At 41.1% G+C, this 144,179-nt stretch overlaps 1 protein-coding gene across 5 annotated transcripts; it reads left to right on the top strand.

The window, feature by feature from the left end:
• Positions 1-27,657: 27,657 nt before the first annotated feature.
• Positions 27,658-115,710, top strand: LOC129734523 (kinesin-like protein KIF2A). Of its 5 annotated transcripts, none has more exons than XM_055698105.1 (21): positions 27,658-28,434; positions 62,748-62,842; positions 64,136-64,255; positions 64,696-64,750; positions 66,785-66,907; positions 67,488-67,588; positions 69,989-70,084; positions 73,217-73,271; positions 76,810-76,972; positions 80,122-80,212; positions 80,360-80,423; positions 80,818-80,909; positions 81,154-81,296; positions 81,982-82,186; positions 86,641-86,751; positions 99,929-99,996; positions 101,565-101,678; positions 102,789-102,939; positions 105,181-105,282; positions 107,637-107,772; positions 113,943-115,710. In XM_055698105.1, exons 1-21 carry the CDS (start codon positions 28,371-28,373, stop codon positions 114,026-114,028), a joined length of 2,235 nt encoding a protein of 744 aa, XP_055554080.1. In that variant the 5' UTR covers positions 27,658-28,370; the 3' UTR covers positions 114,029-115,710. The 5 variants fall into 5 exon arrangements, 4 of the variants coding, with proteins under 4 accessions (XP_055554080.1, XP_055554077.1, XP_055554079.1 ...); XM_055698102.1 differs by lacking the exon at positions 101,565-101,678 and adding an exon at positions 82,757-82,791 and having other exon boundaries at positions 27,662-28,434; positions 81,982-82,151; XM_055698104.1 differs by lacking the exon at positions 101,565-101,678 and adding an exon at positions 46,883-46,995 and having other exon boundaries at positions 27,666-28,434.
• Positions 115,711-144,179: the final 28,469 nt, after the last annotated feature.

Below are 144,179 nucleotides of genomic sequence, written 5' to 3'. Positions count from 1 at the left end.
GTCCGGCTCTTCGTGCACAAAAATTACAGGGAACTCACCGAGAACTGCAGTATCTCCTTTCTCTTTTCCTTTTGCTTTCCTATCTCAGTTTGGAAAATCCAGGTGAGCTAAGTCAGAATCTCCTCTGGGACCATCCGAAGATGGGGCGCCCTCCCAGAGTTGAAGTCCGAGTCGGCTGTCTGAATCTGAGTCACGGCACCAAATTTGTTACAGATGAATTGAAATAATTAAAGTCCAAAATAAATTCACTAAGTATTTATTAAGGCAGGAAAGCAAAACCAGCGCTGGACGGCCGGGGAGTCGCAGCTCCATCCAGGCTCGCAAATTCCGACAAGTAACACAGCCCTTTTATTCTCAACTTCAAGGCCGGTTTAAGCAAACAGTTATGCTCTCAGTCCCGTAGCAAGAAGCTGTATGTTACAAAACTAAACTCTTTTTACACTAAAGTCTAGACGAAGGCAAATGTTGTCATAGTAACATGAGATTATGGTTTAACATTGGCCTTGAGAAGGTACATCTTGCAACCTCTTGGTTAACAGCTAATTATTTTCTTGCCAGACAGAACGTTCTCAAATCTGTTGCAGCAAGATCATTCCTTTTGTTAAAAGCCCATTTGATCAGCAAATTACCCTTAGTTACTTATTACACACTCCTTGAGCAGACATATACAATCACAATCGATGTTTATTGTCCCTATTTCACACTATTTCTTCATATCAATCCCCCCTTTTCTATCAAACTAAATAAATTCTTTTACTTAAGTAGTCTTCCTGAATTATATAAAGCATCATACATAAGCGTTACCCTTTTAAACATTCTCCAAACCAACAAATAATACGTGAGGAAATTCCTAAACTGATTAATAAGATCACAATGGGGTGTACCATAGTGTTAAGAATTCCTGTTGCAGAAGGTGACCAGCCAAAGAGAGTATCCCACCACTTATGGTTTCCATCCTGTTCTACCTTTTTAAAACTTTCTTGATCCCCTCTACATCATGATGGATCATAAGAAGAGTTTCGTGTCCCTTTTCTTTGGTTTCTTCCAGTATACATTGTAAATCTGCATGTTTTAATAGTTCTTTTATACTACTTATATTTAGTCCTATGGGGGTAGGAATTATCATCTGTGATAGGGTAAAGTTGGATTTTAAGAATTGATGAGACACTACTGGGGCTGAGTAACTAAAATCGCATCCCGTGATAGTAGTAAAATTACAGATACAGTAATTTTAATATTGTGCAGTTTCCTTTACCTCCCCACCTACGGTTATTGTGTTACACTTAGTTCTTAAACACGCACAACCCTTCCCTGCATATATGATTACTGTTTTCAAGTTTGCATTTGGTCGAGACTCGAAATGACATATTTTCTGATCCGTACCTAAACAAGTATCCTGAGCTATTATGGTATTGCTTTCACAGAGGAAGTCTTGCTGTTCTCACATAATAACAGATCCTAAATCTACTGTTTGCCACTTATTGCCTGTCTTCCTGGCCCATGTTCTATGTTCAAAAGGATATAGGAACACCCCATTATGGTTAATTCCAAGGGCTACAATGGGGTGTATGGTAACTGTTACTACATTATGTATGGTTAATACAAAAGCTGTGATGGTGTGTGTGTTGGGGTCGTAGGTAAAGTTCACCATATTCCACCATGACTGGAGTTTTCTTTCTACCTCTGTAGCACTGTCCCAAACCATCTTTCAAATTTCCGTAGGAAACATGCCTTCCTCTCCTTCTCTTATTATGGATGCAGCTATTGATTGCATCCACATTTGGGCTTGGATACAACTTAGAGCCAGGGCGACGTCATCCTGTAAACCACCGAACACCTTAGTGATAAGTTGATGATCTTCCATGTTTATTTGTTCCCACCTGGGTAGTACCTTCGATATCAACCATTGGTGTGCCCCTAATGCTAATAATGAGGATCTTAGCAGTTGTTGTAGCTTTGATAGATCAGCTGTGGTGGCTGCCAGTTTATTCATTATCACCTCTGAGTCTATGGAATTTAATACTCCGAGTCCTGTTCCCAACATTCCAGTTACATCTCTCACTATTCTGTTCCGATAAATATTTCCCCTTTTTCTTAACCAAGTTGTCCATCCCTCGTAAGAGGTCTGTAAGAAGGGGGAACAAGATGGCTTAACATCAGAAACATTGACTTGTATCTGTAACTCTATTCTTTTGAGAGACCATTCTGGGTTAAACAACATTTGTTGCTGACCTGTATTTCTGATTACATATGGGCCAATTTAAAAAATTTTTTGATTGGGTTTAGTTAATTTAAGATCAAGTGTTAATGGGGTTGTTGTAACTGTGGTGGTGGTAGGAACAGTGGTTAGCATGATTGTTACTTTAATCTTATAAGTCAGAGCTGTTCTTGGGGATTCCTTTCCTAGGCATATTATAAAGATGGGCTCGGTTAAGGTAAAATTGTGCCAACATTCCCGTGAATTAAAGCACATGGTTGTATTTAGAAGGGTAAATTCCTTATCTACCTTTCTGACATTAATCAGGGTGTCTCCCGAAATCTTGGTGTTATCCTTTTCATTATATGTTTGACACCCTACTTTTATCCTATCTGCTAATTTTCCCCATAATCGGTCGACTTTGTATACATCCTCCCGATCCCATTGATTCCTTTGGTACACGTCATTTTCAGAAAAAAACACCATAGCTAGTTTTGTCTTTGAGTCCACCTTTCCCATTATTCCAGTGTGTTTTTTCTGGGCATGATTCCAAGGCCAGTTATCAGGCACTTGGTTGTAGGCAAGAGAGAGGGTACAAAAAAACACAAATGGTTTAAACCCACTATTGATCATTTTAAGAATCTAAACGTTCCTCATATATACATATAAAATCTGTTTTGATCAAAAATATCTTTGTTTGAGTTGGGGCTTACTGATAACAAGTTGGGCAAGACTGGCCACTGGCTCAGTCCCAGACTCTTTTGTTCTATATTGTTTGTTGTGGTGCCCTTCCCATATGGTGGATCCGCAACCGCTCAGGTTCACTTACTTGCCACCCACATTGTTCCCATTTGTCCGAGTAAATTTGAGTTTCAGTTCTTTTTTATCTGGGGTTACTTTCCACAAAGTTGCAGGGGCTTTCTTAATCCGGGTATGGTGAATCCAAGAATTCTGTCCCTCAACCTTGATTGCAGTGTAGGTGGTGAGTAGGACTTGAAAAGGTCCGGTCCACTGTGGTTCCAGGGTTTTATCTGCAAAGCACTTAACATATACATAGTCTCCTTGTTGTATATCGTGAACAGGTCCATCCAGACCCCTACTGCGTGTTCCCATCACATGCTTCTCAATTCTTATTAATTTTTTGTTTAGTGCCACCATATAGGAAGTCATTGTTTCTTCACCAATCTGTGAAGACGTCCCCTTTTGTACCCCATAGGGTCGTCCATATAAAATTTCAAATGGGCTAAGCCCCTCTTTTGCTCTTGGTCTAGTTCGAATTCATGTAAGAGCTAATGGCAAAGACTGGGGCCAAGTTAGATTTGTTTCTTGGCCTAACTTGACAATCTGTTGTTTGATTAGATGATTCATCTTTTCTACCTGGCCACTCGATTGTGGTCAGTATGGGGTATGTAACTGCCAATCTATTCCTAGATGGTGGCTGATCTGTTGTACTATTCTGGACACAAAATGTGGTCCTCTATCCGAGGACATTACCGCTGGGACTCCAAACCTAGGTATTATCTCTTGGAGTAGTATTTTGGTCACTTCCCGGGCTTTAGCAGTTCTGCACGGGAAGGCTTCTGGCCAACCTGAAAAGGTATCTGTTAGTACCAATAAATATAGATACCCCCCTTTTCTAGGAAGTTCCAAAAAATCGATCTGCCAATGTTGCCCTAGAACATTCCCTCTACTAATGTTCCCTAGTTTTATTTTATTTGCTGTATTGGGATTATTGCGTAAAGACATTTCACATTGCTGAGTCACCTGTTTTATTACAGTATACAAGTTTCGCCCTTTCAATTTCTGATTTAGACTTTTATATAAAGTATCAGCTCCCCAATGCGTCTCATTAATAATAGGGCTGTGGTCCATATTAAATTGGATGGTACCACTATACAACCATCCCTTAAATAAATCCACTTATTTATTTTTATTTTATCATTCATGTCCTGAATTACCTTTAAGTTTTCTTTAGAATAGTTTGGCTCTTACAGTTTGGATTTTATCATCTGGTATTAAGGATAATTCCTCCTTTCCTACCTCCTCTGTTACTCGTCTGGCCTCATGGTCGGCCAGGCAGTTTCCAATTTCCAAATCAGTGCCTCAGAGTGGGCCATGCCTCACATCAAGGTCTGGCATGGCATATGTTCCCACCGCTCAACGCCTACTGGGTTGCAGCCAACAGCAGAGCTCAAGATTCTTCTTGGTGGCAAACACAGAGGCCAACCCAGTCTTGCCCTTGACTATGGTAGGAGGCACCTGACCAACCTTATTCCTTGTACTTTGTTGTCAATGCAGAGTTTCATCTGCACATCCCATAAGAAGTCACTGTCATGGCAAAACACACAGATTTACATCAGTAGAACTACTACAGAGTGTATTTTATTTCACTTTTTCTGCCAATATCCCCACAGCCTTGCTGACCAAGGAATATTGTTTTTATCTGAACTGAGCAAGCCTCCCCCTTATCATTTTACTGTAACAGGTAAAGCATTTTTCACCTTTCCTGGAATTTATTTTCAGATACACCTGGTTAAAAATTTCTTTTACTTCAGGGAGGTCCTCTTCTCCTCTTTTCTGTTGAATTAAAGATAAGCTCAGTATTTCAATTACTTGATCATATTTAGCTTTTACTTTCATTTCCCCTTCTTTAAACGTCTAGATGTTCTAATAAATCTCATCCCAACAAACATTTTAGTGAATTTGGCATTCTTATTTGTTTTTTTTAGTTTGTACTTTAAAGGTTTCAGGATGTTTTCCTGGTGGCCAGCAGCTCCCACACCTGTAACAAATTTATTTATTTATTTATTTTTTACTGAAGTTTAACAAATAAGTTGGTTTTGTATTCACTAAAATTCCACCTCATACCCATTCCCTGCCCTAAAGGGGCCGTTACCGGTCCTGTTGTACTGCAAATGCTGCAGCAATTGGGGTGACATTGTCAGGTCCTTCTGCTCAATTGTCAGCAACAGCAACCCCCTCCTCCTTACCATCAGAAGGGTTCGGGGCAGGAGATGCTCTTCCTGCTCTGCAGGTTACACAAGCCTGCCTCTGCAGCAGCACTTCTGTTTTAACCCTTTCTTACCCTGAATGCAAATCTGCTACTTGTTGCTTTAAGTCTGTGTTATTACATATCATGCCTTTGCAGGCAAACAGAAAACATCCTGCCATGCATCCCAGCATGATTCAGTCGCACCTTGGAGGGGGTACTAATCCACAGTCCTTTTGCCACTCAGGTTTGTCCTGGAGGGCGAAGAACATGTCTGCATACGATACTTCGTCCCATTTTCCTTCTCTTCTCAGACACAACATTAATTGCAGGAGAGTGTTATAATCAAACATTCCTCCCTCCTGAGGCCATTTCGCATCACTCCAATTTATACAAAGGCCACCACTGATTACAATATTTAATCCATTTCCTTCTATTTTCGGTACCACCATGTCCTGCGATATCCCTCCAGTGTTTTAATATACAACCCAAGGGCGATTTTTCACAGGGCTTACTCCTTCCATTTCCCATTTTGCAATTTTAATTACTTTGTTTTTCTCCAGCCGCCTTAGCCACCCAAGGTCGGAAACACGGATAGAGCTTCTTACTCATTTTGCACTCAAACGCCTGTCTCAAGCACTCTTGCACTCACACTTAGTCAAAATAATTAAGCTATACACGGAAAATCAAAATTCCTGGAATTTATTTTCGGATACACCTGGTTAAAAGTTCCTTTTACTTCAGGGAGGTCCTCTTTTCTATTTAATTAAAGATAAGCTCAAGATTTCAATTACTTGATCATTTTTAACTTTTAGTTTCATTTCTCCTTCTTTAAAGATCCAGATGTTCTAATAAATCTCATCCCAACAAAGATTTTGGTGAATTTGGCATTCTTATTTGTTTTCTTAGTTTGTACTTTAAAGGTTTCAGGACGTTTTCCTGTGGCCAGCAGCTCCCACAACTGTAACAATTTTTTTTTTTTTTAACTGAAGTTTAACATCAAATAAGTTGGTTTTGTATTCACTAAAATTCCACCTCATTTTTCCTAGTCCCTAGTTCACCAGAACCCTTTGATGGTTCTTTAGCTTAGGGCAATCTCGCTTTCAGTGTCCACTTTCCCTACAATATGCACAGTGATCTGATCATATATGACTTGAGCAGTCATATAGAATCACGATCGATGTCCATTGTCCCCATTTCACACTATTTCTCCATATCAAGGTGATGGTGAAAGATGGCCACCTGAAGGAAGTCATGTATTACAACACAATTTTACAGCTTATCCTGTTACTTCGTAGAGAACAAAAGTGGGATGAAGTAATGTGTGCAGATATGTTTGTGTGGCAGAAAGAGTGTGGGATTAACACCACCTGATCTTTGAGTATGGCTCCAGAAAAGGATAGGGAAAAAAAAACCTGAGACCTAGACTAGAAAGATGTTCTTGTTCAAATTTTTGTGTTAAAAAGAACCATCAAAGGGTTCTGGTGAACTAATTCTGGTGAGTCTAATTCCGTACGTCATTTTGGCGAGCCAGGCAGGATTTCTGCTCAGCTGAGGGACCAGCTGCGGAGCGGATGCTCCTAGGCGCACCCCGGGAGATTTCCTCATGTTATAAACGATAACAATTAAAACATTTTTATTTTGTGTTCAATCAATTTAGGTTGAGAAACAATAAGCAAAACCAGCGCTGGGTGCACAGAGAGCTCAATTAGTTCCACCACACGCACACCTGAGTCCTAAAAGCAGCGTCTTTTATGCCTGAATCTTGACCAATCTCTTCTCACTGGATGTTCATCCTGCTCTTTCCCCATTGGGTCGTTAGGGTACACCTTCTCCTCCTATTGGCTCTCCTTTGGCGCGCTTTTTCAAATCTCAAGGCCTTTGTCTCCTTCAGCAGGCTTTCCCTGGCGTGCTTTCACTTTCTTTATCTCCTTGGCGGGCTTTTCCAAGCAGCGATTGCCTCAGGGGCAGGGGAAGCCATCACATTGTCTCTAAAGGAGAACCGCATGCGCCCAATCACCACAACTGCGATACAGGTCCCAGATTTACACAGGGTACAACAATTACACTTATCACAGTACATCCTATTTTTGACATGAATCATGACTGCGTTTATCACACACGGAGGAGCCTCCTCTTCTCAGCTGTTCATCCGGGAGTAGAAGAGAAACCCCTGGATCCACGGATAAAATGGTATGTTTATAAACAGGGTGGCTGGTAAGACGCACGGAGACGTCTCATGCGCAGCGTAGTCCCCAGGAGGAAAAGGTACCTTGGGAAGGGGGTTTGCTGACCAAAGGGTGGCCGCTAGCAATCTTGAGGGCAGATCGAGCAAACCAGAGGTTACTGCCAAATCCTATTACAAGCCCAGAGGCCTCACAACGGAAAGTGGGGGGTGGGATGGAATGAGGCAGAATCTCACAGTAATAAGTTAAAAACAGAGGGACCTCATAGCAAAAGTAAGGGAAATTTTTGCGTTCGGAAAAAGGAAAACAGGGGAGTAACAAAATCTTAAATAATTCATAACCAATAATCGTTTTTATTATCTGTTACATATTCTGCAGAAACTTTGGAGCGTCTGATTTACCGTGTATAGCTTAATTATCCTAAGTGTGAATGTGTGTGAATGCAAGGGTGTGATTGAGATGCGCATTTTGATTTTCCGTGTATAGCTTAATTATCCTGACTAAGTGTGAGTGCAAGGGTTTTTGAGACTCACATTTGAAACGAGTGAGGAGCTCTATCTGAGTTTCCAACCTTGGGCGACTAAGGCGGATGGAGAAAAGCGAAGCGACTGAAATTGTGAAATGGGAAATGGAAGGAGTAAGCCCTGTGAAAAATCGCCTTTGGGTTGTATATTAAAACATTGGAGGGATATTGTAGGACAGGGTGGTACCGAAAATAAGAGGAAATTGATTAAGTATTGTAATCAATGGTGGCCTCTGTATAAATTGGAGGGTGACGCGAAATGGCCTCAGGAGGGAGGAACGTTAGATTATGACACTCTCCTGCAATTAATGTTGTTTCTGAGAAGAGAGGGAAAGTGGGGTGAAGTATCATATGCAGACATGATCTTTGTCCTCTGGGACAAACCTGAATGGCAAAGGGACTGCGGATTAGTACCCCCTCAGGATCCTATGGTACTAGCACTAGAAAGAGAGGATAGGAGGGAGCGTAAAGGAAAGTTGAAAATATGCTGCTCAGCATGTAGTATTGGACAAAGGTGTACTAAATTAAATGGAGAACAAGAGCCCGAATTGGATGATTTATTCAACCCACCTTATAGAGTGGAGAGACAAGGCTCGGCCGGGGCTCCCAGTCCACCCCCAGACGAACAATAAATCCCACAAGTTATTTATAAAGAAAGTCAAATACCCGCTCCCACACAAGGAAACACAAAAACCGCCATTACGGCTCCAAATAGTCTGGTGTCTTCACACACCAGACAGAAGTCTATCTTACAGGCATCCCTCCAAGAAGCCGTAAATCCGGACAGAGGAACAATGAAAATAAAAGTTCCGTTCACGGGCGCTGCTCTGAGAGAATAGAAAGAGGTTGCCCGAGAATACCATAATGATCCGATAAATACGGCACAAAATTTTAAATTTATAATAAAACAGCACAATCCTGGCTGGAGTGATATACAATTATTATTAGATTGTTTGACTGAAACTGAAAAGCAACTAGTCATAAAAACAGCGAGGGATCTCGCAAAGGAACACTATGATATAAAGGGAGATAATTATAGAGAATGGTTTCCTTTGTTGGACCCGGAATGGAACCCAAACCACGCCGCTGAAATGGAAAGATTACAAGCATACCAGGAATGGATATTCAGAGGAATGGAGAAAGCGATTCCTAGAACAATAAATTGGGCAGTGTTATATGAGGTTAGACAGGGTCCCTCTGAAACACCTTCAGAATTCCTAGACAGAATAAGAGATGCGAAGCGCCGGCACACATCTCTGGACCCAAATTCGGAGGTAGGCGCACAGCAAGTAATATTCCTCTTTTTGGGACAATCACAGGGGGATATTAGGCGCAAGTTGCAAAAATTGAGACCTCCGGAAAATAGAGACTTGGAAAATTAGTAGAGGAAGCATGGAGAATATTCAGTAATCGAGAAGAAGGTTACAAGCAGGACCAAATGAAAATATTAGCAGTAGTAAGAGAGAATGAGAAACGGAAATCTAAAGTTAAATCAATGCGTGGGCTGACACCCCTGGGTAGGAATCAGTGTGCAATATGCAAAAGGACAGGACACTGGAAAAACGAATGCCTGAACGCCGACATCAAGAAAACACTAAATGGCGCAATGGTCAAGGGAAGACAATAGCTCACGTAAAAGAAGAATAATAGACTAGCCGACCCATTAGTAAAAATTAAATTAGGAGAAGAACAGGAGGAGGTGGAATTTTTAGTAGACACGTGAGCTACCTATTCGGTTTTGAACCAAGCTTTAATGCCTTTGGGAAATGATTATGTTTCGGTAAAAGGTTCAACGGGCCAAACTGAAAAGGCTTATTTTTGCAAACCTTTAAAATATAAGTTGGGAAAACAGATAGGGATCCATAAATTCCTATATATGCCAAACTCCCCAAAGTCCCTTCTTGGTAGGGACTTATTAGAACAATTAGAGGCAACAATCACATTTTTAAGTCACTCTGGAGGTGAATGATCACCAATACATGCAGGTTATGAGCCTATCTTTGGCCAGTACTCCTATAAAAAGGGAAATTGATACCAGAATTATTGATCAGGTATATCCCGGAGTATGGGCAATTGACATACTGGGATGTGCCAAGAATGCATCACCCATAATAGTAAAACTAAAAGAAGGGCAGAGTGCAGTAAAAATTAAACAATGCCCACTTAAAAGGGAAGATAGGGAAGGAATTTGTCCAAACACAGAGCGATTCATAGAACTGAAACTACTAAAAGAATGTGAGTCAGAATTTAGCACACCTATCCTCCCAGTTAAAAAACCTGATGGGTCCTATAGGATAGTTCAAGACTTAAGGGCCATTAACAAAATAACAGAGGATCTGTATCCTGTAGTAACTAACCCCTACACCTTACTAACCACCCTGACACCCGACCTAGCTTGGTTCAGAGTGCAGAAGGATTTTTAAAGGACCAAGGACATATGTTACCATTGTCCGGGTTGGACAACCCAGGCCTGTTAGTTGAAGCTGCAGAGCAGCTTTAAATTGTCCTGGGAACAAGCAGGGTGAGAAAGAAAACAAGCTATGCACAAACAAGAAGCCAGGTGCAGAGCAAGTCCTGGGAACCACGGAATCAACACACTCTCATCGGCACACTCTGATCAGGCGCCAGCAGCATGCTCACCAATCAGCGACATGGACCCCACATAGCCAGAGACTTTTATCCAATCATCTGTGTGTAAAGTCGGGTGAGCGGTCAGTTTAAGGTATAAATATGACCTGTTTGTTTAATAAAGTGAGCACGGCATGTAGCCATATTGGTGTCATTGTCTTGACTTGGCTGACTCTCCACGGTGGACCCTCTTCATCACAGTTCTAGATTTAAAAGATGCCTTCTTTTGCCTCCCTCTCCACGAAGCCAGCCAAAGAATTTTTGCTTTTGAATGGGAAAATCCCAAAAGTGGTCAAAAGACCCAGCTCACATGGACAGTGCTGCCACAGGGGTTTAAAAATAGCCCCACAATTTTTGGAAACCAATTAGCAAAGGATTTGGAGTTATGGGAACCACCGTCAGGAGAAGGGAAAGTGTTACAATATGTAGACGATCTTCTTATTGCAACCATTACCGAAGAATCTTGTATTATTTGGACTGTGAGTCTGCTGAACTTTCTGGGACTACAAGGATATCAGGTTTCTAAGAAGAAGGCACAGGTGGTGTTACAACAGGTCACATACCTGGGGTACGAGATCAGTGCCGGACAATGGGTCCTAGGGAAGGCCCGGAAAGAAGCCATATGCCAAACCCCCTGAACCACGAACTGTAAAGGAACTGCGGACATTCCTGGGAATGACAGGGTGGTGCCAGCTTTGGATATGTGATTATGGCTTGCTTGTTAAACCATTATATTCCCTGATAGCAGCTAATCAGAAGGATCTACAGTGGGATGCTGAATCAGACAGAGCTTTCCATGAACTGAAGAAAGCCTTGATGTCGGCACCAGCACTAGGACTTCCTGATGTGAGTAAGCCATTTTTCCTATTTTCCCATGAGAAACAGGGAATGGCATTAGGAATATTGGCACAAGATTTGGGACCATACAGATGGGCAGTGGCATACTTCTCTAAACAGCTGGATGCCACTGCAAAAGGATGGCCTGGTTGCCTGAGAGCAGTAGCAGCCGTCATCCTAAACATCCAGGAGGCCCGGAAGTTTACCCTGGGCCAGAAAATGACTGTCTTAGTATCCCACACAGTGTCTGCAGTCCTAGAAGCAAAAGGGGGACATTGGCTTTCCCCACAGAGATTCCTAAAATACCAAGCCATAATGGTAGAATAAGACGATGTTGAGATCGTGACTACAAACATCGTCAATCCGGCCTCGTTTCTCAATGGGAATGTTGGAAAATTGGTTGATCATGACTGTCTAGAAACGAAGCCACTTATTCTAGTCGGACAGATCTCAAGGATGTTCCTATTGATGGAGCTGAACATTGGTTCACGGATGGGAGCAGCTATATGCTGAATGGAAAGCGACATTCTGGATATGCTGTTACAACCTCTGAAGAAGTGATAGAATCAGGGCCGCTACCAGCTGACACTTCGTCGCAGAAGGCTGAAATCATAGCCCTTACTTGAACTCTGGAGAAAGCTCGAGGAAAGACTATAAATATTTGGACTGATTCTAAATATGCCTTTGGAGTGGTACATGCTCATGGAGCAATATGGAAAGAAAGGGGACTGTTAAACTCCCAAGGAAAAATCATCAAACATGCAGAAGAGATTTTGAAACTCCTAAATGCGGTCCAGCTTCCTGAAAGGGTGGCAATTATGCACATTAAAGCACACCAGAAAGTGAGCACAGAATTGGAAAGAGGAAATGATCTGGCAGACAGGGAAGCAAAACAGGCAGCCAGAAAAAACAATCAAGGTAGTGGGTGCGCTAATACCTGATGGACAAATATCTCTAGAAGGTAAACCAGACTATACAAAAGAAGATCGCAAACTGATTTCTGACCTAGAGGGATCATATAATAAGGAAGGGTGGGCTTATAACCTCACATGGCAGAAGAGTGATTCCTTCCTACATGGTATGGTCAGTAGTCCGGGAAGAACATAGAAAAAGGCACTGGGGGGCAGAAGCTCTATACAAAGATCTCACTAAAAACATGATAGCATGAAATTTGTATACTACTGTTAGACGAGTAACCCAGCAATGTGATCTTTGTCTGCAGACTAAACCTAAGATTACCAAGAGGCCAAAATTTGGAAAAACTGGGAGAGGAAATGTTCCAGGGCAACATTGGCAGATCGATTTCTCGGAACTTCCTAGAAAAGGGGGGTATCGATATTTATTGGTACTAACAGACACCTTAATTATCCAAAGTTGGGAGGTGTTCAAGGACCCTAATTGTCAACATGATGAATACACCAAGACTCTTAGTGTCAGCACCACGGATCTACTAGACACAAGGTCCTTGGATTCGTTATCTTTATAAGGGCCATATGGTCCTAAGTTTCTGTTGTGTATATAACGTGGCCAAAACAAGGACTTTGAATCATGCTCATTAGTCTATCGAGGAACAGAGTCTGCACAGAAACAAGAAGGTAAAAAAGGTTCACTGGAGGAAGACTCCTGATCTTCATCCTGAAGACCCCCAGACGACCACTCCTCAAGGACATTGCGCAGGAGCGAAATATGTAGATGAATTCCAAGAATAGTAATGAATATGTAAATGATTTCCTGATGGAAACCATAATTGGTGGGATACTCTCTTTGGCTGGTCACCTTCTGCAACAGGAATTCTTAACACTATGGTACACCCCATTGTGATCTTATTGATCAGTTTAGGAATTTCCTTAATACTAACCATTATGTTATATTTGTGGGTTTGGAGAATGTTTAAAAGGGTAACACTTATGTATGATGCTTTATATCATTCGGGAAGACTGCTTAAGTGAAAGAATTTACTTAGTTTGATAGAAAAGGGGGGATTGATTATGGAGAAATAGTGTGAAAAGGGGACAATGGACATCGATCATGATTGTATATGACTGCTCAAGGAATATGGGTATGGTGACTAGTCATGGGTGTGGTGTCTGGTCACATAGGCACACAGCTTTGAGGAGACACTTACCCTTCTTCCTCTAACAAAGGGGCTATTTAAAAAAGGATGAGAAAAGGATGAGAGCCATTTCAATGTTATCTAGAGGGAGGGAGTGCTAAGTCTTCTTGCTGGAGAAGATCAGATGGTCACAAGGACATGAATCACCTACAAACCTGCAAGACCACCACATTCCAGGCAAAGGACTGATAAGCTAATTAACATATGAAGCGAGAGTAAGCAGGGTTTAGGTAACGAATATGTATAGGCGTTAATTGAATATTCATTTGTTTTATTGTATAAATGTGAGATGGTTCGTCACTTTGGGCATGCATGCTTGTGGAGGAGCGATCCCCGATGCATCCGCGCGCAATAAACATACCTACTTTATAACTTTCGAGTTATAGAATCTAATTCCGTACGTCAACCTAATGTATACAAAGGCCACCAATTCTTACAATATTTTAAAAATCTCTTTTTGTTCAAATTTTCTCCGGGAATTCCGCCAAATATTTTCAAATTCTTAAAAATACATCCCAGGGGTATTTCAGTATTTATTTCTTGGCTCGTTTTGCCCCCCCCCCCCCATCTTCCTAATAAGTCTGGTATTTGTCTACGATGTATTAGTTATTGCTGGAGGCACTAACGTCAGAACAAACACACACCACAGTTCAAGACCTCTATTTAGCCTTATTTCTTGGTCTCATTTTATTTTTTTTGCGAGGAGATAATTTATCTTAGACTCTGACACTTGCCACCCTTTGTTCGAGTATACGGACAGCCCCTACGACATTAAGGGCAGAGGTTAATTCGTGCTTTTTCCAAATGGTGTTATATCTAATGTTTTGTCCACAGTCTCCTGCTCTAATTTCTAATTATGCATTCCAACACTTCATAAACTGATTTCAATCGCTCTGTCCGTCTCCGGCTGGCCCCTCGCGGGGAACACGGACTCGCAGATCGGGACTCCCCATTGGCTTCGCAGTTACACTCACACACTTCACACTCTGCGGGCAGCCCTCAGTCACACAGGCAGTATGTTACAAGGTACCGTGCGCTTACATACAGCTCTAGGAACGCTGACAGTTCACGTTATCACACAAAGTACGCATTTCAATGAACAATTGCCAAAAAACAGATTCTAATTTTATCTGGCCTTAGGCAGAGTGTTAAGTTTTCCGCTATTTGCCTAGAATTACCAGAATATTATTTTTTTTTAACATACATTTCATAACTCCAAGTTTGAACATGTAACAAGACAACACATAGAACAAACAAGACACAGAGCGCTATTTCAATCGTTAAATTCTAGGAATTCCCCAAATCTTAAGACAACCTAAAAGAAGTTTTTAGCTGCCCAAATCTTTATGAATTATTTAAGATTTTGTTACTCCCATGTTTTCCTTTTTTTTTTTTTTTTCCGACGCAAAAATTTCCCTCTTACTTTTGCTATGAGGTCCCTCTTAACTTGTTACTGTGAGATTCCGCCTTATTCCGGCCTGCCCCCCGCTTTCCGTCACGAGGCCTCCGGGCTTTTAGGATCTGGCAGTAACCTCCGGTTTGCTCGGTCTGCCCTCAAGATCGCTAGCGGTCACCCCTTGGTCAGCAACCCCCCTCCCAAGGTACCTTTTCCTCCTGGTGACTACGCTGCACGCTGGACGTCTCCGTGTGTCCTACCCGCCACCCTGTTTATAAACATATGGTTTTATCCGTGTATCCAGGGGTTTCTCTTCTGCTACCTGGTGAACAGCTGAGAAGAGGAGGCTCCTCCAAGGAAATCCGGGCGTACCTAGGAGCATCCACTCCGCAGCTGGTCCCTCAGCCGAGCAGAAATCCTCCTGCCTGGCTCGCCAAAATGACGTGCGGAATTAAACTCTATAACTCGAAAGTTATAAAGTAGGTATGTTTATTGCGCGCAGATGCACGGGGGATCGTTCCACCACAAGCGTGCATGCCTGAAGTGATGAACCATCTCATATTTATACAATAAAACAAATGAATGTTCAATTGACACCTATACATATTCGTTACCTAAAACCACATACTCTCACTTCCTATGTTAATTAGCTTATCAGTCCTTTTCCTGGAATGTGGTGGTCTTGCAAGTTAGCAGCTAATTCATGTCCTTGTCGATCATCTGGTTTTCTTTAGCAAGGAGATCTCTAGATAACATTGGAATGTTTCTCATCCTTTTTATAAATAGCCCCTTTGTTAGGGGAAGAAGAGTAGGTAATCACAATCGATGTTTATTGTCCCTATTTTGCACTATTTCTCCATATCAAGCCAAGGAACATTATTTGCCCTACAACAGGTTTGCAAGTGCAAAGGGGAGAGCAAGAGAGCAAGAGAAAGGAAGGAAAGAAGGAAAGAGTTCACAGCAATAGCTACCAGCCTGGAGCTGCAGCATCCCAACAGTCCGATTCGTTTCCAAGTCCAGTGGGGGAACGTTCCGTCTGATGTTGATTGGTTCTGTTCTTTTATAGGATTGTCACAAGCTGTTCTGCTTAACTACAGCTTCTACCCGGCAGTGGTGTGCGTGTGCAATACCATCAGGTGGTCCTCAGAGGTCTCCAGGCCCCTCAACCCCCCCAACCCCAGGTCTGGGCACATGTACAGGGGTTTGGTTAAGTTTCTCAGGATTAGCTCCCCCTGTTGCTCCATGGTGTCAGTCGGTGGGTTTCCTGCCTTAACAATGTTGAGATAAACCCCTGCTATGGCAATGGTGTGAGTTTCCTGCCATAGAAATCTTGAGACAAATATATGCTGTAGCAATGGTGGTTCTCACTGACACAGTCTCTTATACCTGCCCTGTTGCATGGGGTAGGAGACTTCGTCCCCCTCCGTTAGGGCTATGTGATACAGGTGCAATGGTGCCATATGAAGATTTTGATGCATGACCTGTAGGATCAAGATGTAGGTGTTAAATTTAAGTGATTTAAGAACCTAGGTCTTGTTGACCATGTTTATCATCAGTTTAAATTGTATGCCCAGATATAACCTTTCTGTCAGTTTATGCCCCATTCAGTGCACAGGAAGGACATACAGACAGGGGTTTTTAAAGATCTTGATGTTCTGAAAGCTGATGCCTCTTGTTTAACTTTTTAAACAAAGCAAAGGGCACATAAGTGTAGAATAGGTGTGATGATAGTTTTCCTAGTAACCACAGGCTGCACCTTGCTTAGTGATATGGAGAAATAGTGTGAAATGGGGATAATGGACATCAATTGTGATTGTATGTGTCTGCTCAAGGAATGTGGGTATGGTGACTAGTCATGGGTGCGGTGTCTGGTCACATAGGCACACAGTTCTGAGGAGACAACTACAGTTTTGAGGAGTCGCCTGCCCCTCTTCCTCTAACAAAGGGGAGACGGGGAGACGCCTGCCCTTCCTTCTCTAACAAAGGGGCTATTTAAAAGAGAATGAGAAAAGGATGAGAGACATTCAAATGCTATCTAGAGGAAGGGAGTGCTAAGTCTCCTTGCTGGAGAAGATTGGATGGTCACAAGGACATGAATCACCTGAAGAAGATCAGATGGTCACGAGAACATGAATCACCTACAAACCTGCAAGACCACCACATTCCAGGAAACGGACTGATAAGCTAATTAACATACGAAGCGGGGTTTAGGTAACGAATATGTATAGGCGTTAATTAAATATTCATTTGTTTCATTGTATAAATGTGAGATGGTTTGTCACTTCGGGTATGCACGCTTGTGGAGGAGCGATCCCCCGTGCATCTGCGCGCAATAAACATACCTACTTTATAACTTTCGAGTTATAGAGTCTAATTCCGCACGTCATTTTGGCGAGCCAGGCAGGAGGATTTCTGCTTGGCTGAGGGACCAGCTGCGGAGCGGACGCTCCTAGGCGCGCCCCGGGAGATTTCCTCGGAGGAGCCTCCTCTTCTCAGCTGTTCACCCGGGAGCAGAAGAGAAACCCCTGGATCCACGGATAAAACGGTATGTTTAGTAATGGGGTGGCTGGTGAGACGCATGGAGACGTCCGGCGCGCAGCGTAGTCCCCAGGAGGAAAGGTACCTTGGGAGGGGGTTTGCTGACCAAGGGGTGACTGCTAGCGATCTTGAGGATAGATCGAGCAAACCAGAGGTTACTGCCATTCCTAAAAGCCCGGAGGCCTCGTGACGGAAAGCGGGGGGCAGGACGGAATAAGGCGGAATCTCACAGGAACAAGAGGGACCTCATAGCAAAAGTAAAAGGGAAACTTTTGCGTAGGAAAAAGAGGAAGCTAAAAACTTCCTTTAGGTTGTCTTAAGAATTGGGGAATTCCTGGAATGTAACAACTGAAATAGCGCTCTGTGTCTTGTTTGTTCTATGTGTTGTCTTGTTATATGTTCAAAACTCGGAGTTAGAAATGTATGTTGAAAAATATTAACATTCTGGTAATTCGTGGCAAATAGCGGAAAACTTAACACTCTGCTTAAGACTAGGAAAACTGGTTTTTGTTTGTTGTTTCTTTTTGGCAATTGTTCATTGAAATGCATACATTGTGAACTGTTAGTGTTCCTAAAAGTTGTACATAAGTGCACGTATAACATACTGCTTGTGTGACTGAGGGCTGCCCGGAGAGTGTGAATGGTGTGATTGAGATGCGCATTTTGATTTTCCGTGTATAGCTTAATTATTTTGACTGAGTGTGAGTGCAAGAGTGCTTGAGACACGCGTTTGAGTGCAATACGAGTAAGGAGCTCTATCCGTGTTTCCGACCTTGGGTGGCTAAGGCAGCCGGAGAAAAACAAAGTAATTAAAATTGCAAAATGAGAAAAGGAAGGAGTAAGCCCTGTGAAAAATCGCCTTTGGGTTGTATATTAAAACACTGGAGGGATATCGCAGGACATGGTGGTACTGAAAATAGAAGGAAATTGGTTAAATATTGTAATCAGTGGTGGCCTTTGTATAAATTGGAGAGTGATGCGAAATGGCCTCAGGAGGGAGGAACGTTAGATTATAACACTCTCCTGCAATTAATGTTGTGTCTGAGAAGGAAAATGGGACGAAGTATCGTATGCAGACATGTTCTTCGTCCTCCAGGACAAACCTGAGTGGCAAAAGGACTGTGGATTAGTACCCCCTCGGGATCCTATGGTACTAGCACTAGAAAGAGTGCAGGATTAACATCACCTGATCTTTGATTGTGGCTCTAGAAAAGGATAGGAAAAAACTGAGACCTAAACTAGAAAGATGTTCTTGTTGAAATTTTTGTGTTTAAAAGCTCAGGCTGCGGTTCCTTCTGTGGAGCAACCAGAATGAAACACGTTGTAAGATATAAAAACTTGTACTGATGTATGTAAAACCTGAGGGGTGTGTGTGTGTGTGTGTGAAGAATCAAAGACCTTGTGAAAGTGTTGGGGTGAGTTTGTACAAACCCCCGTACCCCCTCCAAGGTGCGACTGAGTCATGCTGGGATGCATGGCAGGGTGTTTTCTGTTTGCCTGCAAAGGCATGATATGTAATAACACAGACTTAAAGCAACAAGTAGCAGATTTGCATTCAGGGTAAGAAAGGGTTAAAACAGAAGTGCTGCTGCAGAGGCAGGCTTGTGTAACCTGCAGAGCAGGAAGAGCATCTCCTGCCCCGAACCCTTCTGATGGTAAGGAGGAGGGGGTTGCTGTTGCTGACAATTGAGCAGAAGGACCTGACAATGTCACCTCAATTGCTGCAGCATTTGCAGTACAACAGGACCGGTAACGGCCCCTTTAGGGCAGGGAATGGGTATGAGGTGGAATTTTAATGAATACAAAACCAACTTATTTGTTAAACTTCAGTAAAAAATAAATAAATAAATAAATTTGTTACGGTTGTGGGAGCTGCTGGCCACCAGGAAAACATCCTGAAACCTTTAAAGTACAAACTAAAAAAACAAATAAGAATGCCAAATTCACTAAAATGTTTGTTGGGATGAGATTTATTAGAACATCTAGACGTTTAAAGAAGGGGAAATGAAATTAAAAGTTAAATATGATCAAGTAATTGAAATATTGAGCTTATCTTTAATTCAGCAGTAAAGAGGAATAGAGGACCTCCCTGAAGTAAGAGAAATTTTTAACCAGGTGTATCTGGAAATAAATTCCAGGAAAGGTGAAAAATGCTTTGCCTGTTACAGTAAAATGATAAGGGGGAGGCTTGCTCAGTTCAGATAAATACAATATTCCTTGGTCAGCAAGGCTGTGGGGATATTGGCAGAAAAAGTGAAATAAAATACACTCTGTAGTAGTTCTACTAATGTAAATCTGTTGCAGAATGGCTGTGTGATCATGGCCATGACTCCCTTAAAGATCTTTGTGAAACAAAGTTAGCGTAAGTTAGCTGAAGCAGGCCTTGCAGCTATGCTGAGGCATGCTGATAAGGAAGCTGAGAAAAACACTGACCTTGTGCCTAATGTTGTATATAACTTTGAGGAATTCGTGTAGACAAGAGAGGGAAAAAAAATATGTAGCTAGCTATCCGCAGAAACCGCAAGTAGGAGGACCTATGAAAATGTAACCCTTTAGAGCTTAGCCAATCAGCAGATGATTTGTAGGCATAATTAACTGGAACTGTATATAAGACATAATCGTGCCGTAATAAATCGAAGCTTGCTCTATCACTCATATTGAGTCGGCCGCGTGCTTCCCCTCGCTCGTCGCATAAATCTGTGTGTTTTGCCATGACAGTGACTTCTTATGGGATGTGCAGATGAAACTCTGCATTGACAACGAAGTACAAGGAATAAGGTTGGTCAGGTGCCTCCTACCATAGTCAAGGGCAAGACTGGGTTGGCCTCTGTGTTTGCCACCAAGAAGAATCTTGAGCTCCGCTGTTGGCTGCAACCCAGTAGGCGTTGAGCGGTGGGAACAAATGCCATGCCAGACCTTGATGTGAGGAATGGCCCCCTCTGTTATAAGAGGGTCATCCAGGAAGGAAGAACATAAGATGGCCCATTGAGGCACTGATTTGGAAATTGGAAACCGCCTGGCTGACCATGAGGCCAGATGAGTAACAGAGGAGGTCAGAAAGGAGGAATTATCCTTAATACCAGATGATAAAATCCAAACTGTAAGTACAGAACAGGAGCCAAACTATTCTAAAGAAAACTTAAAGGTAATTCAGGTCATGAATGATAAAATAAAATTAAGTAAGTGGACTTATTTAAGTGATGGTCGTATAGTGGTACCATCCAATTTAATATGGACCACAGCCCTATTATTAATAAGACGCATTGGGGAGCTGATGCTTTATATAAAAGTCTAAATCAGAAATTGATAGGGCGAAACTTGTATACTGTAATAAAACAGGTGACTCAGCAATGTGAAATGTCTTTACGCAATAATCCCAATACAGCAAATAAAATAAAACTAGGGAACATTAGTAGAGGGAATGTTCTAGGGCAACATTGGCAGATCGATTTCTCGGAACTTCCTGGAAAAGGGGGGTATCGATATTGGTACTAACAGATACCTTTTCAGGTTGGCCAGAAGCCTTCCCGTGCAGAACTGCTAAAGCCCGGGAAGTGACCAAAATACTACTCCAAGAGATAATACCTAGGTTTGGAGTCCCAGCGGTAATGTCCTCGGATAGAGGACCACATTTTGTGTCCAGAATAGTACAACAGATCAGCCACCATCTAGGAATAGATTGGCAATTACATACCCAATACCAACCACAATCTGTAGGACAAGGCCTCAAGGAAAATAGTCCAAGTACTCATAGCCTGATGAATAGAGACTTGTTAGAACTTGTAGGGCACAAGCCCTGGGAGCAAAGGAACAAGCTAACTTCAGACCCCTGAGCCGTCACAGTTGAGGAGGCAACCAGACGGACAGAGAAACAAGTAGCCAGATAAGGGAACGGATGGCGTCAATATGTAATCAAGAAAGCCGCGTAGAAAGAAACTCCCTAACCTTGGAATAGAAATTATTGCTATGTCAAGATAAACTAGTAAGTTCCTATTGTTCTAACAGTGTGCCTTAAATATCAACCAATCAGTGTTTTTTACGCTTAAGATTTAACCAATCAGTGTGTAATATGTAGAAGGTAGAAACGTATATAATTGTAAGAAAATCACTAATAAATGGACAACTTGCTTGCATCAAGCTGCGTCCCGTCTCTTCATTCGCCGCAACAATCGAGTGGCCAGGTGGAAAAGATGAATCATCTAATCAAACAACAGATTGTCAAGTTAGGTCAAGAAACAAATCTAACTTGGCCCCAATCTTTGCCATTAGCTCTTACACGAATTCGAAGTAGACCAAGAGCAAAAGAGGGGCTTAGCCCATTTGAAATTTTATATGGACGACCCTATGGGGTACAAAAGGGGACGTCTTCACAGATTGGTGAAGAAACAATGACTTCCTATATGGTGGCACTAAACAAACAATTTGTTGCAGAATGGCTGTGTGATCATGGCCATGACTCCCTTAAAGATCTTTGTGAAACAAAGTTAGCGTAAGTTAGCTGAAGCAGGCCTTGCAGCTATGCTGAGGCATGCTGATAAGGAAGCTGAGAAAAACACAGACCTTGTGCCTAATGTTGTAAATAACTTTGAGGAATTCACGTAGACAAGAGAGGAAAAAAAAATATGTAGCTAGCTATCCGCAGAAACCGCAAGTAGGAGGACGTATGAAAATGTAACCCTTTAGAGCTTAGCCAATCAGCAGATGACTAGTAGGCATAATTAACTGGAACTGTATATAAGACATAATCGCGCCGTAATAAATCGAAGCTTGCTTTATCACTCATATTGAGTTGGCCGCGTGCTTCCCCTCGCTCGTCAACAATTAATAAGAATTGAGAAGCATGTGATGGGAACACGCAGTAGGGGTCTGGATGGACCTGTTCACGATATACGACCAGGGGACTATGTATACGTTAAGTGTTTTACAGATAAAACCCTGGAACCACAGTGGAACGGACCTTTTCAAGTCCTACTCACCACCTACACTGCAATCAAGGTTGAGGGACAGAATTCTTGGATTCACCATACCCGGATTAAGAAAGCCCCTGCAACTTTGTGGAAAGTAACCCCAGATAAAAAAGAACTGAAACTCAAATTTACTCGGACAAATGGGAACAATGTGGGTGGCAAGTAAGTGAACCTGAGCGGTTGCGGATCCACCATATGGGAAGGGCACCACAACAAACAATATAGAACAAAAGAGTCTGGGACTGAGCCAGTGGCCAGTCTTGCCCAACTTGTTATCAGTAAGCCCCAACTCAAACAAAGATATTTTTGATCAAAACAGATTTTATATGTATATATGAGGAACGTTTAGATTCTTAAAATGATCAATAGTGGGTTTAAACCACTTGTGTTTTTTTGTACCCTCTCTCTTGCCTACAACCAAGTGCCTGATAACTGGCCTTGGAATCATGCCCAGAAAAAACACACTGGAATAATGGGAAAGGTGGACTCAAAGACAAAACTAGCTATGGTGGTTTTTTCTGAAAATGACGTGTACCAAAGGAATCAATGGGATCGGGAGGATGTACACAAAGTCGACCGATTATGGGGAAAATTAGCAGATAAGATAAAAGTAGGATGTCAAACATATAATGAAAAGGATAACACCAAGATTTCGGGAGACACCCAGATTAATGTCAGAAAGGTAGATAAGGAATTTACCCTTCTAAATACAACCGTGTGCTTTAATTCACGGGAATGTTGGCACAATTTTACCTTAACCGAGCCCATCTTTATAATATGCCTAGGAAAGGAATCCCCAAGAACAGCTCTGACTTATAAGATCAAAATAACAATCATGCTAACCACTGTTCCTACCACCACCACAGTTACAACAACCCCATTAACACTTGATCTTAAATTAACTAAACCAGATCCAAAGATTTATACAATTGGACCATATGTAATCAGAAATACAGGTCAGCAACAAATGTTGTTTAACCCAGAATGGTCTCTTAAAAGAATAGAGTTAAAAATACAAGTCAATGTTTCTGATGTTAAGCCATCCTGTTCCCCCTTCTTACAGACCTCTTACGAGGGATGGACAACTTGGTTAAGAAAAAGGGGAAATATTTATCGAAACAGAATAGTGAGAGATGTAACTGGAATGTTGGGAACAGGACTCGGAGTATTAAATTCCATAGACTCAGAGGTAATAATGAATAAACTAGCCGCCACCACGGCCGATCTATCAAAACTACAACAACCACTAAAATCTTCATTATTGGCATTAGGGGCGCATCAATGGTTGATATCGAAGGTACTCCCCAGGTGGGAACAAATAAACATGGAAGATCATCAACTCATCACTAAGGCATTAGGTGGTTTACAGGATGACGTCGCCCTGGCTCTAAGTTGCATCCAAGCCCAAATGTGGATGCAATCAATAGCTGCATCCATAATAAGAGAAGGAGAGGAAGGCATATTTCCTACAGAAATTCGAAAGATGGTTTGGGACAGTGCTACGGAGGTAGAAAGAAAACTCCAGTCATGGTGGAATATGGTGAACTTTACCTATGACCCCAACACACACACCATCACAGCTTTTGTGTTGACCATACATAATGCAGTAATAATTACCATACACCCCATTGTAGCCCTTGGAATTAACCATAATGGGGTGCTCCTATACCCTTTTGAACATAGAACATGGGCCAGAAAGACAGGCGACAAGTGGCAAACAGTAGATTTAGAATCTTGTATTATGCGAGAGCAGCAGGGCTTCCTCTGTGAAAGCAATACTATAATGGCTCAGGATACTTGTTTAGATACAGATCAGAAAATATGTCATTTCGAGGCCCGACCAAATGCAAACTTGAAAACAGTAATTATATATGCAGGGAAGGGATGTGCGTGTTTGAGAACTAAGTGTAACACAATAACCATAAATGGGGAGGTAAAAGAGACTGCACAGTATTCAAATTATTGTATTTGTAATTTTACTACTATCACAGGATGCGATTTTAGTTACTCAGCCCCAGTAGTGTCTCATCAATTCTTAAAATCCAATTTTACCCTATCACAGATAATAATTCCTACCCCCATAGGACTAAATATAAGCAGTATAAAAGAACTATTAAAACATGCAGATTTACAATGTATACTGGAAGAAACCAAAGAAAAGGGACATGAAACTCTTCTTATGGTCCATCATGATGTAGAGGGGATCAAGAAAGTTTTAAAAAAGGTAGAACAGGATGGAAACCATAATTGGTGGGATACTCTCTTTGGCTGGTCACCCTCTGCAACAGGAATTCTTAACACTATGGTACACCCCATTGTGATCTTATTGATCAGTTTAGGAATTTCCTTAATACTAACCATTATGTTATATTTGTGGTTTTGGAGAATGTTTAAAAGAGTAACACTTATGTATGATGCTTTATATCATTCGGGAAGGCTGCTTAAGTAAAAGAATTTACTTAATTTAATAGAAAAGGGGGGATTGATATGGAGAAATAATGTGAAATGGGGATAATGGACATGGATTGTGATTGTATGTGTCTGCTTAAGGAATGTGGGTATGGTGACTAGTCATGGGTGCGGTGACAACCACAGTTTTGAGGAGACGCCTGCCCCTCTTCCTCTAACAAAGGGGAGACGCCTGCCCTTCTTCCTCTAACAAAGGGGCTATTTAAAAGAGAATAAGAAAAGATGAGAGACATTCAAATGCTATCTAGAGGGAGGGAGTGCTAAGTCTCCTTGCTGGAGAAGATTGGGTGGTCACAATCACCTGAAGAAGATCGGGTGGTCACAAGGTCACAATCACCTGAAGAAGATCGGGTGGTCACAAGAACATGAATCACCTACAAACCTGCAAGACCACCACATTCCAGGAAACGGACTGATAAGCTAATTAACATACGAAGCGGGGTTTAGGTAACGAATATGTATAGGTGTTAATTGAATATTCATTTGTTCATTGTATAAATGTGAGATGGTTCCTCACTTCGGGTATGCACGCTTGTGGAGGAGCGATCCCCCGTGCATCTGCGCGCAATAAACATACCTACTTTATAACTTTCGAGTTATAGAGTCTAATTCCGCACGTCAATATAATTCCAACTCCCCTGCCATGAGCAGGGATGCCTTCCACTAGAACAGGTTGCTCAAAGCCCCATCCAACCTGACCTTCAATGCCTCCAGGGAGGGGGCATCCACAACTTCTCTGGGCAACCTGTTCCAGTGTCTCACCACCCTCACAGTAAAGAAGTTCTTCCTAATATCTAATCTAAATCTACCGTCTTTCAGCTTAAAGCCATTCCCCCTTGTCCTATCGCTACATGCCCTTGTAAAAAGTCCCTCTCCAGCTGTCTTGTAGTCCCCATTTAGGTACTGGAAGGCCGCTATAGGGTCTATCTGGAGCCTTCTCTTCTCCAGGCTGAAAAACTCTCTCAGCCTGTCTTCATAGGAGAGGTGCTCCAGCTCTGTGATCGTCTTTGTGGCCCTCCTCTGGACTTGCTTGAGCAGGTCCATGTCCTTCTTATGTTGGGGACCCCAGAGCTGAACGCAGTACTGCAGGTGGGCTCTCACGAGAGCCAAGTAGAGGGGCAGAATCACCTCTCTCGAGGTGATTCTTTTGAATCACTTCTTTTGATGCAGCCCAGGACGGAACTGGGTTTCTGGGCTGTGAACACACATTGACAGCTCATTTCTAAATTTTTAATCCACCAGTATCCCCCAAGTCCTTCTCTGCAGGGCTGCTCTCTCTATATATACACATAAATATAGATATAGAAAGCTTGTAGTGATATGGAGAAATAGTGTGAAATGGGGACAATGGACACCGACTGTGATTGTATATGTCTACTCAGGAATGTGGGTATGGTGACTAGTCATGGGTGCGGTGTCTGGTCACACAGGCACACAGCTCTGAGGAGACAACTACAGTTTTGAGGAGACGCCTGCCCTTCTTTCTCTAACAAAGGGGCTATTTAAAAAAGAATGAGAAAAGGATGAAAGATATTCCAATGCTATCTAGAGGGAGGGAGTGCTAAGTCTTCTTGCTGGAGAAGATCAGATGGTCACAAGGACATGAATCACCTACAAACCTGCAAGACCACCACATTCCAGGCAAAGGACTGATAAGCTAATTAACATATGAAGCGAGAGTAAGCGGGTTTAGGTAACGAATATGTATAGGCGTTAATTGAATATTCATTTGTTTTATTGTATAAATGTGAGATGGTTCGTCACTTCGGGTATTCATGCTTGTGGAGGAGTGATCCCCCGTGCATCTGCGCGCAATAAACATACCTACTTTATAACTTTCGAGTTATAGAGTCTAATTCCGCACGTCAGTAGGAATTGGGACCCATAATTTCTTGACTCTGACTTGTCAGGTGTCATATTGATTTCAGTATGAAACTGAAAGTGGAGGCAAGATGTGAGGCAAGGAGGGTGACAGGCTAGGTTGGAGCATGCAGCTCTTAGGTGTGCTGGCACAGTGTCAGTTGTCATGATGTATTAGCAGTTGAAGTGTGGATTGCAGGATTATTTTTAATAAGTCTGGCTTTGCTGAGCAAGACGAGGTTGTATGTTGACGTGCGGAATCAAACTCTACAACTCGAGGAGAGTTATAAAGCAGGTATGTTTATTACAGCGCCGGGTGCAAGGGGGATCGCTCCTCCTAACTTGCACACTTAGTTTTACTCACAATGCACATTTATACAGTGCAGTTGGTTAGTTCTGCCCAAAGTCTACGCCTCCTAACTAATTATTGGTTAGTTTCTTTCTCACTTCAGTTAAAAGGTACAGTTCCTTTTAAATTTACTACGCATGCTCCCCGAGTGGGGGATCCACACCCTTCGGGGTGACCATTTGAGTAGGAGGTCGAGATCTTCCACTACCACAATTACTTTTTACCCTAGTATCCTTGAGTCTTACTTCTTCAGCAGTTTGTTTTCTTTTAGCAGTTAGCAGGTCCTTGTCAGAAGGCTCCTTATTTACATTCTTGTTGAGCTCATCTACATCTGTGCTAACTGTCCCTTCTTGGAATGCTGAGAGGGTCGAGCTCCAAACCTTCTTTCTCAGACAATGAGGCTCCTGCTTGCATGTTGATGGTTCCTGTTATCTATGCAGCTCCTGCTTGCAGCAGAGTTTTAGGTTTCTTACTATATTTTCTCGTATCAGTGTATAGGCTTATTTAAAGGTGACTTATTTAAAGGTGAATAGGAAACTGTACAGGAAGGACAATTTTAAACCTGTGTTGGCTTCATCATGTTAGTAACTGCCCTCAGAGGAGAAACCCAAGGGACAATGTTTAACCAAGTGGCTTGCCTGAGGTACAGGAATCATTATAGGGAAATGAGGAACATGAAGTGTGGTTTGGTTTTTATTTAAGTTGTATAAAGGCAGTCATGAGGTGAGGATGGATGAATGCTGTTGACAGTATGGACTGAAGAGCTGCTGGCAGGTTGGGGAGCGAGTATGAAGCATGCCTCTAAGCTGCTCTACTTGGCACACGGGAGGCTTATGAGTAGATATTAGGTAGATAAAGCTATTACATTAGAACTTCAAGGCAGCTCGGTCACCATCTGATGCCAAATAGGAGCATATGTGTGTTTGTAAGTCGGGGACAGGGCCAAGAGGAGAGGCGCAGGGAGGTGGCCCCAGGGTAGCAGGGGCGCCCATCTTGTGCCAGCCCCGCCGAGGTGCCGCGAAGGGCAGAGGACGAGGACTACCCTGGCAGCGCTTCAGCCCCCGCCTCCCCCGTGAGCCGTTCCTGCCGTGACGCCGCGGCGAGCCGCACAGGCGCAGCAGTATCCAGCCAGCGCCTTTTTTCTCTTCTCCCCTCCTCCCTCTCCCCGTCCGCCCTTCCTTCCTCCCTTCCCTTCCGCCCTGCCGGAGCCGTCGCGGTCGGTGCTGCCACCGCCGCCGCTGCTGCTGTGCGCGCTCTCCTTGCCTCCTGTGCGCCCAGCCGGCAGCGCCTCCGATCTCCCTGGCTGCCCCATGAAGATATGGCAACGGCCAACTTCGGCAAGATCCAGATAGGGATCTACGTGGAGATCAAGCGCAGCGATGGTCAGTGGGGCAGGGGCGGTGGGAGGGGCCAGCCCGGCGGAGCGGCCGCAGCCCCTGGCCGGGCGCCGCTGCCGCCACCCAGGTTCGCGGCGCGGGGGGGCGGGGGCTGTGCGCGGGGCCCATTGTGTGCGCGGGGCCGGGGAGGGGCCGGGCCTGGCGCGCGCTGCGGTTGTCAGTGGAACGCTCGCGCTTGGCGGCGGAGAGCGGTTGCGCGGGGCGCGAGCGGCGGCGGCCGCCGCTGGGGACGGGGAGGCTGCAGCAGGGCGGGGCGGCGAAGGGTGGGAGGCTGAAATGGGGGGGGGGAGAAGGGCGAGTTGGGTGCGAGGGGAATGAAGCAGGGATGGGATGGGTTCATGGGTGAGGGGAAAACGGGACGAGTGTGGGGTGAGCAATGAGACGTGCGGGGTGGTTGTGGATGGGGTTGATGAGGTGATTTGGGGGGGAGAGGGATGAGGGTGGGGAGGAAAGCCTGGGGAGGTTTTCGCGGGAAGGTGGGAGGGGCATAGGGGAGGGGATGAGGTGATGGAAGGAGGAAAAGCCTTCAATGCAAAGTAATTACTTCTTGTTTGCTCTGGTGTATGAGCCATGTTCTGAAAAAATGACACAACAGTATGCTCTGACAGAAATGCCTTTGGACACTAACATCATTTCACATAAAAGCTTGATGTTATTATTTCAGATGTTCCTTATGGTTAAAATATAAGAAGAGTTGTTATTTCTCCGTTGGGGATCCAGTGTTTCTCATCTTGCCCAGCATCTCTTGATGGGAGGATGTATGGTGCTGTCTAGATATACATGTGAATAAAGGAAACATGTGTGTTTGGTTTAGGGTAATAACTCTTCATATTTGTATGGAAAGAGAGAACTGAAATGGGAAGTTCACTCACTGAATCAATGGCAAGTCACTCATGACTTCAGCTCTTCAATTTGAGTAGGAATATGTCATCTGCTCTTGGCCTCTATGAGATCTGTGAAGCCTACTAAACAGGGGTGGGGTTCTGATAGGATTTTCTGGAAAGTCTTTTTTTTTGTTTGTTTTTCTCCAGGGTTCAGGAGCTTGCTAAAGAATAATCAGATTTTTTAGGGGAAGAAACACCTGGAGGTCAAAGGCACTGAAGTTAGCATGGTTTTGTCATGAGGCAGGAAACAAACAGCCAGCAAGCTTTATGCAGCTTGCCTTCTCATGTCCCATACTGCAGTTCAACCCTGTAATAAAATAATGGTTAGTGTTGGCTGGACACTATATTAAACCTAACTCCTCATTTTGTGCTTAATGGCTTGTGTGTCACATGAAGAATCTGATAGGTTATTTGCATAAGTCCTGCAGATCTCTGTCTGAGGTTTCAGAAAACTTCACTGTAGTAACTTGTAAAACTGTTTTTTTCTGAGGCCTATGTGAACTTCTAATAATTGTTACTGTTTGTTTTGTATGCCTTTGGAAAATAAAGCATGAGAATGCTTTGCTTCCCTCCCCCCCCCCCCCCCCCCCCAGTTCTGTTCACTTCTAATGTCAGAAGTGAGGACAGTAACTCTTGAACATAACAATACTTATTTTCATTACTGTTAATGGTTTACGTATTTTGCTGTATCACATATGTAATGCAGAACATTAAATATATTACTCATCAGTAATATACTAGGGGAATGCCTTCACAGCAGTTGCTCAAACAATAGGGTTTTGAGCATTTTTGTTAACTTGGTCCTTGTGCGAGCATCCACACTGCAGTGTCATACCAGGGTTAGTGGGTCCTGGTTATTGTGAGGTTTGCTTGTTTTTCATTGGGACTGGAGGAGGAGATGCCACGTTATGGCTCAGGCTACTGCAGTGTTCTGTCATTCTCTTCCCAATAAACTGTTGGAGGAACTGTCCTAGGTATGTGGAAGGGAGCATTTTGAGAAAGATATTGAAGGACAGCCAGCACTAGATTGCATTTAGATTGCATTGCCTTTCAGAAGGTAAGTTTCCAACCTGAGCTGTGGTTGCACAGGCAATCGAGATTGATCTAGCTGCTTCTAACAAGGGGAGGTCTTGCTTCCTGTGCCTGTCAGCTGTGTTGTTCCTATAAACTGTCCCATCAGTGTGCCCAATGATTTTTTTTCTCTCTGTTGATTTAATACATTCATTGATGATTTGATTCTCTAAAGAGTAGAAAACTTTTGGATGTACTAGTTGTCTGCAGGATTAGTGAGTTCAAATGACTCAGAGTGATCCATGACCCCAACAGTATCAGTGTGTAGGAAATGCATGGCCAGGACAAAGTGGAGGTGAGAAGCATGATGTTCTGGTTCAGTCACAGTGAGCTATCTGGATCTGCTCTACTCAGAACTATATTCTAGGTAGAATCAGGGCTGTGTATCATACCAGCTACCCTAGGCTGAAAGCATGATTAAAACCGTTTAAGAAACTTTTTGGAGAAAGTGGTGTGTTGGTCTGGGCTTTTTGTTACATTTTGTCTTGTCTGTAGTAAGTCCTTTTTTAAAACTAAATATTGTTTTGAGAGGTAAGTATAATAATTATTTAAATATTCCTTATTTACCTGTTTATTTGTTGAATCCAGAGAAGAATAAACTTTTAGTTTGTTAATCGGGCCATTTGAAAAAGTATGCATTTTTTCCCATCTGTACACCAGTTATGTTAAACACTTCCCAGAATACAGAGCTTTATTAATTCCAGATAAGTCTATTTTCCTTTAAATAAAAATAAAAACTAACAATAGCAATTTTTTTGTGAAATATCACTGTTAAAAGTCATACTTGTTCATTACAAAAAAATTACAAAGACATGTAGAACACAATAAATGTAATAATGTGACCAGAATATTCTGGAAAGAAGTTACATATTTTGTCAAGTTTGACAAAGTTCTAATTAGTGTTTCATGAGAGATTTCTTATAGAACTGAACAGAATATAGATGTACAAATGAAAGGCATTATGAGATCTCGTGGCCAAAAACACATGAAAAACAGTGTTTGGATAAAGCCCAACATTTTCAAGGACTGGATACATTGAGAATATCCATCTATGTATATTTGATCTCCTCAGGGTGTGCATAATCTGCTAAGTCCTCTCGGACTCTAGTTTGATAGTTAATCAGTTCCATACAATCGTGTATTAACTCCTCCTTTGGTTCCCCATATAAGAACTGAGCAGGGTTTAAAATCTTGCTGGTCACCAATGTCAAATCCTACTGATTGAGTAAGATGGCTTCATATTTTAACATCCTACTATCAGTAAGCCATTTTTCCGCCTTTTGATTAAGTATATTTCTGATAGAATGCAGAGTATGTACCATCAATTTTCCCCCGAATGTAAGTTTTCGACTTTCCTCTACTAAAATTGAGGTGGCAGCTACTGCTTGAATGCATATCGGCCAACCTCTACCGACGGGATCCAACATTTTGGATAAGAAGGCCACAGGCTTTTTAATCCCTCCCCAGTCCTGAGCCAGTACCCCATGTGCAACACCACCTTCCACATTTACATATAAATAGAAAGGGTTATCCAAGGAAGGGAGATTCAACACAGGTACTTGTGTCAATTTGGTCTTTAGTTGTTCCAAACTAGCCTTGTCTTCCTTTGTCAATGTAGGACTTTCCTCAATGAGTTTGTCATACAAGAATCTTATTACCTGCGTGTATCCCTCAATCCACAACCTACAATATCCCAATAGCCCCAAAAGTTTCCTTACCTCAGTCTTATTTTGGGGGGTGGGGGTGGGGGGGAAGTATGCCATTTATTCTTTCTGGGTTCAGTCTACGGCTTCCCTAACTAACGATGTGCCCTAAATATTTGACCTCAGGTTCCACAAACTGAAGTTTCTGCTTGGATACTCTCAGTTCCTCCTGTCCTAAAAAGTTCAACAGTTGTATGGTCGCTTCCTGTACATTTTCCTCTTCCATCCCTGAAACTAATAGGTCATCCACATATTGTATTAGCTGCGTTCCTTTGGGGGTTTGGAATTGCTGGAGGACTTGCTCCAAAGCTTGTCCAAATAAGTTTGGGGATTTGGTAAACCCCTGGGGTAATTTTGTCCATCTATATTGTTGTCTACGTCCGTTGTAGGGATCTTCCCATTCAAAGGCAAAGACATTTCTGCTCCGCTCATCCAGTGGGCAAGCCCAAAATGCATCCTTGAGATCAATTACACTAAAAGCACTTATGTTGGGGTGATACTTTGCTTAAAAGGGTTTATGGGTTGTGTACTACAGGATATCGAGTTATGGTTCTTTTATTTACTTCTTGAAGGTCCTGGACCAGCTGGTACATTCCGTTGGATTTCTTAACAGGCAGGATGGGAGTACTGTGAGGAGACATACAGGGTTCCAGAGTGCCCTCTTTTACCAGAGCATCAGTTATTGGTTGGAGCCCTTTTCGTCCTTCTAGTGATATGGGATATTGCCGAACCCTTATCAGACGCCCTTCATCCTGGATAGAAATGACAATGGGTTCTATACCCAGGCTTCCTCGGTTTCCATCCCCAGCCCACACTTTAGGGTCTATTCTCAACTCATCCTCCTGAGTCAACCTCAAAAATTTTACCACCATTCTCCCTTCACCAAGAACAACTCCTATCCCTAGTTGAACTTGTAGGTCTCTTCCCAGTAAATTGCATCCTGCCCCTGGGACAAATAAAATGTCTCCTTTCTCCCTTCAGTTATTCCCTTTCATCTCTATTTGTCTAAATATTGGAGCACTAAACCCCTCCCCTTTTGCTCTGATTATTTTTATGGTATCTTTGCTTACTTCACACCCCAGAGGTACTTGACACACACATGTTCATTCCGCTCCAGTGTCCACTACAAATTCTCATGTTTCCTCCTGGGGTCCTACTTGTGGATTTATCAAGGGCTCTAGGTGGGATCCTTCCCCCCAGGAGGAAGAGCCCCTGACACCCCTAGTCCTCTGCAATTTCTTCCTGGGTCATTTTAAAGACCTTAAGATCTTTATTTCATTTTGGACATTCTCTTTTAAAGTGTCCTTTCCCACAGTAAAAGCAGCTGCTCCTCTCCCCCCCCCCCCTTTTTTTTAGGAATCCCTCTATTTCTCTGAAGATCCCCATTCCTCATGGTGGCAATCATTATCTTTGCTTCAACTTTAGCCTTTTCCTCATCCCATCTCACATACACAGTTTGTGCTTCCCTTAGTAGCTCATTTAGTCCTTTTTCTTCTAACTTTTCCAGCTTCCTATGGATGTCTGGCCAGTCATGGGTAACAAAGCGTACTTTCAAAAGGGTCTGCCCTGCTGTACTCTCGAGATCTACTCCTGAATATTGTTGCATGTTTTTCCAGAGCCTGGTTAACCATTCGGTAGGAGTTTTATCCTTATCCTGTTGCCCATCAAAAGCCTTTGCAACATTCTGTCCCCGGGAAGTAGCCTCCTTTAATACCTTTAATGATCAGGCTACGGTAATCTGACATATTTCTCTTGTTAGCCATACTATTATGAACCCAGTTGGGATTTGTTAGGGGCATCTTCTGATCTCCAGGTGGTCCTTGTTGATTTTCCCTTTCCCAAACTCTCATGCCTGCTACCCTAATCATTTGCCTTTCTTCTGGGGAAAAGATAATGTTCAGTGTGGACTGCATTTCTTCCCACGTGTAGATACCGGGCCCCAGAAACTGATCAAATTGTTTGGCAATCCCCAGAGGATCCTCTAATAAGCCCTTAAGCTCCTTCTTAAAGTTCCTGATTTCGGTAGAAGTCAAAGGGGTGTTCACAAACCCAGTACCTCCCTGTGCCCCTCCCAATGGTACTTCTCTAAGTGGAAAAACTCCAACTGCCTGCTCTTCACCTGGTGCTATCACTTTAACAGTTTGTCTCAGTTCCTGGTCTTTGCCTGGTGCTATCACTTTAACAGTTTGCTGGTCTTCACCTGGTGCTATCGCTTTAAGAGTTTGCCTCTGTCTAGTTCTGGGAGTCCTGTTGGGTCAGGGTATACTTCCTCTTTCATCAGGCCCTTCGGTGCCCTCACTTGAAGGGGCATTAGAAATCACCAGGTATGGAGGGGGCAAGGACTCAAGGGGGTCCCATTTACAAGGTGATTCCTCTACCTCCTTTGCTCTGAACACTCCCACTGATCCTGGCTAAATTTTCCCTTTCCAGCAAGCAGCGTATTCATTCTCCTCTGGATTAGGGGATTCTCGGGCATTCACATAGAGGTTTAATGCTTGACAAAGCCAACCCTCAAATGACCCATAAAGGGGCCAATACACATGATCTGGTCTAATCTCTTCCTTGGTCTACTCTAACATACAATATTTTATCATTTTTGTTTTATCTTTATCCTTAGTTCTCTCAGTACTTTCCCAATTTGCTAACATCAGCCCCAGTGGACTGTCTGGGGGTATTTAATTTGGTATTCTCTGGCTCCCCTTTTTCCTGGGACTCGTTTTACTACTTCCCTGTCCCATATTTTCCCTGGGGCTGTCTTCCACACGGCTTTCCACTCACTTCGTCTCTTCACCAGCCAAGTCCCTCACGGGATATTGGAACCGCGGTTAAAAAGACTCCACACTCGCTTCCTGGAATGGGGCTACCCCGTCAGGTCTCACTCAGTCATGCAGTCAAGCCCCCACTTCCTGCCCAACCGAGTAATACTTACAGTCCTTCTTCTTACTTGGGTCTTCGTGTACGTGAATTTCAGGCGACCGTGGTTTTACTTCCCGGGGAGCTCCAAGTGGTTTTTGCTCTAAGAACCTCTCTCACTCTCTCTCGGGCATTCAGCCAACAGTCCCAGTGGTCAGAGGCGTGCCGTCAGAGTTCACTGAAATCAGTGAGGTGCGCTTCCTATCTGACAGTCACCAAAGATCCTGGGGCCAGGAGAACTAGTTCGCCCAGACGAGCTCCCAGATTTGTTATAAATAGCTGACCTGTCAAAGGTAGGTTCGGAAATCTTTTATTTTAAGGCAAAGTCAAAGAGCAAAAACCACAGCACTGGGTGCGTGACTCTAGTCAGAGGCGTGCCAAACAAGTTCAAATATGATCTACTTATACCATTGAGGTTGCATCAGCCATATACATATTCCTTGAAATGATTTAAATAACTCCACCCCCACTGCGCTTGTGCTTTTTAGTCATTGGGGTCCTCTGGTGGTTGTGCAGGGATGGTCAGATATCTTCCTCGAGGTGAACTTTGGACCTGAGGAGGGCAGCTTATCTGTCTAGCACAGCACTTAGTGAAAAGCCAATCTCTGTTTGTTCGTTTCTCACATGGATGTGGATGGTAGGAATATCAAATTTTACAGTAAAAATTAAAAAAATACACCAGCAACTGTAAAAGGTAGTTTAAATAACCTCTAACTAACAGAAGGTAGGAAGAAAACTTGCCTGTGGCTGTGTTATTTTGAAATTGCCTACTTAAGAATTTTCTTCACTTGTCTCTGAGGCAGCTGGAACTGGTCATGGTCAAAGATAATCCATCTAGTCCAAAATCCTACTGGCAGCTCCTCTCTCCTTAGGCTTGCCAAAACATCATTGTAATTGTCTCACCTTCAAACACAAACAAGTCTAAATTTTTGTAATGGTAAGGCCTTAATTTTTTCTTTAAAGCCAAACTTCCATAAAATTGGTGTTTCTCAGAGTTGAGAGGTCTGTACTATCCTCTGTCTTCTGGGTGATGATCTTGATCTTTACGTACAACTCCCAATAGCAACAATGATTTTATAGCAAGGTAGAAGGTAGAATGACCCTATAAAAATTCTGTTCAGGTTTAGGTAGTCACCCTATTTTACAAACTCTTGAGGATAGATTTAAATGGTACTATGCTTTTAAAAACTCTTTCCTTTTATGGCATACATCTATTCCTTCCCTGTGATTAAGACTTTTTTTTTTACCACATTTTAGTCATTTGACTCATTTACCTAATCCCTATGTAAGCCATACGGACACAATGTGTCTTTGTCCTTCCATAATGGCCAGATCACACACAGGGTTGGCAGGATTTCAAGTCTGCTGTTGTTGGTTGAGCTAATGGGTCTGACATTTAGGCTTACTTATCCACTGTAGGTTCTCATATTGTTACATCCAGAGTTTCTGGGGATTGTTGATCAACACAGAAGTGTTGAACAGGAGGCTGTGTTAAATTTTCTGTGTCCTCTTTCAAATCAGTTTTTAAGTGTTCAACTTTTGTTATGCAGTAAGTGTATTTTCACTGTAACTTGCAGATTCTCAGATATTTATGTAGGCCTTCTGTATTTTGTATAAATAGCTTTTGAATGACAAAAATCTTTGTTCCATAAATGTATTTAATACAGCATTACATACTGGCAATAACATCTTTAGAGCTGTATATGACTACTAGGATTACACAGCTTGTATTGCATGTTTTTTCTCCTCTCATCATGTTATGGGGGAATCTATCCTTTATTTATGTTCATTAGGTAAAGTTATTGCTCTTTCCACCCACTCTCTATAATGACCTGTTGCCTGGGCTCAGTTTTACTTGTGTTTTCTTCTTATGGCTTTATGAAGACTTTGCCATGATGCTGCTTGGCAGCATGGCACCAAGCATGGCTTCCTACCTTGCTGAGGTGGGAAGAGACAATAAATCATTGGAAAGAGGTCATGCCTGACTGAAGAGTAATGTAATTGCAAAAGTATCTCTTTCTGTTTGCTCTAGAAGATAAATTAGCTATTTGAGTTCTTTTAATACATCCACTTACTGTAGGACATTGTAGAGAAATGAGTGAACAGTATGAAGTATTTAGCAGGTGAGCTCCTTTCCTGGAGCACAAAATATGTAGCATTTTTGTTGGCTTGACCTGTGTAATGTGCCACTGTGATTTTTTGTGCTTGAGAAATAAGTAACAGAATGGAGTAATTTCACTTAATTGCAATGTTCTTGTTTAAGTTCTTCCTTTGTAAACATTTACTGCTTATAAAGTTTGATTTTTCTTTTTAAACTTTTTTCCTGTCTTATTGTTTGTTGAGTTGTCTTCCTCACCATACTGTATAGCTGGACTGTTGGGATCAGGAAGAGAATGCTGTGGTCATCCCATTGTGAACACTAAAATATGGTGTTCACTATAAATATTCACAATATGTTTAGTCATAGAAGAAAAGAATTCAATTACTTTTGATAAATTAAAGGTTTATGTTAACTTTTCAGACTTAAGTTAAATTTCTGACATAATGCAAGAAGTAAGATACAGAAGTCCACATTAAGGATTCCCAAGCAGTCTTAACTTTGTCCAGTAATGAGAATGCATAGTAAACAAAATATATGGTCAAGCATTATGGTGTTTTTAATTTTAAATTAAAGAGTTTTTAAGAAGACATTGGCTTTAAATAATCAGTTTCTCATAATGCCTCTGTAGCATAATTAGAGTTATTTGGAAGACTAGATGCTTTCAGTGTGTATTTCCAGATGTAGGGTAGAAGGTTTTTATGGAGCTGTAAAACATTTTTTGTTATTTCTGTTCATCTATTTCAAAAATATGAACAAGCTTTCAGGTATATAAGAATTCTTTTTGCTTGCTTTAAAGCTTATCTATGTTTTCCAGTTTTACCACTTGAGTCTTTTCAGAAGTGAATGTTTCCTTGCATTTCTTTTTAGTTTTTTGGAGGGAATAGTTACAGTTCCTTCTAAAGTATTTTTTTTAAACTTGCTTGCAGTTGTATATTCCAAACCTTTGAGGTTTATTGTGACATGTTATTTGGGGTTTTATTTAAATTGTTCTCAATACTGAACTGAATATAGACACTAAGACAAATGTTCCTAGCTACAGCATTTGGACCAATTTTTCCTGGGTTTTGGTAGAGATTTTGATACTTAAGACTGTTAGACGCTCATCATAACTAAGTTAGCTACAGTTAATTTTGACTACTGGTGTGATTCCACAGCTGTTTAAGATGTTTAATTCTGGGCTGGTTTTGTCTGTCCACTGCATCAGTGTTTGTTTTTAGTTAAATGTGTTGGAGGGAAGTGAGGGAGGAAGGGTAGAGAACTAAAACTATGGTAATCCAGATGTAGATTGTCTTAAACTGCTGTTAGTTGTATTTGTGAACCTGTTAATATTGTATAGGTACAGGCACATGCACGGTTTCTTCTTTTTCTGTCCTCATTCCTCTCCTTAAAATGTTCACAGTTGTTATATTGCTGTTTAAGTACTATTTTTTATTTTCACTTGAAGAGTTACAAAGCCTATAGCTCGCTACAGTGTTCCCAATAGAGAGATAGATAGGTAGCTGACATGATTTTCCTACAACTTTGACCTCTGTAAAGGGACACTTTGAATTCTGTTGTGTTTAGCTATGAGACAGTACTGACTGTGTCTGATACCCTGGAAATGCATTTTGTGCATATCCCCAGAAAGTATCATGATAAACAGGTAAGTTGTGGCTTAGAACATCCATAAACCATTGTTTTACTAGAAGATGGTGAAGTATGCTTGCCATGTTAAATGCTTTTCTCAAGTGGAACCACTGTTGGAAGCAGAATACAGGGCTTGGTCTTCTTGTCTTGTGCCACTCTTCTCTGTGCCTTGTAATTGCTCCTGGGAAACAAAGCAACCCCAGGTAGTTCTCTGGGAGGGTGTTACGAAGATGACATTGCAATTTTCTTGTTGAAGAGTGTTCTGTTGAGTTAATTTTGCTGTCTTTGAATTTGGTCATTGCTAAATATGTAAAACTAGATTTTACATCTGTTAGACAAAAGGTAATAAAGCTGTGTGAAAAATTACATTAGAATTACCTTTCCTGGAAAAGGGAATGAATTTATCACACTTGGTTTGGGTTTTTTTGAATGTCTGTAGTACGCTGAATCATTTACATGAGCAGAACATACCTAGAAGATACTTGATAACTCTACTGTTACAGTCTAAATTTAATTATTCTTTTAATTTGTTAGGAACTCAAGCAAATTTTAGAATTGCATAGTTAAAACAAGTAAGCAGAGGTTCTTGAAGATGACTGTATAACTGTGTGTTATAACCAAATCTTCATGACATTTAAAAAAATGTGTTATCCATTAGATTTAGTAATTAAGCCACTTGATCAGGTTTTTTTTTTTTAATTTGGAATGGGATCTTGTTCAGCAACACTGAATCTGATCTTATATTTGACTCTTGAAAAAGAATGAAGGATTTTGCTGCTTAAAGGCTGACATGTGGTAGTGGAGAGTTTTATTTTGCTTTATTCAAATAATACTGCTTTCAGTATTGCTTATTGTTTTTACCTAGTGGCAGTTCTGGTTGCATCAGGCATAAGTTGTTTTCAAGTTTCCCAGACTTGTAAAGGCACAAGTCTGCTGCATTCCTTCTGCAGCGTCAACTCTGTAAAACATAATTGTCTAATTCCAAGCAGTAACAAAGTGACTTCAAGTAACTTGCATGTAACAATAAATCTTTGACTTTGGTTGCATTTTTATCATTAGGTGGTCATGCTTTTCATGTAGGGGAATGTTATTTGCTTTCAAGTTCTCAATAATCCCATTGAAGCTTTGTCAAGTGCAAGTTTGAGTTTCTCAGGGCTCCCATCAGGCACTGAAAGCTCTGTGTAATCCCAGGTATCAGAAGTGTATTTTCAGTCTCTTCTGTTACTTATGGGATAGTATGTTAAGAGTTGCCTTCAATGGATGAACACACTGAATGAATGTGTATGTGAATAGAAGAAGGTAGAGCACGAGCTTTGTTTAAAGCTTTCTCTTTAGAAGCAAGGTAGGTAGCATACTTGTGGCCTTTGCAGAGTTTGGATCTAAAATTTTTGTTGCAGTGTTGCACATCTTGCAATCACTAAAATGTGTTACTTTCTCCATGTGGTTGAAGTGCATAAGGAGTTTGAGGTGTATAAAAGTGTTTGCTAGAGATGCAGGCATGCATAATGATGTGATGATGAGGATCTCTGGCTCTAGGAAGAGGGCAGTGGAAATGAATTAAGTTTGAAATCACATGTACACTTAGATTTTGGAATACTTAGATTTTGGAAACTGTGTGCAGTTCTGGGCCCCAGAATTTAAGAAGGATGTTAATGTACTCAAATGTGTCCAGAGGAGGGCAACAAAGCTGGTGAAAGGGCTGGAAGGCATGTCCTATGAGGAGCGGCTAAGGACTTTGGGCTTGTCTAGTTTGGAGAAAAGGAAGCTGAGGGGTGACCTCATTGCTCTCTACAGATTCCTGAGGAGGTGTCATGGTTTAACCCTGGCCAGCAACCAAGCACCACTCAGCTGCTTGCTCACTCCCCTCACAGGGGGATGGGGAAGAGGATTGGAAGAATCAAAGTGAGAAAACTCGTGGGTTGAGATAAAGACAGTTTAATAGGTAAAGCAAAAGCCGTGCATGCAAACAAAACAAAGCAAGGAATTCATTCACTACTTCCCATGGGCAGGCAGGTGTTCAGGCATCCCCAGGAAAGCAGGGCTCCATCACATAATGGTTACTTGGGAAGACAAATGCCATAATGCTGAACATCCCCCCCTTCCTTCTTCTTCCCCCAGCTTATATACTCGGCATCATGTCACATGGTAGGGAATATACCTTTGGTCAGTTGGGATCAGCTGTCCTGGCTGTGTCCCCTCCCAATTTCCCATGCTCCACCAGCCCTCTCTCTGGCAGGGCTCAAGAAACCAAAAAGTCCTTGACAGTACAGACATTACCTAGCAACAACTAAAAACATCAGTGTCCTATCAACATTGTTTTCACACCAAATCCAAAACACAGCACTGCACCAATTACTAGGAAGAAAATTAACTATCCCAGCTGAAACCAGGACAGGAGGGGAAGTAGAGAGGGAAGTGCTGATCTCCCTGGTATCCAGTGACAGGATGATGCATGGGAATGGTTCATGGCTGTGCCAGAGGAGGTTCAGACTGTACATTAGGAAGCATTTCTTTACCAAGAGGCTGGTCAAACACTACAACAGGCTTCCTAGAGAGGTGGTTGATGCCCCAAGTCTGTCAGTGTTTAAGAGACATTTGAACAATGCCCTTTAATAACATGCTTTAACTTTTGGTCAGCCCTGAATTGGTCAGGCAGTTGGACTAGATAATTATTGTAGGTCCCTTCCAACTGAAATAGTCTATTCTATTCTAATACTCCATGTTTCTGATTCAATTTTGGTTTATGTTTGCATGTTGTCCTATACTGCATTTATGAATTGAACTTCCCAGTTCATCTTGACATTTTAATAGGATAGGAATTCAGGTTGTGATGAATGAGATAAATATAAATCACAACCTGATGATTTTTAAGTTACAATAAGCTTTCATCAGACCACATAGATGAACTCTGACAGTGATTGGTGGTTGTCTTGGTCACAGTGACCACAAAATAGTTGAGTTCCAATTTGCTGGTGATAGGAGAAAAACTGCCAGCGAAATTTTGTTCCTGGATATGGGGAGAGCAGACATTGGGCTGCTGAAGGAGCTAGTTGACTCACTTAGTGGATGAGGGAAAGGCTGTGGATATTGTTTACCTGGACTATTGTAAAGCCTTTGACACCATTTCCCACACATTGTCTTGGAGAAACTGGATGCTCATGGATTGGACAGGCATACTATTCACTGGGTAAAAACTGGTTGGATGGTTGGGCCCAAAGAGTTGTGGCGAATGAAGTTAAATCCAGTTGGTAGCTGGTCACAAGTGGTGTTCCCCAGGGCTCAGTATTGGTGCCAGTCCTGTTTAATATCTTTATCAACAATCTGGACAAGGGGATTGGGTGCACCCTCAGTAAGTTTGCAGATGACACCAAGTTGAGTGGGAATGTTGATCTGCTTGAGGGTAGGAAGGCTCTACAGAGGGATCTGGACAGGTTGAACCCGTGGGCTGAGGACAATTGTATGAGTTTCAACAAGGAGAAGTGCCGGGTCCTACACTTGGGTCACCAGAACCCCATGCAACACTACAGGCTTGGGGAAGAGTGGCTGGAAAGCTGCCTGGTGGAAAAAGACCTGGGGGTGTTGGTCGACAGCCGGCTGAACATGAGGCAGCAGTGTGCCCAAGGCAGCCAACATCATCCTGGCTTGTATCCAAATAGTGTGGCCAGCAGGACAAGGGAAATGATCGTCCCCCTGTACTCGCCACTGGTGTGTTCAGTTTTGGGCCCCTCACTACAAGAAAGATATTGAGGTGCTAGAACGTGTCCACAGAAGATCAATGAAGCTGGTGAAGGGTCTAAAGTACAAGTCCTATGAGGACCAGCTGTGGGAACTGGGATTGTCTAGTCTGGAGAAAAGGATGCTGAGGGAAGACCTTATCACTCTACAACTACCTGAAATGAGGTTGTAGGTAGGTGGGTGTTGGTCTCTTTTCCCAAGTACCAAGCGATAGGATGAGAGGAAGAGGCCTCAAGTTGAGCCAAGGGAGGTTTAGATTCAATATTAGGAAAAATTTCTTCACTGAAAGAGTGGTCAAGCACTGGAACAGGCTGCCCAGGGAAGTGGTTGAGTCACCACTCATGGAGCTATTTAAAAGCTGCGTAGGCATGGTGCTTCAGGACATGGTTTAGTGGTGGACTTGGCAGTGTTAGGTTAATGGTTGGACTCTATGATCTTAAAGATCTTTTCTAACCTACATGATTCTATGATTCTAGTTAGTTATGTCCCCTGGGAGTCTGCCTTTGAAGGTATTGACATCCATGAATGCTGCTCACTTTTTAAGAGCCATCTCTTAAGAGCGCAGGAGCTGGCAATTCCAAAGTGTCTGAAATAAAGCAAGCGGGGCAGAAGGCTGGCTTGGCTGAGCAGGCCTCTTGTTCTAGAAATTAGGTGAAAAAGGAAAGTATATGGACAGTGAAAGCAACTACAGGTGACATGGGAGGACCACAGAGATGCTGTTTGCCATTGTAGGGAGAAAATTTGTGTGGCCAAAGCTCTATTAGAGTTCAAGCTGGCCAGCACTGTGATGGACAACAAAAAGGGCTTTTTAAAATTTGTTAACAGCAAAAGAAGGATCAGAGATAACATTGGTCCGTTACTTGATGAGGTCCGTCATCTCACAAATAGGGATGTAGACAAAGCAGAGACATTTATTTAATGCCGCCTTCACCTCTGTCTTTTAACAGTGATGATGGGCCCTGGGACTCCCAGAGCCCTGTGTTGGAAGACTGTGATTGGGGGGATTATAAACTCCCACCTGACTCTGAACTTGTTCGAGACTTGCTGCTCCAGCTGGATGCACATAAGTCTAGGGGGCCTGATGAGATTCATCCCAGAGTCCTGAAAGAGCTGGCTGATGTTATTGCAGAGCCTCTCTCCATTATTTTTCAACAGTCTTGGGAGTCTGGAGAGGTCCCAGTTGACTGGAAGCTGGCAAATGTCCCAATTTTCAAGAAGGGTAAGAAGGAAGTCCCTGGTAATTACAAACCTGTCAGTCTCACTTCAGTGCCTGGTAAAATTATGGAGAAGGTTGTTCTGAGAGTTATTGCAAAACACTTGAGAGACAATGCAGCCATTGGTCATAGCCAGCATGGGTTCACAAGGGGAAAGTCCTGCTTAAGTAACTTATTTTCCTTTTATGACAAGGTTGCCCATCTAGTTGACCAAGGGAAGCCAGTAGATTTGGTGGGTTTGGATTTTAGCAAAGCTTTTGATACTGTTCACAGTATCCTTCTGGACAAAATGTCCAGCATACAGCTAGACAAGTCCATAATATGTTGGGTGAGCAATTGGCTGGTGGGTTGGGCTCAAAGAGTTATAGTAAATGGGGTTACCTCAGGCTGGTAGCCAGTCACCAGTGGGGTTCCCCAGGGCTCAGATTTAGGGCCAGTGCTCTTTAATGTTTTTAGAAATCATTTGGATGCAGGAGTCAAATGTACATTAAGTGAGTTTGCCCATGATACTAAACTAGGAGGAGCTGTGGACTCCCTTGAGGGTAGAGAGGCCTTACAGAGTAATCTGGATAGACTGGAGAGCTGGGCAATCACCAACTGTATGAAATTTAATAAGAGCAAGATTCTGCATCTGGGATGGGGTAATCCTGGTTATACCTACAAATTGGGAGATGAGAGGCTGGAGAACAGCTCTGCGGAAAGAGATCTGCGAGGTTGGGTTGATGGCAAGGTGAATATGAGTCATCAGTGTGCCCTGGCAGCCAAAAGGGCCAACCGGGTCCTGGGGGTGCATCAAACACAGCATAGCTAGCTGGTCGAGGGAGGTGATTGTCCCACTCTACACTGCACTGGTATGGCCCCACCTTGAGTACTGTGTGCAGTTCTGGGTGCCTCAGTATAAGAGGGACATCAAACTATTAAGAGTGTATCCAGAGGAGGGTGACCAAGATGGTGGAAGGCCTCGAGGACAAGACTTATGAGGAGCAACTGAGATCACTTGGCTTGTTCAGCTTGGAGAAGAGAAGGTTCAGGGGTGACCTCATTGCAGTCTACAACTTCCTCAAGGGGGGCAGTGGAGGGGGAGGTGCTGATCTCCTTTCTCTGGTGCCCAGTGATAGGACATGTGAAAATGGTATGAAGCTGCATCAGAGGAAGTTCAGATTGGACATTAGGAAAAAGTTCTTCACTGAGAGGGTGTTCGGTTGCTGGAACAGGATCCCCAGGGAAGTGGTCACAGCACCAAGCTTGTCAGAGTTCAAGGAGTGTCTGGATGATGCTCTTAGTTGTATGATTTATTTTTAGGTAGTCCTGCTAGGAGTAAGGAGTTGGACTTGATGATCCTTATGGGTTCCTTCCAACTCAGGATATTCTATGATTGTAACTAAAATATTACTCTTAAGTTTACTTCTTGGTTTGAGCTTGAGCTTTTAGAACCTTGTTAAGATAAGGGAAAAATACAGGCTTTAAATTTGTATGAAACTAAAGGCTTCTGACTTTTAACCAGGAACAATAGTTGGCAACTCTGTAATAAAGTAAAAGTAATGGGAAATATTCTTACTGAATGTAATTTTGTAAAGTATGGGAAATAAAAAAACCAACCAAACAAAAAACCCCTATTTGACAAGATGGGTCATAAAAGGCAAATGGTACCAGTCAAAAATATCTTTAAAAGGGGCTGGTAGAAATTTTCTATGTGATGCAAGAAGCTATTGTTTCTAGGCAGCTACTGTCAGCTTCAGAGAAAGCAGAAAAAATCATGAAAAGGTGGTCTCTACCATTTATTCAAGCAACAAAGTGAGAAAGGGGGAAGAGAGGGAGAAGATTGGCCAAGTCATCTCAGTCTTTTAGCAGAATGTATTCACCACACTATTTGAATCCACCACAATCTTAAATTCTGTTGTGGATAAGCTAAAAATACTTCAACAACCACTAAACCCCAATGCTGTTTGAAAGAGATACTTGACTGAATCTCCCTTTGCTTCTACATACCATAACTGTATTGAAATTTATACTGAACACAGAGGATTTTGAACTCTAAAAATATATAACAAAGGATTCTGGAGAGGAACTTTCAGAAATGGTTTTAAAAGATTTTAAAGAAGCTGCCTGCAAAATTGTTTTAAAGGACTCCAAGGAACTGCTGATTAAATGTGCAAGAAGATGTCAAATTATGTTCATTTTGATGAAATTAAAAAATACATATTGAACTATTCCTATAACTTGTGTACAAGCTCTCAACTTATAAGAAAGATGTTAATGTCATTACCAGCAATTGAATGAAAACCTTCGCTTATGCAGCGGCAGTAAAAGAAAAATGTGATAGAGGACAGAAAATACTATCATGGCATACATTAATTAACATCTGTTCTCATTTAAATAAAGTTTGCAGCTCTAATTGCTTAATCTTCCTCAAATCCGAGAACTGCAAGGGTTCATATAGGCCATAGAAGGGACCTGTAGGTATTGGAAAACCTCACAGGAATGTTGAAAATGGGTGGATTTTGTGTTTTTTTTTTTGTTTTGGGCTTTCTTTACACTTTGGAAGGGAGATTGCCTTGTGAATATATGACAAAATGAAGATTACTTTTTGAAAAGTGAATGAAAACTTTTGTTTTTATCTCTAAGACTTTTACTGAAAACAGAGAATGTGATTTTTTTTTAAAGCTTATGAAGTGTTTCTGCTTTTTTGGAGGTTCCTCCCTCTCCTTAAAGTAAGCTCACCACTACCATAAGAAGTGCCCTAGTTGTTCAGACTGATGGTTCATCTAGCTCAATGGTGATAGGAGAGGCTATTTAGGGGAAGCAGGTCAGCCTTGTCACTGTCTGCAGTCTCATGCCTTTGTCTTCTCCCAGTATCCAAAACTTTGCCTAGTCCTATTAAATATCTACTTACAGACCTATTGTCTGTGAATTTATTGAATACCTTTCTGACTGCAGAAAATTAATGGAAGACTGGTGTGGAGGATTGTAAATATGCTCAAGTGACTTGCAGCTGGGGTGTAGAAAATCACATATATCATACTAATCATTGCTTAGCCTTGTGTGTTTGACAAGTGGAACATCTGTGTTCAGATAACATAGGCCTGTGATAGACTTAGAGGCATGCTTGAGATTCCTGCCCTGCTGTGGGAAAGATCAAAGCACTGTGGTAAATGATGCCTGTGTGAATCTCTGATATATATACAGGTGAAAACAGCAGGTTCGGTGATCCTCTAGCGTGGACCAATATCTGTGGTGCCTGTGTCCCCACTTGTGTACCTCCACCCGGGTGCTGCTTCAGGGGTCCCCCAGTTGGCGAGGTAATGAAAATAAATTTACTCTTTGCATTTCATCTGTGATTTTGTGGTTTTCCCTGTGTCCTGCCTGTGCCGGCTCACACACTGACCCAATTTACACTGTCTGCCTCCAAAATCTCTTGTGGAAGCAAGACTGGGAAGCTCCCTGCTTGCTGCATAGAGAAGTACATTACTAATTTTATTTACCTGAAACCAGTCTGCCTTAAGAGACTGCTCCTAGTTTTAGTGTTGCAGGATTCGGTGAATAACAGTTTCCACTCATTTTGTCCTTTATGGTTGTAAAGCTCAACTAAATCCACCTGCAGCCTTTTCCTCAAAAGTGAGTAATCTCGCCTGCCTTAATCTCTACTTGCTTCATTCTCTTTGTCTTCTTCATTGACCTTCTCTTTACCTCCTCTAATTCTGCTACATCTTTTTTGAGGTGTGAAGACTAGTGCACACAGTACTTGAGATGTGCGGGCACTAAAGTTTTATTTATAGTTTTAAAAAGACACTTGCTTTTATTCTCTAGGTTACTGATGATGGGCAATGTTCCATTGGCTCCTTTTTGTTGTAGTTGCATATTGAGTTGGTGATTTTAGAGAACTGTTGGTGTTAACTTAAGGATCTGTTACTTGAGTTGTAACTTCTAGTTCTAGTTTCAGCATTATGTACCCATAAATTAGATTATTTTTCTCTGGTTGACTTATCTTTCTTTTGTCTATATTGAAGCTTATCTGCCACCTTTATTTTTGAGAGGCCCTTTTGAGGTTTATCACAATTGTCATGGCATCTGACTAACCAAAAAGCTGTCTTGCCAAAGGATCAGACCCCAAACTTTGTGTTATTGAGAGTGTAACAACATTAGGCTGAAAGATGACATGTAAGTTTCTAGCTAGTGTTTTGAAAGGCCTGCATCATAAAAGAAAACAGTGTTTCACTTTCCCAATCCCCTCCTTCATTACCACTTATTTGCATATAATCTTGTAGAAAGAATTCAGGTATTTCATGGCTTGGACTGTTTTGATTGTGAATTTATCTTGCACCTCATTTTAGTCTAGTGTCCTGGTACCATGATAATTCTCATCGCACATGTGCTAGTTGACTTCCAGGCTCCCATCTGGAGTGAACCAGATGACCTACCTTCTGTAGGAAACCTAAACTTCCTTGATTGGTTGATGAGAAGACGCCTGAACTGCATTGTTTTGGCTATCACTGCTTGGACAGTCCTGCATTTTAGTGGGCATAGCACTTTCAAATTCTTTTCAACATCCCAGGACATGCAGCACATGCTCCTGTTCATGCTCTGAAAGCATCACAGTGGGAGGCTGCAATGTAGTTTTCTCACTTTTGCATAGGTCAAAGTGAATAACCATAAAAAATTAAGAGGTCTTAGTGGTCTAAGCATGCCTTTTGGGACCACAGGGGTATGCCTGTACAAGCATTTCAGTTCAGATCAGGAATGAGCTTTGGACATGTATCTTCTGATCATTCCTTTATGTCCTCATGCTATGCTTTAGTTTGCTTTGAAAGTGGCCTCGGAGCACACTAAATTCCTTTTTGATGAAATTTAATTGGAGGGTCCACTCCAGAAACGTATGTGATGCACTCCAACAAGGGGTGTTCAGTCTGTGGCACTAGACCTCCCCAGTCCTGTCCAAAACATGTGGTGTGAATGTCAGATCCTCAGCACCACCTGATTTGCTCTGCAAAAGTGGAGTTCAAGATCCTTAGGACAGTGAGGAGGGTGCACATGCTACCCTGAACTTCACGAGAGCTGACTTTGGCCTCTTCAGGGATTTGCTTGGTAGATCACCATGGGATAAAGCCCTGGAGGGAAGAGGGGACCAAGAAAGTTGGTTAATATTCAGGGTTCATTTCCTCCAAGCTCAGGAGCGATGCGTCCCAACAAAGAGGAAGTCAGGCAAAAATGCCAGGAGGCCTGCATGGATGAACAAGTTGCTCCTGGACAAACTCAAACACAAAAAGGAAGCCTACAGAGTGTGGAAGCTAGGACAGGTAGCCTGGGAGGAATACAAAAAAAATTGTCGGAGCAGCCAGGGACCAGGTTAGGAAAGCCCTGAGAGAATTACAGCTGGCCAGGGATGTCAAGGGCAACAAGAAAGGCTTCCATAGGTATGTCAGTGGTTAAAGGAAGACTAGAGAAAACATGGGCCCTCTCTGGAAGGAAATGGGAGACCTGGTCACCTTGGACATGGAGAAGGCTGAGTTACTCAATGACTTTTTTTGCCTTGGTCTTCACTGGCAAGTACTATAGCCACGCTGCCCAACTCACACAATCCAAAGGCAGGGACTGGGAGAATGAAGTACTGCCCACTGTAGGAGAAGACCAGGTTTGAAACCATCTAAGGAACCTGAAGGTGCACAGGTCCATGGGATCTGATGAGGTATGTTCGCGGGTCCCGAGGGAACTGGTGGATGAAGTGGCTGAGCCACTATCCATCATATTTGAGCAGTCGTGGCAGTCCAGTGAAGCTCCCACTGACTGGAAAAGGGGAAACATAACCCCCATTTGTAAAAAGGGAAAAAAGGAAGACCCGGGGAACTATAGGCCGGTCAGTCTCACCTCTGTGCCTGGCAGCATCATGGAGAAGATCCTCCTGGAAACTATGCTAAGGCACATGGAAAATAAGGAGGTGATTGGTGACAGCCAACATGGCTTCACGAAGGGGAAATCATGCCTGACAAATTTGGTGGCCTTCTACGACAGGGTTACAGCATTGGTGGATAAGGGAAGAGCAACTGCTGTCATCTACCTGGACTTGTGCAAATCATTTGACTCTGTCCAACATGACATCCGTGTCTCTAAACTGGAGAGGCATGGATTTGACAGATGCACCACCCAGTGGATAAGGAATTGGCTGAATGGTCGCACTCAAAGACTTGCAGTCAATGGCTCAATGTCCAAGTGGAGACCAGTGACGAGTGGTGTTCCTCAGGGGTCAATATTGGGACCGGCACTGTTTAACATCTTTGTCATTGATATGGACAGTGGGATTGAGTGCACCCTCAGTAACGTGCAAATGATAGATCCTCATATGAGTTGCCTCCCCTTCCCATCAATAAAGACAACTCATGCGGTATCCCAATGACAAAAACAGCATAACTTAATAAAAGAATTGTAGGTTATGGAGCAATCAGCCATTACATTAAAATCAGTTTTGGAACTGTTTTTAGCTCATCCTACTTGAATTTACAGTAGTACAGAGGGGATAGGGGGAATTACAAATCTAATTGAAGCACTCTAGGAACTTGAGTGCCTCTAACTAAAAGCTGTAGCAAACAGTGGAGGACAGATGCTGAAGCGCTTCTAGTCTCTGTGTCCCAAACTAGTATCCTAGTGGCAGAGGGGGTAAATGCAGTGCTGAATTCTGGAGCTGAGTACATGACCTGAGCTTGGCCCCGCCAGTACGCGTTAGTGTGGGAGAGGCTTTGCACAGCATTACTGGTATCAACCCATTATGAAGGTCAGTCATAAGTTTCTCATAATTTCAGTAAAATATTTTGTAGAGCATTAAAATTTTTTCAGATGAAGTTTAATACAGGAATGGTAATGTTATTTAAGACAGGTGATGACAGTGTACCTAATAATTTCTACCTAATAGCGTGCCTTCTGGGATCACTTGGGACTGACATTATAGTTATTAATTCCTGGTTATAACACAGAAAGTAACATTGTTCTCAGGAAGCTTCATTACTGTGCTAGAGTGGAAGTATCATCTCTGTGGAGATTTATATCATTCGGGAAGATTAGGAATATGGAATGAAACAACTGGGGTAAAACACTGCACAAAGTAAATGTGCTTTTGCTATAAATTGGGAGATCATAAACTGTAAATGACAGATAAGTGTGGACTACCAGGGTGAAGTGACAAGGGGAAAAGTGAGTACAATTTTAGAATTACTGTAATTTGGTAGTGAGCTTTCCTGTGGAAAGCAGTCTGGAGCCCATGTGGGATATTGCACCTTGTCCTGGTTGCCAGTGTTGAAAAAGGAGATACTCAGACTGAAAGAGGTACAGATAGGCTCTCCGTTCTTTTACAGGTGTCTTTATACAAGCCATAAAAGAAAGCACAGAGTACTAAATGGCTGTGAACACGTAATCTGGAAAAAAGTTTGTATATGTTGACAGTGAGGTGCTAGTGCAACTTTCTGGGGTGAATAGCAGAGGCAGACCACTTACCAACATAAAGATGAAATGTGTTCAGCTTATAGGTGATTTATGGTTGAATGTATTAGATAAGATTGGACAGGTGCTTCCTTCTAAATATCTTTTTTTTGTGACCAAGTTACATGTGGAGAACTTCTCCACATAGCATGGAGCTTCTGAAATAACTTGCTGATAGATATCTAAATATCAGTGCATCTGTTGCCTGTTGTGATGTGATACTTCTTTATGAACTGAGCTGCTTTAGAAACAAGTCTCTCTCACTCTTAACACTGACACCTACAGAAGCAATATGTAGCTGTAGCTTCCAAATGCTACTGCGGTGAGATACTCTTAACATTTTATGAAGCCAGTGGGCTGACTGCCATTGATTTCACTGGTAATTGAAGCTTCTGAAAACAAATAAAGGGAAGCTGTTTTAGGAGGAACTCACTAATGTTAAATAATGCACTCTGAAATGTGCTTAAAAGAATTAGCTCCCCGCCCCCAAAAGAAATGACCTACTTTGAAGGGAAGTAAAACCCAAAGTGTTCCTCTAACTGGGGAAACCACAGGAAACTTGTTTTGAATATAAAGGGAAATTTCAGAGATTGGCTTGGAAAATGAAAGGTCAGCAAAAAAACCCAGTGAATTGCAATGTGAAAAGATTGGAGATTTAACAATTATTAGAGAAGCAAAAACTGTGACGGCAGTGCTGGGATGCAGCTCTAGGTAAATTCTTTAGAGAAGGTGCATCAGTACAGACACTAACAAGTTCAGCTAGATTAAGCACATCAAATTATAATTTAGTGGTTTGGGATGGGGGATGGAGGGTGTTCTTGGTACTGAATGCAAGGAGGACTGAAAAGTTGCTTGTGCCCTATTCGCTGTATGAAGGACATTAAATATGCTCTTTGTATTTAGAAGCTAAATATTATACACAGTTCAGTGGCATGCGTGGGCTTTCCTCCCCCCCCTCCCCCCCCATTTGTTAGTGGATTGTCAGTAAGATCTGTGAACATGTGTTACATTTCAGGTTTGGATACCAACTCCAAGAAATGCACCTGAAATCAGGGACATTACCTTCAACCACTCTCTGCAGATTGATTTGGCTCTTATGCTTTAGCATTTGCAGCTTGGTCTTGTTTTATATGCTAGACAACCTAATTGGTTGCTGGCATTCCCAAATTTCACAACTGCTGTATTCATCTGTGTACTAGAAAAATATAACAGAATACTGTTTGTGGAGAGCAAGAGGCAATTATAAAGATGAATATGTGCTTTCTGGCAGTTCAACAACATGTAAACTTTTAGTAACACAAAGAACAAATTGTATAGGTATATTGCCAGTTTAAACATGGTATAAATTTTCTATTTAAACTAATAATATTTGGGAGATGGACATAAGTTTTTTCTTTTTTTTTATTATTGTTCAGTCCTGACTTTCTTGGCTAGGGAGTGGATAAAGTCTGGCACAGATGGAAGATTTTTTGTGATTCTTTTGTTATGGCATGCTGGCTTACCATATTTGTGAGAGCATTCAGTATTTTCTATTCATTCATCAGCCTGCTTTGATCTCCTTTCACTTGTTATGGCAAAGATTAAACCTTTTATAAATTATTTTTTTTTCTGCCAAAAGTAATAGAGCACAAGAACAGGTAATAGGACTTATATGATGGCTCTGTGACTAATACAGCATCACAGGCTGCGACTAGTGCTTTTCTTCAAAATTTATAAAGTCTGTTAACATGTAAATCTAGAGAAACATATGTTATACAACACTATGATCTTTTACATTTTTCATATATCAGTTTTCTCTTGATTCCAGATTGACAGCTGGGCCAAGCCTCAAAACAGTAGCAGAAGATTATACCAACATAAGCTTGAAAAGTCTTCCATTTCCCACAGTGCTGAAAAGTTTGTGTCCTTGCATCCTAGCATGCTGTTTGTAGAAATGGCAGAAGCAGCACTGCTACAGGAAGAAAGTGGCTTCTGTTGCTACTTTGCTAACAGACCAAATAGACAATTGAAACAGCTCTATAACAGTGTTCTTGCACCAAATTAAGTCACTAGAGGTTATTAAATACAGAAAAATTAATGGAAAGGTCTATTGAGAATCTTGAACTAAGAAAACTTAGACAAAAATGCTTGTCCAAGGAAATAAGGTGTGGAAATGTCATGCTCAGTGAGTCTGCTTCAGCCCAGCCACTAGCAGAAATTGGGCACAGTCCCTGTTATGATTGTGTTACAGCAATCAGGAAATAACACAACACAAATAAACCAGAAAGCAGGAAAAAAAAACTTTTACCATTGGTCAAACTCTACTGTCCATACTATTCCTACATCCTCCAGAGGCCAAACCACACTCCTTGTCTCTGCTTCATCCAGGTTTCTCCCACATGCCTCAGAGCTATTTAACCACTTTGCTGTAGGATCACAGCTGCACATTGTCAAAGCAAGGTCACAACTGCATATTATCAATGTCAATCAACCCACTGTCTTCATTCCCCTACAATTCCCCCTTTTTGTTTTTTCAAAAGGTTGCTTCTTCATTACAAACATTCGACACATGGTGGGGTTGCAATTGCAGAAGGGCTGCAATGCCCACTTGCAATCTTCATTGGCAATTAAATGCAGCAAAGAAGCACGCCTTTATTTGTTTCTCCAGGTTTATATACCCTTTCCCCAGCTTCTCTGATTGATTATCCTTACACCTAACCTACTCAGCAACAACTATTGATTGGCTAAGATGTGTGGGTTTCAAGTTCTCAGCCAGCAGCTGACGTGTCACCCCATATCTGGCTCTAGTCTTGCTTCATATCCTGTTTTCTCTCCAAGTTTACTCTGTCAAGGTTGTGGCTCACTCTCTTTAAAGACACAGCTCTATTCCATCGTTGAAGCCTGAGCCGCCAGCAACCCAGTCTAATCCCTCTTTTCCCCCTTTTTGTTTTTCAACCAAAAAGGCCATGTTTATCATCTGTTGCAGGGCCCTTTGCAAACAACAAAACAAATATGGTATCATGAGCAAGATGGCACAGATTACAAACAGTCCTATGAGTCACATCTCAATCAATCCCATGAACCAAGACCCTAACCCCAAGTGACTTAACCGATCATCTAGAAACCCATAACTCTCCTGTAAATTCTTTGTTGCTTCCATTATTTCCTTGATCTATTTGTGAATCTATTTTGAATTTGTTTTTCAATCCATGCAACACATACCATCAAAGTCTTGACAGCCATGACCATGTGTTAGCAATAAATGGTTATGGTTTAATATAATGTTCTGTGAAGGCGCTAACAAACTTAATTTACCTATGGTATATTGCAGGAGCGGTCTGGAAACTAGGACCATGCGTGGCAATCAGTTAGCTGAGGGGAATGTGCTCGAGCTTGTCTAGACAACAATTAACATGATGAGGCATGTTTGCAGAGCACAGGGGAGTGGGAGACGGATGGCGCCAAGGAAAGGCAACACCTTGCTGTTAATTGCTGGTAGTTAACCACCAATCAGGGATTGCCTAGTATGCAATGCTTAGCTTCAAGAACCAATCTGTTTAAAACGCGCAGCTTCTGAAAGTGTATAAAAACGCGTGCTTCTGTACAATAAATTGACATTTGCTTGCATCACGCTGCGTCCCGTCTCTTCATTCGCTGCAAATTGGTGACCCCGACATGATGCGTTTAAGGATCTAATGTGAAGGGCTCTCGAATCGCCTATCTGAGCGACATGCAGCGAATCCCACAGAACTTTGAATGATCTGCTGAAAGGAAGCAGGAGCCGGCCAGAAATCCCTCCGGAGTTGAGAGGTGAGCTGTGGGAAATCCGTAATGGGGAATCAGGCTTCGTCCCCAGAAAGAGACGTATATGGACTCATAAAGGGTCTTCTAGTCAGATCAGGGAGTCCGTGCCTCAGTCTCCTCAAATGGTGACCCCTATGGTGGTGTTCCGAAGCCTTGGAAGAATAAGGACGGAAAAAAGACAGCTCGTGGAAGAGGGCTGCGTTCCGGAGGAGACGGCTTGGCTGAACGATCGTCTTGCTGTCTGGACCAGGCGGACAACCTAAACCCCCAGGATAACACCTGTATGCATCGAGACAGGTGAGCAGCCAAGAAACCTTAGAGACTTTGAAAGAATGAAAGTGTGTACATACAGCAGCCAATTGTATGATGCTGCCGCGGAGGGGAACTCCGTGTCGGGAATGCATTTAACATCTTGGTGGCAAATTCTGACTACTCTTTGCCAAGTGTGGACTAATTCTACTATCGGTGCTAAACCAGAGGAAGCTGTAAATTCCACCGACAGCGCGACTCTTCTCAAGACACCGTCAGCGATGGCGATTCCATCCACACCTCCTCTGCCCCCAAAGCTTCTGTCACTGATTGCAGCGACCCTCACAACACAGGACCAAGCACGGGAACAGGACAACTCGGACAATGATTTTATTGACACTGATAAACCTTTTGATCCAGGTCCTATAGATCTGGAAAAGGAGCTAGACCTTTTCCCCACCCCCTCGTCTCTCCTGATGCATTGATTGTATTTTTGGGGAGGGTGAAAGGGAGTCTGAGGGATTGGTGGCAGGAATGCAAGTGGGAAACACTTCAGTGATGGGTTTTGGGAGTCGCTAGGGCATGTTCAGTATTTTGTCAGACAAATCAACCTGCAGAGTGGCAGCCTGTGCAATACGAGGCTGTTAAAGGGTTAAGCAAAGCAGTGCGGGAAGGGAGGATTCATAATACATTTGCTATGTCCCTTCCTGAAGTGATGGCAGAGCCTTATAGCTCACACTGCATGATTGGAAGTTACTGCTTTGTATGGTACTAACTGATACAGTATATGATGTGGTTATCTGATTTTTGTGAGCTATGTGTTGTGGCCTTGACTGAAAACCTTAATCGGGGAATTTCTGTTAACTATGAGCAGTTAGCTGGAGCAACTAACTGTGCCGATTCTGTGACTCAGGCAAGGTATGCCAGGGACAACTGTTTGCAAATGAATGAGATGGCTATTAAGGCAGTCAGGATGCGGGAGTCTTGCCACAGTCTTGCAGGGTCCTAGAGAGTCACTAACTTTAATACTAACTTGATTGATTGGCTTCAGAATATTTTGCAACAAGTCGAACATCAGGAAGCTCAAGGGTTGCTTTTAAAACAACTGGCTGTGATAATGCCAATGAAAATTGTAAACGGGCAACTTTCACAATCGCAACCCCAACATGTGTCAAATGATTGTAATGCAGAACTCACAGCAGACTGTAATTCTCAGGCTGAGTTGTGGAATGCAGCATAACAGATTTTTGCTTCTCTAATCTCTTCTGTAAGAATAGTACACGCTTTTAACTTGCTTAGTAAATTAGGCTGCTAGCTTGCTAAACAAAGTAATACTACAAATACTGTTCTTTTTTTTCCCGGCTTATTAACAGATGTTGATTCTGTCCATCACATGTTGCTACAGAACCGAGTTGCTATTGATTTTTATTATTAGCACAGGGACACAAGTGTGAAGACTTTGATAGGATGTGTTACGTGAATCTGAGTGACCACTCTGAATCAATCCACAAAAGTATACAAAACTCAAAAGCCTTAAAAGAAAGATCTGCAACAGAGCCAGGGGCGGGATGCCTTTGGTCTCTTCTCACGGCTGGGAAACTTTGGGCCATGACTCAAAAGTATTACAGGTTTTATTATAATTATCTTTAACCACCTTATTGATGTTTGCCTTATGTCTCCCATACCTTTTTTTCCTGTATTCAGTGTTAAGTTGATTGTAACATAAATCAGGTCATGGTCACCCAGCTACACACAACCTTTGCCTTGTCACAATTAACAAGCAAAAAAGAGGAGGTTACAGAATGTCTGAAGAGAGATGTAGGAGAGGAAACTGGAGAATATTTGACCTAACAAGAGATGAGAGAACAGCTGGGTATTGTGAAGGAGAGTAGGAAAGATAAACATGGTTATCTAGTGTTTAATAGGTGTCTGCATGCTTGTAGAGATATATAGCTATGTAACTACATGAATGATTTCTGCCCCGAGCCTGGTGGAGCATACAGCTGCGGTTTGTCCGGGCTCAGAGATGTAAATAGGGGCTTCTCTGTTATGGTAAAAGTGTTTCTCTTTGCATAAAAAAGAGAGGGAACGAAGGGAATGACCCCAGAGGTATGTTCAGAGAAGGCATGCGATGTTTGGAACTTTTTGACTGAACCAGTTCTTGTTTGGTGTGCCCTTCCATCTATGTATAATGTTAATCCAAAAGAAGCTGATATTGTTCACACTTTGTCGATAATTGTCTTTCTGTAGATACTAATGTAGTAGGAGGCTATGATGGGAACGTGTCGCAGGGGTTCTTCTCTTATCCAGAGTAACAGCAGGGAAAGCATTTTAGAGTTAAATCACCTTGTTTGTTAGGCAGTTAAGAATTCGAGTCAAAATTGCCACTGCTTTTTGTTGCTGGTTCAAGGACATGGCTGTGAGGATTTGGATGGTATGTGCTGCATGGATTTTAGGCGCCCCATTGCAGCAACATGTTATCAAAATCTGAGAAAATTTCAGCCTTTTTGGCATCCATTCACTCAATTGGCAGTATTGTTTGTTTGCTATTGCCTTGGTTGCTGTCATGTTTGCAAGGGCCCTGCAGAACATGGCAAACCTGGTACTAGCTGTTCAAAAACAAAAAAGGGAAATTGTAAAACTGTACGGAACAAGGACAGTGGGTTATTTTGACATTGATAATATGTCTTAGTTGGTTTTTTATTTGTTCTATTACTTGTGCCTTGTTTTTGCTCGGTTTCAGGGGTTCTTTTGTGCAACAGGAAGGGGGAGATGCAGGAGCAGGCTGGAAACTAGGACCATGCGTGGCAATCAGCTGAGGGGAATGTGCTCGAGCTTGTCTAGACAACAATTAACATGATGAGGCATGTTTACAGAGCACAGGGGAGTGGGAGACTGATGGCGCCAAGGAAAGGCAACACCTTGCTGTTAATTGCTGGTAGTTAACCACCAATCAGGGATTGCCTAGTATGCAAGGCTTAGCTTCAAGAACCAATCTGTTTAAAACGCGCAGCTTCTGAAAGTGTATAAAAACGCGTGCTTCTGTACAATAAATTGACATTTGCTTGCATCAAGCTGCGTCCCATCTCTTCATTCACCGCAGTATATGGTCCTCCCACTTTCCTGCTGGGTAGCCCTGGCCAAGCCCTATCTCCACAAATTAGAAATAAACTTTTTGGTAGTTGCCTAGGCAGGGCCACATCTGGGGCAGGTTGTGTACAATTATGCCCTACAGACACACACCAGTTTGATTCATTTCTCCACAAGTGATTGTCAAGTGTGACATTTTTCACTCCCACCCCATTGTGCCAATGAATAGCTGCTTTATGTGTGAAATTAAAAAAACCCGCAGAATTCCACCCCTAAAGTCCCTAGAATATCAAGTTCTTAGGTTTCCAGAGGACTGACAAACTATCATCCCAGACATCCCACCACTGGGCACATTGTCATAGTTTTACACTTGTTCTATCTCAATGTTGACAGTTTTTCCATTATCCACTGACTCTCTACCCGTTTGATGGAACCCCAATTCCTGCACTGCTTTTCCACTGATCCGCCAGACCCCCTTTCACCCTCCCCCAAAATACAATCAAGTCATCGGGGGGGGGGATGTCTGGTTCCTTTTTCAGATCTATAGGACATAGTTCTGTGGGAAGCTAAAAATCCCTCCACTTATAGCAGGTAGAGCTATGGAGCTATGATTGTATGTTTCAGCTAGTTGTAGACTTTTCTTCACTGTCTTTCTTAATACAAACACACACTTCTCTGCTTCATCTTTCCTCCACCTGTATTACTGTTTTCTTGCTGTTCTTTCAGCCATTCTGAGTGCTCTTCCAGCCTGATTAGATACTTAAAGTCTCATTTTTTACTGGCAGCAAAAAAGGGTTCTCATTCTTTGAAATATGACTCTGCTCCTGGTTTTCTAATTACCACATGATTATAATGCAGGCCAGACAGAATTTGCTCAACTAATGTGACTCCCTCCAGCACTTCTCAGCCCACTGTACTTTCACACCTTTGTTCTGTAAACCACCCCAAACGTTGGCCTTCTCTTTCTCAAAAAAAGATTATGACCCCCATGGGCTTTCCTCCAATGACCTTTTGTACTTGCATGTTTTCATCTACAAAGCTATAAAGTTCTTCAAAAGTTTTTGCTGCTGCTTGAGAACATATGCAAACCCACAACAATTAGTCCTCAATGGTTCACCTCTCCCAATGTCTGTTACATGACCCAGATCACAGGCTCTCCCCATCTATCTCAGCTACATTGGGCACCACCATTACTGCTCATTACTTGTGGCCTCATATAAACTTCAAATGTCCAAATCAGTTTGCCCCACATTGGGCACCAATTGTTGCAATTGAGCTACAGCAGTCAGGAAATAATACAACACAAATAAATCAGAAAGCAGTAAAAAGCTTTACCATTGGTCAAGCTCTACTGTCCATGCTGTTTCTACATCCTCCAGAGACCAGACCACACTCCTCCTTGTCTCTGCTTCATCAAGGTTTTTCTCCCACCCTCCTCAGAGCTATTTAACCACTTTGCTGTAGGATCACAGCTGCACATTGTCAAAGCAAGGCCACAACTGCATATTATCAATGTCAATCAACCCACTGTCTTCATTCCTCTACAAGTCCCAAGGGAAGGATGTGTGCCTACACAATGTCATTTGGATGAGGGGAAATGGAGGAAGCTTGTGTGCAGAGAGGAGGACACAGTTGTGATTCCTGCCTGCACATCTCCCCCTGGCTGTACCTCAGTGAGGAATCCACACTGTCCCTGCAGCACACACCGCTGGGGCGCCTGGGAGAGTGATACTTGGGAAGCACAAATGGAAGGGTTTATTCAGACAAAATACAGGTCAGGGAAATAAAAACTAGTAAATGCTAGAGGAAAGGAACCAAGTGAAGCAGAGGGAAGTTTGGTTGTTTGGTTTTTTTAAAGTAAAACTTGATCTTCTTTACTGGTAGACTGAATCTTATGCTTTAGGCAAGGAGAAGTGCAGAGGTTAGAAATGTGCGTGTAATGTACTGTTGCTGGTAAGGAAAGCACCACAGATGCAAAAGCAGTGCTGCCCAGCAGTGCCAACAGCTCTGCAAGTCCCCCCCATGTGCTATGCTTTGCCTGAGTTTCAACTAGTCTCTTCCTCTGCATGTTGTATTAGAGTACATAGATTTGCTGTTACCTTCCATGATGCTTCCCTGTAGCCTCTCTTTTTGCTTCATTTTAACTAGATATGAATGTTTAGGCAGACTTTGCAATAAAAGATATATTAACAATATACATCTGTTGCTTGCACTGTTAGGTGAGGGAATTTGGAATACCAGTTAATGTTTTAGTTCCTTTCTCTCCCTCAGCAGGTCCTAAGAGGCTTAGGCTATATAAAAACATTAACTTTTGATAACTGTCAAATTGTGACTGAAATGGCTGAAACCGAAGTTTGAAACAATCGATGGAGGAGAAAACTGGGGTGGATTAGGGAGATTGGGAGATTTAGGAAAGGAAAAGGTAGAAACCCAGACAAGAGCAGATGTATAAGGACCATGCTGCATTTCACTCCTAAGCAAGTGCCTAGCAGCAGCAGTGCATTCATGGACTACTCCAGGACAATTGGCTTGTGCTTTTGGAGCTGTATATAGCCCTTGGGCTCCTGTGGGGTGGCTCAGGGAGGGTGCTTGTCATGGTTTAACCCTGGCTGGTAATTAAATACCATGCAGCCACTCACTCGCTCCCTCCTCACCCAGAGGGATAGGGAGGAGAGTTGGAAAGGAATGTAAAACTCAAGGGTTCAGATAAGAACAATTTAATAATTGAAATAGAATAAAAATGAAAGAACAATAATAACAACAATGACAACAACAGTTATAATGGAAAGGGAAAGAATAACATCCCGAAGGAAAGGAAGAAAGGAACAGTTGGTACACAATACAACTGCTCACCACCTACCACCCAACCAATGCCCAGACAGTCCCCCAGAAAATGATCTGCCTGCTCCAGCCAACCACCCAGGTTTATATACCAGGCATGACATCCCATGGTATGGAATACCTCTTTGGCTAGTTTGGGTCAGCTGACCTGGCTGTGTCCCATTCCTTGTGCCCCTCCAGCCTTCTTGCTAACAAGGCCTGAGGAACTGAAAAGTATCACATCAAAACCAAAACATAGCACCATACTAGCTCCTAAGAAGATAATTAACTCCATCCCAGTTGAAACCAGGATAGTGCTGAAGTGCAGTCTCTGGGGGGGTGACTCAGAGGTAGCAGGTGGGACATGCTGGTGTTGGAGGAGTGGATTTGTCTAATGGTGCTACAGGAGGAGGCATGTACTGTGGTATGTGGATGTGAGAATGTACTCGTTCTACAGAGCTGCTGGGGAGCTGTATTGGTGCACAGGTGTGTGCACAGGTGAGCTTGGTGAGACTGAGGATGGCCTGGTAGAGACACCTGCAGGAGCTGCTGTGGGTGTGTGTGGGCTGCAGGCTACAAACAAGTTAAAATTGTGTGGTGTTCAGGGAGTTTATGGAAAGATTAAGTACAGTTGTAATGAAAATACTTTTTGCTGGGTGTATAAAGCTTTTTATTTCCATTTTTTTTTCCTTTGGGGAGATAACAAATTATTATTTAAGTTTCCTTTTTTACCGTATTGCTTGTGTTTTCCTCTCAAATGCAATGGAGTAAGGGGTTGCTTGTTTGTGCTATGGCTCATTAAGGGAGGGTGTTGGGGAGCAGTTGCATTGGATTAGTGTTCTTTAGAAACCCCAATTCTTGGTACTCTTAGGACAAAGTATAGATGTGAAATCAGTGTGAACATGCACTTTTATATCGGTGCATGGCTGCTCTTCTGATTGCTTCTTGCATGTGTAGGAAATATGATAAAGTATGATAGATTACATTTTAAAATACACTATATTTGAGAGGGAAAATTCTTATTCCTACTGAAATGTTATTGGTTTTATTGTAGTTTATGGGGGCTTGCTGGCTTTGGATCTTTCACTAGAGAAGTCAGAGCAAGGGCAACTCCAGCTTAACAGTCTGTGTTAGCAATTGGTTTTAAAATGATGGTTTGTATTAAACTGCAGGCAATTTAATTTTACTTGAATTACCAACTGGTTGAATGACCATAAGAAGTGGCTATCAGAATACAATTTTAGGGGGCTTCCCTCCTATGTTGTGACACTTAATGTTGTATCAGCCTAGAAGGGAGACAAGTCTTTGTGGAGTGCACCTCAGGAAACATTCCCACCTGTGGTAGACTCTCTTAAGTGGTGTAGTTTTTTTTATGGTATTTTATTTACTTACCATTTAGTTTTCTGTTCATTGAGGTTTTTAACTTATGCACTGACTGTCCTGTTAGAGCCTTTGCTAGTGGATCAAATCTGAGCTAGTTTATGGTATGTGGCCAGGAATGATCTTCTATTTTTTTTTTATTATTTTTTTTAACCCCTCTTCTTCTTGCCTCTATCTGCATTTCTCAGTGCAGGCATTAAAATAACTTCGTAACTTCTGGAAAATTTTCCCATCTGTTAATTGATCTTTTGTGTTTCCTTTTTAGGCCGAATTCACCAAGCTATGGTAACGTCCCTAAATGAAGATAATGAAAGTGTAACTGTTGAATGGATTGAGAATGGAGATACTAAAGGCAAAGAGGTAAACATAATTATTTTAGAACTTTTCTCTTTTAAAAAATATGTAGTTTACATGGATATTTGGATTTTGCACTGGAAACAAAGAGAAAATATAAATCTTAATTTACTTGATGATTCTTTGGTTACAGACTGTTTTGAATAGGAGATACTGGGCAAATGCTGGTATCTGTTGTATTAAATTTGACTTCCTGAGCTCTGTGTCATAGCTTTCAAATAGTGCTTTTCATCTTTTAATTTTGAACCAGATTACAAAGGTTGACCTTGTTACTCCTTTTTACAAGTAGAAAAATCAAGTTTTTGAGAGGGAGAATGACTTGCAGTTCAGACAAGAAACCAGTGGTAGCTGGATTAGAAATCTTTTTGTGTTTGTATTATTGAAGGATTGAACTGCTAGTTTGTTTGTTTATTTTAGGCAGCAACTTTTCAGCCTTGCTTTCCTTAAGGAATTGTGTCTGTGTGTGTGACCCAGTTATACTTTGCTATCCCCTCTTCCTGTAAATTTTGGAACACGTTAGCCAGTTTCAGCTGAGATTTGGAGAAGCAGCTCAGAAATAATTACACTTCACCAGTTTTGTCAAATAACAGGGGGGAAAAAAATTGTGAGAATGTCCTGGTGATCTCATCAGCTGACCTCATCCCTCTGGACACAGAACCTGTACGGTAGTGAGGCCTTTGAAAGGCCTAGCCAGAGGAAATGGCAGTTTATAGAGACCAAATCTATTTAAGATTTTTAGGAAACCAAGTTTCAATAGATCTGAAACCAGCTATTTTTAAGATCCTACCCCTCCCCCCCCCTTACATTTTACAGCATTTTGAATGAGGAACACTTACGGGGGGGGAAGCAGGATAAATTCAACATGGCTTCAACTGCACTTTTATTTTTTGAGTGGTTGTAATTCATCTGTTTCTTTTGCACTGTCTGGGAAATTTCAAATAATTGAGATCTCTTTCTTTTTATGTTACAGAATGTCTTTTATATTCTGCAGTAATTGTCAAATTACCACAGTAATACTAGCTACTTCTGTATGAATTTAATCACTTTAAAAAATTATGAATATCTATTGGTCATTTTTAATTAATCCCTTTTCTGAAGGGTGTGTTTGCACCTAATAAAAAGACCAAAGTTTATACTGTTTTTAGTGAACATAAAATAAGATCATTCAGGTTATAGAATTAACAAATTGTGGGGTAAAGCCACTAAATATATTTTTTTAGTTTAAAACATAACACAAGAAATGGAGAGGGTGAATATTTTTCTAAGACTCATAAATGCGTTATATATTCTTTTACACAGATTGACTTGGAGAGCATATTTTCACTTAACCCAGATCTTGCACCTGATGAAGATATTGAACCTAGTCCAGAGATGCCACCACTACCTATTCCAGCAGCCAAAGTAAACAAAACTGTGAAGGTTGGTAATACCTATGCAACATGCTCAAATTAAACTTATAGTACTCCTATACATGTTTGTATGTTTGAATTTTTAAATCTAACTTTTGTGTCTGTGTAGCTATTTGATAACTGTGTTCCTTTCTTTTTCCTATGGTGAATAGGGGTTTCTAAAAAATTTTCTGAGAACAGGTTTGGCAGAGAGGGAGTTGGGGATTAATATTTATATAACTAAATATATCTCAAGGAAAAAATATAGAAAAGGTTTTGCAGGTTGTTTTGAAACAGTACTCATAGTTCAAGCAGTCTTCACCCTAGGATCTTCAGGGAAGGATTTGGCAGCAATCACTTCTCTATTGCTGATGTTGTGTTATTTTTATTCACTGGAAAGAAGCACAGGTGGGGCTGCAGTTTGTTTTCAATAATAAGGTGATCAAATAATAGAGATTTCTTTCTTTATAGAGTCGACGAACTGTGGCACCTATTAAGAATGACACTCCTGCCAGAGATAACAGAGGTAAATATTATCTCTTTCCATTTCAAGGAAGTAAAAAATATGGGAACGTTTTAATCTCATGCTCATCTAACATTCCTTAATAGTTCTTCATTTCTAATTTGGTATGTATGCATGTGACATGTAAAAGACATGGTACATCATTCCTGGATTACTCCTATGTATATTTAGGAATGCATACTGTATGAATAGTATTTATATTTAAATTTAAGCAATGTAGCATTAGGAAAATTAAGCTGAAAGAACTGAAGATGCAAAAATTCAAAGTTAATTAATTATACTACATTATATGTGGACTTTTCCAAGTTAAAGCATCCTCAGTTTGCTTCAGCTTGAGTGTTTCAATATATGTTAAGTAGTGCACTTAAAATTCTTATGCCTTCAATTTTTTAGTTTTGTTTTCTAACAGTCTGTGTGTAAACATTAATTCAAAGAGTACTTAAACCCTACAGGTTATTTCTTGCTCTATGGTTAATAGTGAAAAATCTACAAAAATGCTGAAGTATCACAGGAGGACAAGTGAAAAGTGTGTATTGGATGAATACAGATGTAATACATCTAATAACATGAGAAAAAATAGTTATTGCTTATTGTTTTCATTTTCTCTCCTGCATTAAAGTTAACTTGTACTGATGATGTTGATGATTCTTCTTCCAAACATTAATCTACTGTAATTAATTCAGACTAGATTCCATTCTGTCTGTTTAAACCTGAAACACAAGTGGGTTTGCATATCTTTACAAATGTTTAGATTCTTCTGATGGACAATTGGGATCACTTCCTCTTCTGCCATTTGCCTCTGGGGATGTTAAATCAGAAATCTCATGAGAGGATAATTTTTTTTCAAACTAATATGGTTTAAATTTGAGACATCTTATTGATGGGCTCTCCTCACATCTATACATGTTGTCATTTGTAGTAAATGGTCTGTTTGGTATGAAATAACCCTGTAGCTTGTATTTTAATAGGTCCTGTGCATCTTACTCTTTACAGTCAGCCTAAGTATTTGTTCTTTGTTGGCCTTGTAATTAAAGTTTTCTCAGCACACTGTCTTGTTTCGTGTAGTTAATTCATGCTGTAAACTAGATCTCCTATCATATTTGGAATGATCTGGGGATTTGTCTTGTTTATCCCATTTGATACCTGTTTCCATAGTTGTCTCCGTGTTGCACAGCGTGCTGGCTTTCATTTGGAATGTCATCTCTAGGCTACCAAATAAAGTTGTTACCTTCACTTTCATACTCCTCTGGCAGACCTTATTAGGAACATGCATAGGAAACTGGCCAGCTGAAGCAGAGCTGCTTGAAGCAACTCTTTAAAAAACAACTTAAAACATTCAGCTCTACCAAAGAGGCTTGCATGCATGCCACTCCCACTGCATTTACTGGGAACAGACATCAATCTGCATCTTGAGAAGTTGGCATCCTTATCACATATCGAATGAATAAGTTTAGGTAGACATACTGATTGTATCTGTATCCCTTTCAGCATAGTGACAAAAAGGTTTGTTTCTTCCACTCATAGGTTGAGTTGCACTTTGCTGCCTTTTATTTGTATCCCTCTACTTGTCCACAGGTTGTTACAGAATGGTCCCACCCCATTGAATCTACATCTAGAGAATATGAAACAATGGGTCCATTTTTTTCTTACTGGGTTTTTGGGTATAATTACAATATAAATAAAATTTCAACACTTTAAACTTCAAAACTGCATATCTCCAAGTACATACTTCATTCTATGCACATCAATTCTACTAATTCTGTAGTAGAGTATTTAAAAATATGCATGTGCAGCATTGGTACTTAATAATTATGTTTTGTTGTTGTATAACACTAGGATAAAAAAGCTGCATACCTAATGTCTTCATTAATAGACTTTCTATATGTATGGCTCCCCCTTTCCCCAATAAATTGTTGTATCTTGAAAGGGGCCTCATTTTATCTTGCCATAATAAAGTATTTCAGAATCGGAATTGTTACTCTTCTATATCTAGATGAACTTTGATTTTTTTTTTTTTTTTTTTTTTTTTTTTTGCAGTGGTTGGTTCTGCACGCATGCGTCTTACTCAGCTTCCTGAACAGTCTTCCTCCTCACAACAGAATGGTAGTGTTTCAGATATATCTCCGGTTCAAGCTGCAAAAAAGGAATTTGGACCTCCTTGTATGTAAACTGTGTATCAAGGATTCATTCATTCTGGGCATTACATGTACATTCTTTTGGATTATATTGTTGTCCATAAATGAGAAATGGTCTATATATGCAGTTGCCTGTAGGCTTCCTCATGAACTTTTTCAGAGTGCTGTGGCTAAACAGATGTTCACTTTTATCATAGTTATTCTAATATTTGGAATTTGGTTTTCCTCTAACTTTTTTTTAACCATGGTGGTGTGTGTGTTTTATGTTTTTGTTTTTTTTTTTTAATTTGACTGGGCTTTCTTTTAATTCAGACCAAGAGATCACATGTATCCAAATATCATCACATGTCCAAATATATTTTGGGGGTCATTGTCCTTATATTTTCAGTTGTGCAATTATTGTCCCATTTCCATGATTTTTTCTAATTTATTTATTCTATAATTTTTTTAAATTACTGTAATTATTCTGTACTAATACTGATTTGCTTTAAAAGACAGTTGATATAAATAAATGCATTCTAATTATTCATAAATTAGTAGAAATGTTATAGTGTAAATACTAAATTCATGCAACAATATTTTTAAATTACATCGTTTTCTTTAAGCACGTAGAAAATCTAACTGTGTAAAAGAGGTTGAAAAATTGCAAGAGAAACGTGAAAAGAGAAGGTTACAGCAGCAGGAACTTAGAGAAAAAAGAGCTCAGGTTAGTATTTTTAGCTCGGATGGAAAACATGTCAGGAAGATAAGATGTTTGCAAAATTATTGTGCTTTTTTTAAGTCTCCCATATTTTTAATGAACTTTAATCTTGAAATTAAATGTTTTCATCCTGTATATAATTTTGATAAATATTTTGGCGCGTGGTTGCATTGCTCTGATAACAATTTCTTTAGACAGTTTTTCCCCTTTTTCTTCCTACAGAAATAATTGCTTATCTTTCTGTATGTTATTTAAAAATCAAGTACTGACGATGGCTATTTCTTAAGGAAAATATATTGATGAAAATAATCAAATCTTTGGCTTTAAGATAGGGCTGTTATTCTGCAGGAAGTATTGCAACATTATGATAAATTGTTCTTTATTATCTTTGATGTTTCATAGGAGATCTTTCTGAGGCCCATGTTTGAACAGTGATACTTTTTTCTCCCTTTACACCTATCTATGCATTTCTAATTTAGTTTTGCATCATGCAAACAGCTTGGCAGCAAGTTGTTAGATGCTTGTGTGAAAGAAATGAAGTTAATCATTTGAGAAAATCTTTTAATATTAAATGACTTTCTGTCACAGTAGTGTAAAAGCTTTTACACTACTAGTAACGTAATCTTGTTGGCAGGCCTATGTGTATGTGTTAGTCTATCGAAAGAGATACTACCAATTTGCTGTTGACATGAGAAGTACCACCACCAAATAAATAATGCAGACAATTTACTTAATGGTTTAATGATGCTTCTAAGTTGACCTAAAATCACTTATATTGAATTCATGTTCTCTAATTTCCATACACTTAAACAAATGCAAAATACTACTGTGGCTTTGTGTGAGGAGCAAATATATTTTGTTTTATATATTTATATTTATATATATATTTTATATATATATATTTATATATTAAAATTCTTTGATGTGGTACTATACCTAAAATTTTCTTTTTATCACTTCTGTGATGACTCCCTTTGCATCTGAGTCAAACTTCTGTATGAGAAAGCTCTGTTTTTCTTGGTGACTTGTATGTATCTATGCTTCATGTTTCTTTGTGTATTCTGTTGCTGTAAAACGCAGCAATAATTAGCCAAACACTGGCTTCTGGTGGGCAAGACCTTTAATATTCTACAAACTCTGTATAGGCAAATACCTCTTCCATAATAAGCAATACCCCTTTCAGAATGTTAGAAGAAAATGTTTTAGCAGGAATACACTTTGTATGGACTTACTGTAAGTAGATTTTAGTTCACTGTAGTTAGGGTGAAAAACTTAAAGGTACGGTCAACTTCTGATTGCCGTGGCACAGTTTTGTCTGAGGTGTGGATCAGCTGTGTCATGGGTGTAGAGACACGAGCTGGCTCCATTTCAGCTTAACCCCAATGCAGTGCTTTCTGAAAGTGCCTATGCTATTTCCACAGCTAGATATGATCCAGGAGTTTTAGCTCATTTGTGGGAAGCCATGCAAAGCTTAATAAGGTCTGAGTACCAGAGCTGGCTATGCATGGCATCAGCAGCATGTCCTGAAATGGGGTAAAAACTGACAGTCACAGGGAGAAGTGACAAGAAGGACATTTGAGCAATTCTGCAGAGAACCAGCTCAGCTGACAGTAGGCTCAGTAGCTCAGGCTTTGTGAGGTTAGAGGGTCTCCATGCATGGTCTCTTACATGTCTGTTTGCTCTGATACTGATGGTTCCAGGTTTAGGGACAGGAGGTCTTGTGAGCCTAGATGTAGCCTATTGTGTATCATTGGGATTGCTTCTGCTTTTTTGGGGGTGAGATGGGGTGGTCTAGGATTGTTAGAAGAGTTTCCAATGCATCCAAGTAACTGTAGAAGTTAACTCAGAACCAGCAAGTAGGATCAGTCTCCTTTAACCAACTCTGATCCAGCACAGTTGTGTTTAGAGCAGCTGGGGCACCTGCACTGTCCTCTGCAGTGTGTTTTGTACCTGTATAATAGAGTGTATCCATTTGTCTGTTGGACTGCCTTATTTCAGATTAAGAAGTGTTGACTATATGTGCCATGTGTTGTGCAATTGTTCTGCTGTGTTTCTTTAATGTGAAAATTCTGGCAAAAGGCAGGATTCATTACTTTCTTGAGTAGATTTTTAATGAGTCATCACTTAGAAATATATATAAAATAGAAAATACTTTTTACTATATACTTCTATTATACCAACCAAAAATATGTAATAGAAAGCATGTAATTGTTTTGTTTTATGATCAGTAAGTTAGCTACACCAGAATGGAAAAAAAACTTGCAGTTGAAATATTTATGGTGTTTTGTAGAAAAATTAACATTTCAGTTAGTGTTGGTTTTTTAACAAGTAAATTTAGAAGATATTGAAATTAGTTCATTTCAGGAAAAAAAAGTATATTAGAAATTCTGTTGCTTACTTCCCTAGGAGGTTGATGCTACAAACCCAAATTATGAAATTATGTGTATGATAAGAGATTTCAGGGGAAGTTTGGATTATAGACCACTGACAACTACAGATCCTGTAAGTACCCCAGTGATGTGGAAATTTTTTATCATTCTGAGTTTTACTGTGTTTCCAATTTTTTCAATCTATGAATATCCTTCTGCCTGTAAACATAAAAAATGAATAACTTTAAATTTATTAGTATTCTTTATAACGGGGGGTTCAATCATTTTTTATGTCACTTAAATATATTTTGACAATAATACCAACATGTACTAATTAGCCTCCATATTGTAGATTTTCCTGGGGTGCTAAGGGATGTGCACACAAAACCATTAAGCTATTCTGAAAATCCCTGTTGAGTATAAAAATTAATATTTGATCTTTGAAGGTGATGAGGGCCTTTGATTTGCAGAGAAGTCAGAGGAGCAGAATCCTTAAATTATGAAGATTATCAGATCTCTGTGGAAATCATAGAATGGTTTGGGTTGGAAGGGACCTTAAATATCATCTAGTTCCAAACCCCCTGCTATGGGCAGGGACACCTTCCATTAGAACAGGTTGCTTAAAGCTCCATCCAACCTGACCTTGAACACTTCTCCAGGAAACCTGTTCCAGTGTCTCACCACCCTCACAGTAAAGTTCTTCCTAATACCTAATCTAAATCTACCGTCTTTCAGCTTAAAGCCATCCCTCTCATCCTATCACCACATACCCTGGAGCCTTCTCTTCTCCAGGCTGAAAAACTCTCTCAGCCTGTCTTCATAGGAGAGGTGCTCCAGCTCTGTGATCGTCTTTGTGGCCCTCCTCTGGACTTGCTTGAGCAGGTCCATGTCCTTCTTATGTTGGGGACCCCAGAGCTGAACGCAGTACTGCAGGTGGGCTCTCACGAGAGCCAAGTAGAGGGGCAGAATCACCTCCCTTGACCTGCTGGCTACACATCTTTTGATGCAGCCCAGGATGCAATTGGCTTTCTGGGCTGCAAGTGCGCATTGCCGGGCCATTTTGAGCTTCTCTACCAACACTCCCAAGTCCTTCTCCCCAGGGCTGCTCTCAATCCATTCTCCGCCCAGCCTGTATTTGTGCTTGGGATTGCTCTGATCCACGTGCAGGACCACAATTGCACTTGGCCTTGTTGAACTTCATGAGGTTTGCATGGGCCCACCTCTCAAGCCTGTCAAGGTCCCTCTGGGTGGCATTCCTTTCCTCCAGTGTTTTGTAGAAGGCCACCAAATTTGTCAGGCATGATTTCCCCTTCGTGAAGCCATGTTGGCTGTCACCAATCACCTCCTTATTTTCCATGTGCCTTAGCATAGTTTCCAGGAGGATCTTCTCCATGATGCTGCCAGGCACAGAGGTGAGACTGACCGGCCTATAGTTCCCCGGGTCTTCCTTTTTTCCCTTTTTACAAATGGGGGTTATGTTTCCCCTTTTCCAGTCAGTGGGAGCTTCACTGGACTGCCACGACTGCTCAAATATGATGGATAGTGGCTCAGCCACTTCATCCACCAGTTCCCTCGGGACCCGCGAACATACCTCATCAGGTCCCATGGACCTGTGCACCTTCAGGTTCCTTAGATGGTTTCAAACCTGGTCTTCTCCTACAGTGGGCAGTACTTCATTCTCCCAGTCCCTGCCTTTGGATTGTGTGAGTTGGGCAGCGTGGCTATAGTACTTGCCAGTGAAGACCAAGGCAAAAAAAGTCATTGAGTAACTCAGCCTTCTCCATGTTGGTTTTAGCCATGTCTCCTGTTGTTCATTGGAGGGTACAAGTTCTTTCATCTTCCTTTGTTGTCCAATGTGCCTGAAGAAACCCTTTTTGCTATTTTTCACATCCCTAGCTCAGCTCCAGCTGTGCTTTGGCTTTCCTGATCCCCTCTGTGGACTCCTGGGCCATATCCCTATAATGTCCCCAGGATTTGTATCCCTGCCTCCATTGCCGATGGATTTTGTTATTTTGTTTTAGTTTGGCTAAGAGATCTTGACTTAGCCAAGCTGGCCTCCTGCCTATCTTTTTGCACATTGGGATTGAGAACTCCTGCGCCCTAAGAAAATATTTTCTAGCTCTCATTTACTCCTTTACCTTTGAGGGCAGTTTCCCAAGGGATTCCATGCACCAGTACAGCCAAAAGTTTACTGTTCTGAGTGTTACCAAGATCTCGGAATGAAGAACTTATCAACACCAATGTGATGTAGATAAGCAGACACTTCTTTATTGATGGCCAGGTGCGTGAGTGAGTCTTCTCACGATCAACACACACCAAGTTTCAAAATCAGACACCATATATAAACTTATTCATGCATATTCATTAAGTATTCATGCATAATCATAATATTTCCCGTAAATCATTAACATATTCTCCTCCTATATCCGATTCTGCACAGTAGAGCTTAGAAAGGTCCAGAAATGGGTCTGGGGTACGATTTGGGTAGGTGGTATATGAGTCGGTGGTCGCGATCTCCCCCTGCCGGAATTACCTTTTACTAAAGTTCACGGTTTCTTGGCAGGTAACTACAAGTTGTTCCAGTCTACTCTCCCCAGTTCCCATTAATTCTATATTCTGACATTTCAATACACTTTCTACATACAGAAGTCTAGTCAAATACAACGAAATCTGTAAAATCCCAAATTTTTTACCTAAGTTTTAAACAATGATTCTAGCCCATTCTTCTGGCCTTGCTACAGGGCTGTACAAAGGATTTTCTAGCAGCTTTTGCTGTGCAACTACAAGTTTCATTAAAATATATTTCTTATTCCAAATGATTTTTTTAAAATCAAATAAAGTCAATTAATTCTAATTTATTAGCAGATCTGTAACATGAGGTTTAGGATCTTGACTCTACTTTTTACCTGTCCTGTACCTCTGAAGATTGAGAATTCTACCAGTGCATGATCAAAGAGATTGTGACAATTTCTGACAATAACATATCTACCCTGATACAGCTAGATTTGCTTGCAGTGTTCCAAGATGTGGAATCTTCATCTGCATGATCAGATCACTGTCTGCAGGGGGGTTTATTGATGTATGGTTCTCCCTTTTGGGTTCTTGGTTATTGTTCAGACACAAGGGGCTTTTACACGTTCGTATGACTCGCTGTCTTGGAAATTTCTCTTTGTTTAAGCAATTGGTTAATTAATTCAAGAATAGAAGTAACATATCATATAACAGGAATTGGGGTATATTTTACTTTATATTGTTTTCTTTATAGATTGATGAGCACAGGATATGTGTTTGTGTACGAAAACGTCCACTCAATAAAAAAGGTATGGCCATTTAAGATTTTGCCAATTTTTTTTGGCTGAAAAGCTTCTTCTGATAGTAATGTTATTTGTATTAAAGAGATCTAGAAATACTGATCAAAAGTGAAATTGTTATGCTAGACAATATGTGTGAGGGACCCAGAAAATTCATAACTTGTCATAATCCGGATAAAGATGGGGAGAAAAGTTGTTTAACTGTCACCATTTTATGTACTGGGAGCTGAGGCACAGAGAGACTGTAATGTTTTCCCAAGGTCATCTAGGATGTATTTAGTTCATCTGGGAATTAATTCTATTGTAATTTCTTCAGTATTCTTACATTGTGTTAGGATGTCGTGGTTTAACCCCAACTGGCAACTAAGTACCACACAGCCACTCTCGTTCCCCCCTGCCCTCCGGTGGGATGAGGATGGGGATTGGAAAATGGTAAAACTTGTGGGTTCAGATAAGGAAAATTTAATAATTGAAATAAAGTAAGTATTATTTTAATTATAGCAGCAACAATTGTAAAGAAAAAGAGAGGAATTAAACCCAGAGGAATAAAAACCCTCAAAAACCCCAAACAAGATGCACAATACAGTTGCTCACCACTCGTTGACTGATGCCCAGCCAGTCCCCGAGCAGTGAACAGCGGCCCCCAGCCAACTCCCCCCATTTTATATACTGAGCATGATGTCCTACGGTATGGAATATCCCTTTGGCTAGTTCAGGTCAGCTGTCCTGGCTCTGCTCCCTCCCAGCTTCTTGTGCACCTGCTCACTGGCAGAGCATGGGAAACTTGAAAAGTCCTTGTCTTAGGGTAAGCACTTCTTAGCAACAACTAAAACCATCAGTGTGTTATCAACATTATTCTCATACTAAATTCAAAATCACAGCACTCTGCCAGCTACTAGGAAGAAAATTAACACTATCCCAGCTGAAACCAGGACATAAGATCACCATTCTTTTAAACTATTCTTGAAGTGATCTCCTGATCAGTGAGCTGCCCAATGAAAACTTTATGGTTTTTTTTTTAATATATGTATATTTATACTTTCAAGTGGTCTCAAATCAGACATCAAGGGAACAATTCAGGTGCCTGAATGGTGGTATTTTCTGACATGTAAGGTGCCCAACGGTGTCTAAGAGATCCTTGCAGGGCTAGTGGGTTACAGACAAACTGGGGACTTGTATCTCCTGGAGTTTCTGCTCAGGGCTGGGCAGGATACAGGCATATGAAATGGCACTAAATAATTTTAGGTGCTGGAACCACTCCCTAGGGACTTCTTTTTATGTATGATTACTATTACAACTTTTTTTCTTACTGCCTGCTGATCAGACTGGAGAAGTTTAGATGTTCAACTCCAGTTAAATCCCAATCTATGAATTTCTTTACTTCCAGCGGGAAATTAAGAATCACAAATGCTTCTGGATTGCAGCCTGTCTGAATCTAGCACTAAAGCAAGCTGACTTTCATTTTGAAAGATGTTTCTTTCCTTCTCTTGTTGTCATATTTTGTTTAGCTAAAGGACTCGAAGAACATCACTCTGACTCTGAAACAACATGGGATGCATTTATTATTTTTGTAATGTGAGAACTACACATTGAGGATTATCCAGAGCATATCCAGAAGAAAATGGGAGAATTATATAGGAAAGGGAAAACATATGTTGATATCCGTATATAGTTAGTTTACTTTTGTGTTATTTTTTTTCTCCTCTCTGTTGGTGCTTCCTCTACCTTTTTCTTTTTCTTTATTTTTACTTTTACTGTGTATTGAGTCTGGCTGGGATGGAGCTAATTTTCCCCATAGCAGCCCTCATAGTGCTGTGCTTTGTATTGGTAGCTAGAAAGGTGCTGATACCACACCAGTGTTTTGGCTACTGCTGAGCAGTGCTCACACAGCATCAAGGCTGTCTCTCCAACATTCCCCCCTCGCCACTAGGCTGGGGGTGGCAAGATCCTGGGAAGGGACATAGCCAGGACAGCTGACCCAAACTAACCAAAGGGATATTCCATACCATATGATGTCTGTTCAGCAATAAAATTAAGAGAAAGGAGGAGGAAGGAGGTGGGGCATTCGTTATTTATGATGTTTGTCTTCTGGAGCAACTGCTATGCCTACTGAAGCCCTGCTTCCCAGGAAATGTCCAGACATTGCCTGCTGATGGGAAGTAGAGAATAACATCTTTTGTTTTCCTTTGCTTCTTTGTGCAGCCTTTGCTTTTCCTTTATTTAACTGCCTTTATCTTGACCCATGAGTTCTTTTCCATCTTATGTTCTGCTGAGGAGGGGAGTGATAGAGTGGTTTGGTGGGCACCTAGTGTTCAGCCAAGGTGAACACACTACATACTGCTTTTTTTTATTCCCCATATTTTTTCCTTTATTTATTTGAAAGGAATGCATAATCTCAAAAATTGGTTGACTGAATCTATTTTGCACAACCTATGTAAAAAGGGCACTCAATATACAAGTCTGGTAGCAGTTCAATTTCTGTTTTAGCATTGGAGGTTATCTTTCATAAAATATGACTTAGAAATGTGGTACGTTTGGGGGGAATGTTACCTTCTACCTGCACTGAAGGTGGACAAAGTGAAATTACATTAAATGACAGCAAGTTGTCATGAGGCATGAGTTGGGATTCAGAAGTGGGATTTGATTCTGTGCAAGTTGCATATCTTGGATATTAGTGGTTTGGAGGCTATTAAAAAGTAGTTCTGAGGTGTTGGTAGGAAGATGAATGTCAAAATAAAAATGTGGTATAAAGCCACATGAAATTTTTGAAGCCCATGTCTTAAGAAATTTTACATAGAAATTGAAGAATTACATATTAGTAGATCATAGTAGTAGAAGATCACATATTAGTGATCCTTACTGTACAGATAAAAGTTCTTTATTTTTGTGCATATCATAGATTGCTGGGTTCTCTGTTTTGCTGAGTCATATCATACAACAATTAGCAATAAATTGTAGTGCTGTGTAGTAATTATAACCTGGGAACTCACTATTGAAATCACATCTAGTTGGCTTTTGTTCATTCCCAGTGATAGGAAGCAGCATTAGCATTTTCAGCTTCTTCTGCTTATAAGATAATTTTTAGAAAGGATTTTACTTTAGAGAAATTCTATATTAAAGATGTATACTATACATTCCAGGAGGAATACACAATGAAAATGTGTGTAGAATGAAAACAATTTTTTTCTTTTTGAAAGCTGTGAACATATGACTGTAACTTTAAGGATTTAGGGAAAATAAAAAGACAACATTTTAAAATGAAGCTAAAAGGATAGCGCTATCATTAATGATCTTAGTTTTTCTAATCAACTTTGTACAACCTCTCTGTACTTTCTAGCACTTGGAAAGGATAGTGTGACTAGACTTCCAAAGTGAAATCTTTTACTTAGCAGATTACTATCTAGGTATCAGAAGCCCAAGTCCATTGCATTGTTGTTACTTGGAGGAGTTGTGTTATCTGAGATGTTATAAGAGTGTAAACAATGAAAAAATGTAAAAAATAGTCATGTGTTGCTATTTAAGCATATATATTTCATTTATTTTATAGAGACTTTAATGAAAGACCTTGATGTAATAACAATTCCTAGTAAAGATGTTGTGATGGTACATGAACCAAAACAAAAGGTGGATTTAACAAGGTACCTTGAAAACCAAACTTTTCGTTTTGACTATGCCTTTGATGACACAGCTCCTAATGAAATGGTTTACAGGTATGTGTATATGTGCTTTTTTTGTGAACCTTTTTTCTCATGTATCTCGCACGTCAATAACTGTGGACTTGCCTTGGTCATGGATTTCTGTTATCTGTGTTATCAGATATGTATATTGCTACCTCCATTCTTTTGCCTGTTTACTTTTGTTTTAGCTCTGTTTATCCTGAATTTTTCACGTGCAAATATCATCTCCACTTCTGTTGACCTCAGTCCTGTTCTCAGTCCTCCTCCAAGCCCTGCCTTTCCAGGCTCTAGTGTGTATTGTTTCCTCAGGAGGCAAACAAATCAGGAGAGGGTGGGAAAAGGGGCAGGGGGGAGAGGGTGATTGATTATATTTGCTCTATTGCTGAGATACCCGAGTTAGTTTGTCTGTTGGAAGCAATCTAGATGAAATGCTGAATCTTTCTGATTTAAAAAACAACAGCAACAAAGACACCCACCCACCCTCAGCCCCAAGGTATCTGGATCTCCATTTTCTCCTTTATTCTTCTGTTTCACTTCCACAGTTGGAAAAGAATAATGCACACAGCACTTTAAAAAACTTGTTTAGAAGTAGCTGTTTACCTTGTGCAAGTCGCTAAATATATTAGATACAGTAGCAGGCAAGGTTAGACACCATGACAGGTCATGATCTTGGTACACAGTCTAAATATTGTGAAGATTTTTGCAAGGAATATTGATATTAGAAAGGAATTTAATGAAGATAATTTTCCTTATGCTTAGAAAGTGCTTCCCTTAGCCTTAAGGAGTAGTGACAGAGAAATATCTTAATTCTTGGGTTTAATCCAAAAACTAGGAAGTGAAAGTTGGCATTGTATCCTGATTAATGTTGGATGCTAACACCCTGTTGGTGGATAAGAGAAAATTCATAGTAAAAGAATTATTAAAAGGCCTTGAAAATGAAAACTTGTGCCTTATGCTTGATATAAGTAAGAGGAGAAGGGTAGCAAAAGTAAAATCTTTTTAGTCTGTTAGTTTATACTAATGAAAGACTTCTAAACAGCAAAGCTGTGCCCTTGGAAATTTCTGTGTAATGATTATCTACTGGTAGCATGTTTTCTTTCTTGATACTGAAGAACTGTGGGAGTGATCTAGCTGGTGAGATGTGCCTCTTGCAACAGTTTTCCTCCTGCTTAAAACCCAGTTCTTGTAATCTCCCTCCTTCCTGTTATTTGTCTTTGTGAGCATAGTGTTTAAATGTGAGGGCTGGTTTTTGCATACATTATTATGTTTTTGTACTGAGTTTCTTCTGGACAATTTTTATTAGTTACATAATAAATGAATAGAAATATAGAAAAAACATTGAAAGATGCTTGTATTCATACTGAAACAGTAAATCTCTAGTCTATATAGCAGTACAGGCTTTTTCCTTCTCCCTCATATGGTACAATAATGATTATTATGTGAAGGATAATCTGCTTCAAGGCCTCCTGTAATAACACAATTAAGAGGATAGGTATCATTGTCTGCTCTCACCAGAACTACCAGGGTCACAGGTCACAGTGTGGGGGGGGAGATATGACAAGTTACTCCAGTTTTCTTCAGTATGCTAAAATTACTCACTATATTTCTGTACTGAAAAACATTCTTGAGAAATGTACTATTCTTATTTTTTTATTATTATTTTGCTTAAGCTGTATTTTATGTATTTTTGAATCCATGAGCCACAACACTGAGTTGTAAGCTTTCTTTAGTATTAAAAAAAATGCACTAGTGTGAATGGGTATACTTGTTGAATTTTAAAGGAGAATCCGTTTATATTTCTGAAAGATCAAGATTGCAAATAAAGATTCTACTAGAAGGAAAGTTGAACTGTTTTGGTGTGGTAACATTTGGAGTTGTATAATGATTTACAGAAACTGTTCTAGATATGTTTGTATTTTGCCTTATTTTAAAATACATATAAATAGGACCCTTTTTTATAAATCAGCAAAATAAATAATTTCAAATGCAATTAAACAGAGATAATGGAAAGTACTTCTTAGGTGGATAAGTTTCTTTAAATTTATATCTTCAACACAAAAAGAACAAACACTGAAATATGGGAATATCCTCTTGAGGACAAAAGAAGTATATGTTTGGAGGAAGCAAGAAAGACTAAGGCTGATCGGGAATTATCTGGTACATATTTGATGAAAACTGATGATTCAGTTAAACTTAGATTTTGTTGCATAACCCTTGGTTGCTGAATGGCTCAGTCTTATCCATATTATTTTTGTAAGTGATCTTGTGTTTGTTCCAAAGTGGAATGAAAGGAGGTTGTAACACCTTAGTGTTTCTGTAAACAATCATTCTTCTTTCTGTCACTAAACATACTTTATGTGTAAACACCTGGAAAAAGTTTAGAGAGACTGTTATAGAGAGACTCTTACTTCCATCACCTAGTGGAGGTAATTCTCCATAAGGTTGCCCTTTGATTTTGGAGTTTTTAATGAAATAATGGTAATAAGTAGCTGAAGTAGAAGCAATAAATCTACACTTTTAAAAGTAAAAATTAATTATCTAAAGTAGAAAAATTATACTTTGGAGAATATTTTTGACACATCAAATAATACTTAAGGGATAACTGGATTTTTCCATTCTGACATGCTTGGGTATATGTTTTCTTGAGCCTTTTCTCAGCATAACTATGTTCTCAAAATATTAAGATATGCAATGTTGTTTTGGCTACCTGTGTTCTAAACTTAATCTTAGAAGCTGATTTAGGAAAAAAACACCAAACCCCAAAACTATAGCAGACTTTTTTATATTGGCAAAATCTAATTATTTATCTGCTGCACTGTCCTACTTCCAAATCTTCTAATGCTATCTTTAGGGAGCTCCAAACTCCATGTAGAAATCTGTGCCATGTTGCATCATTAAAACAAGGAAATTTTTTTCTTCTCAAGGCGGTTTGAAGGAGGATAATATTGTTGTAAAATAAATGGGAGATACCTTGTAGCTTTTGTTTAATTGTTTAGGGTATTTTAATGCCTTAGAGCTGGTAGCCTCTTTAGTTCAGGAATTAACATGGAGACGTCCTTTAGTCTCTCAAAGTACAGAACCAGTTTTGTCTCTTTGGGCCTTAAAATATATAGTGTCCTTGTGGTAGTGTGGCATCTTAAAATAATTAGGTTTCTTAAGTACTGCTGGTTTTTGCATTTAAGGTTTACAGCTCGACCATTAGTGGAAACCATATTTGAAAGGGGAATGGCCACTTGTTTTGCATATGGACAAACAGGCAGTGGAAAAACCCATGTAAGTATTTCTTCTACATGTCAGCAATACACTTCTTTTTATGTGCAAAACACTTCAATAAATTCTAATAAGTAACAAATACATAAGTTACAGTTCTGTGACCTTTATAGTGTATTTTTGGTCTTGTTTGGTTTTTTTTTAATTTAGACTATGGGTGGTGACTTTTCAGGAAAGAACCAAGATTGTTCTAAAGGAATATATGCACTTGCAGGTGAGACTATTGTTCTGTTGGCTTTTTGCAGATTATTTGAGATCAATACATTTCTACTCTCTTTCATACAAACATAAGGGTCTACATATTTTGCATTACTGCTTTGTTGACATAAAAAATAGTTCCTAGGTGTGTAGTCTTTACACAGTAAATATATATCTAGATAGCTTAAAAAATGTATGAAATATAACTGATGATTAATTAAGTTTAATTTTGGGTTCTGTTGCATCTTCCAATGTAATGTGGCAATGCTTTTTACTTGATTGACTGACCCTACCTGTTACACTTGCAAAATATGAGAGATGCTGTAAAATAGACTGTTATGCATTAATGAGTCTTCACTAATTGAAAATACATAACTAGATTTCTTTATATTTTGGAAATGTATTCATAGCTCGAGATGTCTTTTTAATGCTAAAGAAGCCAAACTATAAGAAGTTAGAACTTCAAGTATATGCAACGTTTTTTGAGATCTACAGTGGTAAGGTAAGTACTTGATCTTTTTCTGAGGAAGGTGGAATTTCTCTTTCACAAATAAGATTGTGAGCTTGTCACATAAAAGATTTTTTTTTTCCTTTTTGTACTGAAAGCTTTATTTCAAGAAATTCTTTACACTTCCCTTCCAATCACATTTATGTATGGAATGCTTTGCATATTTTGATACAATATTTGAAGCAAAAATGTCTTTTAAAGCTCCTATTTAACTGTTCTGTTTCCCCACCCCTCCTAGGTTTTTGACTTGTTGAACAGGAAGACAAAGTTAAGAGTGTTAGAAGATGGTAAACAGCAAGTCCAGGTGGTGGGATTACAGGAACGGGAAGTCAAATGTGTTGAAGATGTTCTTAAGCTTATTGAAATAGGCAACAGCTGCAGGTATCTCCCATAGCTTCCACCACTTTTTCATTGTAAATTAAAGAATTGGAACAAGATTTTTTTGGTGTCTCTTCATAGTAACGGCTTTTTAATATGCAGTGGTATTTTTTATAATGTTGGCTGCAAGTAAGGAATCTGCCTGTCATTTGAATAAAAATAGTTTAGAGTTTCTCTCCTAGAGAGAAATATGAACTGATTTTTCTACAGGATGTGAATTGCATGCATTATATAACCAGTTTACTGACTTACATTCACATAATTTATAATTTGGAATACTGCCAGATTCTTCAGTTCTAAAAGGCCTTGATATGTAGTGACAGAAATATAAAAATTTTAATTTTTGTTAAGATCCAGCTTTATTGTTTTTAAAATTAGCCTTGTGCATAGACTGCTGCCTGATCAGATAAAAATGCCACATGCGGCATTTTACATGAAAGCTCTCTGATAGTCTGAAATCTTTGGAGATGTGATTATTCTTGTTTTTAAGAGGGAAGTAAAATGTTACTAATCTTCCATTTCTATTTGAAGAATTGGAAAAATAGGTATAATTATACTATGAACAACAAATTATTAGGGTAAATACAGGACTCTGCCCTGTAAAATCTTACGTTCTGAGGGTAGTGTGTTTAACATGTATGCTCCTTTGCCTGTTCATATGTCCTTCCTTTCTTTCCTTTTGTTAAAGGACATCTGGCCAGACATCTGCAAATGCACACTCATCTAGAAGCCATGCAGTGTTTCAGATTATTCTCAGAAGGAAAGGGAAATTGCATGGTAAATTTTCTTTGATTGATTTGGCTGGCAATGAAAGAGGAGCGGATACTTCCAGTGCAGATAGGCAGACGCGACTGGAAGGTGCGGAAATTAACAAGAGCCTTTTAGCACTTAAGGTAACCAAAATGTTTCCATTGCCTTTGAGTAGGTGGAAGCCTTCTACGTATAATAGCAATGACTACTAAAACAAGTGTTTTTGCAGGTTTTGCTTGTCTACATTGTCTACTGATGTGACAGGTAAAATAATGTATTGATTTTTCCTTTAAATGCCTGAAGAAACACTTGGTACCAAGTAGAAACATTGCAGAAACGTGCTATCAACTTTCATGTACTTTAAAAAAAAAAACAAACAAAAATCCCCAGTAGTTGAATTTGAACACTTCTCTGATATACACCTAAAATGGGAGGAGAGATGACTGACTTTGGTACTCAAGGTCTGAAATACTAACTGGAAATATTCTTACTGATCTCAGTATATATTTTATTTTTTTTTAAGAAAAGATAAAAATTAAAGTTACCTTTACGACAGATTTACTTACCACTGATAATTAACTAACTAAAGAAGAAACAACACAACAGCATTATATCCAGAAAGAATTAACAAATCAATTAAAATAACCCTTGAAAGTTGGAATCCATTTTTTACTACTTTTTATAGCAAATTGTCTGATACACTCACTTTGCAGATTTTCATACATTAATCCAGAACACATCAAGAGAGGTAAGAAATATTATTTAAATATTCAAATGCTTTTTTTGTTTGTTTTAAAATGCTCAAAAGAGGTTCAGTCTAAATAGGGAAAGTATTTTTTTTTTGTCTCAGTTGGGGAAACAGTAGTTTTGAATGGCCCAGAACTTATCTCTGTTGTTGGTTAGCTTTGCTTAGGTTTACTACTCTCTGCACCAGCACTGTGGTTTTATATAAAGAATCTAAACCCAAAAATCACTGTGCTTACTTTTTTATCCCAGTATAAACTTGGGAGGAGACTTGTATCAGACTCTAAGCAGATCTTTAAAAATACCACAAAATTATAACGTGTAATCACAAAATTGTATATAGTGTTGAAAAATTGTGGCAGTTCCAAAACTGTGGCCTGTTTTGATTTAATATCAAAATAAATAATGCAAACAAAATTTTGTTGACATTATCACTTTTTTCCAAATGTAATTGAATAAAGCAGTTTTGTTTTGTTTTTTAGTTTACTTGCTGATTTTGTGCTGGCTAGTGCCTTCAGTGCAATACTCATACAACACAGTTCATTTTCATACAACTTGTCTTTTTAATTAAAAAGTGAAAGGCTCTGCTGCTGCTGTACTGGTGGATGTGATCTAAATTATATGGGGAAAGGGAAATAAAATAAGTGGAGTTCTTGCAGAGGACTAAACAAGCAGTACAAGAAGCTATAAATGTTTCTCAATTATATGTTAGTTTTCCATTTTTCATCTATCCCCAAAAACATTACACAGCTTTTTCCATTTGTATTCAAGACCCTTGAAGTTATTGTCAAGTCTGAATTAAACTACTATGTTCTGAGGAGTGTTTTTTGGTGCTAATCCAAGATCTGCTATTTGCATGTTGTGGTGGTTTGTTATTGGCTGGATGTCAGGTGAACACCAAAGCTGCACTATCACTCCCCTCCTCAGCTGGGACAGGGGAGAGAACATATGATGGAAGGCTCATGGGTTGAGATAAGGACAGGGAGAGATCACTCAGCAATTACCATCATGGGTGAAACAGACTTGACTTGGGGAAATTAGTTTTATTACCATTCAAATCAGAGTAGGATAATGAGAACTAAAAATCAAAATTTAAAAATACCTTCCCCTCACCCTTCCCTTCTTTCTGGGCTCAACTTCACTCCCAAATACCTCCTTCCCCTGAGTGGTGCAGGGGGACAGGGAATGGGGGTTGCATTCAGTTCATCACACATTGTCTTTGCTGCTCCTTCCTCCTCACGCTCTTTCACTTCTCCAGTGTGGGGTCCCACCCACGGTAGACAGTCCTCCACAAACTTCTCCAACATGAGTCCTTCCCACAGGCTATAGTTCTTCATGAACTGCTCCAGAATGGGTCCCTTCCACGGGGTGCAGTCCTTCAGGAACAGACTGCTCTAGTGTGGGTCCCCCATGGGGTCACAAGTCCTGACAGAAAATCTGTTTCAGCACAGGCTTCCCACAGGTCACAGCCTTCATTGAGTACATCCACCTGCTCTGGCATGGGGTTCTCTATGGGCTGAAGGTGGATATCTGCTCTACCATTAACCTCCACAGGCTGCAGGTGGGCAGCCTGCCTCACCATGGGCTGTGGGGGAATCTCTGCTCTGGTGCCTGGAGCACCTCCTTCACTGACCTTGGTGTCTGCAGAGTTGTTGCTCTCGCATATTCTCACTCATCTCTTCCAGCTGCTGTTGCGCAGCAGGTTTTTTTCCCCTTCTTAAATATGTTATCACAGAGGTGCTACCACTGTCACTGATTGGCTCAGCCTTGGCTGGCAGTAGGTCCGTCTTGTAGCCAGCTGGCATTGGTTCCATTGGATAGAGGGGAAGCTTCTGGTAGCTTCTCATAGAAGCCACCCCTGTAGTCCCACCACCACCAAAACCTTGCCATGCAAAACCACTACACATGTGGATATCAATCCTGTCTTAACCTGTTCAGATTTTTGGTACAAAAAATTATTTCCATAATGTCTCTACATGGAAGTAGCGTTGTTGTTTTGTTACTTGGTTTTCTGAGCTGTGATGAAAAGTAAAAGTAGTTAAAAACTTCATTAATTTAGAAGCTGGAAGTGTCCTCCTATAATCCTTTTACTATTAAGGAGACAGTTATAGAATCATAGAATGTTTCGAGTTTAATGGAACCTTATAGATCATCTAGTTCCACCCCCCTGCTGTGGGCAGGGACACCTTCCAATTCTAATTTTTCAAGAGTGAGCAAACTAAAAGTCATGATAGTAAATTAAAATATCTTAATTAAACATGTTGGTTGCCATGTCAGTAATCCAACATACACATTTGTTACTGGTTTTAGTTTGTAACATCACTTGTTGAAAATCTGTTGCCCTTCTTCCCATCTAATCTGCTTTTCTCCTTATGTAAGTATAGTAGTAAAGTACAAACAAAATAAAAACATTCAAAGAATGCACTGCCTTGCTCACCTATAAGTATTGAGTCCTTTTTAACATTTGCATGTGAAATTCACATTCAGCAAGCTTCAGTCTTTCTATTTATCTTAGCTGTGTCCATTCTATAAAATTCAACTAATGAGTTTTTAAATAATCACTTTAGTTAAAACCAATTTGCCCTTGTTCTGTTCTGTATCATGGCAGTTTTATTTTGAGCCTGTTTAGTTCTGTTTTATGCTGTTTCACAGTTGCAATGCTTTCTTGGATTATCATCCCAGAGTTTCTAGCTTGGCTTTTGGAAGAAGCTGTTTCTAGGAAATTTCAAAAGGCCACAAGGATATCGCTGTAGCTGAAGGATTAGCTGAACTACTGTAGAACTATTCATATAACACAAGAGCATTCCATCTGTTAGCCCTGCTAAAAGCAAAGCTATAATATGAAAACACTTTGATGTTTGTTTTTTTGAAGAAGTTCTGTGTGTAAACGTGTTAAAACTGTACCAAGGAAGCCCTGAATTTGAAGAGATGCCTGTACACAAAATATTAAGACAAATCCAGAAACTGGAATTAATGATCAAAATATTACAAAAACAACAAAACAGAAATTGAAATTTAAACTTTCTTTCTGTAAGAAGTAATTTATTAGCTGCTGTTAGAACTCTGAGTGGGCAAAAATGTTTAGATTAGCGTGGTCTTGGTTTGCACTGTTGTACTTAGTTGCTGCTGTAACTTCTATAGTAATTCTTTAATATTTACTTCTGTACAGTATTTCTGGAACTCTCCAACCAATTGAAAATATTAGTTTATCCCCATACCCTTCTTGTAAGTGAAAGGGGAGATGTTATCCCTGTTTTTTCACATGAAGAATATTTTAAAATGGGGAATGACTTACATTTTCAAGTGTCTTCCAATACTGAGTACATCGGTACAGAGCTATACTTACTAGGTTTGTGACCTGTGGAAGCTTTCAGAAAGTTTGGGCACTGGTGTTTTCTTGTGAACTGTAAAGAAAGTCAGTGGTAGAGCCTGAATCAAAGCTACTGGTATTAACTGATAGTTAACGTGACTCACTGTCCACACTTCTGCTGGCAGAGGCTGTAGATCATTCAGGCTGTAAAACTCATAATCAGAAACAGTTAGTTTGCACATTTAACATCAACACTGAATTTTTTGTTGTTGGTGGTGGATACAATATATGTAAACGTTTTGGATGAGATTCAGAAAGCTTTTAGGCTACTTAAGTTCTTTTTAGTTCCTACCTCTCTACTGAACTTAATGAGAGGTAAAAGCATAACACTTCTTGAATTCAAGCTTGAATAGTAAATTTTAATGATACCTTAGAGGACAGCAACATAACTAAGTCATATATATTCTGATTTTGAATTGCTTTTGTATTACATATTTTTCTTTGACATGAATTGAATAAATATAAACCTGTTTGTTCTTTCAGGAGTGCATTAGAGCCTTAGGTCGAAATAAACCTCATACACCATTCAGAGCAAGTAAACTTACTCAGGTGCTAAGAGATTCATTTATAGGAGAAAACTCCCGTACCTGTATGGTAAGTTGGTTTAGTTAACTGTATGTTTTAACAATTACAAAGAAAAAAGAAGCTGGGAATTTAGGATTTTATGTTTAGAACTGATCACTTGCTACTAGTAATGTGTTAGACTTAAGTTTATACATTAACTAACACTACATTTGGAGTGAGTCTTTCAGCAGAGACATTTCAGATAACTTGCTCCCTTTCACTTTTTATTGGCTTTTCTTATTGCTTGTTCTAGTTTTCTAGCTAGGCACATCACATAGCTAGAAGAACTTCTAGCTTGAGGGTTTTTTTGTTTGATTGTTATATGAGAGTATTGTTTGTTGAATTAAAATTTTGGAAAAGGTGGTGTAGACTGGAAGCATAGTGGTAAGTTATGATCTTTAAATGACAAAGGAAAATTTAGAATTGGTATCAAAGGCATCAGAGTATGTTCTAAGTTGTTGAAGGGATAAGTATTTGGGATAGATAGGATGAATAGTTGTGTACTATATAAATGTGCATTTGCATCAATCTGAAAAACAGAATTCTTCTGTCAGATGGTGGAAAGGACAGATAAAAGCACAGATATCCAGTGATTTTGTTTGTCCATTATTAATGTTTCTCCTTATGGAAATGCAAACTCTCTGCAGTAGACACCAAATGTTAGACTTGTTTGCTGTGGTGGGTTGACCTTGGCTGGACGCCAGGTGCCCACTAAACCGCTCTGTCGCTCCCCCTCCTCAGCGGGGGGTGGGGTGTGGTGTTGGGAAATAAAATGGAAAGAACTCATGGGTCAAGATAAAGGCAGTTAAATAAAGGAAAAGCAAAGGTGCATGTGGCAAGCAAAGGAAAACAAAAGATGTTATTCTCTACTTCCCATCAGCAGGCAATGTCTGGACACTTCCTGGGAAGCAGGGCTTCAGTACACGCAATGGTTGCTCTGGAAGACAAACGTAATAATAATGAATGCCCTCTCCCCTTCTCTTAGCTTTATCACTGAGCAGATGTCATATGGTATGGAAAATCCCTTTGGTTAGTTTGGGTCAGCTGTCCTGGCTATGTCCCTTCCCAGGATCTTGCCACCCCCAGCCTAGTGGTGAGGGGGGAACGTTGGAGAGACAGCCTTGATGCTGTGGGAGCACTGCTCAGCAGTAGCCAAAACACTGGTGTGGTATCAGCACCTTTCTAGCTACCAATACAAAGCACAGCACTATGAGGGCTGCTATGGGGAAAATTAGCTCCATCCCAGCCAGACTCAATACATTTGTGTTAGTTACTTTTCACAGGCTCCTTGGAATTAGTCTAGAGGCCACAGAAGTCTGGTGTTAGGACAGCCTAGTCTTCTCTTTATATGTTAGGTATGGTTCTAATTTGAGAATGGTGGTAAAATAGCATTTTTGATTAATCTTTTCTTCTTCAGTTTTCTAATGAAAACACAGGATTGTTTTCTTTCCACTGAGACATAACTTCATAAATCCTATTCATATTCATTGGAAAGCTAAACTGTGCATATCTAGCCAATGTATCCACACTGCTAAAGAAGGTTTAGAAAGTTATCCTGTTGGGAATTGCGCTCTGTACATAGAAGGATTAACATTTGTGAATGTTTCATGAAGTTCTTACCATCACCCTTACCACTCCTTAAAGTGCTAACAAGCTGTCTTCATTTTGGTGAAGCTTTTTTAATTATTACTCTTCTTATAGAGTTGCTATAACATTTTTTCCTATTTAAATGTGTGAGAATGCCATCAAGAATAATCCATGATCTATGGGTGTTTAATTTCTGATAAAGCTTGCATTCCTTCCTTTTATATTCAATATAGTTCTAAATTAAGGAAAAAATCCCCTCTGAAAGTGAGTGGAAATATGCTTGAATTATTTTTTATTTTCTCATTCATATAACTACATTCACTTTATAATTAAGAATAAGAAAACCCTTTCATGATGAGATACTGCTTTCAAACTCATTCTTCCTCTTACTTTTTCATGTAATTTCTCAGTACTAGGACCATTTGTGACATTCTGGTTTTAGTGTTTATTTACATGTAACTTTTATCAAGAATTTAATCAGCAATGTTTTTTCTTAAGATACTGATGTGGGAAGAAGAGCACTTGGGTGGTTATGACTTATTCTGAATTACAGTTGAAAGGAAGGAGGGAAAGAAAAGAAACTTACAGTGCATCTTTATGATTGTTTGAATTGGGCTCTCACATTTGCAGAGCTTGTTCCTGCAATAACTAGACGGATGCAGAAAAAAGCTGCCTGTCTAGAGATCTGACAGGTTTTTGAACAGCATATATTGAATTGCGGGAGATCTAGGAGATACCTTAGTCTGGAATTACCTCCAGTACTCCCCAGTTCCCTGGAAAGAGAAGAGAGGATTTGCACTACAGTGGCCAAGTGGGAAGAAGAGTGGATAATGATTAGCTTTACCACTCTTCTAGGTCTTCCTTTGCCTCTTTTATCAAGAAAATGAATTCAGCCTTCCAGTGTGGTATTTACATTTGGCTCTTTGACAGAGTGTGCCTGGTTTGTAAGCACGTTCATGTTTAGGTTTTATATCATACACTGGCAAAATTTTACTGAATGAAATATACAGGGAAAGAAAAGAGCAAGTCATTACAGTTTATAATAGCTACAGTTGAACAATATTTTATTAAATTAAGAGAGTACTTATCCTGCAGGTACACTGACTGCTTGTTTGCAGCAGAGACATGTAATTAACTGTGGTGCTTTGAGCTTCTAAAAATTAATGCAAACAGTTTCATAATGAATAGCTTCATTTCAGGTTTCTACAGCTGACTGTAGAGATCACTGCTGTGTCCTCTAGAAGACTGCCTATGTCAAGTAAATTAAAGCACAGAATAACTTTTTAGGTACAATACTGTTATATACTGTTGTGGTGGGTTGACCCTGGCAGAATGCCAGGTACCCACCAAAAGTCGCTCTATCACTTCCCCTGCTCAACTGGACAGAGGAGAGAAAATATAACAAAAGGCTCGTGGGTCAAGATAAGAACAGGAAGATCACTCAGCAGTTACCATCACAGGCAAAACAGACTCAACTTGGGGAAAATGAAATTACTAACAATCAAGTCAGAGTAGGGTAATGAGAAAATAAAAACAAATCTTAAAATACCTTCCACCCACCCCTCCTTTCTTCTTGGGCTCAACTTGACTCCTGATTTCTCTACCTCCTTCCCCCAAGCAGTGCAGGGGGGCAGGGAATGGGGATTGCAGTCAGTTCATCACCCATTGTCTCTGCTGCTCCTTCCTCCTCACACTCTTTCCTTCTCCAGTGTGGGGTCCCTCCCACAGGAGACAGTCCTCCACAAACTTCTCCAACATGAGTCCTTTCCACAGGCTGCAGTTCTTCATGAACTGCTCCAGAATGGGTCCCCCATGGGCTCACACGTCCCGTCAGTAAAACCTTCTCCAGCATGGTCTCTTCTCCAGCATGGTCTCTTCTCCAGCATGGTCTCTTCTCCAGCATGGTCTCTTCTCCAGCATGGTCTCTTCTCCAGCATGGTCTCTTCTCCAGCATGGTCTCTTCTCCAGCATGGTCTCTTCTCCAGCATGGTCTCTTCTCCAGCATGGTCTCTTCTCCAGCATGGTCTCTTCTCCAGCATGGTCTCTTCTCCAGCATGGTCTCTTCTCCAGCATGGTCTCTTCTCCAGCATGGTCTCTTCTCCAGCATGGTCTCTTCTCCAGCATGGTCTCTTCTCCAGCATGGTCTCTTCTCCAGCATGGTCTCTTCTCCAGCATGGTCTCTTCTCCAGCATGGTCTCTTCTCCAGCATGGTCTCTTCTCCAGCATGGTCTCTTCTCCAGCATGGTCTCTTCTCCAGCATGGTCTCTTCTCCAGCATGGTCTCTTCTCCAGCATGGTCTCTTCTCCAGCATGGTCTCTTCTCCAGCATGGTCTCTTCTCCAGCATGGTCTCTTCTCCAGCATGGTCTCTTCTCCAGCATGGTCTCTTCTCCAGCATGGTCTCTTCTCCAGCATGGTCTCTTCTCCAGCATGGTCTCTTCTCCAGCATGGTCTCTTCTCCAGCATGGTCTCTTCTCCAGCATGGTCTCTTCTCCAGCATGGTCTCTTCTCCAGCATGGTCTCTTCTCCAGCATGGTCTCTTCTCCAGCATGGTCTCTTCTCCAGCATGGTCTCTTCTCCAGCATGGTCTCTTCTCCAGCATGGTCTCTTCTCCAGCATGGTCTCTTCTCCAGCATGGTCTCTTCTCCAGCATGGTCTCTTCTCCAGCATGGTCTCTTCTCCAGCATGGTCTCTTCTCCAGCATGGTCTCTTCTCCAGCATGGTCTCTTCTCCAGCATGGTCTCTTCTCCAGCATGGTCTCTTCTCCAGCATGGTCTCTTCTCCAGCATGGTCTCTTCTCCAGCATGGTCTCTTCTCCAGCATGGTCTCTTCTCCAGCATGGTCTCTTCTCCAGCATGGTCTCTTCTCCAGCATGGTCTCTTCTCCAGCATGGTCTCTTCTCCAGCATGGTCTCTTCTCCAGCATGGTCTCTTCTCCAGCATGGTCTCTTCTCCAGCATGGTCTCTTCTCCAGCATGGTCTCTTCTCCAGCATGGTCTCTTCTCCAGCATGGTCTCTTCTCCAGCATGGTCTCTTCTCCAGCATGGTCTCTTCTCCAGCATGGTCTCTTCTCCAGCATGGTCTCTTCTCCAGCATGGTCTCTTCTCCAGCATGGTCTCTTCTCCAGCATGGTCTCTTCTCCAGCATGGTCTCTTCTCCAGCATGGTCTCTTCTCCAGCATGGTCTCTTCTCCAGCATGGTCTCTTCTCCAGCATGGTCTCTTCTCCAGCATGGTCTCTTCTCCAGCATGGTCTCTTCTCCAGCATGGTCTCTTCTCCAGCATGGTCTCTTCTCCAGCATGGTCTCTTCTCCAGCATGGTCTCTTCTCCAGCATGGTCTCTTCTCCAGCATGGTCTCTTCTCCAGCATGGTCTCTTCTCCAGCATGGTCTCTTCTCCAGCATGGTCTCTTCTCCAGCATGGTCTCTTCTCCAGCATGGTCTCTTCTCCAGCATGGTCTCTTCTCCAGCATGGTCTCTTCTCCAGCATGGTCTCTTCTCCAGCATGGTCTCTTCTCCAGCATGGTCTCTTCTCCAGCATGGTCTCTTCTCCAGCATGGTCTCTTCTCCAGCATGGTCTCTTCTCCAGCATGGTCTCTTCTCCAGCATGGTCTCTTCTCCAGCATGGTCTCTTCTCCAGCATGGTCTCTTCTCCAGCATGGTCTCTTCTCCAGCATGGTCTCTTCTCCAGCATGGTCTCTTCTCCAGCATGGTCTCTTCTCCAGCATGGTCTCTTCTCCAGCATGGTCTCTTCTCCAGCATGGTCTCTTCTCCAGCATGGTCTCTTCTCCAGCATGGTCTCTTCTCCAGCATGGTCTCTTCTCCAGCATGGTCTCTTCTCCAGCATGGTCTCTTCTCCAGCATGGTCTCTTCTCCAGCATGGTCTCTTCTCCAGCATGGTCTCTTCTCCAGCATGGTCTCTTCTCCAGCATGGTCTCTTCTCCAGCATGGTCTCTTCTCCAGCATGGTCTCTTCTCCAGCATGGTCTCTTCTCCAGCATGGTCTCTTCTCCAGCATGGTCTCTTCTCCAGCATGGTCTCTTCTCCAGCATGGTCTCTTCTCCAGCATGGTCTCTTCTCCAGCATGGTCTCTTCTCCAGCATGGTCTCTTCTCCAGCATGGTCTCTTCTCCAGCATGGTCTCTTCTCCAGCATGGTCTCTTCTCCAGCATGGTCTCTTCTCCAGCATGGTCTCTTCTCCAGCATGGTCTCTTCTCCAGCATGGTCTCTTCTCCAGCATGGTCTCTTCTCCAGCATGGTCTCTTCTCCAGCATGGTCTCTTCTCCAGCATGGTCTCTTCTCCAGCATGGTCTCTTCTCCAGCATGGTCTCTTCTCCAGCATGGTCTCTTCTCCAGCATGGTCTCTTCTCCAGCATGGTCTCTTCTCCAGCATGGTCTCTTCTCCAGCATGGTCTCTTCTCCAGCATGGTCTCTTCTCCAGCATGGTCTCTTCTCCAGCATGGTCTCTTCTCCAGCATGGTCTCTTCTCCAGCATGGTCTCTTCTCCAGCATGGTCTCTTCTCCAGCATGGTCTCTTCTCCAGCATGGTCTCTTCTCCAGCATGGTCTCTTCTCCAGCATGGTCTCTTCTCCAGCATGGTCTCTTCTCCAGCATGGTCTCTTCTCCAGCATGGTCTCTTCTCCAGCATGGTCTCTTCTCCAGCATGGTCTCTTCTCCAGCATGGTCTCTTCTCCAGCATGGTCTCTTCTCCAGCATGGTCTCTTCTCCAGCATGGTCTCTTCTCCAGCATGGTCTCTTCTCCAGCATGGTCTCTTCTCCAGCATGGTCTCTTCTCCAGCATGGTCTCTTCTCCAGCATGGTCTCTTCTCCAGCATGGTCTCTTCTCCAGCATGGTCTCTTCTCCAGCATGGTCTCTTCTCCAGCATGGTCTCTTCTCTCTATGGGTTCACAGGTCCTGTCAGGAGCCTGCTCCAGCATGGGTTCTCCATGGGGCCACAGCCTCCTTTGGGCACATCCACCTGTTTCAGCATGGGGTCCTTCATGGATTGCAGGTGGATATCTGTGCCACCGTGAACCTCCATGGGCTACAGGGGGACAACATGGTCTTCACGATGGGATGCAGGGGAATCTCTGCTCTTGGCACCTGGAGCACCTCCTCCCCCTCCTTCTTCATTGACCTTGGTGTCTGCAGAGTTGTTTCTTTCACATATTCTCACTCCTCTCTCCCAGCTGCTGTTGTGCAGCAGTTTTTCCTACCTTCTTAAATATGTTATCACAGAGGTGTTTGTCAATCAACTGTCACTGGTTTGGCTTTGGCCAGTAGCAGGTCTGTCTTGGAGCTGGCTGGCATTGGCTCTATAGTACATGCGAGAAGCTTCTAGCATCCTCTCACAGAAGCCACCCCTGTAGCCATCCCCCCCCTACAAAAACCTTGCCACACAAATCCAACACAACTGTACAATAATGTTATAACAAAGTAACATGTAGATAAGAATAGCATTTCCTCCAAAATATTTTTGCCTTTAAGAGGCAAAATAAAGAGATTGCAGCACAAGTATTATTCAATTGGAGAATATTATTTGTTGAACATGTAAGATAATTCATCAAAATTTGACCTCTTAAGATGCTGGTTTTGCTTGTCAGTGAGGATGCATTTATTGTAAAAGGATTCCTCAAAAATACAAAGATTTGATCCAATGTTCTAATGTGCTATTAGAAAGTAAGACATTTTGCAAATATATTTTTAATATAGAGAGCATATAAAATGATGTAGTAAAAACTTGTGATTTTAACTTTCTGAGAGATTCCTGAAACGTTGTGGTATAAAATACCTACTGGGCTTTTTCTATTTCCTTTCTGATATGCTAATATTTAAATGGGATGTATGAGTCAAATATCTTTTGGTAATTTCTACACTTAGTTTTTATTTGACTTTGCCTTTTATCATTTATGGAATTTCTTGTTGCAATTTTAAAAGTTACTTTGTTAGGGATGGAGCGTCTCATCTGTATAGAAGGTTAAAATATGATTTGGAAACTTATTCTTGTCAAATTTCAAAAAAAGTCAAAAAAATATTTTGAAAATAACTTCCCTGTGGATAGTTATGACTAGGATCTGTGTCATTCTAAAGAAAGCCAGAGACATACAGTCAGCATGAATAGGTTTTTTTGAAATTTATTAGTCATTGCAATTTTAATGAATTTCTTGTCCTTAAATAGTTTCAAAAACCATTTCATAGAATTACAGAATCATTTAGATTGGAAAAGACCCTTAAGACCATTAAGTCCAACTGTTAACCTAACTCTACCAAGTCCACCACTAAACCATGTCCCTAACCACCATGCCTCACATCTTTTAAATATGTCCAGAGATGGTGACTCAACCACTTCCCTGGGCAGCCTGTTCCAATGCTTGACAAGTTTTCCTAATATCCAATCTAAACCTCCCCTGGTGCAACTTGAGGCCTTTTCCTCTCATCCTATCACTTGGTACTTGGGAAAAGAGACTGACACCCATCTCATTACAACCTCATTTCAGGTAGTTGTAGAGAGTGATAAGGTCCCCCCTCAGCTTCCTCCAGGCTAAACAACCCCAGTTTCCTCAGCTGCTCCTCATAGGACTTGTTCTCTAGACCCTTCACCAGCTTCATTGCCCTACTTTGGACATGCTCCAGCACCTTAATATCTTTCTTGTAGCAAGGGGCCCAAAACTGAACACAGTTATTTTAAAGGTTTTTTTAAGAGTTACATAGTAGGATAATATACCATAATTTGAAATTTTCAAGGTAGCTACATAGAATAGTCTCACTTTTTAACCAGTACTGCATCCTTGACATGCTGCAGTCATAGCTGAAGTGCCAGAACCCCTCAGCTCTCCAGGGGAGGGAGTAGGAACTTGGCGGCTTCAGTATCCCAAAAGGGCCATTGATCCCACTGTAATGGCTTATAAGCAATGTATATACATTCAAAATAGAAAGAATGATAATTGCAGGTCTTAAGGATATTCCTGTCCATAAATAGTGCTGCTTTTTCCTTCCTCATTTGGAATTACAAATGAGGAAGTAAGTGATGGAGAGATCAGAGATCTCCTGTCTTTCCTGGTCTGAACTTGTTGAGGCATGAGGACATATGATGTAGTACACGTTTCTATTTAATAGACTGAATCTTATGCATGGGTTCTTGTACCCTGAAGGGGCTATCAGCATGGCTGACAGCACCTACAGTGGCACTTCCCTATAGCAGCTGTACCTTATACACTTCAAAAAGTTGGAGCAGTCCCCTGGTGTTATGACATTTGCCATGTGTGGTGTACTCTGAACATTAAACTGATTGAAGAGATGTGTGCACCTTTCACGTCAAATGACTTTGGAAGGATTTTAGGAACTTGTAGCTTTTTGTTAATTAGCACCAAGAATACTTTATAGAGAGGCATGCAATCATATGATCTACACTTGTAATAACTGATGCATACCAGCATTAGAGGTTTAAACTTTAGTCTATGTGGTAGCCATCTCTTTAGACTTTCTAACCCTCTCCCATCGCATATTTTTCCTTTCTCCCCAGTAGGAATAATTCCGCTCAGGATGACTATCTGTGCTTTTGTACAGTAATTTCAGCAGCAGGATGAAAGAGAAGACCAGAATTATCTAAACTTCATCATTTTCAGTCTCCTGATGTTGTGCTGCCACAAAAAATGTTACTATGTAGGATCATAGAGGTGTTTGTCCTGGGTACTGCCTTTATGGCTCTCCTGAAAGGAGCACAGATGAAAAAATCAGCCTAATGAGAGAAGCTAGGACAAATAATGATGCCAGTGTTGCCTGATCACAGTTATTACTTTTGCTGAGTGCTTAAAAGTAAGTGAGATCTTCATGGTATTTTATTTAACTGGGAAAGGAAAAACTTACAGATTCCAGATATGTTTGATAAGTTAGCAAGTATCATTTAGAGATAAAGTCCAGTTCACAAAAAAAATTATAAATCCTTACTTAGGAAAATAGTTAAACACATGCTTATCTTTAATATTAAGTACATTTTTGGACTGTGGTCAAAATATATCTCTCAAATAAATATACAGTCTGACTGAATGCAGAATAGCCTACAAATATATATATAAAGAATCATAGAATCATAGAATCATAGAATGGTTTGGGTTGGAAGGCACCTTAAAGATCATATAGTTCCAACTCCCCTGCCATGAGCAGGGATGCCTTCCACTAGAACAGGTTGCTCAAAGCCCCATCCAACCTGACCTTCAATGCCTCCAGGGAGGGGGATCCACAACTTCTCTGGGCAACCTGTTCCAGTGTCTCACCACCCTCACAGTAAAGAAGTTCTTCCTAATATCTAATCTAAATCTACCGTCTTTCAGCTTAAAGCCATTCCCCCTTGTCCTATCACTACATGCCCTTGTAAAAAGTCCCTCTCCAGCTGTCTTGTAGTCCCCATTTAGGTACTGGAAGGCCGCTATAGGGTCTATCTGGAGCCTTCTCTTCTCCAGGCTGAAAAACTCTCTCAGCCTGTCTTCATAGGAGAGGTGCTCCAGCTCTGTGATCGTCTTTGTGGCCCTCCTCTGGACTTGCTTGAGCAGGTCCATGTCCTTCTTATGTTGGGGACCCCAGAGCTGAACGCAGTACTGCAGGTGGGCTCTCACGAGAGCCAAGTAGAGGGGCAGAATCACCTCCCTTGACCTGCTGGCTACACATCTTTTGATGCAGCCCAGGATGCAATTGGCTTTCTGGGCTGCAAGTGCGCATTGCCGGGCCATTTTGAGCTTCTCTACCAACACTCCCAAGTCCTTCTCCCCAGGGCTGCTCTCAATCCATTCTCCGCCCAGCCTGTATTTGTGCTTGGGATTGCTCTGATCCACGTGCAGGACCACAATTGCACTTGGCCTTGTTGAACTTCATGAGGTTTGCATGGGCCCACCTCTCAAGCCTGTCAAGGTCCCTCTGGGTGGCATTCCTTTCCTCCAGTGTTTTGTAGAAGGCCACCAAATTTGTCAGGCATGATTTCCCCTTCGTGAAGCCATGTTGGCTGTCACCAATCACCTCCTTATTTTCCATGTGCCTTAGCATAGTTTCCAGGAGGATCTTCTCCATGATGCTGCCAGGCACAGAGGTGAGACTGACCGGCCTATAGTTCCACGGGTCTTCCTTTTTTCCCTTTTTACAAATGGGGGTTATGTTTCCCCTTTTCCAGTCAGTGGGAGCTTCACTGGACTGCCACGACTGCTCAAATATGATGGATAGTGGCTCAGCCACTTCATCCACCAGTTCCCTCGGGACCCGCGAACATACCTCATCAGGTCCCATGGACCTGTGCACCTTCAGGTTCCTTAGATGGTTTCAAACCTGGTCTTCTCCTACAGTGGGCAGTACTTCATTCTCCCAGTCCCTGCCTTTGGATTGTGTGAGTTGGGCAGCGTGGCTATAGTACTTGCCAGTGAAGACCAAGGCAAAAAAAGTCATTGAGTAACTCAGCCTTCTCCATGTCCAAGGTGACCAGGTCTCCCATTTCCTTCCAGAGAGGGCCCATGTTTTCTCTAGTCTTCCTTTAACCACTGACATACCTATGGAAGCCTTTCTTGTTGCCCTTGACATCCCTGGCCAGCTGTAATTCTCTCAGGGCTTTCCTAACCTGGTCCCTGGCTGCTCCGACAATTTTTTTTGTATTCCTCCCAGGCTACCTGTCCTAGCTTCCACACTCTGTAGGCTTCCTTTTTGTGTTTGAGTTTGTCCAGGAGCAACTTGTTCATCCATGCAGGCCTCCTGGCATTTTTGCCTGACTTCCTCTTTGTTGGGACGCATCGCTCCTGAGCTTGGAGGAAATGAACCCTGAATATTAACCAACTTTCTTGGTCCCCTCTTCCCTCCAGGGCTTTATCCCATGGTGATCTACCAAGTAAATCCCTGAAGAGGCCAAAGTCAGCTCTCGTGAAGTCCAGGGTAGCATGTGCACCCTCCTCACTGTCCTAAGGATCTTGAACTCCACCATTTCATGGTCACTGCATCCAATGCTACCCTTGAGCTTCACATTCCCCTCCAGGCCCTCCTTGTTGGTGAGAAAAATGTCCAGCATGGCATCTGTCCTCATTGATTCTTCTATCACTTGGAGAAGGAAATTATCATTAACACATTCCAGGAACCTCCTGGATTGCCCATGCCCTGCTGTGTTGTCCCTCCAACATATATGGGGGTGGTTGAAGTCCCCCATGAGGACCAGGGCTTGTGCATGTGAGGCTGCTCTTATCTGTCTATAGAGGGCTTCATCCACTCGGTCTTCCTGGTCAGATGGCCTGTAGCAGACCCCCATTATAATGTCACCTGTCCTTGCCCTCCCTTTAATCCTGACCCATAAGCTCTTATTTGGCTCCTCATCCATCCCCAGGAGGAGCTTCATGCACTCCAGCTGGTCATTGACATAGATGGCAACACCCCCTCCTCGTCTCCCCTGCCTGTCCTTCCTAAAGACCCTATATCCTTCCATCCCAACACTCCAGTCATAGGAGCCATCCCCCCACATCTCCATGATGTCAGTAAGATCATAGGCCTGCAGGTGTGTGCATGTCTCTAACTCCTCTTGTTTATTCCCCATGCTTCATGCATTTGCATAGAGGCATTTAAGTTGGGCCCCTGATGAAGCTGACTTATGGCTGGAGTGGCTGGAATTCCTTTGTGCTGCTCTTCAAGTGCTTTCCTGCTGACCTACAATCCCTCTCCAGCCTCTGGACATCTCTTGCTGACGCTGGCATCAAACCGGTAGGAGTGAGATGTATTGAGGATCCCCTCCCCTGGCAATTTCAGTTTAAAGCCCTCTTCACCAGCTTGGCAAGCCCATGACCAAAGATGCTCTTCCCCTTCTCTGACAGATGGACTCCATCAGCCCCTAGGAAGCCAGGTTTCTCAAAGTGAGTCCCATGGTCTAAGTAGCTGAACCCCCAGCTGCGGCACCAGTCCTCTAACCATTTGTTGGTTCACCAGATTCAACTGGCCCTTTCAAACCCCTTCCCTTTGACCAGGAGGATTGATGAAAAAGCTACCTGTGCTTCAGAGTCTCTTACCACCGCTCCCAGGGCTCTGTAATCCTTGATCCTACTCAGACTGCTCCCTGGCTGTATCACCAGTGCCCGTGTAAAATATCAGTAGCAGATAATAGTCAGTGGACTGTACAAGGCTTCATAGTATCTCAGTGACGTTCCTGATATGAGCCCCCAGTAAGCAGCACACCTCTCTAGAGAGCATGTCAGGTTGGCAAATGGGTGCCTTCATACCTCTCAGAAGAGTCTATAAAAATAATCTGGTAATTATTTGCAGGATACATTAGACTTACTTTTACAGAGTTTCATATTTCCCTTTTTGAGGAGTCTTATTTTTTCAATTAGAGTTTTGCATTTACATGTCATATTACAAAAACTGTGAGATGGGGGAATTTGAAATGTCTATGAATTCTTTATGTTTCAGGTATGGTTGAAAAAAATAAATTGAAGCTTTGACTTTACAGCTCTCTTCTTGAGATGTCATTCTATGAAGACAAGCTGTATACAGTAGACAAGTTTTGTAGAACATCTCAAATGAAAGTGGAGATTAAAAAAATAAAGTTGATTTGAATTAATCTACCCTTTCATCTGTACAAAGCAATTTATTAATGTGTGGCTTGTTTTCTCCAGATTGCTACAATTTCTCCAGGGATGGCATCTTGTGAAAACACTCTAAATACATTGAGATATGCAAATAGGTATGGAAAATGTTATTGCTTATAGCTATACTGGCTGTTGATCACTGATGTTTGGAATACTGTTGTTCCATGATATATAATTTTTTTAACTACTTGTATAATTTTAGTGTACTTGCATTTCTCAATAACATTAAAACCAAAATGCTGATTACTGCTTCAGGCTCACATTTAATTTAATTTGTCACTTTTTGCAACCATTACAAGAGAATCAATAGAAACTGCATTTAAGCCATTATCTAGAGATGGATATAGTATGGATTGCAAGGAATCTGGGAGATGCCCCTATTAATTTTGCCCCTGCTCTAGAGACATCACCTCTTGCATTAGGGATAGTCAGTTTTCATGATGATTCCCTGGGGTGTTAGCTGAAATACCTTTCTGCAATGTGATTTTTCATCCCCTTGGTAGAATTGCATTCAGCTGTCAGCCTGTTTCTTTTATATATATTCATCTCTTCAGTGAGTGTGAAAGAAGCCTTCCCCCACTGCAGTTCTCCTTAGTTTAATGTTTGTGAAATGGGGTCCTGCATGTGCCTGCAATTAGACCTTCGACTCAGAGACCCACCTCCTGCTTTGCTGCAAAGAACAAAGGAGGCAAAGAAGTTTCTGGGCCACCAGAAAGCCTGGTTTTGCCAGAAGAGGCTACCACTAAGTGGCCTGCTTCCCTCAGTGAAAGATAGGGCAGAACCACGTCTGCTTCTGCTTGGCTGGGCACCCCCTGACCAGTCACTAATTGGGCACAGAGAGCTGCTAGGGAAGCTTACTGCCTGCTCCTCTGTATCCAGATGTCTTTGTGTTTGGATCAAAGGAGTTAGTAACAAATCTGCCTGGCTTGGATGGGTCTATGTGATTTCCTTCCTGGTGAGAAGGGGACATCTATTCCCCTGCTTACAGTAACATAAACAAAGGATGTTGCACATTCATCAAGACTCGTTGGATCTTTCTATCCCTTATAGAATATGCATTGCTGAAGTGACTCCAGAAAAAGACACTGCAAAACAAATTAAATACCTATTTCTAGTATACTAAATTGTTGTGCTGAAAGTATTTCTTCCCCTTGATGTTACAATTCTATGTTGTTATGGAGTAACTGCCTATCACTGTAAAGTTGCTTCATGTGTTTTGTGTAGTATTTAAAATTTTTTCTAGCAATATATCATTTTCATAGTACAATTAGGTTTTAGGTGCTGAACACCAGTGTCTGCACAGTGTAAGATGGGGGGCAGTATAGAATTTAAAGTATTGTAGTGGTTTGATATGTTAAAAGGAGCAATTTAATGGAATATTGAATGTAGAATAAATTTTATTAACTGCATGAACTGAAATCTGGAATTACTCTTCTGAAAACATTTCTATTATAGTCTCCTGCAAATTAGCAGCACTAGTTTTGTTCAATTTTGTTAGTGATCTGTAACTATTTGCAGAAGGTTTAAATATGTCAGCACTCTTACTTGTGTTTTAATATAAAAATAACTCTATTAAAGAAGAATGCTAATCAAAGATTTGTCATTTTAACTGTGTTTATGAGAACATTTTCTTTTAATTTGCTGCTGTATCTTGCTGCTGCAGAGTAAAGGAATTTGGAATTAGTCCTTCGGACATTCCCTTCTCACAGGGTAGTGGCAGTCGCTCTGATCTCTCTCCTTCCTATGAGTATGATGACTTTTCTCCTTCAGTCACCAGGTCTACTTCATTCTATACATGGAATCTTTATTTTTAAGTTTTCTTTTTGGCAATGTAATTTTACAGACCAACCTTTCATTAGTCCCCTTGCCTTGAGTCACACATATTTGTTTTTATTTTGTTTGGCAGGTGATGGTTCTGCATGATCTGCAATCATCTTCCCACTATTTTGTTCACCCTCCTTAAACATCCACACTCTGTATCCAGGCTTGCTGGTTTCTTTCATACATTTAAAAAAAAATGGTGATGTCGATTTTGTACATTTAGTGGACCAAATATGACAAGTCTGTGTATAGGGTAATTTGAATATGTCTAATTAAAAAAGAAAACAATTTTATTATGTATACATTTTTAAAACTTTTCATCACTCTGAAGATGAATGAAATACAGTTTCCATTGTAGTAAATATGTGCTACTTGAGAAAAAAATCCCCTTAAAAAATGAATAATTTGTTGTAAAACTTGCTATATTTGCAGACTTTGATGTGTCTGTTTCATAAACGTTCTTTTAAATGAGCTTTTTTTGGACAGGATCATTATCAGTCTTTTAAACTATTTTCATGCTGCAAGAGCCTAACATTTTAAGATATCTTCACCTTTGAAAATATTTTAATTAAAAGAACTATTCATTCTCTGGTATACTTGTTTACAAATTATTTTCTTCAGAATTCTTGGTGGATTTGCTTATAACAGCTGGTGGGGTACTGATTGACTCATTTTTTTAAAGCATGTTTGTGTGCACAGAAAAAGAAAGATGGTCTGGTTTAGGGTGCTGAATGAACTTTTCTTTAAAATATTATTCAGTGTTAAGGAGTTAATATTGAGGGTTTGGAAAGTTTTGCCCTCTTAACAGTTAATGAATAGTATCAATCAAAAAATGCCTCTTGCTAGAAGATGGACTGTAATCCACCTACAAGTAGTTGAAATTCAATGTTACATGCTTTTTAGGAGCTGGACTAACATCTTTTTGTCACTGAAAGTACATTAAATTTGTGAAGCTGACATCATCATCCTAATTAAAAGTGCATAAACCCATAGGGCTTTATTTTTGGTGTTAACTTTTTTGTACAGGAAGTTACTAATCTACAAATGAAATATTTTCTGATTGTAGGGTGAAGGAGCTGATGGTTGATCCTAACACTGCAGGAGATATCCGTCCCATTATACACCATGCTCCAAATCAGATCAATGACTTAGAGACACAGTGGAGTGTGGGGAGCTCTCCTCAGAGAGATGATCTCAAACTGCTTTGTGAACAAAATGTGAGTGGTTTACAGCATTACATGGAAATAGATGTTGATAAATACAGTGGCAGAACAAATCCAGAGTAATGTGTATTTATAGCGTGTTAGCAATGTCATTAAGTAGATACAGCATGCCCCTTCACCTTTTCACTTTATGATATTATGTTCATTCCCATACACACAAAAAAAAAGGTTCCTTGAAGGGTGAGAGGAGAATGTTTTATTTTTCTTTATCTTCCTTGCTGATGATGCTGGAAAACCTTGGAATGAAGAAAATTGCTAAGAGACTTTTTGTACTTTTAGCAGCAAGGTATTTAATTTCTGCGCAGGGGAGGTGGTTTGCACCACAGAAACTCACTCCAAAGTACAGGTGTGAAACAGGCTAATTTATACATTTGACATACATGATTGCAACATCTTTTTATACATTATTCATGTAATTACAACATCTCATTGCATATTAATGATAGGCAGAGTCTAGATGGGGCCTGGGTGGAGTTTAGGTGGAGTCTTCTCTTGGCATCAATTTTTAGAGGGTTGTTCTGGCCTTTAGCCTTGTTCAGGTGGTCTTCCTCAGAGTTGCATTTTTCAACTTTCTTTCATACATGACCATGCCAGGATTTTGTACATGAATCTTGGCTTATTACCATTTCCTTCTATTAATGTCTAACTCTACATAATTTATGATTTCTAGTACCTGGTACAGCGATTTCCAACAATGGCTTAGGCCTGGGTACAGTGAGCAAGAACAGGGCGATTCAGCACTACATGCTATGGTTCCTCAGTAACCAAGTTGTGCAATCTTGTAAGGCAGGACAGAACTTTTACCTGAGACTTTTCTCCGGTGGATCTTTAGGTTTTTAGGCCTTTTTCCTTTTCACTGATTAGGACTTTTAATGTCTAGGCAGGGTCTGCTCTAGGCTTTTGTGGTTTTTAGTGTGCATTTTTTCCAGTATAGATTCATCCCTTTTATTAGGTAGTTAGAAGTAGCCTGGGGAATGCATCCATTTTATTTAACACTCCTGTGTTTTTTACCATTACGTTCCCTGTATGCAGCACCTGTTTCAAGCAAATTTGCCTTTCTCTGCATTTAGAAATCTGGCTACCCATCATTCCTCTTCTCAACAACCTGATTTTCATGGAGTGAAACCCTAGAGACATGTTTGGGAGAGTGCTACATCATGTTCCCAGGATGTCTCCCTGGGCTGCATGAGCTAGGGCTGAGAGGCATTTTCTAAAGGGCATTTTTCCCTCGCTGCTGATTAGCAGCTCTAGTCCTGGTTCCTTAAATGTTCAACAGGGATTAAAACCTGGTTTGTGAAAATGCTGATGAAAGATAGAAAGGAAAAATCCTTACTACCCTAACATTTTTCTCAAGACTCTGCATTCTCAAACACCTCTTCATGGTGTTTGCAGTATTTCTCATTTTAGTAACTGACTCTTCTTCCAGGACTCTATTTTATAAGGACGTGCTAGTGATTCCTAGAGCTTCCCACTGGACAGTCCTTCCAGCCAAATAGCCTTTCATATCATACTTTTCTGTTGTTCATGTGGAATTCAGTTAAGCTTTACAATGTGTTTTTAAAAAGATTTTAAATGTATGGTATAAGGAACCATACTGTCTTGCTAAAACATTAATTGCAGCTTACCTAGCACTTTCCCCTTTGATTGTTAACTATTTATGTCTAAAGAAGTCCTGTTTGTCCCAGTTTGTAAATCCATATTATGCATCCTTCTAATGTATTAATCACTACATACTTTTTCGATTTTTCACTTTACATTTATTCCACTTTTTTTCCCAAAGGACTAATTGAATTTTGATTCCCTGAAATGTATTGAACGTAATTGCTGTTCTCTTTTTTTAAAATTGTTGTCTGTCTATTGTGGTATGCACAACAAAAAGCCCTGATGGAAAATGAGTAAAACCTACTAGAAATTAGCATTCTTCCCTTGTGACTTCCTCCTCCCACGATTTTAACTTGGGGTTTTTTTCACATGAAATATCCTGTTTTCCAGTATTCACTAGGATTAGTGGCTGGAAATTTTTAATGAATATGAATTAAATTTAACTCTGTGAGCATTTTAAATGTATTGCCCTCTCCACTGATTTCTGAAGATTTTCTTGTTAGAAGTATTAAGTTCTATTTTTGATGGGTTCTGCTTTCTGCATATTTCTTTTTATGTTCTGGGATGGATCACATTCAATATTTTTCCTGTAGCCACAGTTCTTTCCAGACTAACAAGTTTTATTGTTTTTAGGAAGAGGAAGTTTCTCCACAGTTGTTTACTTTCCATGAAGCTGTGTCACAAATGGTAGAAATGGAAGAACAAGTAGTAGAAGACCACAGGGCTGTCTTCCAGGTAAAAGATGAAGCTCTACTTTGTTTTATTCTAATCCAGGCATTCAGGTTTTCCCAGTGAAAGTGCATACTCTTGAAGATGTAGGATATCATCTTGTCATTCCACTGCTGTCTGAGATTTCTAAATTGTTTTATTGCACTAAGCCCATTGTAGCAAAGAAATAGGAACAGATGTTTAGATCTCATAACCATTAATCTTTGTCCCCATGGTGAAAAAGAAGCATATTTTTCTACCATCCCAGAAATTTAATAAAATTTTCCTTTTCTTCTCAACAAACATTCCTAAATAGACTGTTCATTGTAAGAAAAGTTGCTATTTTCTTTTTAGTATTTTAACAATTTAATATATTTTCTGTTAGTTCTTTTCCAGCATTAGTGACTGTTTTTTCTAGTTGCAGGGAGCTTACTGAGATTGGTCTTGAAATTTTCAATTTCACTGTCTAATCTATGCCAATATTCCTATGCCAAAGCTGTCAATTAATAATAATGTCTCTATATAGTAATGTCTCTATCAGCACTGTTTGGTCACCTCCTTCTAAGATACTGCAATACTCCCTCCAAGTATCTCCTGTATCTCCTCTAAATATCCTTTTGTGACATCTTCATCCTAGATACTGAAGAAACAAATATATTTCTAACTGCCTGTTTACTTCCTTTTTACAGATACATAAAGGTTTCACTTGCTATTAGTCAGGGTCTTTGGAAGGAATACTGCCCACGCAGTGTAATGCTGGTCAGTGCCACAGAGCCTTTTACATTCACAAAATACACTGTAGTAATGAGTTACTAGTTGTCAGAAGGCAATATGAGTTGCTTCTGTTCATAACCTTAGAGTCTTTAGTTGGGCTGTCCATTTGGCACATCTGCTGCAAGAAAACAGCAAAACATTAAACCTGTAGGCAATACACACATCTCCTCAATTTAGGTATCTAACTTAGTGGAACATTGATGTGTGTTCATGTAATACAGTAGGATGCTAAATAACACATTTTAAAACAGATGTAAAGATTTAGTTATTATGAAGCATTAGCCCTGAAGTAAAACATGCAGAAGTGTGAAAGTCCTATGTCATATGTCATAGCCATGTCCTAATGCTTGCAACTTCTGGAGAGACAAGCTGCATTAGTTTAAGATGTTACTGCCTCTGTGTGTCCATCTGGCCTTATGCTGGAGATTACTGCTTCTCACAGCAGTCATTAGAAGGAAATGTGTCCAAGCCTCAGCTCCCTTCATTCACAGCATGGCTTGTTAGTTTATGCCATGAGTGGAATGGGCTACACCAATACAAAATCTACAAACTGTAACATGCAGAAGTTGTCTTCTGTGAGCTTTCTCCTGGAAGCTGTTGATTCTGGCATACAAAACATCCTATCCTAACAAAAATGTCTAAAATAGATCAACTGAATGAATTGTGCTCTAGTGGTGTTGGTCTTCCTTTGTTTCTTGGATATACGAGTTTACATGAAATGATATGAATCCTATCCTGATGTGAGCTCCATCTGTCTGAAAGCCAACAAAACATACATGGGGTATGGAATATGCTTTCAATATTACTTGGACTACTGAGAACAGAGGGAAAGACTTAATTTTAATATTTCAGGCCCACCATGCCTAGAACTGTCAGCTGCTTTCTTCTTTTTTTATATTCAAAGCATTTCCAATGGGATCGGTTTTCCTGATCACAGCTTTGCATGGTTCTGTAAGCTTTAAGCTCCTCGTTGCATTCTTCTTTGCTGCAAGACTTTTTCTTCCCCTCTCTTTTTTTTGTGTAATATTCAGAGTGCAAAGATGTCTAAGAGCTGCTTTAACCGACTTTTACAGTACTCTTATCAGTCTGGAGAGTTAGCTCATGCAATAGAAAGCTTAAAATAGCTCTTCTTTTATACAGCTTCTCTAAAACCTGGGTTTGAGTATGCACAGAATTATTTTGGCTCCTTGACTGTAGTAATGACACTGTGTTTATAGTCAGTGGCAACCAGCCCATACTTAAACTGAAGCCTGGATTCAAAGTTTGATACCTATCTAAGGGGACACAATCATGACATAAAGTTCTGAGTTTCTTAGCTTTACAACCACCTAATGTTCTGAATTTGAAGAGAACTGGGGTAGCTGGGGTTTATCTGTTGCTGGTATGACCACTGGAGTTAAGAAACTATGTAGAAAACATACCGTTTTCCTGAATTAGGAATAAGGATTCATTTTAGAATTGAAATCTTTTATAGTGAGGTGACTAGACAGTAAAAGTGTGGTCATCTTGAGAAAAGGAGTACTTCATTTCTTTGTCTTGAAACTTGTGTTGAAACTTTGCTAATGTATTTAGTTGTGGATTGTTTTTTTATTTTAACTTTTATCTAGGAATCTATTAGATGGCTAGAAGATGAAAAAGCTCTTCTTGAGATGACAGAAGAAGTAGACTATGATGTGGATTCTTACGCTACCCAACTTGAAGCAATTCTAGAGCAAAAAATTGATATTCTGGCTGAACTTAGAGGTAGATTGCTTTTAATCATGTTTTGTGTGCATTTTTATTTGCCATAGAGACTTGCAGTAATAATGAGGAGGAAAAAAAGAGTGTGGTTATGTTTTGAGGTTTTTTTTCACCTTATGCTGTCCTGTAATGTTCTGTGGAAGGAACATTTATTCTGCTGCCTAAGAACAAGTTCACATCTGTGTTCGGTTCATCCTAGTTTAAATGAAGAGTCTCTGCTTTACCCCCAGGAAGTATAAACTTGATCCTGCAACTTTGGTTGTTTTTTTTTCTTTGTTCCAAAACAATAAAGGAAGGAAAAAGAAAGTCCAAAAGAACTGTACAAAAAAAGAAGGTAATGCAATGAGGACGAAGTAGTAGGAACTCCCAGCTCCTGCTATACTGCACTCTATAGTGTAGCAGGGAGCCTACAGCTGTTTTTCAGTCTGTGCTTAAGAGTAGTATTGAGCTCTGAGTAGCTTGGCTGTTAGCCTACTTTTTTCCTCAGCAGCCTTTCTGTCGGAATTTTGTCAGCCTCTCTGTTGAAAAACAAACTGCTGATAATTCTTAGTTCCCAAAACTGACTCTTCCACTTGTCTTCTAAAATCAGTATGTCAGCTTGGTACCTCATGGAGATTAATTTTTCATTTTAGTTTCTGTATTTATTTGGATTCCAACAGACATGCTAAACTGGTAAAAATTCAAGGGTGGTTGTTTGGTTTTTTATCTGTGTTAGAAAACTCCTTATAAGATAAATCTTACTTTTTACTCAGTCTGAGTATCTGCTGTAAGTTAGAAGAATGCATCAAGCAAATCGGATGTGGCCTGCTTGCCTTGTAAACATGTATTGGCACCAGTATACTTTAGCAGATGTACATTCCTTTGCTTATTATGGATGATGGCTTCCTTTTCAGGAAAAGACAATTTGAGACACCAGCAGTGAAAAAACAGTTTAGGTGACTCCCTGTTCTTCCAAAACTTATTAGATACCACTTTTGAAACTAGATACTGGAGGTACAGGATATCTAAAAGATCCTTGCATCTTTACAGGCAGCATGATACATGTATAGCTTTACAGGAGGGAAGAACTGTTAAGTCAAAGATTCTTTCTACCAGTAACTTCTGTTATGCTCATGGCACATAATGGTCACTGAATATTTCAGCTTTTATTCCTGTCACATTGGGACTGACTTTTTAATGCTATCATTGTGGTTTCCTTCTTCCCATTCTTGAGCAATGTACTGGGGAAGGGGGGGGGGGGGGGGAGGGGGGGCTAAAAATACAAAAGGATGCCATACATCCTTTCTCAGGCTTTTCCCATTGTTGTACTAGTTATTCTGAAACAAATGAATGATGAATTTATCTATTTACTTCCAAAATATAATCACAGATGTTTTTCACATTCATAGAAAAGTTGTCCTGCACAACATCCTTGTCTCTAAAATGGAGAGACATAGATTTGACAGGTAGACCACTCAGTGGATAAGGAACTGGCTGGATGGTCACACTCAAAGAGTTGCAGTCAATGGCTCGATGTCCAAGTGGAAGCCAGTGACGAGTGGTATCCTTCAGGGGTCCATATTGGGACCAGTATTATTTAACATCTTTGTTGTCAACATGGGCAGTAGGATTGAGTGCACCCTCAGCGAGTTTGTCAACAACACCAAGCTGAGTAGCATGGTTGATACTCTAGAGGGAAGGAATGCCACCCAGAGGGACCTTGACAGGCTTGAGAGGTGGGCCCATGCAAACCTCATGAAGTTCAACAAGGCCAAGTGCAATTGTGGTCCTGCACGTGGATCAGAGCAATCCCAAGCACAAATACAGGCTGGGCGGAGAATGGATTGAGAGCAGCCCTGGGGAGAAGGACTTGGGAGTGTTGGTAGAGAAGCTCAAAATGGCCCGGCAATGCGCACTTGCAGCCCAGAAAGCCAATTGCATCCTGGGCTGCATCAAAAGATGTGTAGCCAGCAGGTCAAGGGAGGTGATTCTGCCCCTCTACTTGGCTCTCGTGAGAGCCCACCTGCAGTACTGCGTTCAGCTCTGGGGTCCCCAACATAAGAAGGACATGGACCTGCTCAAGCAAGTCCAGAGGAGGGCCACAAAGATGATCACAGAGCTGGAGCACCTCTCCTATGAAGACAGGCTGAGAGAGTTTTTCAGCCAGAGAAGAGAAGGCTCCAGGGTATGTGGTGATAGGATGAGGGGGATGGCTTTAAGCTGAAAGACGGTAGATTTAGATTAGGTATTAGGAAGAGCTTTACTGTGAGGGTGGTGAGACACTGGAACAGGTTTCCTGGAGAAGTGTTCAAGGTCAGGTTGGATGGAGCTTTAAGCAACCTGTTCTAATGGAAGGTGTCCCTGCCCATAGCAGGGGGTTTGGAACTAGATGATATTTAAGGTCCCTTCCAACCCAAACCATTCTATGATTCTATGAAAAATTGGGGGGAGTAGAATTTACTCTGCTAGTTTTTCAAATGGACAGAAGTTACTGATTGCATGCTAATTACAATTTTGAACCTGTCTAAGGATGGTTTGGAAGCTACTGGGAAGGAAAAGGAAATATGTAGTATGTATCTCCCTATACTCTGTAAGTTAGAAGCAGAATTTAAGTGTGAACAGGTTACATTTGAGAATAGAATAGAATAGAACAGAACAGAACATAATAGAATAGTTGCAGTTGGAAGGGACCTACAACAATTATCTAGTCCAACTGCCTGACCTCTTCAAGGCTGATCAAAAGTTAAAGCATGTTATTCAGGGCACTATCCAAATGCCTCTTGGACACTGACAGGCTTGGGACATTGACCACCTCTCTATGAAGCCTGTTCCAGTGTTTGACCACCCTCTCAGTAAATAAATGCTTCCTAATGTCCAGTCTAAACCTCCTCTGACACAGCTTTGAACCATTCCCATGCATTATGTCACTGGATACCCGGGAGAAGAGATCAGCACCTCCCTCTCCACTTCCCCTCCTCAGAAAGCTGCAGAGAGCAATGAGGTCACCCCTCAGCCTCCTTTTCTCCAAACTAGATAAGCCCAGAGTCCTTGGCTGCTCCTCATAGGACATGCCTTCCAGCCCTTTCACCAGCTTTGTTGCCCCCCTCTGAATGCATTCAAGGACTGTCACATCCTTCTTAAATTGTGGGGCCCAGAACTGCACACAGTACTCAAGGTGAGGCCGCACCAATGATGAATACAGCAGGATAATCACCTCTTTTGACTGGCTGGTTATACTGTGTTTGATGCACCTCAGGATGTGGTTTGCCCTCTTGGCTGCCAGGGCACACTGCTGACTCATATTGAGCCTGTTGTCAACCAGCACCCCCAGATCCTTTTCTTCAGGGCTGCTTTCCAGCCACTCTTCTCCCAGTTTATACTTGTTTCTGGTTTTACTCCATCCCAGGTGCAGAATCTGGCATTTGTACTTCTTATATTTTATTCTATTGATGATTGCCCAATGCTCCAATCTATCTAGATCCCTCTGCAAGGCCTCTTGTCCCTCGAGAGAGTCAACAGCACCTCCCAGCTGGGTATCATCAACAAACTTGCTAATGGTGTATTCAACTTCTACATCTAGATCACTGATAAAAATAATGAACAGAACTGGCCCTTGAATCGATCCCTGAGGAACACCGCTGATGACCAGTCACCAGCCAGATGTAGCCCCATTCATTACAACACTGTGATCCCTGCCATTCAGGCAGTTCTTCACCCAGTACCTGCTCATCATTCCTCACTGCTGGAGAAAGTTATGGAGCAGATCATCTTGAGTGCCATCACACAGCACACAGGAAAACCCAGTCAGCATGGATTTATGAAAGGCAGGTCCTGCTTGACTAACCTGATCTCTCCTTCTATGACAAGACGGCCTGCCTAGTGGATGAGGGAAAGGCTGTGGATATTCTTTACCTAGACTTTAGTAAAGCCTTTGACACTATTTCCCACTGCATTCTCCTGGAGAAACTGGCTGCTCATGGCTTGGACAGGCATACTGTTTGCTGAGTAAAAAACTGACTGGATGGCCGGGCCCAAAGAGTTGTGGCAAATAGAGTTACATCCAGCTGTCACCTGGTCACAAGTGGTGTTCCCCAGGGCTCAGTATTGGTGCCAGTCCTGTTTAATATCTTTATCAACAATCTGGAAAAGGAGATTGGGTGCACCCTCAGTAAGTTTGCAGATGACACCACATTGGGGGGTGGTGGTGGTGATCTGCTTGAGGGTAAGAAGGCTCTGCAGAGGGATCTGGACAGGCTGGCTAGATGGGCTGAAGCCAATTGTATGAGGTTCAACAAGGCTCAGTGCCATGTCCTGCACTTGGGTCACAACAACCCCATGCAATGCTACAGGCTTGGGGAAGAGTGGCTGGAAAGCTGCCTGGCAGAAAAGGAGCTGGGGGTGTTGGTCGATAGCCAGCTGAATATGAGCCAGCAGTGTGCCCAGGTGGCCAAGGTGGCCAATAGCATCCTGGCTTGTATCAGAAATAGTGTGGCCAGCAGGACTAGGGAAGTGATCTTCCCTATTTACTTGGCACTGGTGAGGCCACACCTCAAATAGTGTGTTAAGTTTTGGGCCCCTCACTACAAGAAAGATATTGAGAGGCTGGAGCATGTCCAAAGAAGAGCAATGAAGCTGGTGGAGGGTCTAGAAAATAAGTCTTATGAGGAGCAGCTGAGGGAATTGGGGTTGGAGAAGAGGAGGCTGAGGGGAGACCTTATTGCTCTCTACGACTACTTGAAAGGAGGTTGTAGATAGGCGGGTGTCAGTCTCTTTTCCAAAGTACCAAGTGATAGGACGAGAGGAAACAGCCTTAAGTTGAGCCAAGGGAGGTTTAGATTCAATATTAGGAAAAATTTCACCAAAAAGGTTGTCAAGCACTGGAACAGGCTGCCCAGGGAAGTGATTGAGTCACCATCCCTGGAGGTATTTAAAAGACATGTAGATGTGGCACTTGGGGACATGATTTAGTGGTGGACTTGGCAGTGTTAGTTTAACAGTTGGACTTGATGATATTAAGGGTGTTTTCCAACCTAAATGATTCTATGATTCTGTTCTGTGATCTCACAGTTGGACAACTTGTCCAGAAGGATGCTGTGAGGGACAGTATCAAAAGCCTTACTAAAATCCAGAAAAACTACATCCACTGCCTTTCCTTCATCCACTAGGCAGGTGACCTTATCATAGAAAGATATCAAATTATTTAAATAGGACTTTCCCTTTGTGAACACGTTGACTGTGCCTGATGATTGCATTGTCCTTGAAATGCCTTTCAATAGCAGCCAGTATGTTCTCCATAATTTTTCCGGGAACTGAGGTTAGACTAATAGGTCTGTAGTTTCCTGGGTTTTCCCTCACGCCCTTCTTGTAAACTGTAATAACATTCCAGTCAACAGGGACCTCCCCAGACTCCCAAGACCTTTGGCAGATGATCGAGAGGGGTCCTGCAATAACATCTGCTAGCTCCTTCAGTACTCTGGGATGAATCCCATCAGGCCCCATGGACTTGTGAACATTTAGCTGGTACAGCTGGTCCCTTACAACTTCAGTGTCTACAAATGAAAAGTCACTGTTCCCACACTTGTGGTCTTCTGACTCAGAGGACTGGGCAGCCCAAGGTCTGTCAGTATTATAAAACACTGAGTAAAAAAAAACAAAACATTGAATGCCTCTGCTTTGTCTTCATCCCTATTAGTCAGATGACCATCATCAACAAGTATCACTCCAATGTTTTCTTGAGACCTCCTCTTGCTATTAATGTACTTTAACAAGCCCTTACAATCAGACACAACACTGGACAATTTGAACTCTAATTGAGCTTTGGCCTTTCGTATCATCTCCTTGCATATATGAACCACAGCTCTGTAATCTTCCTGCAAAGTCTGACCTTGCTTCCAGAGATTGTACAATTTCTTTTTCCTCTTGAGCTGCACAATGCACTTGTGCAGTTTCCAAACCTATCCTGTCTAGAGACAGGGGTATCATCTAAGGGACTAAGTTGCTAAGCAACTTGCTTGTATGGTGAGTGTTGAATTTAAGCTTATCTCAATCCTCTTGTAGTTTGTAGTATCAGCTATTTTTGTGGAGGAATGTTCTTTGTTGTGCATTAGTGCCAGTATATGAAGTATCAGGGCTTAATTTCAAGATCTGTGTTGAGCACAGGCACATTAGTACTCATTCTCTCTTTTTCATTAAAGATAAAGTGAAATCTTTCCGGGCAGCTCTACAAGAGGAGGAACAGGCCAGTAAACAGATCAACCCGAAAAGACCACGTGCCCTTTGAAATGGGCCTCTGCTGCTAAAGGAATCTATGAACCCATACTGCTGTAGCACACATATGTTACAAAACCCAGTGGCTGTAAGAACTCAGCTACTTGAAAGTGTAAAAATGTTAGAAATGTCTGTGGAAATGTCCTGTTTCTTATTCACCTAAATGACATTTTCAGATTTGTGTGAAATGCTCCTACGATGTCTACAAAATGCTTCTAGGCCAGACAGTACAACCATGCAGGGTTCAGATCTGTGAAGCACTTTGTTTAAAATATTTCATTTATTCAAATTGTGAATTTTGCGTTTGGAAATATTTGTCATGTTTTTAATAATGAAGTAAAACTGTGGCCATTAAAAAGACACAGTATTTCCTTTTAACTATGTTCAGTTTTGTTACAAAGACCAGCTGTGCAGTTTGTGTTTGTATGGATGCATATCTCACTAGTGATTTTACATAACTTATGTTCTACAGACAGCTGTGCTTTTACCTCTTCCCATTCTGTGCCTTGATGAAGGCTTCTTAACCCTAAACATCCTCTTTCTGAAGCACAGCCTTAATAAACAATATTCCTTATTTGTCAATATAAATTACTTTTAGTGTGTGTACATTTCTAATGTGTTTTGAATTTTATTTTTTTTTTGGTGGCTAGTGCATTTCACAGCACTAACAAGAGCTGTTAGAGTGGACAAACAGCTGAACATTCCATGCTCCTTGTAAAAAATCTGGAGTCTAGGTTTATTTGAATATCATAACAAATAGCTATATAATTCTAACATTTTTCCTGTAATAAAAAAAACACAACAAAAAATCCAAAAAGTATAAATTATTTGATGTATAATAAAGGGTAATGTTTAAATACTGAGGAGAGTTGTATCTTAGGATAATGCAGATATACAGTATGCGGTATGGTGTGATACTGCTGTCAGAATAAAGGTACAACCTGACTTCTGCATATGGGATAGGATAACTGTCAAAATTCAAGGATCTGGCTAAAGAAATACATATTGGCCTTTCACATATTGTTAAAATTTGGCTTTTGATGCATGACAAGCTTACATGTACATTAACTGTAGTTTGCAGATAGTTTAAGTACCTCTGATGCTTCAAAAAAACTAGCTAATACCTATTTTTCCCTTTATACTATATAGTCCCAGCAACTGAAAAGTGAGGTGAAATTGCATCATTTGAGGATTTGCACAATACCTCTACCTAGTGCTAACAGAAATCCCACAAGTACCTGAATTCTCACAAATGGTACCATGTGTATCAGCACTTATTAGGTGGTGGCACTCAAGTTATTTTTGCAAGTCAGTATCCAAAACAGATTGACCTTTCATGTAAGAATTTGTCAAATTAAGAATTTTAGACCTCTCTATAAGTTCTCCCTGTTTTCAGGAGTTCATATCAGCAGACTTCCCCTTGGAACTGTTTAAAAATTACTTTTATAATACAAACCTGTTTGTTTGTGCCAGGCCTGGAGGGAAACAAAGGGAAGGCAAAGAGGGTTAAATGAGCCAGGAATTCTCGTAGTGTTTAATATTTGTATCTCACATAGGAAGGTAGGCTATAGGAAGCTCTTGTCGCATCATAGTTAAAAATTAAAAAAAAATATATATCGTCCTGTGTGTAAACATGAAAACTGAAACAATGTAGATTTTACATACTGTGTTTAATAAATTAAGCTATTAAGTGAATTACAGCTGAGAATTTACTTATATGAAAGTTCTGTTCTGCTTTGGGAAGGGTTTCATTTTGTAAACACATCTGAGTTACACTTTTTAAAAGGCCTCTGATTTCAGAATGAATATTTACTTCTGGAACTAACTATTCTGTACAAATTTGTCATATAGGAAGAAGCACCCCAGAGGACTGTCCTGACAAGTTTTGCAACAGGTCTTAAAAGAAACATCACACATCTTTCTGAACATTTAAGAATGTCTTCCATCACAGTTTAAAAAAAAACAACAAACAACAACAAAACCCCAATGAAATAGAAGGCAGCAGCTTTTTTTAGTAGGTGATAGTACAGGTTACTGTATAATACCAGAGGGTTTCTTTGAAGTTGCTCTAAAGAAATTTTACTTTCTAAAAAGCCTCTGAAGACTGAGACATCCCACACGAGAAACAGTTGCTTCCCTACTATTCCTCCATGTAAGCCTAGAGCCACAAGCAGGATGTGGTTTATAGGGGTACCAAAGAGGACAAGGACAGAGGCAGATTTCGACAACTTTTACTAAGCCTTGTAAATGACGTGCCCTGTCAGGTAGCAGATGCAAGTTGAAATTGCATCAACTGGGGTGTTGGGGGTGTGTGTGTTAAGAGACAGCCTTTGCAATAGAGCCTGCTGTAAAGATCAGATCTACACTGATACTGAATCCCTGAGAATCGAGATTAAAAAAAAAACTGATACAGCTGGTTATAGCATTTGAATTCCTGTAGCCCATTGCTATGGTGGACTGGAATTACTTGAATAAGACTCAGACAAGCTTATCTTGATTCCCATCCTGTAAAACAAAAGCATTTAAGCCCTGTGACACAAGTCTCCAACACTTGCTCCTTCTGTATTGGTCTGTGCATATTGCTGTGGCTATTCATACTCACTCATAAATTGGTTCTATATGCAGTGAAGCAGCACTAGAATAAAATAAATGAGCAATTCAGTTTTCCAAGACAATCTCTCAGGATGTCTGCAAATTCAAGTACATGTTTCTATACTTTTTTTTTCCCAATTACTTTTAAAGTATTGACACTGGACATGTATAAAATGAAGTTATATCTTGGGATTTTTTTTGCTAATTTGCCTCTTCTCCTCTTACTGTGGTCTGATGGAAAGAGATATGCTATACATGAAAAAATTACTTACGGTAGTTAATACACAGTCGGGCCTTCACCCCTACATGATGCTACAGAGTTAACAGTTACTGTTTTCCCGAATCATAAGACAGATCAAAGTGGATTTTTCTTTTGATAGTTGCTATGCAGAGTTAATGCAAACTTGGTAGAAAAACCTCTACCTTGTCCTTAATAACAAATATATATAATCCAAACTATACTAAGACACTTCAGTGAGTCTTTCTGTCAGAACCCAGACATGAATTGCTCTAAGACTCACTGAAAGCTTTGATCTATGCTAAAACTCCTCGTTGCCTTGAAGGGCAAAGTAGTTTTCTTATAAAAATAGCTGCCTGAATTTACAGCTGACAAAAAACAAAACAAAAACAAAATAAAAAGTATTTAAATACACTTTAAAACAAACAAACCAAAAATCCCAAACAAATGGAATGACTACAAATCTGGTTTTGTTGCCCAGACCAGACTTATGGGTTATACTGTTGGGTATTGCACAAGAATATACTGAGATGAAGTCCATGAACAGAGAACATAGATTTCAATTATGGGAGCATCAATCCATATGTCATTTGGTATATTTAAAAATATGCTGTCATATTAAAGTCCAGCACCTCACTTCAGTCCTGAAAGAATTTAATGCTTTTAAAATTCAGAGTGTCAACTTCTTGCCATTATCTGTGATAAAATTGCATGTTCTCATTAAGAACCAGAGTATGTATGCTGTATTCCATTCATTGCTTTTGCAAGAAGAGCATGTCCCACTAAAGTCACTCTCACTTAGGTAAGACTTAGGTGACAAAATACAGAACAACTTTCTTTTTTCCAGTAGAATCTATAAGAAATGGATGCCTTCTGAATTGAAGCCATGCAGCAGTCTGAAAAAGTGAAATATTCATGTTACAATTTCTACTAATTTATATTTCAGATTAAGTCATTTCCAAGACATGCGGGCTGGCAAAGAATATATAAAAATATCATGAAAACAGCCATCACTGTTCAACTGCCATAAAGAATTGTTACAAGTTTTACACTAGAAGTTATTAGCAAATGGGTTAGTTTAGAGATGCAGATATATTTCCAGTGCAGTTATTTCTATTGCATCCTACCAGATTTACTACATTTCTTTAAAGAGCAGTAGCTCTGTTAATTGTTACTCTGAGAAGCAGCTAGGAAATTTTATCTTAAATTAGGAGAGCATTCCTCTTGCCACTTAAATTAACTGACAAGAAGTAAGAGTAAGAATTACTAAAATTTTTGAATTATACTATAGATTAAGGCCTAATCCTCAAGACAGACAGACATGGAAGGGCTGTGTAAGTTTCCAGGGAAACTGTAATATCCAATTCTCTTAAGGGGAAAGGGGGAGGTGTGGACCCCACCCATAGGCCAACTCTGGGAAAACAAAGCCAAAGGTGCAGTTGTTGACATTCCCCCCCAGGGGCCATCTGACACACAGGGGTGACAACACCACAGAGTACACAGACTGGATTAGTTTCATAACCAGTGAGTCCATCATATCACCAACCAGTACTATATAGTACAACACTATAGTAACTTTAGCCCAGGTCCCAAATAAACAAGCAACACAATAGGGAACACATGCTGTAAGTAAATTAACCAATGCAACCCTGGGACTATGAGCAGCAACTTCAACAGCAGAGAAATCAGCATTGTAGTCAATGATTATTAATGTAATACAGTGAGCACTGACAACAATTTTTGTTCTAACGCAGTCTGATTAGACCTGTTGTTATCTCAACCCTTCGAGCCCCACATTGGGCACCAAAAAGGACCGTTCTGGTTTAACCCTGGCTGGTAATTAAGTACCACGCAGCCGCCCGCTCACTCACTCCCCTCTCACCCAGAGGGATGGGGAGGAGAGTTGGAAAGGAATGTAAAACTCAAGGTCAGATAAGAACAATTTAATAATTGAAATAGAATAAAAATGAAAGAACAATAATAACAACAATGACAACAACAGTTATAATGAAAAGAGGAAGGGAAAGAATAACATCCAGAGGGAAAGGAAGAAAAGAACAGTTGGTACACAAACCACCTGCTGAAAATGCCCAGGCAGTCCCCCAGAAAATGATCTGCCTGCCCCAGCAAACCCCCCAGTTTATATACCAGGCATGACGTCCCATGGTATGGAATACCTCTTTGGCTAGTTCAGGTCAGCTGACCTGCCTGTTTCCCCTCCCAATTCCTTGTGCCCCTCCAGCCTTTTTGCTAGCAAGGCCTGAGGAACTGAAAAGTCTCACATCAAAGCCAAAACACAGCACCGTCCCAGCTCCTAAGAAGATAATTAACTCCATCCCAGCTGAAACCAGGATACAGGCCTGTAGTTCCCCGGATCCTCCTTCTGGCCCATCTTGTAGATGGGTGTCGAAGAGGGTCCCCCGTGGAGAGTCGGCCAAGTCACGACAATCACACCAATATGGCTACATGCCGTGCTCACTTTATTAAACAAACAGGTTATATTTATAACTTAAACCGACCGCTCACCCGACTTTACACACAGGTGATTGGATAAAAGTCTCTGGCCATGTGGGGGTCCGTGTCGCTGATTGGTGAGCATGCTGCAGGTGTCTTATCAGAGTGTGCCGATGAGAGTGTGTTGATTCCGTGGTTCCCATGACTTGCTCTGCACCTGGCTTCTTGTTTGTGCATAGCTTGTTTTCTTTCTCACCCTGCTTGTTCCCAGGACAATTTAAAGCTGCTCTGCAGCTTCAACTAACAGGCCTGGGTTGTCCAACCCAGACAATGGTAACATATGTCCTTGGTCCTTTAAAAATCCCTCTACAGGGTGTCACATTGGCTGACCTCCAGTCAACTGGGACCTCTCCAATTTGCCAGGACTGTTGATAAGTGCTGGAGAATGGCTTGGCAAGCTCTTCCACCAGCTCCCTCAATACCCTCGAGTGGATCCCATCCAGTCCCATACACTTGTGCATGTCTAAGTGGAGCAGCAGGTCACTAACCATTTCTTCCTGGCCTGTGGGGACTTCATTCTGCAACTTATCCCTGTCTTCCAGTTCAGGGGGCTGGGTACCTGGAAAACAACTAGTCTAACTATGAAAGACTGAGGCAAATAAAGCATTAAGTACCTCAGCCTTTTCCTCACCCTTTGTTGCAGTGTTTGCCCCTGCATCCAATAAAGGATGGAGATTATCCTTGGCCCTCCTTTTGTTTCTAATGTATTTGTAAAAACATTTTTTTTTAATCTTTTACAGCAGTAGCCAGCTTAAGTTCTAGCTAGGCTTTCATCTTTCTAATTTTCCCCTGCATAACCTAATGACATCCTTGTAGTCCTCCTGAGTTGCCTGCCCCTTCTTCCAAAGGCGGTAAAATCTCTTTTCCCCTGAGTTCCAGCCAAAGCTCTCTGTTCAGCCAGGATGGTGGTCTTCCCCAATAGCGCATCTTTCAGCACATAGGGACAGCCTGCTCCTGCACCTTTAAAACTTCCTTCTTGAAGAATGTCCGGTCTTCCTGGGCCCTTTGGCCCTTCAGGACTGCCTCCCAAGGGACTCTCAACCAACCAGTCTCCTAAACAGGCCAAAATCTGTTCTCCGTAAATCCATGGTAGTGGTTTTGTTGAGCCCCCTTCCTTTACTTATCCGAGAATGAAAAACTATCGTTCCATGACTGCTATGCCCAAGATGTCCTCTGGCCACCACATCACCCACAAGTCCTTCTCTTTTCGTAAACAGTACGTCTAGTGGGGCATCTCCCCTGGTTGGATCACTTACCAGCTGTGTCAGGAAGTTATCTTCCACATAGTCTAGGAACCTCCTAGAGTGTTTCCTCTCTGGATTGACTACACAGAGCTGTTCTTTTTAAACAGCTGCCTAGTTTTCTTCTAAAAAGCTTCACTTCAGAAGATCTCGTGACCTCAGAATCAATTCTCCATCATGCCAGACTGTGCTGGCATGCATATAACATTGCTAGTTATATATATATATAACATAGCACACAAGCAAAGCAAAACAAGGAATTCATTCACTACTTTCCATCAGCAGGCAGGTGTTCAGCCATCCCCAGGAAAGCAGGGATCCATCATGCATAGTGGTTACTTGGGAAGACAAACACCATAGTGCCAGATGTCCCCACCTTCCTTCTTCTTCCCCAGTGTATATACTCAGCATGACACCATATGGTATGGAATACCTCTTTGGCTAGCTTGGGTCAGCTGTCCTGGCTGTGTTCCCTCCCAATTTCCTGTGCCCCTCCAGCCCTCTTGCTGGCAGGGCCCAAGGAACTGAAAGGTCCTTGATTTAGTATAAACATTACCCAGCAACAACTAAAAACATCAGTGTCCTATCAACATTGTTCTCACATCACAGCCAAAACACAGCACTGTACTAGCTACTAAGAAGAAAATTAACTCTATCCCAGCTGATACCAGGACACTAACCTTGGGCAAGGCTGAAATGATCTTGAAGTTCAAAGCATTTTTAAAAATAACTTTAAGAATACTATCCTGTAACATCTGTCTTCTGAGATTACACACTCATCTGAAGATAAGAGTTCTCATAGATACTCCTTTGATCATAAGCAACAGAGTCATCAGCCAGAAAGGTCTCTGGGAGATACAAAGTAGTGTGAAGGGGACATTATTACTAGCAAAATTCCAACTGGCACAAAGATGGTACCTCAGTCTTGTTGTCAGAAATACTGTAAACAAAGTAGCACCCAAATTGATGGTGGCATGTTCAGGTAATGTCCTAATGCAAACCCTGATCAATAAAGGAATATGCATTTTGGAATTCTGTAAATGCTAATGAATAGCTGGTACTTAGTAGTGAAAACAGCATATATAACTGAGTAACAAGTGAAAAGAAAAATGAAATTAAGTGTTATGACTAGTATGTTTTGTTGTTAAGTTGATAGGTGGTGGTGGGTTCTTTGGCTCTATTCTGACAACGCTGGATTCACCTTTAGGAGGAGGCCTGAAGTTGTTCTTTCTGACCTGTTAGTCAGGTGAAGTCAGACAGCTGTATGAATAAGCAGCAAATCCTCACATTCCTAGAAAGGTTCTTCTCTCTTTGATAGCTTTGTTCGCTAACACGGAATGACATGCCTTCATCAGATGGTCCACTTGAGCTAATAACTGAGTATTAATAGAGAGTACAGTATAGTTTAGTTCCTGGTTTTACAACCAAATGAAGTGAAAATTCCCTTTGAAACGTAAGTATTTTCACACCTGAGAATAACAGAAACAAAAAAAGGAATTCAAAGTCTAATCAGCTTTTAAGTCAAAAGCCAACTAACAGACTTGGAAAACATAAGCTTTCCCTCAGCACTTCGAAGCAATAGAAGTTGTCATAAACACTACCTTAATTATCTCAGAGTGCTTTATAAAAAGCCATGAAACACCACAAAATTTGGTGAAACTATGCAAATCTCCTTAAAGCTACAACAGAATGTAATTCTACTAATATCCATAGAGTAATTCTACTTATTTGAATCAGATAGCTGAAGATCCTTGTTTGCCATAGTCTAAGCCACAATGTAATTTGAGCTTGGTTGGGGAAATTCACACTTAATTTTTTAACTTTCTCCAACATCTTTACTGTCGGGTTACTGGTTCCCAGGCCTACTTTCAGAATGACATCTGTACATCGTAAGGCAGCCTAAGAACAAATGGCATTTCAGTATTTTTCTAGAAACAATTTCAAGTAATCATTTAATTTTAAAATGAAAGGTACTTGCAGCTCAAAAAAAAGTTGAAATCAACTAACAGGAGTGTGAATGTCATTTAGAAAGGGATGGGAGGAAAACAGTGAAAGCTAATTTATGAGAGATCCTTGGCTGATGTCGTGGTTTAACCCCAGCCAGCAACTAAGTACCATGCAACTGCTTACTCACTCCACCACCCCCACAGGATGGAGAAGAGATTCAAAAAAAAGGTAAAACTCATGGGTTGAGATAAGAATAATTTAATAACTAAATTAAAATATAATAACAATTGTAATGAGGAGAGAGGGGGAAAAAGGAATAAAATCCAAAAGGGGAAAAAACAACCCCAAGTGATGCACAATACAATTGCTCACCACCTGCTGAGCAATTCCCAGCCAGTCCCCAAGCAGTGATCAGCAGGCCCTGGCCAACTCTGCCCAGTTTATATACTCGGCATGATGTCATATGGTATGGAATATCCCTTTGGCTAGTTCAGGTCTTGCTGGCAGGGCCTAAGAAACTGAAATGTCCTTGACTTAGTATAAATATTACTTAGCAACAACTAAAAACATCAGTGTGTTATTAACATTATTCTCATGCTAAATCCAAAACACAGCAATGCACCAACTACTGAGAAGAAAATTAACTCTATCCCAGCTGAAACCAGGACAGCCAAGTGTGGAAAAGTAAGCAAGCACCCAGCTCAACCCTGAGAGCAGCTCTGGTTAATCACCTCCTTCACCTGGTTCCCTAATGGCATGTTCAAATAAACTCCCCAGCCCTGGGGGCAGCAGATGTCAGGTACCACAGGCACAGAGGGTGCAAGTTTTTCCCCATTTATAGGGAACCCATGTTAGCCTGTCTGAATGCCTCAGCACTATTTTCTAAGCTCAAAGCCTGATGTCAGGCAACACAGACTGAAAAGACTAACCATTTGGGTTCTTTAGTGCAAATGCTAGATGCTTGACTGTAAACCTGCATAGCAAATATACGAAATGAGTTAATCCTGAAGCTTGAAGATGCAGCTGAGACCACAGAGGAGCATTTACTCTAAAACCAAAGTGCAAAGCCATCTTGTTCTGTGGCTGCGGTCCATTAGGCAGCCATCACCCACCTTCTCAGTGATGCTACTGACAATGAGGAGGTCTTTTAAGATGCACTGGCCAGCTCCAGTATTGAACAGCATGCCAGTACAGTGCAGCCAGAGTAGCAAAGTTACTCAAAATGAAAATGTATCTCACAAAACACAACAAGAAACCTTTACCTAAGAAGAAGGTCTTTATATACAGCAGGCATTCACTCTTCTTTCAGATCAAACCATGTTCCCCACCAAGAGCAGCTCTCCCCTGAGCCTCCTACAGGGCCACTTCCAGCACCGAGGCATCCTCCAACCATGGGAAGTAGTGGGTAGGGGGAAGAACGCAGGCCATGCCCGGGCAGTAGGCTCCGGCCCCATACCCGCTCAGCCCAGCCCACACTCACCAGTAGTGTAACCCTCTCTGTGCTCCTGCCGCAGCTGCTTCCCCGCCCGCACCTTGGGCATGACGACGCCCAGCCCAGCTTGCTTCACAAGGAGACTACAAGTAACGCCGAGCACTGCAACTGGATCGTCGCGCATCACAGGAGGCGGGCGGGGTGTCACGGGGTGCAACATCCGTCAGGTCCGGCAGAATGTCGGGGCCACTCCGGTGCTTCTCGCTGAGGTTGAGTTTCCCCACACAAGGCAGGTCACTCATGGTGAGACCGTGCGGCAGCTGCACCGGCTCTCTCGCTGCTGCTGCAGGTTCTGCTGTTAGATTTAGCTTAAGATTCGCAGTTTTTGCGAGCAGAGCATGATCTTGTTACCAAAATCTCGGAATGAAGAACTTATCGACACCAATGTGATGCAGATAAGCAGACACTTCTTTATTGATGGCCGGGTGCGTGAGTGAGTCCTCTCACGATAAACGCACACCAAGTTTCAAAATCAGACACCATATATAGAACTTATTCATACATATTCATTAAATATTCATGCATAATCATAGTATTTCCCAAAAATCAACATACTCTCCTCCCATATCCGATTCTGCGCAGTAAAGGTTAGAAAGGTCCAGAAATGGGTCTGGGGTACGATTTGGGTAGGTGGTATATGAGTCGGTGGTCACGATATCCCCCTGCCGGAATTACCTTTTACTAAAGTTCACGGTTTCTTGGCAGATAACTACAAGTTGTTCCAGTTGACTCTTCCCCAGCTCCCATTAATTCTATATTCTGACATTTCAATACACTTTCTACATACAGAAGTCTAGTCAAATACAAAGAAATCTGTAAAATCCCAAATTTTTTACCTAAGTTTTAAACAATGATTCTAGCCCATTCTTCTGGCCTTGCTACAGGGCTGTACAAAGGATTTCCTAGCAGCTTTTGCTGTGCAACTACAAGTTTCATTAAAATATATTTCTTATTCCAAATGATTTTATAAAATCAAATAAAGTCAATTAATTCTAACTTATTAGCAGATCTGTAACAATCTTGCCTACAAAAGCAAGACCTCTGTGCCCAAAACAACCTCCTGCAGAAGCTACAAGTGTACTTTGCAGCAGTGTTACCCTGCCCAGTTAAAAACAGCTCAGCTGTAGGGCTATAAATACAGTACACAGTACTTCTATTTTAAGTTGTCTGGAGAATAGACTCTTCAGGAGTTATTAGGAAGAGCACCTAAATGCAGGAATATATGTAGCCCGTAAGTCATAAAAAATGACAGCGTGTTTTCCTAGCTAAATACATGTTATTAAATAAAACAGTAAGTGGAAAGTCAATTACATTGGCTATTTAGGCTTTGTTTTATTGCCATGTAGTGAGATGTGATACTGAGAGAGAGGTAAATAACCAAGAATAATACCCATTCCAGGTAGCTCTGGATGAGTAGAAGGCAGGAAAAACCTGAGGGAGAACAGATAACAAGGGGAAAGAGAAAAGAAACATTTTTTAAATTTCTTTGGGTCAGAATATTCAACATTACGCTGTTGTATATAAACAGCTAGAATAATTTATTCTTTCATCAGTCCTGGAGGGATCTCCCTTGTTCCAGTACCTACTATCTAATGCAAGCCTTATGTTTCAACCTTGAAAAATAAATTATTTTAAAGGTGATTCTCAAAAATTTCTGGTGATAAAGCAACAGGATGCTTTAACTCATTAACTCCATATGACATAAATGGTCTATCAGTTTATAATTTGAAACTGTAGTTTATAATCAAATAATTCTCTATTGTTGGTATATAGTGGGGAGGGGCACTTTATTGCTGTTACAGAGTCCAAATGCTGTTACACAGGAGGAAAGAGTAAGTTGTGAGGCTATACTTGCACACAGTAATTCCTTATCCAGTTAGAGACATCTGGGATTCCAGCCTATGGATTTCACCAGGTATTTCTTCAATATTAGGTATTCCTCAAAATAAACAAACAAACCCCAAGTTATTTAACATTAAATGCCTGACTCAATGTAAAGTTATATGCAGATGTAAATATCATACATTTCTATGACAGCCCCTTCACATTATTTTTTCCCCATCATTATAACTATTTAGAATAATTACACAAAATAAGCAAAACTGTCAAAAGTTTGTTTTCTTCAATTATTCTTCAATTATTTACACATTAAACTCATCAGGAGAAAGCCATTGTCCTGATTTGATGTGAAATACACAAATGAAGAAGCAAATGGTTGAGGGAAGCTCAGTAGTCCTATTATTTTAAATCAGGGAATTGCGATTAATTCAGCCACGGTTTCACAGCCATGCTGTGCTGAAGTAGTGTGACAGCAAGCCAGGTACGCAGGCCATTTCTCTGTGTAAAGGCTGTATGCCAGCAATGTCTCCTAATAGGCCCAAGACAAGCAGCACTGGTGCACCCCATAGGCTGTAATTTGGTAACCATGAACCCTAACCCACTGCACCACAGATTTAAGCTTGCTCCTCCAGGACAGCTGAACAGCAAGGCCATCCCTAGCAGATATAAAGACATGAGATATAGGACTACTATCCACCCCAAGGGATAGCAGTGGCCCCAACACTCCTTATAGAGATTCCCTCCCCCACCTTTCCACTAACATCACACAACACCTTGAACTAGGCACCCCCCGCACACCACCTCAAATACCTGCCTCCAATGGAAAGGTGCACACGCATTAAAGGGTGCACCAGCTCCCATCAACCCCTGTCCAACAGCATCCACATGAACCGGGGATGAACTGGTCTTGTGTCGCTGGATGATGACGCTATAGTGAGAGAAGGGGTTAAGGGAATTTTAGTAGATCTAATTGCTTAACGATTACCTAGATTGTTGATAAATAATGCTTTGTTTTACTAACCATTGTGTAAATTAACTGAAGCAAGGAGTCTGCAGTTCCTCCTGAAGGACAGTACCTGATAAGACCTAGCTAAACCCAACTATACAGCTTGGACAAAGACCAAGGATAACTGAGTCTGTGTGAAGAGAGAAGGTAAAAAGTTCAGAGCGAGGGAGACTACCAAGCCTTCATCCCCACAACCCCCACGACCACCACCAAGAGGCACTAGCAAGCACAGCTGGGAGGGACTTCTGGAAATGATTTCTTGGAACTAATTTTAATATGAAGTGGGGATAGGTCATGAATATGTATAGGCGTATTTGGAAACCTTATGTATATGTAACATTTGATTGCATAAAGTGAGTCAAGTTGCCCAGGCGCGCACGACTTTGGTGAGACACCTCTCCGTCCCCTCCCCCCTCCGTGCTGCCCAGCGCTGAATAAACATACCTACTTTACAAACTGATAGATTGTGGAGTCTGATTCCGCACGTCAATAGCGGCGCGCTGGGGGAAGGTGAGGTGTAGCAGCAGGCTCGTGGCGCAAGTTTCAGAACAGGCATGGTTGCGCATACCGGGCCTGCTCTGCGTGCAGTACCGCCAGCCGCCACCACCTGGGGGCTTCCTCGCCGTTGCGGGCCGCCCTTTTAGGACTAAGGGGGTAGCGGTGGTGCGGGCCCAGGAGTGGGCGGCTGCGAGTTGCTGCCCCGGCGTGGCGGGTGGGTGGGCAGCCTCCCTTGTCCCTCGGCATGGCGGGCGCTGGCGAGATGTGGAGCTGCTCGGTGCTGGTGTTCCCTAAATTCCTGAATTACTGAACTCTGATTTAGTGTTTATTAAACAAGTACGTGCACTGTTATAAATTCCGAGTCAATTTTTAGTTTTATATGATTTATTTATGGGGTTAATAAAAGGCAAGTAAACAGCGCTGGGTGCGCGGGGAGTCAGGGCTCCTCTAACACGTGTTACATCGGGCGGCCGGTTCTTATGTTCCTAAGCTAATACATATTCATCACTCCTTCTAAGAAAGGCAGGGTTATTACAATTAGTCAGTTCTCGGTGGTCCCTCTGGGCGTCGTTTGGGCTGAAGGCTCGCAGTCTTCCTCCCAGGCTGTGTCCTCCAGTCGTCCTTCAGTTTCCTTTTCTTCCTTATTTGGTAATCTCTTGGCTGGATGTCAGAGACTTGTGTAGCATCCTGTGCAATAGTTAACAGTCATTTTGAAACTCCTTTGTTCTCCTGCCCCTAGATCCAGGTCCCAATGTTTACCTTTTAAACCCTCTATTGACATGAATTGCTGGACCATTTCTTACATGCAGAAAGTATAGGTCAAGCTGACCCTCTCATTTCATCAAAACTGATGACTGAAAGGACTTCTAATCAAGGGAGTCAACCTTGGGAAACAAAGAACAGATAATTATAAGAACACCGTTATCTAAATTATGCAGAAAGAAGCCTCTAAGTGAGAAAGTTTGGGCCACAAGAGGAGACAGGCTGATAAGGTGTTGCAACCCGCAGAAAATTAGTTGAAAGTAGTGAGCCAAGGCATCCTAGCCTGATAAGCAAGCACATACTTAATCAATACTGCACATATAATGCCTCTAAGTTGTTAAGAGTTATATGTCATGATGAGTTTGCATAAAGGTCGCTTGGCATTACTTAGATATGTTTACTGTTATAGCATGTTTGCTGATTACTTATAATCAATGTTTTGCAGTGGAGGTGTGGCCTAAAGGTTGAATATAATCAATAGTATGTGTGTTTTTAGATAAAGAAATGTAACATGTATAAATAGGTCTGAAAAATGTTAAAACGGTGCGCACGATTTTGGTGGGACTACCCCCCATGCCGCCCAGTGCTGAATAAACATACCTACTTTACAATCTAATCATTGTAAAGTCTGTTTTCCACACATCAGTAGGACAAAGGTAACTGTGGTAATGGGAGATCCTGACCTCCAACTCAAATAGCCCCCCCCCAAAAGAGGGCAAACTCCTGCTTGGGGCATACGCATAGTTGGTAAAAAAACTTCAGTAGCCCTATCTGAGGATGCATGCTAATTTGCATTAGAAGTGAGAAACTTGTAACCAATCCTGTGCGTGAATGAAAATGAATGTGTAATGTACTATGAATGTGCAAGTACTCTACTGTATATAATGTGCACCCTCAAGTAACTTGGTGTGCATGTTAGAAGATCCCCCATGCACCCAGCGCTGCAATAAACCAATGTCAGCTTTCTAAACTATCATTTGGTTTGGAGTGTTTTCCTGGTTATGATTTTTGGTAACACTGGGTTTGGGCAGGTGCCATGCCATGCAGGTAGGCAGTAGCCCAAGGAGAGGGGAAGGGAGGGGAAAAATAGTTTCTGCTTAGAGCAAGGCACAGCTTGGAGGAAAGAGCCCTAAAGTTGGAGTGCAATGAGCGATGCTCTTCCCAGCCCCTCTTCACCCATGTATATCTAGGCTGTTTGTTTATATCTTCTGTATTTTTATTTAAGCTACCAGGTGCTGTTCTGTGCTAGTGCAGCATTGCTTTTATGTTGTGTGTCATTTTCTGTGCTGACTTCTATTGACTACCAAGGGTAAGATAATTTGGCTTTGCATTTTATATTGTTTGGCAATGGCAAAGTGCTTTCTCTGAGTCGGAAGAAAAACTGTTACCTAATTCCAGGGAACTATTTCCTAGTTTCAAATTGAAACAGTTTTCAGTCTGGGTAGAATCAATGGGAAGGCATCAGAACAATATGAAGCATTAAGCTGTGTGGTTTGTTGACAGAAATTGTTTTTTGTTGGAAAGTGCAAGTATTGGTCTTTCATTAAAGATGGTAATTTTCTTCTACAGTGGCCATGGTCATGGGTCTCACTGTCCAGCAGCAGTTCCAGTCCAAGTTCCCCACTTAGGACTTGTAACTGCTTGATTTTATAGACAGTGCTCTGTGTGCTATTACACTTCCTTGTTCTTTGACAGGGTCATCAACAACACCTGGTTGGCTGGGTGCCTGGGACCTTCAAGGCCAGTAAGGAAAGCAGTAATCAGCCTGGCACACAGGAATCTTGAGGCTGTAGGGAGGGGAAGAAGAAATCTGCTTGGTTTTTCTACTTGGTTCATAGGACCTTCAGAGCCTGATAACGAGGGGAAAGGGAACGAATATGTGACTCACTCTGTCAACAGAGAATGGCTGCTTGCCTCATAAAATAATGTTAGTTATGCGAACCATATTACCAGGGGTTGGGAGCAGGGGGTACCTGTCACAGGCATTCATAATATGAGAGAACTGAACTACCTGAGTCTTTGAAAATAGCATGTACCTTATGAGTTTTGACTTCTTGAAACTTCATTTTAACACTAGGCTTTTTCATCACTGTCTGCTTTTCTTCTCTCATTCTTTCATTGCACCATTGTGCAGAAGGGCATTTTGTATCATATCTATAAGCAACATAATAGAGCTTTTTGTTGCCCAGGCTTTACATATAAAATTTTAAAACTGTATCATCAGAAGCAGGTTTTAACTGTGGTGAAATTAAAATGGTTTAAAGCAGTTTCAGAGCATGAGGGTAGACTGCAACTTGAATTTCTATTTCAGCTGTTGCACAATAATTTGTTATAAAGCATTCTATCCTATCTTTTTGAAAATCTGTTAAAAGTAGGTGAACTAGGAAGAAGTCAAAGGAACAAGATTGGTCTTGTGAGACTGGCCATCCTATAAGCATACTATTAAACATTAAAAATATTCTTCTGTTGTCTTTGGCTATCCCTTTGGCTTTCCCTATTGTTTTGCTGATTGACTGGATACCAAGCAAAAATGAATTCCAAATCAAATATAAGAATAAATTGAGTTTATTATATTACACTATAATAAAGGAAAAATAGCATGCAATATGATAAAAGGAAACAGTACTAGTTATTATGCACAATATGATAAAAGAGCAATAGAAGCGAAGCATCAAATCATTACTGCAAAGTGTTACAGAGACTAAGAAAAGGATACATCACCAATCACCACCTTAATGTCATCCAGGCCCACGCTTCAGCTGGGAAGCCTTGTTGCAGGCAGTGCCAGGAGTCTGTTGATAACTGGGAGAATTCCTATGCGGTGCATCCACCCATAGGTGAGGCTTTTGGCCAAGTCCTGGAGCTTGCCTGCCTTTATACTCAGTGAAAAACAAAAACAGGTTACGTATCTAGTGCATGTAAACTTTTAAGTTTAGGCTAAGTGCAGGCGTGCACTATCTCATGATTTGTAAGGTTCACACACGCCAGGACGTTGGCCAGACACCCGAGCATGGTGGAGTTACTGTCATGACACAGCTGCACATAATATTTATTGTCTGGGTGGTCCTGCTCATATCTTGCTTGTTCAGTGGGCTCAGGAAAAACACCACCTGCTCATTAAAGTTGTCCTTGAGCTCCCTGAGCTCCCTGTCCTAATTAAAGACAAAGGCTTTTTCATAAGCAGTAATCAATTTAATAAATTTTCACCACACCTATGTCATCAATACTGAACCCTATGATAAGAATTTCTGCTGAGTTGTATCCAAGCAAATTCCCTAGAATAGTCCCACTTTTTTTTCCCCTCCTTGTTGGTTGTTTGGAGTTTTGGTCAGTTTGGTGCTTTCCATTTAACCTGAAAGGCCATTCTTCTTGTCCTCAATATTTTATGATGTAATCTGAGTTACATCCCTAAATATTATTGTCAGCCTTGCTCACTGCTGTCCTTTATTCCTGTGTTCCACCTTCTTACTCTTTGTTCTTTTATCCCTTGTGTCTTCTGCATGCTGATTTTTTTTCAGACCTAGGTTTTAGTTTGTATTGCATTTTTGTAAAAATAAATTTGTAGAAGTTCTATTCCTCTGTTTTTGTCAACAGCAGTATGGGAAAAAACCCCAACCCATAACTCTTTCCTACTTAAATGTTTTTGTCTTCCTTACTATGGTGTAAACTGGGCAAAGTACAGACAGACTTGCTCATTTATATAAAGAAAACTTAATCTATTGGTTTTTAAAATCTCAGTAATGACTAAATTAGTCATTGTAGTGATTGTGGTCATTAGTGGTTAGTGATTTTAGGAGAACTTTGAATAGCAAGATACTGATAGTTAGGTGGTTTTTTGTTTTTTACTGTTCAGTAGAAATACTAACATATGGCATGACTGATACAGGTTAGAAAATGTTAGGAAAGATACTCATAGGAAAGTTTATAGAAGGTTGGGGAAGGGTTGGTATAACTGCCAACTGTTCCTGAAATTTACAGTATCCTTAAAAGCAGTGCTAGTATGTCATGTGAATATCATTCATGCCACTCGTTTCTTCAGAAGGTGACCCCATAAGTGGTTCTTGTGGCTTTTCAGAATGGAAACTTTGTTTTTCCTGTTTTTCTTAAAACAAATGTGTGTGTGTGGGGGGGGGAAGACAACCTGAAGTTTCTACTTAAACCTCCCAAGCTGCAGCTTGTAGTTTTTGCTCCTAGTTATATAACCTGCTGATAAGAAGTGTTTGGCTCTGTTCTTCTTGTAAGTGCCCTTCAGGTAGTGTGGTAGGTTGACCCTGGCTGGATGCCAGGATCCCACCCAGCCGCTCTGTCGCTACCCTTCCTCAACTAGACAGGGGAGAGAAAATCTAATGAAAGGCTTGTGGGATGAGATAAGAACAGGGAGATCACGCAGCAATTACAGTCATGGGCAAAACAGACTCGACTTGGGGAAATTAATTTATTACCAATCAAATCAGAGCAGGATAATGAGAAATAAACCCAAAACTTAAAAACACCTTCCCCCCACCCCTCTCCTCTTCCTGGGCTTAACTTTACTCCCAATTTTATCTACCACCTACCCCCAGCGGTGCAGGGATGGGGAATGGGGGTTGCAGTCAGTTGTGGACATGTTGTCTCTGTGTAAGAGTCGGTCTAAAGAGAGCAATATTGTCTCAACATTGCCAACAGAGACCTGGAGATGGAATGTGGTCCTCATGGACACCAAGACACAAAGACCCTGGGAAGGAGAACTGCACGGTACGAGGAGTACTATGCCGCTCCCTGCAACCTGGGATTGAACAAGGCCGCATAACAGCTGTCCAGAAGATGAATCACAACTGTGTTCATAACAACAAACCAGAAAACAATACAAGAACACGCCTCCTGGTCTGAAGCTACCCGCCACTGGAGCAAGATAACCTGGCTCGAGAGGGCAGAGACTGGTGGAAGTCCATGGACCAGAGGAGGAGCAAGGTGTGTTGCTTGGCATAAAAAGATGCCTTCTTAGCAACTGAACTTTGGAGATCTTCCCCACCAAGGATCATGGCGATCGGAAGGACCGGCGGGATGCTGCCTGGACCTGGGACCATAGGGACGCCTTGGACCCGTGGTGGTAGCTATAATCCTCTTTCCTTTTCTTTTTACTTTACCTTTTATTCACTTTCTGTCTTTCTACCTATTGCACGCCGCTTTACAGGCAAACAATAAAATTGTGCTGTTTGATTGAAACATAACCCCTGGGTGTGGTCGCCTTGATTTTTGCACTTCGAGATCATAGTTAACGAACCATCACGAGTCCACTGAGTGGACCGTGACACTCTGCCACTCCTTCCTCTGCAGGGGGAGGACTCTTCACACCTCCCCTGCTCCAGTATGGGGCCCCTCCCACAGGAGACAGTCCTCCACAAACTGCTTCAGTGTGGATCCCCCACACGGTCACAGGTCCTGCCAATAAACCTGCTCCAGCTTGGGCTCCTCCTGATGGGGCCACAGGCCCTGCCAGAAGCCTGCTCCAGTATGGACTCTCCACAGGGTCACAGCCTTCTTCGGGCACATCCACCTGCTCCAGTAGGGGGGTCCTCCACAGGCTGCAGGTGGATATCTGCTCCACCATGGACCTCCATGGGCTGCAGCTGGAGGACAGCCTGCCTCACCATAGTCTTCACCATGGGCTGCAGGGGAATCTCTGCTGGAATACCTTCTCCCCCATCTTCTTCGCTGACCTGGGTGTCTGCAGGGCTGTTTCTCTTGCATATTCTCACTCCTCTCTCTGGCTGCAATTGCTGTTGTGCAGTTGTGGTTGTTCCCCCCTCCCTTCTTAAATACATTATCATAGAAGTGCTACCACCATCACTGATTGGCTCAGCTTTGGCCAGTGGCAGGTCCATCTTGGAGCTGGCTGGCACTGGCTTTATCAGACATAGGGGAAGCTTCTGGCATCTTTTCACAGAAGCCACCCCTGCAGTTCCCCTTCTACCGAAACCTTGCCATGCAAACCCAATACAGGTAGGTAGTTGTAGATGTCTACAAAGTCTTCCCTTAGCTTCCACTTTACTAGACTAAACAAGTCTTCAACCTCACATAGGTCATTTGCTTTAGACACCAGACCATCTTAGTAGCTCTGGCCTCTCTCCAGTTTCTATACTTCTTTTTTTTTCTTGAACTGAAGAAAGGGAGAACAATGATGATGAAATTGAAGACTATTCTAGAAGCAGTCTCAGCTACTGCTGAGTAAAGGAAAATAACATCCCCTAGAGCCACTTGCCCCATTCCTCTTAAAGTAGCCCAGTATGTAGTTTGCATTATTATCAGTGAGAACACACTATATTTTGGGTGATATATTTACCACTTTCCTAATTTCAGAGAATCTTAACTGAATCTATTCTTGCACCTCATTAGTGGAAAAGAATTTATTGAATACTTAATAAAAGATAACAAAAAATGTATGGAATTAATTGCTTGGATATGAGTTATTAAACTGCATTCTTTGAAGTCCAGAAAAAGTGAAGTTTGGAGGCATTTACTGATTGTTTGTTTTGTTCCCTTCAGATATATAGCAGTCTTTGATTTGTTTTCATAACTGATGTGATTCTAAAATTCAAATGTATTTCAGTGTTACAGGAAAAGTACCTCTATACTCTTTTGTATCTATCAAAAGGATTGACTGCTTGGGGACGACGACAATGACATGTTAAACCAGTATGGCAGAACAATCAAGAGACTTGGACTATTCTCTGAAGTAAACTGTATCCAGATACTTCCTTAGAAAGGAAATTAAGGACTGAAGAGTAGAACAGAAGCAGGTCTTGGATTTTTGCAAGTGAAAGGAGATGGAGTTTGGGAGTGGGAATGGAAGTGCAGGACATTGTATAGTAATGATGATGAGATTGTATTGGTACTTGTGGTTTCTGAAGACACCACTGTCTCATTGTGCTGAGGAGTGTCATTTGATGTGTTGCATATCTTCTAGGTGTAACTGAGCCCTGACACACACACACCCACACACACACACCATCAACTGAGAATATGCTGTTTGTCTCAGTTCTGCGCATATTCAGTGGGATCTTGGAGAGTAGCTTTTCTTCGTGTGTGATTAGGCTCTTTTCCCTCATACTAGTAGAAATTCTGGCATGGCAATAGAGCCATGCTTGGATTTGCAATATGAAAATGTTCAACGCTGTCAGCTGAAGGGTTTTATATCCCATCATTCCCCCCCCCCCCCCCCCCCCCCCCCCCGTGCATGCTACTTGGTTACAAACCACAAAAGCAGCAGAAAGCAAGCAAGCAACATTCCTGAAATTGCTCAACATTTATTTTGAAGACACAGTCTGAGATTAGTAAGTAGAGATGGGAAACATTAACCTTACCCAATGACCAAACTTGGAAATTCAGGCTGTTATGACTAAGTGCAGTCATAAGTGCTTCCTTCTAAGAAAATGTTGCTTTATAAGGTTGATAGACTCTACCAGCATTTCTATGCATGCCTCATAGCTGTGAAGGTACACAAAAGATGGCAGCTACTTAATACTCACCTCCTGTGTTTCATCTCTAGGACAGTTGTAGAACTTGTTCAACGAGTTAAACTCTAGAAGTACTCAGACTGTGGAGAAATTCCTTGTTCCTATGATGTAACCTACCTATGGTGTAACCCATGTCCCTCTGCCTTTGCTCTGCAACAGAAAAGCCTTTTCTACCTCCTGATTTGTAAGAGATTAAAATTGTCTCTATCCCACAATATTAGAGCTGCAGTTCATGGACCTTTGCTGTACTGTGGTGCCTAAAAGCACCTGTATGTCCTCTATAAATTATGATTTGTCCTGGCCATGGCCCATCAGTTGAATAAAAAGGGGAAATAAAAAGGGGTGGTGGTGGATGGTGTAAGTGGGGAGAGGTCACAACAAGTCAAGATCTGAGAGATCTGTGTTTAAACTCCTAAAGCTGGGTTCTATCTGCAGGAATTGATTTCACAAAGGCATCTGTATGTGGCAGTAATTAAAACTGTTTTGAAATGATCCCATTAATACATAAGGTATGAGCTGATTCCCTCATTGAGTCAATCATCTCTACAGAGTGCATGCAGAGGATAAGTTCTCAATAGAAATCCTGTTTGTGAGAAGAAAATGTAAGGAGAATTGAAATCATCAGAGTTGAAATCGCCTGTTAGGACTTGAGACTGTAATGGCTTGACACTGTTAGAAGTCCTACATTCCTTCCTTCCCTAGACAGTTCCTGGTGTCTGTTGAACAGTATGCTCAGATGGCTTGACTCAATTAAAAAAAAAAAAAATATCCTCCAGAGAGCTATAAAGTGGGGTTAGTGAGTTCAGCTGGTTTATCAAAAGTGAAAACAAGAGCTAATGAAAAGACAGGAGTGGAAAGAAAAAAAAGAAAAAAAAAAGGTAAGGAAAGGGAGGAACTGGGGTGTCCTGGTTTCAGCTGGGATAGGGTTAATTTTCTTCTTAGTAGCTGGTGCAGTCCTGTGATCTGGATTTGGTATAACAATGTTGATAGGACCCTGATGTTTATAGTTGTTGCTGGGTAATGTTTATAGTAAATCAAGGACTTTTCGGTTTCTTGAGCCCTGCCAGTGAGAGGGCTGGAGGGGCACAGGAATTTGGGAGGGGACACAGCCAGGACAGGTGACCCAAATGAGCCAAAGAGGTATTCCATACCATATGACGTTATGCTGAGTATATAAACTGGGGGAAGAAGAAGGAAGGTGGGGACATCTGGCATTATGGCAATTGTCTTCCCAAGTAACTGTTATGTGTGATGGAGCCCTGCTTTCCTGGGGATCCTTGTTTTGCTTTGCTTGCATGCATGGCTTTTGCTTTATCTATTAAATTGTTCTTATCTCAACCCTTAAGTTTTACATTCCTTTCTGATTCTCCTCCCCATCCCTCTGGGTGAGGGGGGAGTGAGTGAGTGAGTGAGTGGCTGCGTGGTGCTTGGTTGCCAGTTGGGGTTAAACCATGGTTAGTCAATGCTAGATGATCTGCCAGTAGGGCTGGCCCTGCCCAATCAAAGCTTTTATGTACTGTAGAAGGGGATAGAGTTCCTATAGTGCATATCAAAAAATATGCTGGGGAAAACAGTCTGGGTCATTCCTGCCTCTGGCAAAGGCACACGCATTCATGGGATTGCTTTTGCTTAAGGATCTGGGTGCACTTGGTGGGTAATGCGGGAGGATGGGGAAGTCCGATGTGTACTTCAAAGGGATTTCATTTTGCATGAGAAAATCTAATGAATTAAATTGTGTGATGTTGATTGCTATATAACACTGTACATTATCACTTCTATGGTGGTATCATGCCCATTACTGCACTGGCTTCCTCATGGCATCCATCTCTACCACTCCGGAATTTGGGATCTGAACCTGACTCTATTTTGATTGCCATATCAAGTGTAATAAAGTAAAAATCACTCAGATTAATGAAGAATGAACTTTGAAAACTGGACAAGCACAGCAGTGATTGAATCAGAACTGGCTTCATCATGCGATAATCCAACATCACACACAATCTTTCCTGCCCTGAAAGACTGTTATGACAGATGGATCCCTGTAGAAGAATGGCTGCAGAAGCGTGGCCACAGAATCCCTAAAGATCTGCACAATCCAGGCCTAGAATTAGAATAGGCCTGGAATTAGAATTGTGCTGAAGTTGTTGTGCTGAAGTTAACAAGAAAGTGGCCTTGATCTATTCTTGAATCCTGAGACCAAGTAACTTTGTTGTGCTAACAGGCCGTGGCTGTAACAAGCTGCAGCTGTTGGGAAGACAGGTGCAAGGCCAAGGGAGATAGGGAGCGGAATGGGAATAAAGGGAGTAGTAAACCGCAAGGCTGAAGCATAGCAATGCAAATAGCTACATGGATAGAATGCTTATTTTAGTCATGATAATTAGGGGTGTGAGAACAGTGCGCACTTAGGGGCTAATAACCAATTATATTTCTGCTTTACGAATATGCATGTGTATCGAGTCTATATAAGTAGTGTCAGAAACTAATAAAGTTGAGCAAGATGCATAACTCATATTGAGTAATTTCTTGACTCCGGAGGACCCCTCTCCCAGATCCCAATATCAGGAACTAAATTAACTCGGTGTGCATTTCATAGAGATGGTCATAGATTAAGGGAATGATATCTGTGTGTTTATATCACAAGAGAGAGAAGGTGATGGTGTATTGGTAAGTGTGGTACCTGGCTATGACCTAAATGGTATAGAATAAGGGGAGGATACGTAAAAAGAAGTCCCTAGGGAGTGGTTCCAGGAACTAAAAATAATTGTTTAGTGCTATTTCATATGCCTGTATCCTGCCCAGCCCTGAGCAGAAACTCCAGGAGATACAAGTCCCCAGTTTGTCTGTAACCCACTAGCCCTGCAAGGATCTCTTAGACACCGTTGGGCACCTTACATGTCAGACAATACCACCATTCAGGCACCTGAATTGTTCCCTTGATGTCTGATTTGAGACCACTTGAAAGTATAAATATACATATATTAAAAAAAAAACCATAAAGTTTTCATTGGGCAGCTCACTGATCAGGAGATCACTTCAAGAATAGTTTAAAAGAATGGTGATCTTATGTCCTGGTTTCAGCTGGGATAGTGTTAATTTTCTTCCTAGTAGCTGGCAGAGTGCTGTGATTTTGAATTTAGTATGAGAATAATGTTGATAACACACTGATGGTTTTAGTTGTTGCTAAGAAGTGCTTACCCTAAGACAAGGACTTTTCAAGTTTCCCATGCTCTGCCAGTGAGCAGGTGCACAAGAAGCTGGGAGGGAGCAGAGCCAGGACAGCTGACCTGAACTAGCCAAAGGGATATTCCATACCGTAGGACATCATGCTCAGTATATAAAATGGGGGGAGTTGGCTGGGGGCCGCTGTTCACTGCTCGGGGACTGGCTGGGCATCAGTCAGCGAATGGTGAGCAATTGTATTCTGCATCACTTGTTTTTTTTGGGGTTTATTTCTCTCTCTTTTTTTCTTTTTTTTTTTTCATTGCAATTATTATTATATTTTAGTTTATTTCAAATATTTAATTGTTCTTATTTCAACCCACAGGTTTTACCTTTTTTCTGATTCTCTTCCCCATCCAACCTGTGTGTGTGTGAGCAAGTGGCTTCATGGTACTTTGTTGCTGGCTGGAGTTTAAGCTCGACAATTTAGGACTCTAATTGTGAAACTCTACCATTCATCCTCTTTTTAATAGATATAAAATTACTAGATAGATTTGAATTGTAGAATTTAACCACCTGAAATGCATCAGTTTCTCTTTTGGGGAACTATTCAGAAAATAAAAAAAATGCTAATACTCTGCTTCTTTGCCTCTTTTAGATAGCCTCATGGTTTTCTCTGCCTACAACTGAATTTATTGCTACTTTCAGATTTATTCTTAGTTTGCTGTGCTTCACAGTAGAGGTAACTAGTTTAAAATCTACGTATTTCCTGTAATTCTTTAAATCTTGTAAATGTGCTTGTAACTATAGACTTAATGCTTACTTTTTCTTCTGAGAAATTTCTGAAAGCAAAATAGTTTAATCACTGTGCCTTGATGTTGCCGGTGAATGGTTGTAATACCTTCTTATACAGTGTAGTCTAATGAAAAATTAGTGTGTGGTGTTTAGATAATATGAATAGAAAATACCTGTCTATATTTGCTGTTGTTGCAGATGGAGTGATGCACTTCACTCATAAGAGAGAAGCAGCAATATGTTTATTGGTATAAAACAGACATTTAACAAAGTTTGATAGTAAATTTGTCAATGGTTTAACAAGATCCAATGGCAAGGTACACTTGATTATTTACTGCACAGAGGACAGGGTCAGACAAAACTGTTGAGACCCTCCCATTGAGTCATCAGGTTCAGAAAGGACCCCCTTGAGTTCTAAACTCCTTCTCAGAGGGGAGTTTAGGTGTGGCTGGATCCAGACTTAGTCCCAAACTTGGTCAATGGTTTATTTTTAAAGGATTATATTTGTACAATCAATTCTTTATACCTGTGGGAAAACCACCTTGGGGGGGGGGGGGGAATTAGAGAAAATTGGGTCCTAATAGAAGCACAGTATTACAGAAAGCTTTTTAGGGTAAAATGCAGCTATCACCTTCAGGATGGTTGGCATGCACGGAATCTACATCACCACAGTTCCCTAAGCAACATATCGTGCCAGCTCATCACATGCTGATAGGAGTGGCAGAGGATGGAGCGGAGACAAGTTTTCCTGCAGCCCATGGAGGTCCATGGTGGAGCAGATATCCACCTGCAGCCCATGGAGGGGCCCCCCTGCTGGAGCAGGTGGATGCCCAAAGAAGTGTGTGACCCTGTGGAGAGTCCATACTGGAGTGGAGCAGTCTTCTGGCAGGGCCTATGGCTCCATCAAGAGGAGCCCAAGCTGGAGCAGGTTTATTGGCAGGACCTGTGACCCCATGGGGGACCCATGCTGGAGCAGTTCATTAAGAACTGCAGCCTGTGGGAAGGACCCACACTGGAGCAGTTTGTGGAGGACTTTCTCCTGCGGGTGGGACCCCACACTGGAGCAGGGGAAGAGTGTGAGGAGGAAGGAGCAGCAGAAACAATGTGTGATGAACTGACCATAACCCTCATTCCCTGTCTCCCTGTGCCACTCAAGGTGGGGAGGAGGTAGAGAATTTGGGACTGAAGTTGAGCCTTGGAAGAAGAGAGGGGCGGGGGGAAGATGGTTTTAAGATTTGGTATTATTTTTTCATTATCCTACTCTGATTTGGTTGGTAATAAATTTATTTTCCCCAAGCTGAGTCTGTTTTGCCCATGATGGTAATTGCTGATTTATCTTCCTGTCTTATCTCATCCCATGAGCCTTTCATTAGATTTTCTCTCCTCTGTCTAGTTGAGGAGGGGTAGTGATAGAGCAGCTGGGTGGGATCCTGGCATCTAGCCAAGATCAACCCATTACATGTTGCCTTTTTCTGCATTTGTTATCCTGGCCCGCTCTAGTTTTATTGTATTTTGATCTGAGAAAGCTTTTATTTCTCATGAATAATTTAGCAGGGAAGAGAATGATAATTTGAAGGCTCAATGGGAGTTTCAGAACAAGTAGTTTTCACTTTCCGTGTTCCATTTGTTTTTGCAATTCTTTGCATGCCTTGAAGTTTCTGCTTTGTATTGTAAAATGCTTAAGTTGGTTTTGGGAAAGGTCAAATCTTTCCAAGATTTAGTCAATTTTCCTAAGTGAGCTTTGGGAAAGGAAAACATATTACATGGATCCTTTTCATGTTGTGTGGTGTTTATTGGTGGGCTGTGACCTTTTTGATGTTTTTCTAGAGGTTGCTAGTTTTGAGTCGATAGTTTTGGCATGTAATTCTTCCTTTGTTTTATAGTGATTTGAGATTGTAAGGGTTTTCTTATGTTGAGCATTATATCTAAAAAGCTGCTGTTGTTATAGAAAGAATTTGAGAGAAGTTAAGCTTTGAATTTATAGTGAAAATGCTTGATGAGGTCCCAGTTTTCTGTAGTGTTGAGTTCTTTTAAAGTTTTATTTATAGTTTCTTCAAACATGGCACCCAAAAGTAGCAGATGCTCTTGACCTGAATCCCTGCGTTTTTCATGTCCCTTCTTAGTGGGCTTCTAAAAGCAACTGATGCAAGTGGTGCACTCTTTTATGCACTCAGACATATTTGCTCCCTTCAGAAGGGTCTCTCTGATGCAGTCATCCTCCATGTGGAAAACATGAGAACTGCTGTCCAGAGTAGTACCTGTATTAAGATTCAATAGCCTATCTTTTATTTTAACTTTTCTTGATTGGTTATTTTTACAACGGTACTATATAAAACAATCCCTTTGTGTGTGTGTGTATATATACACACACACATATATGTGCATGAAATTGTGTATAGACAGATATAGGTATATGTATAGATATCTTTTCAGTAGTAGAAACTAATTTTCAAGAATAAGCATAGGCAAGTTTGAGAATTGCTGTCTTGCCAGATCACTGTTTTGCAGTCAACATTGGTAGTCAGGACAGTTCTTGGCACATGTCAAGATAATGAAGAAACCTCCTGAAAGATCTCAGGAGTCTGTGGCACTGCATAATAAAGAATAACTTCTTACTGTAGTCAGAGTCTAGCTGTATCATTAAAGAGTGAAATAACTGGCTTGTGCTAGCAATTATTACCCTTTCATTCCCTGCTCAGACAGACAAGATTAGAAATACAATTGCCCTTTATGTTGGGTTTATTTTTTACAAACCAAGTATTGGGGCTAGTGATAAGCATTTTTGTAATCTTTTAAAATTAATGTTTAACACATAGTTTCACTTGTCTGTCAAATGCTAATACATTTTTTTATATACACCTCTACATATAAGTGCATGTATTTCTACATATGCCAGTGCACGTGATGATACAACTTCTGTCCTGTCTATGGCATGTTGAACAGTTTTTAACTTAATCTATTTTGTTAACAGAATATCTTTACAAATCATACCCTGGATGTAAATGTAAGATGGTTAGCTGTGCTGTTCTTTAAAAATGGAATTGATTGCTACTGGAGACAGGTCACACCACAGTAACTCTAATTTTCTTCTACTTAACCTTCTACAGTAAGTTTTGTTACAGTTGCCAAACTGGAAAACGGCAAATTCCTTGGCTGATAGAAGTTACTTTAGAATTTATAGTGAAATTGATAAAATGTTTCAACATTAGGAATTACTAATGAACCAGTCTGTTTTCATAGTACTTCTTACAACTCCGTTCATATTTTACTTTTAAAAACTGAGTTAGTCTTTTTCATAGATAAGAGATTTTGAAGTGACGTGACAGGCTTGATAAAGTTAACACCTGTACTTTCTGATAGTGGCAGACATGAAAGGTAGGAAGTCTCTTGGAGAGATTATTAAGGAGACTTTTCATTTAAGTTGATTCAGAATTTGTATTGAATAGAATCATAGAATTATTTAAGTTGGAAAAGACGTTTGAGATGGTCAAATCAAACCGTTAATCCAGAACTGCCAAGTCCACCACTAAACCACGTCCCTAAGCACCACATCTACATGTTTTTTTAAACACTTGCAGGGATGGTGATTCCACCACCTCCCTGGCAGCCTGTTCCAATACTTGACCACCCTTTCAGTGAAGAAATTTTTCCTAATATCCAATGTAAACCTCCCCTGGCACAACTTGAGGCTGTTTCCTCTTGTCCTATCACTAGTTATTTAGGAGAAGAGACCTCTCACCACCTGCCTACAGCCTCCTTTCAGGTAGCTGTAGAGAGAAATAATATTCCCCCTGATCCTTCTCCTCTCCAGATGTCCTGGTTTCAGCTGGGATGGAGTTAATTTTCTTCTTAGTAGCTAGTACAGTGCTGTGTTTTGGCTGTGATGTGAGAACAATGTTGATAGGACACTGATGTTTTTAGTTGTTGCTGGGTAATGTTTATACTAAATCAAGGACCTTTCAGTTCCTTGGGCCCTGCCAGCAAGAGGGCTGGAGGGGCACAGGAAATTGGGAGGGAACACAGCCAGGACAGCTGACCTAAAGCAGCCACAGAGGTATTCCATACCATGGGACATCATGCTTGGTATATAAACTTGGGGAGTTAGCTGGGGGGGGGGGGATCATTGCTCATAGACTGGCTGGGCATCAGTCAGCAGGTGGTGAGCAGTTGTACCGTGCATCACTTGTTTTCCTTTCTCCCTTTTCCTTTGGATTTTATCCTTTCCCCCACCTTTTCATTATAACTGTTATTATTATTATTGTTATTGTTGTTGTTGTTCTTACCTTTTTTATTCTGTTTCAATTATTAAATTGTTCTTATCTCAACCCTCAAGTTTTACATTCCTTTCTGATTCTCCTCCCCACCCCTCTGAGTGAGGGGGGAGTGAGCGAGTGGCTGCTTGGTGCTTGGTTGCTGGCTGGGGTTAAACCACACCACACTAAACCCCAGTACTCTCAGCTGCTCCTCATAAGGCTTGTTCTCTAGACCCTTCACCAGCTTCATTGCCTTAATGGAAACAATGGAAATACCAAGCTGTAGCTATTAATGTAGATGCTAAGAGGGAAATCATTACCGAAGGTGAGAG

Source organism: Falco cherrug, chromosome W (genome assembly GCF_023634085.1).
Source record: "Falco cherrug isolate bFalChe1 chromosome W, bFalChe1.pri, whole genome shotgun sequence".
NCBI classification, from domain to species: Eukaryota; Metazoa; Chordata; class Aves; order Falconiformes; family Falconidae; genus Falco; species Falco cherrug.
The sequence above is the reverse complement of the archived record's forward strand: the minus strand, read 5'-3'. Positions and strand labels throughout refer to the sequence as shown.

Bases quoted from the DNA above. Each gene is read 5' to 3' on its own strand.
- LOC129734523 (XM_055698105.1), top strand. From the start codon at position 28,371: ATGGCAACGGCCAACTTCGGCAAGATCCAGATAGGGATCTACGTGGAG. The intron at 67,589-69,988 runs GTTAGTATTTTT...TTACTTCCCTAG, and splicing joins TTAGAGAAAAAAGAGCTCAG to GAGGTTGATGCTACAAACCC. The intron at 80,213-80,359 runs GTAAGTATTTCT...TTTTTAATTTAG, and splicing joins CAGGCAGTGGAAAAACCCAT to ACTATGGGTGGTGACTTTTC.